The 129361-nt window shown below is 47.8% G+C and overlaps 2 protein-coding genes across 5 annotated transcripts; both read right to left on the reverse strand.

Annotated features, from left to right (window-relative positions):
- Positions 1–21401: 21401 nt before the first annotated feature.
- On the reverse strand, positions 21402–70044 carry LOC129694734 (E3 ubiquitin ligase Rnf121). Of its 2 annotated transcripts, none has more exons than XM_055631485.1 (9): positions 69896–70044; positions 64673–64710; positions 60043–60184; positions 56266–56420; positions 52422–52529; positions 34460–34580; positions 31601–31734; positions 30510–30611; positions 21402–22100 (listed from the first exon to the last, which is right to left on the reverse strand). In XM_055631485.1, the coding sequence occupies exons 1-9, from the start codon at positions 69974–69976 to the stop codon at positions 21980–21982; spliced, it is 1002 nt and encodes a 333-aa protein (XP_055487460.1). In that variant the 5' UTR covers positions 69977–70044; the 3' UTR covers positions 21402–21979. The 2 variants fall into 2 exon arrangements, with proteins under 2 accessions (XP_055487460.1, XP_055487461.1); XM_055631486.1 differs by having other exon boundaries at positions 64652–64710; positions 69896–69964.
- Positions 70045–84914: 14870 nt separating this feature from the next.
- Positions 84915–104530, reverse strand: spcs2 (signal peptidase complex subunit 2). 3 transcript variants are annotated; one of them, XM_055631483.1, is made up of 5 exons: positions 104180–104530; positions 92243–92326; positions 89704–89864; positions 88509–88643; positions 84915–86173 (listed from the first exon to the last, which is right to left on the reverse strand). In XM_055631483.1, the coding sequence occupies exons 1-5, from the start codon at positions 104477–104479 to the stop codon at positions 85987–85989; spliced, it is 867 nt and encodes a 288-aa protein (XP_055487458.1). In that variant the 5' UTR covers positions 104480–104530; the 3' UTR covers positions 84915–85986. The 3 variants fall into 3 exon arrangements, with proteins under 3 accessions (XP_055487458.1, XP_055487459.1, XP_055487457.1); XM_055631484.1 differs by having other exon boundaries at positions 104183–104529; XM_055631482.1 differs by lacking the exon at positions 104180–104530 and adding an exon at positions 96942–97052.
- Between the last annotated feature and the right edge of the window lie 24831 nt (positions 104531–129361).

Consider the following 129361-nt stretch of genomic DNA (forward strand, 5'->3'; position numbering starts at 1 on the left):
TTTAACCGTGCATAGTTCCCTGAAAGTGGAATCTCATATAGATAGGGTGGTAAAGAAAGCTTTTGGTATGCTAGCCTTTATAAATCAGAGCATTGAGTATAGAAGCTGGGATGTAATGTTAAAATTGTACAAGGCATTGGTGAGACCAAATCTGGAGTATGGGGTACAATTTTGGTTGCCAAATTATAAGAAGGATGTCAACAAAATAGAGAGAGTACAGAGGAGATTTACTAGAATGTTGCCTGGGTTTCATCAACTAAGTTACAGAGATAGGTTGAATAAGTTAGGTCTTTATTCTCTGGAGCGCAGAAGGTTAAGGGGGGACCTGATAGAGGCCTTTAAAATGATGAGAGGGATAGACAGAGTTGATGTGGACAAGCTTTTCCCATTGAGAGTAGGGAAGATTCAAACAAGAGGACATGACTTCAGAATTAAGGGACAGAAGTTTAGGGGTAATATGAGGGGGAACTTCTTTACGCAGAGAGTGGTGGCGGTGTGGAATGAGCTCCCAGTGGAAGTGGTGGAGGCAGGTTCATTGGTATCATTTAAAAATAAATTGGATAGGCATATGGATGAGAAGGGAATGGAGGGTTATGGTACGAGTGCAGGCAGGTGGGACTAAGGGGAAAAAAATTTGTTCGGCATGGACTTGTAGGGCCGAGATGGCCTGTTTCCGTGCTGTAATTGTTATATGGTTATATGGTTATATGGTATTTTATGTATTTTCTGTCTGCATTCGTTTTGAATGTGTGAGTTTGTTGGTTGGGGGCTTCTGGACATCTGAATTTCCCTGAGGGGATCAATAAAGTATTTATTGTTATTATTGTTATTATTATTATCAGTTAGACGGGTTCGTGGATAGGACGGGTTTGGAGGGATATGGACCAAGCGCAGGCAGGTGGGACTAGTGTAGCTGGCCAGTGTGGGCAAGTTGGGCCGACAGGCCTGTTTCCACACTGTATCACTCTGTGACTCAATGACGTACCCATACCCTCTGAGGAAGGACATTATTGCCATAGAGGGAGTGCAGAGACGGTTCACCAGACTGATTCCTGGGATGTCAGGACTGTCTTATGAAGAAAGACTGGATAGACTTGGTTTATACTCTCTAGAATTTAGGAGATTGAGAGGGGATCTTATAGAAACTTACAAAATTCTTAAGGGGTTGGACAGGCTAGATGCAGGAAGATTGTTCCCGATGTTGTGGAAGTCCAGGACAAGGGGTCACAGTTTAAGGATAAGGGGGAAATCCTTTAAAACCGAGATGAGAAGAACTTTTTTCACACAGAGAGTGGTGAATCTCTGGAACTCTCTGCCGCAGAGGGTAGTCGAGGCCAGTTCATTGGTTATATTTAAGAGGGAGTTAGATGTGGCCTTTGTGGCTAAGGGGATCAGGGGGTATGGAGAGAAGGCAGGTACGGGATACTGAGTTGGATGATCAGCCATGATCATATTGTATGGCGGTGCGGGCTCGAAGGGCCGAATGGCCTACTCCTGCACCTAATTTCTATGTTTCTATGACAGTAACGCAGTAACCTGGTGACAACCTACAACAGCACCGCTGTCAGGAGAAGTCAAGCTACGCTCATTAGCGTCAAACCCACTGCCGCCGACTGTCTCCGAAACATATTCAACATGTTGAATATCCAGTGGTGACCAGAAAGACGCTACGACTCTTTGGGCGACTGAGGAGACGACTCACGACCATACAGGTGACACCCTGGCGAACATGTGGCGACTGCCTAGTCGCCTGTAGTCGCCTCAGTGGGACAGGCCCTAACGCACACATCTCTGCCCGCGAGCCTTCAGTAAACAAAAGGCAAAACTCCCAAAAGATAAACAGAAACACAAGGGGGAAAATATAACATATAACATATAACAATTACAGCACGGAAACAGGCCATCTCGGCCCTTCTAGTCCGTGCCGAACACGTATTCTCCCCTAGTCCCATCTACCTGCACTCAGACCATAACCCTACATTCCTTTCCCGTCCATATAACTATCCAATTTAATTTTAAATGATAAAATCGAACCTGTCTCCACCACTTCCACTGGAAGCTCATGCCACACAGCCACCACTCTCTGAGTAAAGAAGTTCCCCCTCATGTTACCCCTAAACTTCTGTCCCTTAATTCTGAAGTCATGTCCTCTTGTTTGAATCTTCCCTACTCTCAAAGGAAAAAGTTTATCCACGTCAACTTTCTCATCATTATAAGACCTCTATCAAGTCCCCCCTTAACCTTCTGCGCTCCAAGGAATAAAGACCTATCTTGTTCAATTTATCTCTGTAACTTAGTTGCTGAAACCCAAGCAACATTCTAGTAAATCTCCTCTGTACTTTTTGGCGACCAAAATGGTGATAAAGGTTGCTACACAAACTGATGTCCTTCCTGTAAACTCTGTACAGTTCCTTTTCTGGTTACTGGAAAATATTGTATCTTTGCTTTCCTTCTTCTGATAAAAATATCTATTTTTTGATGGGGGGGGTGAGATTAAGTTGTTGGGTAGAGGCCAGGGAATTAAAGCCTTTGTCCCATCTGGAGTGTTGCGGGCAGTTCTGGTCGCCCCCATCACAGGGAGGATGTGGGGGCTTTGGAGAGGGTGTAGTGGAGGTTTACCAGAACGATGCCGGGATTAGAGGGTTTCAGCTACAGGGGGAGGCTGGACAGACACCGATCATTTTCTCCAGAACGTCGGAGGTTGAGGGGAGACCTGATAGGAGTTTATAACATTTCTGTCTAACATAGTCTGTGGAATTCTCTGCCTCAGAGGGCGGTTCTCTGGATGCTTTCAAGAGAGAGCTAGATGGGGCTCTTAAAGATAGCGGAGTCAGGGGATATGGGGAGAAGGCAGGAACGGGGTACTGAATGGGGATGATCAGCCATGATCACATTGAATGGCGGTGCTGGCTCAAAGGGCCAAATGGCCAACTCCTGCACCTATTGTCTATTGTCTAATTAGTTAGTTTGTTTAGTTTATAGTCATGTGCTTCAAGGTACAGGGAAAAGCTTTTTGTTGCGTGCTATCCAGTCAGCGGAAAGACAGCACATGATTACAATCGAGCCGTTTACAGTGTACAGATACATGATAAGGGAATAATTAGTGCAAGGTAAAGTCCGATCAAAGATAGTCCGTGGGTCATCAATGAGGGAGATCAGGGGTCGGCAACCTACGGCCCCAGGGCCGAATGCGGCCCGTAACCCGAAATCAGCAGACCCCCTAGCGGGTTTTGTTTCCCGTATTTATCCGGCCCGCCGAGCGGCGAGCGCAGCCGAGCTCCGGCTGTACCACATCCTGCGCAAAGCACGGCCGCGCACCTTCTGTCAACACGTTTAGGAAAGAACGGCAGATGCTGGAAAAATCAAAGGTGGAGAAACTCAGCGGGTGAGACGTGCAAGGATTGCATGAGGCTGCCTCACGTGCTGAGTTTCTCCAGCATTTTTTGTCTACCTTCTGTGAGCACGTGATTTGATGCCTGCCATCCGGGGCGGGGATGGGGGTGGGATCCGTGTGTACACGTGGTAGATGTGGCCCGCCATCCGCTCACAGACATGCGTCCCGGCCCCTATGCAGAACAAGGTTGCCCACCCCTGAGGTGGATAGTAGCTTCGAACTGCTCTCTAGTTGTGGTGGGATGATTCAGTTGCCTGATAAAAGCCATGAGGAGCGTAGATAAGTTAGAACCTATTTCTTGAGTGGAATTTCACAGATTAGATGGCGTAGCTTTAAGGTGAGAGGGGCAAAGTTGAAACATAGACAACAGGTGCAGGAGTAGGCCATTCGGCCCTTCGGCCCAGCACCGCCATTCAAGGTGATCATGGCTGATCATCCAAAATCAGTACCCCGTTCCTGCTTTCTCCCCATATCCCCTGATTCCGTTAACCCTAAGAGCTAAATCTAACTCTCTCTTGGAAATATCCTGACTTCAATAGACAATAGACCATAGGTGCAGGAGTAGGCAATTCAGCCCTTCGAGCCAGCACCGCCATTCAATGTGATCATTGTTAATTTCCCCAATCAGTACCCCTGTTCCTGCCTTCTCCCCATATCCCCTGACTCCGCTATCTTTAAGAGCCCTATCTAGCTCTCTCTTGAAAGTATCCAGAGAACCGGCCTCCACCGCCTTCTGAGGCAGAGAATTCCAGACTCACAACTCTCTGTGAGAAAAAGTGTTTCCACACATCCGTTCTAAATGGCTTACTCCTTATTCTTACACAGAGGGTGACAATAGACAATAGACAATATACAATAGACAATAGGTGCAGGAGTAGGCCATTCTGCCCTTCGAGCCAGCACCGCCATTCAATGTGATCATGGCTGATCATCCCCAATCAGTACCCCGTTCCTGCCTTCTCCCCATATCCCCTGACTCCACTATATTTAAGAGCCCTATCTTGCTCTCTCTTGAAAGTATCCAGAGAACCGGCCTCCACCGCCCTCTGAGGCAGAGAATTCCACAGCCTAACAACTCTCTGTGAGAAAAAGTGTTTCCTCGTTCAAAATGGCTTACTCCTTATTCCTAAACTGTGGCCCCTGGTTCTGGACTCCCCCAACATTGGGAACATGTTTCCTGCCTCTAGCGTGTCCATGCCCTTAACAATCTTATATGTTTCAATGTTTATATGTTTCAATGTATTTCAATGTTTGTATGTTTCAGGGTGGTGGGTGTATGGAACGAGGGAGGTAGTTGAGGCTGGGTAACTTTGCAATGTTTAAGAAACATTTGGACAGGCACATGGATAGGACAGGTTTGGAGGGATATGGACTGAACGCGGACAGGTGGAACTAGTGTAGCTGGAACATGTTGCCCAGTGTGGGCAAGTTGGGCCGAAGGGCCTGTTTCCGTGCTGGACGACTCTATGACCTTGTGTGGATGGGATAACAGTGGACTGACCTGTTGACCTGAAGGATTTGACTAAATGAATGAATGAATAAGTTTATTGGCCAAGTATTCACATACAAGGAATTTGCCTTGGTGCTCCGCCCGCAAGGGACAACATGACATACAGTGATAGTTAGGAACGACACATAAAACATTAAACATTAATAATAAAACATTATTGATTATGCATGTGAATGAAATAAAATACCACATCAAAGGGAGGCTACAGATTTTTGGTTATTGAGTAGAGCAACTACTTGTGGATAAAAACTGTTTTTATGTCCGGCTGTGGCAGCTTTGACAGTCCGAAGTTGCCTTTCAGAGGGAAGTGATTCAAAGAGTTTGTGGCCAGGGTGAGGGGGGTCAGAGATGATCTTGCCCGCTCGCTTCCTGGCCCTTGCAGTGTACAGTTCATCAATGGAGGGAAGGTTGCAGCCAATAACCTTCTCAGCTGATCGGACGATTCGCTGCAGCCTCCGGGTGTCGTGCTTGGTGGCTGAGCCAAACCAGACCATGATGGAGAAGGTGAGGACAACTGTCTATTCAATAGACTCTATTCCATGCCATTAGCAATGTTGATCATGCAGGAAATCCTGCATTGCAGCCACGTCTGAGGTGATGCCGCATTTTGCTGGACCTGCAAGGCCCTCTGCATGTCTCCTTGAACCAGAGTAGAGTCTGTCTGCACTGGGCCTGTACTCACTGGATGAGGGGGGGGGACCTCATTGAAACTTCCCGAATAGTGAAAGCCTTGCATAGAGTGGATGAGGAGAGTACAATAGACAATAGACAATAGGTGCAGGAGTAGGCCATTCGGCCCTTCGAGCCAGCACCGCCATTGAATGTGATCATGGCTGATCATCCGCAATCAGTACCCCGTTCCTGCCTTCTCCCCATATCCCCTGACTCCGCTATTTTTAAGAGCCCTATCTAGCTCCCTCTTGAAAGCATCCAGAGAACCGGCCTCCACCGCACTCTGAGGCAGAGAATTCCACAGACTCACCACTCCCTGTGAGAAAAAGTGTTTCCTCATCTCCGTTCTAAATGGCTTACTCCTTACTCTTAAACTGCGGCCCCTGGTTCTGGACTCCCACACATCGGGTATATGTTTCCTGCCTCTAGCGTGTCCAAGCCCTTAACAATCTTATATGTTTCAATGATGTTTCCACCAGTGGGAGAGTCTCGGACCAGCGGGCACAGCCTCAGAATAAAAGGACGTGGACTTCCGGTGGCGCTATGGAGGAATAGAGGTCCGCGCCAGCTAGCTCCACACTAAAATTGATTACAAACGGGAGGAAAAGAACGGGACTGACCTGCTGATAACACACCAGCAGCTTGTACTGAGTGAGTGACGTCAACAGGTACACGACTCCGGTGGTATGTCGCTGCAACATCCCCCAAAGGGACAGACGATAAGAGCTGGTTAGCCCAAGCAACCAGCGGAAGAAGTAGGCCCGATTGGAGCCTTGGGCTCAGTTTTAACGTCGTCCCAGCAAGATGTTTCAATGCAGACAGTCGAAAAAAACTGAAATAGAGGAACCAGTTTTCTCTCACAAGAAATTGCAAGTATAAGATTGAAAAGGTTTAAAGAAAAACTGAAACTTTAAAAGAAGAATTGAAAATCTTTAAAGAAGAAATTAAAGAAGAAATCATTGCCTCTGTTCATGAAGTACTGGAGACCTGGAAGGAAAACAATGGAAAAAATCTTAAACACAACAAATCGAAGAGGTAAATGTTAAAATTAATTTGATGGAATCAGCTTTTATTTTAGGTTAGATCCTGTCATCTAGACAGTAAATCAACAGACTACAGCCATAACTCATTTAGAGGCAATTGCTGACACAAGCGCTCAAACTACAAAAAAGCTTCTCCCCGAGAACTAGCGTTTATCAAATTTATTGAGTAAAATAACTGAAAAATGCATTAACTTGGAGGGACGCCTGAGAGGCCAGAATTTAAGAATTGTTGGTGTCCAGGAAGGCAGAGAGGGGAATCGAGACGTCCGTGATTTTGCTGCAGACTTATTTAAAAAAGTCTTAAATCTTGATCAAAAGCCTCTATTAGGTCGGGCACACAGAGCACTGAGACGCCGCCCCCCCCAAGACAACTGATAGTGAAAGTGCAATATGACCATGTTTTGGATGATATGATGAAGAAAATCGTTTGCAGCAGGGATCTCCTATTTGAAGGAGACAAGATTCATATATTTAGAGATTCTCCTATGGAGGTCGCCAGGAGGAGAGTGCTTTTTACAGAGACAAGAGGAGTCCTTAAGAACATACAAGATCTGAGATATGGGCTGATGTACCCGGCAACACTGAGAGTTACCTACAAGAAGAAGGAATATATCTTCACCCATCGCATTACAGTTCGCCCAAGACATTGACAATACGCCCGATGATTGAACAATATTCACCTGATGTCACTGGATGTCATCATCTTGCAGAGAACAAATGGAACTTTAAATTGTTATACTTAAGGACTAATGAAAGCTGATAATGATAGTCAAGCGAGTTTCCTTGCTATTGACATACAACTTTTATATTTTAGTACTAATCACTACTAATTATCATTACTACTTATTACTAATTATTATTAATTAGATCTACTTAGAATTAGTTAAAAATATGAACTGTAAGTAAGATTTGATTCTGGCAATTTATTAATAAAAATGTGTTTTTTTAAAAATACTTTTGACTAATTTTTGATTCATATTTTATCATGAGATTAATATTTTATCGTGAGAATAATAATCTTTCATTACCGGATCACAAATATTTTGGACCTAAAAATGTTTTTCCACCTCCCCTATAAATTGTTTTTATTGATTTATTTATTTTTTAACTAAAGCATGGAGCTAGTAATTTTTTTTTCCTAAGGCTACGGAAGTCTTTAGATGGTTAGCCACGTTACTGTGGCTATCACTAACTACACTGGTTGTAGATGTAGTTTTTTCCCTTTCTTTACACTTTACTAATCATTTATTCTTTCACTTTCTTTATTTTATACCTAATTATAACTTTAATTTTGAATGGAATTATAAGTTTTACTTAAGGAAGACCTACGAGATCTAACATTCATCTATCTGGTGTTGGGGTGTAATGTCGGGTTTAGTGTGCTGAACCATCTGCTCTTTTATAGACCACCCTAACCATAAGATGCAAGATGTTAATATGAAAATTGGGGGTGAAGGAATTACATTTAGTATTGCAACGTTAAGGGAATTAATGAACCAATCAAGAGAGGTAAAGTACTAGCACATTTAAAATCACTTAAAGCTGATATAATATTCCTTCAGGAAACTCATCTTAAAAAAGGAAGTCAAGTCAAATCAAGTCAAGTCACATTTATTTATATAGCACATTTAAAAAACAACTCTCGTTGGCCAAAGTGCTTTACATTTGTTATAAGAATAGCACAACAAAACAGACTACATACATATATACATGTAGCCCTCACTCAGAGGACACCAGGAAAGGTTTGGGAGTATAGATAAGTCTTTAGTCTTGACTTAAAGGAGTCGATGGAGGGGGCAGTTCTGATGGGAAGGGGGATGCTGTTCCACAGTCTAGGGGCTGCAACCGCAAAGGCACGGTCGCCCCTGAGCTTATGCCTAGACCGTGGGATATTCACCAACCCCAAGTCGGCCGATCTGAGGGGCCTGGAGGTGGAGTGGTGGGTGAGAAGACTTTTTATGTAGGTGGGGGCAAGCCCATTGAGGGCTTTGCATACATGGAGGAGTATCTTGAAATGTATATGGAACTGCACAGGGAGCCAGTGGAGAGAGGCCAGGATCGGGGTGATGTGGTCCCTTTTTGGGGGCCCGTCAGGAGTCTCGCTGCGGCGTTTTGGACCAGTTGCAGGCGGGACAGGGAAGATCCGCTGATGCCAGTGTAAAGGGAGTTGCAGTAATCTAGGCGGGAGGAGATGAATGTGTGGATGATCTTTTCCAGGTCATCAAACTGGAGGAATTGTTTAATTTTAGCTATTGTCCGAAGCTGAAAGAAGCTAGCTTTTACCCCGGCATTGATTTGTTTGTCAAATTTCAGTGCTGAGTCAAATATCACACCAAGGAAGCGCAACATAGATTGAAAGCAAAATGGATTGCTAAAACGTATCACTCCTCATTCTCACATAAGTCTAGAGGGGTTGCAATTTTAATCCGTAAAGGTATACCTTTTAAACATATATCAACTATAGCGGATATCGACGGTAGATATATTATATTAGTAGGTGAGTTATATATTTTTTAAATGATTCTTCTTAATGTTTATGGACCAAATTTTGACAGCCCTTTGTTTTTCACGAAAACACTCAATACTATCCCAGAATTTACACAACATAATTTAATAATTGGTGGAGATTTAAATTGTACATTAGATTCTTATTTAGACAGATCATCAAGAAAAATAAAATTAAAATCCCAGACAAGTGAATTACTATATTCATATATTAATACTACCAACATCAAAGATGTCTGGAGAATTGAAAACCCATCCAGACGAGAATACTCATTTTACTCACCGGTACATAAAACCTATTCAAGAATAGACTATTTTTTAGTGGACTCTAAACTCATCCCATTTACCTACAACTCGAAATATCATAATATTATAATTTCGGATCATACACCCTTAACATTTATGATTAAACTAAACGGAATGACCGAGAAACAGACACAATGGAGACTTAACCCCAAATTTCAAATGAAAAAGTATGTCATGAATATCTTCTCACACAGATTAATATGTTTTTCGAGGATAATGACTGCCCTGAAATTTATGCCTCCCTTCTCTGGGAAACATTTAAAGCATTTGTACAAGGAGCATTAATCTCCTCCCAAGCCTTTCATAATAAAGAGAATTAGGCTAAACAACAGATACTGGAAATGGAAATAAGGCAATTAGATATAGAGAATGCGGCACAATGATAAAACACAATAAAATTGCTTTACTGAAATATAAGTTAAACCAAATATATTCAGACCAAGTCATAAAACTTTACCAGCATACTAAACAATTACATTTTGAATTTGGTGATAAACCACAAAAACTATTAGCATGTCAACTTCGAAAACTCGATGGGGAAAAAACAATTTACAAAATTAGATCAGACATGGGAGAAATACTAACACTGCAATACTATCAAACACTTTACTCAACCAAAACAACAGAACGCTCTGCAAATACGGAATCATTTTTTACAGAAATGTAATCTTACAGGTTTAGATCTGAAAGAGAGAGAATTACTAGGTGCTGAAATAACAGTAAAAGGTATCGAAGAGTCTATTAGATCTTTAAATAACGGAAAGGGCGCAGGCCCTGATGGTCTAAGCTCTGAATTTTACAAAACATTTTATGATCTGATTTCTCCACGTCTACAGACATTGTATAGTTACTCTTTTACTCAACAGAAACTGCCAGAAACTTTAAACGAATCAACAATAACACTTATACCAAAAGCGGATAAGGACCTTGAAGACCCGGGTTCATAGAGAGCAATAGCTCTCTTAAATACTGATCAGAAAATATTAACTACATTTCTAGCACATAGATTAAGTTTAGTGATTCATAAATTAATACACCCTGATCAAACAAGTTTTATTCCAAAACATTACTCATAATCTGAGACGATTATTTAATATTATATATTCAAATTGAATAGCTAACGTAGATCTAGCAATCATTTCGTTAGATGCTGAAAAAGCATTTGAACAGGTGGAATGGCCCTACTTATTTTTGGTGATGGAAAATTTTCAACTGGGCGAGAAGTATTGCACATGGATTAAGCTCTTGTACAGTATACTAATCCAACAGCTAGAATATTGACAAACCAAATGTTATCACCTAAATTTAATTTATCTGGAGGTTGTAGACAAGGATGACCCGCTATCTGCGTTATTATTCGCCCTTGCTATAGAACCATTAGCAGAAAGTGTTGGAGCCCAGAAATATATGGGTGTAATACTAAAGATACAGTTAATAAAATTTCTTTATATGCAGATGATGTATTAATATACATCACAAATCCAGAAACTAGCATCCCAAACCTGTTAAATCTTATAAATCAATTTGGTTCATTTTCGGGATACAGAATTAATTGGAATAAAAGTGAAATTATGCCAATAACGGAACTCAACTTTCATACATTGCAACAATCCCCCTTTAAAATAGTCAACGAAAAATGTAAATATCTAGGAATTTATGTGACCACGACATATACTTCTTTATTTAAATCAAATTTTTCACCTTTACTGAATAAACTACATAAGAATATTCAGTATTGGAAAACACTTCCTATCTCAATGTTTAGTAGAATTAATGCTGTAAAAATGATCTTTCTCCCGCAATTATTGTACCTCCCGATATATCTCCCCCCAATTTTTTTTTTTAAAGTTGATTCCACTGTCACAAGTTTTATTTGGGATTATAAGAATCATAGAATAAGTAAAAAACATTTATGTAAATCCACGACAAATGGAGGATTAGCTTTACCAATTTTTTTGTTTTACTTCTGGGCAGTTAATATTAAAAATATGAACTTCTGGTTGGAAGAAATGGATCAGCAACCAGACTGGTTAAAGATGGAAAAGGAAGACTGCTTGCCTTTTGAAATTGGTTCGATTTTGTTTGCTCCCACAAAACTGAACAAAAAAACCTATAGTGAAAACCATATAATATATAATGGTATACGAATTTGGAAACTATTAAAAAAGACTTTAAAATTGGAAAATTTATCATTCTTTCTTCCCATTGTAAACAATCCCTCATTTAAACCCTCTGTGTTGGATAAAGGTTTTACACAATGGAAAAATTATGGAATTAAAAAGGTGGGACATCTTTATAGGAAAGGCATTTTCTTTCATTTCAGGAGTTACAACAGAATTATGGAATATACTCAAATAACATTTTCAGATATCTACAACTTAGAGATTATGTTAAATCACATACACAAGATAATAGAACTAGAGAGCTAGAAACTCTTGATGAATGTTTGAATAAACATCCTAATACAGATAAATTAATATCTCATATTTATAATACCCTTTTAGATAGTGAGGTCCCGTCGACGGAATTATATAGACAAACTAGACTAAGTGGGACCCGTTGGGTCCCATGTTCACACGGGAGGGCTGGTCCCCCGACATAATATTCCACCTCTCCACCAATTCCAATATTGGTGGCCAGTGGGGGGGCTTTATGGAGTGCTGGTATGGGTTCTTGGGGTGGCAGCTCAGTCCCTCAAGCCTGATGTGCTGGCAGCTCACTCACGGCTGGTGAGCTGGCAGTTGACATGACTATTCCTTGAAATTCCATTTCAAGCAGGGTGCAAGGCCGCCAAATTCAAGTGCAGTTTCCAACCACTTCAAGCTGGATCCAAGGCCACCCAATTCAAGTGCAGTTTCATTCCATTTCAAGCAGGGTGCAAGGCCACCTAATTCAAATGCAGCTTCATACCATTTCATGCAGGGTGAAACCACCATAAAACCACACAAAATACCAAACACACAGTTCAGTAGACATTCAGTTGATTCACAGCTCAGACAGAGTCGTGATCTCTCCCTCCTCCATCATGCAGAGACTGAGCCACACCCACACTTCTGAGTTTTATATCCCCTCCCCCTCCCACCGGAAAAAGTGTGACTTTCATGGCGTGATTGACAGGAGAGAGATTCTCAACATTTTTTAAACACTAATAACACTTATTTTTCATTGATGGGGAGAATTCTCTGCACCTGCTCAGCGGAGGGGGACTGAGTAAGATGGCCAAAAATCACAGCTGTAAGTGGTAGCGTTTTATCAAAAATCAATATACAGTGCAAACAGGAAGTAAGTGCATTTGCAGTAGTGCCTTTTAACTTCAAGCCAAAGCACCCAAGCTGCTTTTTGCAGTAAGTAGTGCCTTTCAACTTCAAGCCAAAGCACCCAAGCCACCATTTGCAGTAAGTAGTGCCTTTCAACTTCAAGCCAAAGCACCCAAACAATCATTTGCAGGCAGTGCCTTTTTACTTCAAACCATATTTTCATTTTCAAACCACATTAAGGGGACTCACAGTTGAGTAGACATTTGTTCAGTGTTATTCAGAGCTCAGAGAGACATGACCCTTTGGCTTCATGCATCTTGCAGAGACTTAGTGAGGCACACCACTTCCTGGTTTTATAGTCTCTCTCCCTCCCTCCAGCAGGGGCAGCAGAGAGAATGGTGAATTTTTTAAATACATTAATATCTCTCGAATTTGTCATAGATGGGAAAAATCCTCCGCATCCGTAAGGCGGAGGGGGGGCTCTGAGCGAGGTGGCCAAAAAATGACAGCCGTAGGTGGCGGCGTTCTGTCGGAAATCGCAGCACAGTGGGCCAAAAGCGGTCAAGATCAGTTTTAGTAATATAGACATGGGAAAATGAATTAAACCAACCTATAATGAAAGATATTTGGGACGAAAGTTTACAACATATACATCAATGCTCGTTAAATGCCAGACATTCTTTAATACAATTTAAAGTATTACATAGACCGCATTACTCTAAAACAAAATGTAATAGAATTTTCCCACATATCTCTCCTCTCTGTGATAAATGTCAATACTCAGAGGCTAATTCAACTCATACTTTTGTAAATTGTATAAAAATCAAACATTTCTGGGCGGATATTTTTAGAATAATTTCTGAAGTTGTTATCACCCAATTGGATCTCGACTCAAAACTAATAATATTAGGAATATCAGAACAAAGCCTAAAACCTACAACAAGCCAAATAAACTTCCTTGATTATAGTATAAAAACTGGGAAAACATCTATATTAAAATTTTGGAAAAGTCCAACAACCCCCACAATTAAAATGTGGATCATGGAGATGTGTCGGAGACCTTACATTTGGAAAGAACTAGACTTGTCTTAATTGACAAACAAGAATTATTTGCTAGAATGTGGTCTCCATTTATTGACTTTTTGAAAGGGTAAATTCGTCCAGCACGGAAGTCTGACTGAAGCTTGAACCCAGGATTAGATGAATAGCTATGTGTTTATAATCTACGCACCTATCTCCAAAGTTGTATTATTGGTAAATGATTCTATTCTTTTTTATCGTGTTTTTTTCTTCGCTTTCCCTATCTAGTTGTAGTTGTACAGGGTCTTGGTGAGACCACACTGGAGTATTGCGTACAGTTTTGGTCTCCAAATCTGAGGAAGGACATTATTGCCATAGAGGGAGTGCAGAGAAGGTTCACCAGACTGATTCCTGGGATGTCAGGACTGTCTTATGAAGAAAGACTGGATAGACTTGGTTTATACTCTCTAGAATTTAGAAGATTGAGAGGGGATCTTATAGAAACTTACAAAATTCTTAAGGGGTTGGACAGGCTAGATGCAGGAAGATTGTTCCCGATGTTAGGGAAGTCCAGGACAAGGGGTCACAGCTTAAGGATAAGGGGGAAATCCTTTAAAACCGAGATGAGAAGAACTTTTTTCACACAGAGAGTGGTGAATCTCTGGAACTCTCTGCCACAGAGGGTAGTTGAGGCCAGTTCATTGGCTATATTTAAGAGGGAGTTAGATGTGGCCCTTGTGGCTAAGGGGATCAGAGGGTATGGAGAGAAGGCAGGTATGGGATACTGAGTTGGATGATCAGCCATGATCATATTGAATGGCGGTGCAGGCTCGAAGGGCCGAATGGCCTACTCCTGCACCTAATTTCTATGTTTCTATGTTTCTAAGCAGAGTTAATATACAATTGATAAATGAGGACCCCTATTTGACAGTTGGAATCCCATCTATTAACGATATATAATTGATATACAAAATGTGTTTTGATTATGAAATGTACATGCTTCTAATAAAAATATTATTAAAAAAATTATAAAGGACGTACTTTTAGAAAGGAGACGAGGAGGAACTTCTTTAGTCAGAGGGTGGTGAATCTGTCGAATTCATTGCCACACACGGCTATGGAGGCCAAGTCAGTGGATATTTTTAAGAGGCGATTGTTCGATTAGTGCGGGTGTCAGAGGTTATGGGGAGAAGGCAGGAGAATGGGGTTGAGATCGATCAGCCTTGATTGAATGGTGGAGTGGACCTGATGGGGCTGAATGGCCTAATTCTGCTCCTGTCACTTATGAAGTTAAAAGCTGTAGTTCGTGGGCGTGCATATCACTGAAGATCTGTCCTGGAGCCAGCACATAGATGCAATCATGAAGAAAGCCCTTCAACGCCTCTGCTTCCGTAGAAGATTGAGGACATCCAGCGTACCGCTAAAAACTCAATGGGACGTCTACAGGTGTAAGGTAGACTGGTTCGGCAACTCGAACGCCCAGGATCGATGGAGGTCACAGGGTGGTGGACATTGCCCCATCCAGCCCAGGTACTACTGGCCTCCCCACCATCGAAGGGATCTACAAAAGGCAGCCAACATCATCACAAGAACTTTAGACAGGTACATGGGCAGGACAGGTTGAGAGGAATATGGGCCAAGCGCGGGCAGGTGGGACTAGGGTTGATGGGGCACAGGAGCCTGAAAACTGTAACGTCCAGGTTCAGGAACAGCTACTTCCCCACAACCATCAAGCAGTTTACACCCCAGCGGTATGAACATTGACTTCTCCAATTTCAGGTAGTCCTTGCTTTCTCCTTCTTTCCCCTCCTCTTCCCAGCTCTCCCACAGCCCACTGTCTCTGCCTCTTCCTTTCTTTTTCCCACCCCCCACCCACCCCCACAACAGACTGAAGAAGGGTCTCGACCCGCAATGTCGCCTATTTCATTCGCTCCATAGATGCTGCCTCACCCGCTGAGTTTCTCCAGCATTTTTGTCTACCTTCGATATTCCAGCATCTGCAGTTCCTTCTTAAACGAATAAGCTGTGAGCTCTGAACTGCAAAAGACTATATTAGTATTTGTTATTTGCACCATATTTGTTATTTATTGAACTTTTTCTTTTTCTCCCCGTTATGTACTGTTGTGCTGCAGCAAGTACGAATTTCATTGTCCAGTCTGGGATAAACATTCTTGACTCTTGACATGTTGGTGGTTGGGTAGTTGGACTGAAGGGCCTGTTTCCATGGGTGTTTGACCCACACCACCCTGGCCACAGATGGGGCATCTTGATTCTAGGACTAGAGGTCATAGCCTCAGAATTGTCATAGCCAGGGGCCCCTGGAGAGGAGCTTCGACCGCCGGCCCTGGGGACTGCGGTGCTTCTGGCTGCGGCGCGGCGGGAACTTTAAATCTTCGACCGCCGGCCTGTGGCCTACACCAACCTGAAGCCGCGGTCTCCGGTGGGGAAGAGCCGATTCTGGACTTACCTGGACTTTTACCTGTCTGCACATCTGGACCCCTACAGCGGCGACTGCGGAGGGTTGAGGTCCTGACCACGGGGGAAAATGGGGGAGGACTGGCCAAATTTTGTGCCTTCCACCGCAGTGATGAATGCTGTGGTGGATGTTTGTGTAAATTTTTATTGTGTTTTTGTGTGTTCTTTTTTCATTGTACCGCTGCTGGCAAATTCATTTCACGAATAAAACTGATATTGATATTGATTAAAGAGCATTCTTTAAGGCAGGAGATGAGGAGAAATGTTTTTAACTAGGGCGGTGAATCTGTGGAATTATTTGCCACAGACGGCTGTGGAGGACAAGTCAGTGGATATTTTTAAGGCAGAGATAGATAGATTCCTGATCAGTACGGGTGTCAAGAGGATATGGGAAGAAGGCAGGAGAATGGGGTTGGGAGGGAGAGATTGATCAGCCATGTTTAAGAAAGAACTGCAGATGCTGGAAAAATCGAAGGTAGACAAAAAGCTGGGAAAACTCAGCGGGTGAGGCAGCATCTATGGGCCGAAGGAATGGGTGACATTTCGACCGGAAACGTCACCCATTCCTTCGCTCCATAGATGCTGCCTCATCCGCTGAGTTTCCCCAGCTTTTTGTCTACCTTTGATAGATCAGCCATGATTGGATGGTGGAGAAGACTTGATGGGCAGAATGGCCTAATTCTTATCACTTATGACATGGCCTTGGCCGGCATGGGTGGGTTGGGCCAAAGGGCCTGTTGTCTCCACGATATACGACTCTTCCAATATAACCATATAACTTACAGCACAGAAACAGGCCACCTCGGCCCTTCTAGTCCGTGCCGACACTTATTCTCCCCTAGTCCCATCTACCTGCACTCAGACCATAACCTTCCATTCCTTTCCTGTCCATATAACTATCCAATTTATTTTTAAATGATAAAATGGAACCTGCCTCCACTGGAAGCTCATTGCACACAGCTGCCACTCTCTGAGTAAAGAAGTTCCCCCTCATGTTACCCCTAAACTTCTGTCCCTTAATTCTCAAGTCATGTCCTCTTGTTTGAATCTTCCCTACTCTCAGTGGGAAAAGCTTATCCACGTCAACTCTGTCTATCCCTCTCATCATTTTAAAGACCTCTATCAAATCCACAAGCCGTGGATCATAATCCACTATAAATAGCAGCAGTTGCTGACCTGCGGAACCACAAGCTCGACCACAGTGAGGGTTCTTAGGAAATGGTGTAAAACTCATTCCTGTGTGACTTGACCTAGGTTGTCCATCTGACCCATATCACGGCTTCATCAGGATTTGGACACCAATGACTCAGCTGTACATGACGTATGTACAGAGATGATACGTGAATGACAAGACAATAAGTGCAGGAGTAGGTCAAACAGCCCTATGAGCCAGCACCGCCATTCAATGTGATCATGGCTGATCATCCCCAATCAGTACCCCGTTCCTGCCTTCTCCCCATATCCCCTGACTCCGCTATCTTCAAGAGCCCTATCTAGCTCTTTCTTGAAAGTATCCAGAGAACCGGCCTCCACCGACCTCTGAGGCAAAGAATTCTACAGACTCACCACTCTCTGTGAGAAAAAGCGTTCTAAATGGCTTACCCCTTATTCTTAAATTGTGGCCCCTGGTTCTGGACTCCCCCAACATCGGGAACTTGTTTCCTGCCTCTAGCGTGTCCAAACCCTAAATCTTATATGTTTCAATAAGATATCCTCTCATCCTCCAGAGTATACATCTGCTCCATTCTCTCAGCATATGACAGTCCCGCCATCCTGGGAATTAACCTTGTGAACCTACGCTGCACTCCCTCAATAACAAGAATGTCCTTCCTCAAATTAAGGGACCAAAACTGCACACAATACTCCAGGAGTGATCTCACTAGGGCCCTGTACAACTGCAGAAGGACCTCTTTGCTCCTATACTCAACTCCTCTCATTATGAAGGTCAACATGCCATTTTCTTTCTTCACTGCCTGCTGTACCTGATCCCAGGAATGAGTGGTTAAGAAAGGACTGCTGATGCTGGAAAAAAATCGAAGGTAGACACAAAATGCTGGAGAAACTCAGCGGGCGAGACATTTATGGAGTGAAGGAATGGATGACGTTTCGGGTCGAGTCACTTCTTCAGACTGATGTGGGGGTGGGGGGCGGGACAGGACGATGGAAGAGGCGGAGATAGTAGGCTGTGGGAGAGCTTGGAAGGGGAGGGGAAAGGGGGAGAAAGCACAGATTACCTGAAATTGGAGAAGTCAATGTTCATACCGCTGGGGTGTAAACTACCCAAGCGAAATATGAGGTGCTGCTCCTCCAATTTGCGGTGGGACTCACACTGGCCATGGAGGAGGCCCAGGACAGAAAGGTCGGATTGGGAATGGGAGGGGGAGTTGAAGTGCTGAGCCACCGGGAGATCAGGTTGGTTAATGCTAACTGAGCGGAGGTGTTGGGCGAAGCGATCGCCAAGCCTGCGCCTGGTCTCACTGACGTAGAGCAGCTGACACCTAGAGCAGCGGATGCAGTAGATGAGGTTGGAGGAGGTGCAGGTTAACCTCTGCTCCACTTTCCTCCCATGAGCTTGGCGTCTTTTCGGTTTGATGCAGACACGAGGCATGGAGACAACGTCTACATTATTTATTGATATGAATTGCACCAGAGTTTCTTGTACAGAGGCAGAACTCTGCAGCAGAGGCAATACTGACCACGCCACCCTGCTTCTGGGGGGGAGAGGGATGAGAGATAAAGAAAGGGGCAGCAATCATATTTGGACATAAATGTTTAAGAAAGAACTACAGATGCTGGTAATATCGAAGGTAGACACAAAATGCTGGAGTTACTCAGCGGGTGAGGAAGCATCTATGGGGAGAAGGAATTGGCGACGTTTCGGGTCGAGACCCTTTCGGGTCTCGACCCGAAACGTCGCCAATTCCTTCTCTCCATAGATGCCGCCTCACCCGCTGAGTTTCCCCAGCATTTTGTGTCTACCTATCGGACATCAAGTGTTTTAGCCAACGTTAACTTAATAGATTTCATCTTCACAAACAAACCCTGACTGGAAGATCGCAGTTGAAGGAGCACCAGTAAACAAGGTCAGGACGTGGGGCTGGACAAGACGGGATGGGGAGCCTTGTACCAATGAGCCTGGTGGTATATTTACGTCAAGGCAGGGGGCCAGAGGGCATCGACCCATGGTCCTCTTCCATTGCTGTTCCAATTACTTCACCCTTGACGTCCAACTGGGTGGACAGTCGGCAGGTGCAGAAAAATTCCTGGCCATCTCTTCCCCCCTTCCCCTCCCGGCTATTGTTGCCCCATGAGTGGCTGAGTTAGTTCGGCCCATGCCGAGCATCTGTCGCCTGTTCAATCCATTTCTACACTATTCCTCTTTTGCACCCGCTCCCTACACACAGGAGGGGCAATTTACACCTTCACTCACACACAAAGGCATGTAAGTCAGACGTCTGTGGATCGTGTGGGGAAAAATGTAGTAGGTTCCTCTCAGTCCAAGTGCACCAGAGATCAGCAAAATGGCCACCACAAGGGCATCAGCAAAATGGCCACCTCAAGGGCATCAGCAAAATGGCCACCTCAAGGGCATCAGCAAAATGGCCACCACAAGGGCATCACCAAAATGGCCACCTCAAGGGCAGTGAAAGCCAGCACTGTGGGGAGGGCGAGAATGGAGGGGGGAGACGAGACAGCCAGGATCACCTTTAGATAGAGTGCTGGAGTAACTCAGCGGGTCAGGCAGCATCCGTGGACAAAAAAAAGCCATTTCGGGTCGAGACCCTTCGTTTGAAGTCTGAAGAAAGGCCCCCCGACCCGAAGCCTGCTGCTTGACCCACTGAGTTACTCCAGGCCTTTGGTCCAGTCCATCTTTGGTATAAGCCAGCACCTGCGGCTCTTTGTTTTCTGCAAGGCCCTCCTCCATCAGCCAGACACAGTCACCACGTCTGCCTGCCTTACCTCCCCAAAAACAAGACCATTTTCTTTTCACTCCTCGCACCAGAAACCTGGTGGCAACCACAGCGTGGAAGCTGCTGCAGATGGAGAGAGGGTTTGCCAGGGCCCCGTCTCACCAAAGGAAGATAAGGACCACCGCGCGTGGTTGCTCGTTAGTGCCAGGGGGGGAGGGCATGACATCCACGCGCACTGCTCATCAAAGCAAACCAATACAAAAGATCAGAGTGTCAAAAATACAGCTTTTTTTTCTCTATATACACACACTCACTAGTATCAAAAAAAGATGCTCTTCAACCCTTTGGGAAGGATTTGCTTCTTGTGGGACCCTGACCCTTGTGTTGTACTTTCTGTCCCCCCCCCTCGTCCAAGGTGCACCCCTCCCCAGAACACAAACTTTCAGGAATAACAATGACCCTCCCCCCCAGATGACTGGGAATCCTCTCTCCAATCGGTGGAGGCCATTCAGTCCCTGGTTCTGATAATCCGAGACACAAAGTCACTCAGCGGGTCAGGCAGCATCTGTGTGGAGAACATGGATGGGTGGCGTTTCACAGAGTGCTGGAGTAACTCAGCGGGTCAGGCAGCATCTGTGTGGAGAACATGGATATGTGACGTTTCACAGAGTGCTGGAGTAACTCAGCGGGTCAGGCAGCATCTGTGGAGAACATCGATAGGTGACGTTTCACAGAGTGCTGGAGCAACTCAGCGGGTCAGGCAGCATCTGTGGAGAACATGGATAGGTGACGTTTCACAGAGAGTGCTGGAGTAACTCAGCGGGTCAGGCAGCATCTGTGGAGAACATGGATAGGTGACGTTTCACAGAGTGCTGGAGTAACTCAGCGGGTCAGGCAGCATCTGTGTGGAGAACATGGATAGGTGGCGTTTCACAGAGTGCTGGAGTAACTCAGCGGGTCAGGCAGCATCTCTGGAGAACATGGATAGGTGACGTTTCGAGTTGGTACCCTTCTTCAGACTCCGTTCTTCAGTCAGGAGGATCCCGACCCGAAAATTCATCTATCAATGTTCCCCACAGATGCTGCCTGACCCGCTGAGTTACTCCAGCACTCTGTTTTTTTTTTGTTGTAAACTAGCATCTGCAGTTCCATGCATCTGTATGCCCAAGACCATCCTCGTGATGTTCTGCACCCTGTCCCATTAACTCTGGGATTAAAAAAATCCCCCTACTGATCATTTCCAATCACTACTTAGCATTTGAGTTCCCCTCAATACTAAACTCTGTCCACAGCCCAGGACATGCAATGTGCTGGGAAACCATTTATTTTTGTTGTTGTAAGAAACTTTTTTTTTTTTTTTTTTACACAATTTCCCCGTCTGGAGGCCGATGGTGTCGTTGGAAAACACCGTCAGACCTGCCAGGCTCGAGATTCAGGATTCGCCGCTGTTGCAATGACCTGCGTGTCGGCCCAGGCAGCTCGGCCCCTCGTGGCTGCCGGGCGGGAACAGGAGGAGGGAGAGGCCATTCGGCCCGTCCAGGATGTGCTCCAAACAGGTGGCTCGTTGGGACTGGCACATTCGGGGGGCTGATCGGAGACACGAAGCCGCTCCAGTCTGAAGTGGGAGACGCCGGAAGGTGAATCTTGATGTCCGTTTTGAATTTTGGGAGAGAGGGGGGATAATGCAGTCCTCTCCTTCCTTCGAGTCCAATGTCCATGTGGCAGTGCAGCGTAGCCCCGCTCATCCTGTTGGCTCCATCGTTGTCTAACGAAGATTAAACAACACGTTCTGATCGGTAAAATCCAGGGAATTGGAGGGGGGGAGAAATCGGGGAGAGGGTAAAAACTCAAGGGGGAAAATGAAAATTAAGGGGCGGGGGGAAAATTTATTCCAGTCCCAGACTGTAGTTGATGCCTTGAACGAGTCCGATGATGACGGGTTGCCATGCAACCAAATAACGTAACCAGTCCAGTAACTGGCCATACATGACATGCGGTCGCTCCCAGCTGAGGGGAAGGAGAGCGTTAAAGAAATCACACAGTAAAACACGCAAATGGAAACCACACTGCGGGGAGGGGAAACGGGACCGTTTGACTGAATCTGCAAAGTGCAGATTGTAAAGCACAAGGCGTAGGAAGTGAGTTTGCTCTTTTAGTCTATTTTAGACGTGCAAGTTTATTTTGGTGAATAAGAGCCTTATTCCTCTGCTGAGTCACAACGGTTCATTCTTTACAGATCCAGCGCAGCAACAGGCCCTTCGGCCCGTCATGTCCGAGCCCCAGCCAGCGATCACCCCGTATACTAGCAGTGTCCTACACATACCAGGGACAATTTGCAGAATGCAGAAGCCAATTAACCTACAAACCCGCACTTCTTTGGAACTTGGGAGGAAGCTGGAGCACCCAGAGGAAACCCACGCAGTCACAGAAACATAGAAAATAAAAGGTGCAGGAGCTGGCCATTCGAGCCATGATAGGATCATGGCTGATCATCTAAAATCAGTACCCCGTTCCTGCTTTCTCCCCAAATCCCTTGATTCCGTTAGCCCTAAGATACATTGAAAACAGCTGCAGGAGGAGGCCATTCGGCCCTTTGAGCCTGCACCGCCATTCAATATGATCATGGCTGATCATCCAACTCAGTCTCCAGTACCTGCCTTCTCTCCATACCCCCGATCCCTTTAGCCACATCTAACTCCCTCTTAAATATAGCCAATGAACTGGCCTCAACTACCTTCTGTGGCAAAGAATTCCAGAGATTCACCACTCTCTGTGTGAAAAATGTGTTTCTCATTTCGGTCCTAAAAGACTTCCCCCTTATCCTCAAGAGGTCCCTAAGAGCTAAATCCAACTCTCTCTTGAAAACATCCAGTGAATCAGCCTCCACTGCCTTCTGTGGCAGAGAATTCCCCAGATTCACAACTGTCTGGGTGTAAAATGGTCACGGGGAGAACGTAAAACTGCGTACAGACAGTACTGGTAGTTGGGAGCGAACCCGGGTCTCTGGCTCTGTGAGGCTGCGGCTCTACCTGCTGTGCCACCGTGCTACAGCCTGCGACAGTCGTCAACACAGTGAACAAACCCCTCAATGTGTCTGAGCTCTCTGACATCCAGCTTCCCATCTCCATTTCTCCCACACAGCTTCCTGAACAATGGGGTCTACCAGAATGCTGCCTGGATTAGAGGGGTTCAGCTGCTGGGAGAAGCTGGTGAAGAGTTATAGAGCATGCGAACAGGCCACTCGGCCCAACATGAGAGGAATAGATCAGGTAGATGCACAGAGTCTCTTGCCCAGAGTAGGGGAATCGAGGACCAGAGGACACAGGTTTAAGGTGAAGGGGAAAAGATTTAATAGGAACCTGAAGGGTAACTTTTTCACACAGTGCATGGAACAAGGTGGGTGCATGGAACAAGATGCCAGAGGAGGTAGTTGAGGCTGGGACTATCCCAATATTTAAGAAACAGTTAGACAGGTATATGGATGGGACAGGTTTGGAGCGATATGGGCCAAGCGCAGGCAGATGGGACTACTGTAACTGGGACATGTTGGCCAGTGTGGGCAAGTTGGACAGAAGGGCCTGTTTCCACGCTGTATCACTATAATGTATCCATAACTTGCCCACACACCAACCAGCAGAAGGCCGTGGATGCCAAGTCAATGTTTTCACTAATCCCCAACCAGTCTGAAGGGAGGGTCTCGACCCGAAACGTCACCCATCCCTTCTCTCCAGAGATTCTGCCCGTCCCGCTGAGTTACTCCAGCTTTTTGTGTCTATCTCCAAGTCATTGGATATTTTTAAGGTGCAGATTTATAGATTCTTGATTAGTACGGGTGTCAGGGGTTATGGGGAGAAGGCAGGAGAAAGGGGTTGAGAGAAAAAATATAGATCAGCCATGATTGAATGGCGGAGTGGACGATGGGCTGAATGGCCCAATTCTGCTCCTTGAATTTATGCCCCATCTACACTTGTCCCACCTGCGCCGTGTTTGGTCCATAACCCTCTAAACCTGTCCTTTCTATGCACTTGTCCAATTGTCTCTTTAATATTGTGATAGTACCAGGGGGCGCTGCACAATGGCAGGCTCGGCAACAGTCTGTCTGTCTTTTCGTCTTTTTTTTTGTTATTTTTAGTGTGTTATTAAAGTTTGTGTTAATGTTCTCTGGTTTGTTTTATGTTGAGAAGCTCCAAACGACGCAGAAGGTTTTGACAAACTGAGATTCCCGCCCCCGATACAGGAACTTGATTGCCCCGACGAGGCGGGCATGGCCGTCGGCTACGGGAGCCAAGATCGTCCTGTCAACGGAAGGCTCGATGCCCCCGAGAACAAAGAAGGGAAGATATTCGCCTTCCATCTCAGTGAGGAATGTGGAGGAGTCCCTGTGGTGGATGTTTATGTTAAAATGTATTTTGTGTGTTCCGTTGCTTTTTATTGGTGTGACTGTTTGGCAAATGAAATTCATCGTATGTTGCAAAAAAATACTTGGCTAATAGAGTATGATTATGATTAAACATTCTTGACCACTGCGTCACTTTCTGTTCCATCTAGAAAGTCATTCTATTCAAATAAAAGTTCCGCACTCTATGGAGCTTATTCCCTCTACGAGATGAAATGACCAATTTCATCAACTTCCATAGCAACTCGACTAGTCCACTAAAACGGCACAGTTTTATCGTGACTTGGGTTTCATTTCTGCAATCAGAAGCCGAGAGACTTCAGGGATACAGCGCGGAAATAGGCCCTTTGGCCCAAGTCCACGCTGACTAGCAATCCCCGTTCACTAGCACTACCCTACACGCTATAGACAATAGGTGCAGGAGTAGGTCCCTTTGAGCCAGCACAGCCATTCAATGTGATCATGGCTGATCATCCCCAATCAGTACCCCGTTCCTGCCTTTAGCCCATATCCCCTGACTCCGCTATCTTTAAGAGCCCTATCCAGCTCTCTCTTGAAAGCATCCAGAGAACCTGCCTCCACCGCCCTCTGAGGCAGAGAATTCCACAGACTCACCACTCTCTGTGTGAAACTAGGGGCAATTTACAATTTTACCAAAGCTAATTAACCTATCAACCTGCGCGTCTTTGGAGTGTGGGAGGAAACCGGAGCACCCGGGGGAAACCCATGCCAGTCACGGGGAGAACTTACAAACTCTGTACAGACAGCACCCGTGGTCAGGATCGAACCTGGGTTTCTGGCGCTGTGAGGCAGCAACTCTACCGCTGCCTCACTGTGTGTTTTTGGGAACTACCACCTGAGGTAGCACGCATCCATACCTTCAGGGCCACAGCACACTATTATCACAAGGGACTTTCAGTAGGAATTTGCTTGCAGTTTCCACTCAAGTTCTGGGAACCTTCTGAATGACAGAAATGAAACTGCTTTGTAACAAAGATGCAAGTATTGGGAGCAGGGGGAAGCACCTGCATGTGTTTCAGTAAAGATACATGATACATTGTGGGATGTGGAAATGGGGACTCAGCCCAGCACCTCCCTTCTCCCCTCCTCTCTTCCAAGCTCAAAAGCAAGCCAAGAGTTGAACTCGGTACAGCCAAGGAAGACAGAACCTTTTTTTAATTCCGGGGTGGAACTATTAAAGAATTTGGGCAGCATGGTGGTGCAGCGGTAGAACTGCTGCCTCACAGCGCCATCGCCCCGGGTTCAATCCTGGCTACGGGTGCTGCCTGTATGGAGTTTGTACGTTCTCCCCGTGACCTGGGTGGGTGTTTCTCCGAGATTTTAGAACGGAGACGAGGGAGAGTGGTGACTGTGGAATTCTCTGCCTCAGAGGGCGGTGGAGGCCGGTTATCTGGATGTTTTCAAGAAAGAGCGGGGATGAGAGGGGATCTTATTGAAACATATAAGATTATTAAGGGTTTGGACACGCTAGAGGTAGGAAACATGTTCCCGATGTTGAGTGAGCGCCGAACCAGGGGCCAGTTTAAGAATAAAGGGTAAGCCATTTAGAATGGAGATGAGGAAAAACTTTTTCCACACAGTTGTGAGTCTGTGGAATTCTTTGCCTCAGGAGGCGGTGGAGGCCGGTTCTCTGGATACTTTCAAGAGAGAGTTAGATAGGGCTCTTAAAAATAGCAGTCAGGGGATATGGGGAGAAGGCAGGAACGGGGTACTGATTGGGGATGATCAGCCATGATTACATTGAATGGTGGTGCTGGCTCGAAGGGCCGAATGGCCTACTCCTGCACCTATTGTCTATATCTTCGGTTTCCTCCCAAACTCCACCCGCACGTCTTTGGAGTGTGGGGGGAGGAAACCGAAGATCTCGGGGAAAACCCACGCAGGTCACGGGGAGAACGTGCAAACTCCGTACAGACAGCGCCCGTGGTCCGGATCGAACCCGGGTCTCAGGCGCCGCAAGCGCTGTAAGGCAGCAACTCTGCCGCTGCACCCCATTGCGAAACATTTAAGGGCCTGTCCCACTTAGGCGACTGCCAGGGACTAGAGTTAGTGGCATTCACCTACGACTCCTGGCGACAGCAAAAATTGTCGCCACCGTCGCCTGTAGTCGCCCAAAAAAACAGGTAAAGGGCCTGTTCCACTTGCCGATTTTTTTCGGCGACTGCTGGCGTCATGTCAGTGTCGCCAAAAGATTTTGAGCATTTCAAAATCCAGCAGTGACAAACAAATGTTGTGACACATGAAAAAACACAGCGCGCCAATACGTTCTCACGCCGCCTATTTTTCGGTGACCTGATACGTCAGGCCCAATAGACAAGTGCATGGTTTACAGGGATACGAGCCAAATGCAGGCAGGTAGGACTAGTGTAGATTGGATATGAGGTCCACCCTGCGTCATGCATTCCTCACACTTACACTCAATGTCCTGACCACATAACGCAAACACACCATATGATCTTACACCATTCTGTTTAAACAATACATATATTCCGCCCACATTCCTATCAGCTGGCTCCAGATTCTACCTCTCACCCACTGAGGACAATGAATCTGCATTTGGGACAAGGGGAGCACGTGGGGAAGGCCACGTAGAGAGCGTTGCTATTGTTGTTGTGTTATCACCGAGTGGAAACAAGAGAGTTTAGCAAGACGCACAGAACTGCCAACTTCCTGCTTTCTTTTCAGCCACAATTTGACGGTCTAAACACAGTCTCCGTAGTTCCCTGTTTGCTGCAGGCTGTAAACAACGCACTGCATGTTCCAAGGTAGACAAAAATGCCAGAGGAATGACCAGCGGGTGAGGCAGCGTCTGTGGAGAGAAGGAATAGGTGACGTTTCGGGTCGAGACCCTTCTTCAGACTGGCGTCGGGGGAGGGGGTGGGAAGTCCCCTCTGAAGAAAGGTCTCGCCCCAAAACGTCACCCAAGCCTTCTCTCCACAGATGCTGCCGCACTCACTGAGTTCCTCCGGCATTTATCGGTCTGAAGGGTCTCGACACCCAAAACGTCACCCAATTGTACAGGGCCCTAGTGAGACCACACCTGGAGTATTGTGTGTAGTTTTGGTCCTCTAGTTTGAGGATGAACATTCTTGCTATTGAGAGAGTGCAGCATAGGGTTACAAGGTTAATTCCCGGGATGGCGGGACTGTCACATGCTGAGAGAATGGAGCGGCTGGGCTTGTACACTCTGGAGTTTAGAAGGAAGAGAGGGGATCTTATTTGAAACATAAATGAATATTAAGGATTTGGACACGCTAGAGGCAGGAACGTGTTCCAGATGTAGGCCATTCGGCCCTTCTAGCCAGCACCACCATTCAATGTGATCATGGCTGATCATCCACGTACCCCGTTCCTGCCTTCTCCCCATATCCCCTGACTCTGCTATCTTTAAGAGCCCTATCTAGCTCTCTCTTGAAAGTATCCAGAGAAAAACAGAGGTCTCTGAGGCAGAGAATTCCACAGATTCACAACAAAAAAGCGTTTCGTCATCTCCGTTCTAAATGGCTTAGCCATTATTCTTAAACTGTGGCCCATGGTTCTGGACTCCCCCAACATTGGGAACATGTTTCCTGCCTCTAGCATGTCCGATCCCTTAATAATCCTATATAATAAGATCCCTTCTCATCCTTCTAAACTCCAGAGCATACAAGCCCAGTCGCTCCATTCTATCAACGTATGACAGTCCCGCCATCCCGGGAATTAACCTGGTGAACCTACGCTGCACTCCCTCAATAACAAGACTGTCCTTCCTCAAATTTGGAGACAAAAACTGCACACAATACTCCAGGTGTGGTCTCACTAGGGCCCTGTCTGTACAATTGAATAAGGACCTCTTTGCTCCTCCATTCCTCTTGTTATGAAGGCCGATGACTGATCTTTCTTTTCCTCTCAACCCCATTCTCCAGCCTGTAACCTTTGACACACCCTTACTGGTCAAGAACCTGTTATAAACTTTGCTCTTTAAAATACCCGATGACTTGGCCTCTGCAGCCAGCTGTGGCAATGACGCCCTGACTAATCAGGAACTTGGGTGGAGACACCCAATAGCTTGGCCTCCATGGGCAAACAATGAGCACTTGTCCCGACACCATCGCAAATGCTGGAGTGAGTCGCTGCCTCCTCAACGCAGCTAGTATCGTACAGACCCACACCACCCTGGCCACGCTCTCATCTTGCTGCTACCATCGGGAAGAAGGTACAGGAACCTGAAAACCATGACCTCTGCACAACACTCACCTCAGTAATTAAGACCTGCTATAGTCTCCTACTTTTTGGTTCCACTTTATACTTTGGTTGCCGTCCGTAGTGGTGACTACGGGGGGTCAGGTGCCTGACCACGGGTCAACAAGGGAGGAGGAGGACTGTCAATAGACAATAGGTGGGGGAGTAGGCCATTCGGCCCTTCGAGCCAGCACTGCCATTCAATGTGATCATGGCTGATCATCCGCAATCAGTACCCCGTTCCTGCCTTCTCCCCATGTCCCCTGACTCCGCCGTTATTTTTAAGAGCCCTATCTGGCTCTCTCTTGAAAGCATCCTGAGAACCGGCCTCCACCGCCCTCTGAGGCAGAGAATTCCACAGACTCACAACTCTCTGTGAGAAAAAGTGTTTCCTTGTCTCCTTTCTAAATGGCTTGCCCCTTATTCTTAAACTGTGGCCCCTGGTTCTGGACTCCCCCAACATCAGGAACATGTTTCCTGCCTCTAGTATGTCCAAACCCTTAACAATCTTAAGGACATTTAATGGACATTTGGGCAGATACATAAATAGGAATGGTTTAGAGGGATATGAGCCAAATGCAGGCAAATAGGACTTGTTTAGATGAGGCATCTTGTTTAAGAAAGAACTGCAGATGTGGGAAAAATCGAAGGGAGACAAAAATGCTGGAGAATCTCAGGGGGTGAGGCAGCATCTATGGAGCGATGGAATAGGTGACGTTTCGGGTCTCGACCCGAAACGTCACCTATTCCTTCGCTCCATAGATGCTGCCTCACCCGCTGAGTTTCTCCCAGCATTTCTGTCTAGCTTAGATGAGGCATCTTGGTCAGTATGGGTGTGGAGGGCCTGCTGCCATGCTGTGTGACTGAAGGCTGAGGAAGATGCAGACCAATGCTGTAGATATTGGGCGGCTCGGTGGCACAACGGTAGAGTTGCTGCCTCACAGCGCCGGAGACCCGGGTTCGATCCTGACCAGGGGTGCTGTCTGTACGGAGTTTGTACGTTCTCCCAGTGACCTGCGTGAGTTTTCTCCGGGTTCTCTCCGTTTTCGCCCCACACTCCAAAGACGTACAGGTTTGTAGGCTAATTAGCTTGTATAATTGTAAATTGTCCCTAGTGTGTGTAGGATAGTGTTAGTGTGCGGGGATCGCTGGTCTGTTGGCCGAAGGGCCCGTTTCCACGCTGTATCTCTAAAGTAATCTGAACTAAACTCTCAGGGATTAGAGAACAGAAGATAAATAAAACGATCGGTGGTTATATGGGGTTACTGAACATCCCGCGGTCTAGGCATAAGCTCAGGGGCGACCGTGCCTTTGCGGTTGCAGCTCCTAGACTGTGGAACAGCATCCCCCTTCTCATCTGAACTGCCCCCTCCATCGACTCCTTTAAGTCGAGACTTAAAACTCATCTCTAGTCCCAAGCCTTTCTTTGACGTCCTCTGAGCGAGGTCTATATGTATGTAGTGATGTTTGTATTTAATCTATGAACCACTGTTGTTTGTTATACTATTCTTATACCAATATAAAGCACTTTGGCCAATGAGAGTTGTTTTTTAAATATGCTAAATAAATAAAAGTGACTTGACTTGACTTGACAAAATGCTGGAGTAACTCAGCGGGACAGGCAGCATCTCTGGAGAGAAGGAATGGGTGACGTTTTGGGTCGAGACCCTTCTTCAGACTTCCGAGCTGCAGTTCCTTTCCTACACAGATCAGTATTTACACGCAGCGAGACATTTCAGAGTTAAGTTAACATTGGTCTTTGCAGAGTGGAAGGATACGGGTTGCTGAACATCCTCTTGAGGTCCACCTTCTCTTTACAGTACGGGCAGGTCTGCTTCTTCCCGACGATGCACCAGCCACGGATGCAGAACTCGTGGAACCTGGAGAGCTGCGGTTAAGGAGAACAGAGGGAGCGCGTGCACAAAACGACGAAGAGAGACCGCACGGCTGTAAAAAACACGAGGGCAGAACGCCGCCATGTTCAAGATGCTGGACACTGCCCAGTCCATCAATGGTACTGACCTCCCCACCATCGAAGGGATCTACAGGAGTCACTGCCTCAAAAAGGCAGCCAGCATCATCAGAGACCCACAACACCCTGGTCACGCTCTCATTTCACTCCTGCCATCGGGAAGGAGTGAACCTACTGAAGCCTGAAAACTGTAACGTCCAGGTCCAGGAACAGCTTCTTCCCTACAGCCACCTGGCTATTAAACATTACAACCTCCAATAAGCTCTGAACTACATAGATATAACCATATAACAATTACAGCACGGAAACAGGCCATCTCGACCCTTCTAGTCCGTGCCGAACACGTATTCTCCCCTAGTCCCATACACCTGCGCTCAGACCATAGCCCTCCATTCCTTTCCCGTCCATATAACTATCCAATTTATTTTTAAATGATAAAAACGAACCTGCCTCCACCACCTTCACTGGAAGCTCATTCCACACAGCCACCACTCTCTGAGTAAAGACGTTCCCCCTCACGTTAGATGGGGGCATTAGTGTAGTCCTTTTGGACTGTCATTGTTTACTTGTTTTTATACTTGTTGTGTGTGTGTTTTTGTGTGTGTGTGTGTGTGTGTGTGTGTGTTTTTGTGTGCATGTATGTGTGTGTGTGTGCGCGCGTGTGTGCATGTGTGTTTGTGTGTATATATATATTATATTATATATATATACACACACACACACAACTTATTTATCTCTGTTATATTGTTTGCAGTGTACGATGTTTGCATTGTGTTGTGCCGCTGCAAGTAAGAATGTCCTGTTTCTATCTGGGACACATGACAATAAAACACTCTTGACTAGTGTAGGAAGGGACTACAGATGCTGGTTGAGGCTGCCGACAGACTGGAAGGATACACGTGGTTGCAGGAGAGCTTGTAGGTATTCTCTATGATCCCTTCTTCAGTGACATCCACAAAGATTTTCTGTCCACAGACCGCACAGATCTCATTGGAGAGATGTTTGGTCGGCATTCCTGATGCATTGTAGTACTGTAAGGTACAGAGAGAAAAAACATTAAAAAAACAATCCTTGATAGAAAGAACTCGTTCCTGCTCTTCAAACACTACCCCCCACCCCCCTCCTTTTGTGATATCTCCACCCTGGGGAAAAAAGGTTTTGATTGCCTACCCTATCTGTACCTCTCAACATCCTTGTAATATAGCGAGGGCTCGCAGGAGTCCAGCTAAAAAACTAAGCGGCCACAAGTTGTGTGCTTGAGATATGTTTTAATCGGTAGATACAGCTCCCTACTCCTCAAATGGGCTCGGGTGTTGCCCCGACCTTAAATACCCCAAAGAGTCAACCCCGTGACCTGCGCCTCCTATACCGAGACACCAAACTCCTCCCTCCAGAGCCGAGGGTTCGCTCTGCCAGTGGCCGCCACAGTAGCTAATATCCTCTAATCCAGGCAGCGTTCAGTACTCCAGGTGGGTACATGGAACGAGCTACCAGTCGAGGCAGACACATAAAGCTGGAGTAACTCAGCGGGTCGAGCAGCATCTCTGGAGAACATCAATAGGTGGTGTTTCAGGTCGAGCCCCTTCCTCAGTGAGTCTGAGGAGGGGAGTTTCAATAGACAATAGACAATAGGTGCAGGAGTAAGCCATTTGGCCCTTCGGGCCAGCACCGCCATTCAATGTGATCATGGCTGATCATCCCCAATCAGTACCCCGTTCCTGCCTTCTCCCCATATCCCCTGACTCTGCTATCTTTAAGAGCCCTATCCAGCTCTCTTTTGAAAGCATCCAGAGAACCTGCCTCTGAGGCAGAGAATTCCACAGAATCACAACTCACTGTGAGACAAAGTGTTTCCCCGTCTCCGTTCTAAATGGCTTACCCCTTGTTCTTAAACTGTGGCCCCTGGTTCCCGACCCGAAACGTCACCCATTCCTTTTCTCCGGAGCTGAGCTGCTCCAGCTTTTCGTGTCTATCATCGGCCGTTCCTGCCTGCACTTTTTGCCAGAGGAGGTAGTTGAGGCCGGCACGACAACAAGGTACATTTGGATAGGTACGTGGATGGGAAAGGTTTGGTGGGATATGGAGTTGGTGGGCTTGAGGTATAAGGAGAGGTTGGGACTCTTTCTCAGAGTGAAGAAGGGTGAGGGGAGACTTTATAGATGTTTATAAAATTGTGAAGGACGCAGATAGGTAAATAGTCACAGTCTTTTCCCCCTGGATAGAGGAGTCCAAAACTAGAGGGAATAAAGTTTACTCTGAAGAAGGGTCTCTCGATCTAGACACAGTCTCCATAGTCCCCTGTTTGCTGCAGGCTGTAACCAATACTCCAAGGTAGACATCGGAGTATTGCCACCCCCTCCCCCGACATCAGTCTGAAGAAGGGTCTTGACCCGAAACGTCACCCATTCCTTCTCTCCAGAGATGCTGCCTGTCCCGCTGAGTTACTCCAGCATTTTGTATCCAACTAAAGTTTACGGTGAGAGGGAAATATTTAAAGGGTTTTTACCCCAGAAAGGGTTTATGATAAACAGGCTGCCAGAATAGGTGGTCGAGGCAGGTACAATTACAACTTTTAACAAACATTTCGACAGGGACATGAAAAGGAAAGATTAAGAGGGACAAGGGCCAAATGCTGGACAATATTCATACAGTGTGGAAACAGGCCCTTCGGCCCACCTTTGCCACGCCAGCCAACGTGCCCCAATTGTGAGCAATTTTGATAATACCTGCCTCAACTACCTCCTCTGGCAGCTTGTTCCATACACCCACCACCCTCTGTGTAAAAGTGTTGCCCCTCGGGCTTCTATTAAATCTTTCTCTCCTCACCATAAAACCCATGTCTTCTTGTTTAGTTTAGAGACACAGCGCGGAACCAGGCCATTCGGCCCACCGAGTCCGCATCGACCAGCGAACCCCGCACACTAACACTACCCGACACACACAAGGGACAATTTATATTTACACCGAGCCAATTAACCTACAAACCTGTATGTCTTTAGAGTGTGGGAGGAAACCGAAGATCCCAGAGAGAACCCACGCAGGTTGCGGGGAGAACGTGCAAACTCCGTACAGACAGCACCCGAAGATAATTCAGGGTTTGGACACACTAAATGCAGGAAACATGTTCCCAATGTTGGGAGAGTCCAGAACAAAGGGCCACAGTTTTAGGGGTAAGCCATTCAGAACGGAGGCGAGGAAACACTTTTTTTCACAGAGTGTTGTGAGTATGTGGAATTCTCTGCCTCAGAGGGCGGTGGAGGCCGGTTCTCTGGATACTTTCAAGAGGGAGCTAGATAGGGCTCTTTAAGATAGTGGAGTCAGGGATATGGGGAGAAGGCAGGAACGGGGTACTGATTGAGGATGATCAGCCATGATCACATTGAATGGCGGTGTTGGTTCGAAGGGACGAATGGCCTACTCCTGCACCTATTGTCTATTGAAGTCAGGATCGAACCCGGGTCTCTGGCGCTGTGAGGCAGCAACTCTACTGCTGCGCCACCATACTAACCCATGGTTCTTGATCCTTGAAATGGGAATCAGTTTACATGGGCATGCTGCTTAGCACGGAGAAGACGGGCAGAAGTGCCTGTCCCTATCTGGCTCAGTGTCACGTATTGCTTAGGGATTGCTCAATTGACCGTCAAGGGGCTGACTAGTTCCATCACCGTCGGGAGCAGTGACTTCATCTAACTGTACGTGGAAAGGACATTAGTCATTGCTACAGTTATACCGAAGCTGCCCCTTGGCTCACTTTACCCCTATAGTAGAGGCCATGTAGTCAGCACACATCTCAGCAAAGTCACGGCTTAACACTCCGTAGTACAGCCCATAAAACAGGAGCGACACTCCGAAGTCCATCCCATCTTCAGGCTTTATTCTGCAGGCAAAAATAAATCATTAAATCCAATTTCTGGATATTCTATTTCTCGGTATTGTACCCCCCTCCCCCCTCCCCCCCAGCAGAAACTCCCCTGCGACACTACGCCAACAATCGCATCAGTCACACCGCATCTCCATTTCATAGAACACAGAATGGTACGGAGAATACAGGCCCTTCAGCCCATCTCATCTATGCTGTCATGAATCGCAATCTAACTCATGGTCTGTACACTGCGAGGTCCAGGAAGCGAGTGGGTAAGATCATCTCTGACCCCCCCCTCACCCTGGCCACAAACATTTTGAATCACTTCCCTCCGGAAGGCAAAGCTGCCACAGCCAGACATTAAAATGTAAATATTTGATTAGTGTATAAACGTAAATAATTTGGTGTACATATAGCTGCTGGTGTACATATGGTGTACATATAGCTGCTAAATTTGTATGATAATTATAAGCAGTTGAATAAGGGGCGGGAATTAATAAGCTTTGGCTTCTTCCTGCTCCTTTTCGGATACATACGAATTCATTTATTTATAGATATTGTTTGACACTTTATAAATATTCTTGTTTTGTTTTTTGTATGCTGTTTCACACTTGCTTTTTATTCTTTTATTCTGTTCGAAATATAGAATTAAATAAATAAATAAAACAGATTTTTATCCACGAGTAGTAGCTCTACTCAATAACCAAAAATCACTAGCCTCCTTTTGCTCTGGTATTTTATGTCATTCACATGTTTAATCATTCACATGTTTTATTATTAATGTTTAATGTTTTATGTATCATTCGTAACTGTCACTGTATGTCATGTTGTCACTTGTGGGCGGAGCACCAAGGCAAATTCCTTGTATGTGAATACTTGACCAATAAACTTATTCATTCATTCATCCTTCTATTCCCTGCCTGTTCATCACCGTTAAAAACATTAGCTACGCAGTGGTGCTGGTTTCCAACGGGAACGGTGACGGACGCACCACACATCTCTGTCCTCCAGTTCCTGTGGACTTCCGCCACTGGAAGTATAGGATTTTGGTGTGTGTGCTTTATCATCATTCCTTACAATGCTATGTATGACAGTGATTGCAACTTCTACTGAAGTGTGAATGGCCGTTGGCTCGCTAGAAGCTCATCCGCCCTTTGGCAGGTCTTGTTTGTGGTCCTGCTGAGGGTCCACAGCCCCCTCCTCTCCGGGCAAACCAGGTGGGGAAGACGGTTTAGTCGCCGACTGTCCGACCATGGAGCTGGTAGCACGGGATTACATGGTACCCATGGCGGGGGGGGGGGAACTCCCCACAACCTGGCCTTCAATGCCTGCTCATGCCTCTGTCTAAATGCCTCCCTCCACCACCACCCCTGGCAACACGTTCCAGGTATCTACCACTCTTATATAAAAAAGACCTGTCCTTTTAAACTTTGCCCCATCTCATCTTAAACCTGGGCTCGGCAACCGAATGCGGCCTACCTTCTGTGAGCACGTCATTTGATGCCTGCCATCCGGGGCGGGATCCGTGAGTACACGTGATAGATGTGGACCGCCATCCGCTCACAGACATGCGTCCCGGCCCCTATGCAGAACAAGGCTGCCCACCCCCTGCCTTAAACCTATGTCTGCCAGCATTGGAAACTTCCACTGATGAAAAGACTGATCACCCAATGATTTTCAAGCACAGTCACTATTCTACTGCAAGGAATGGTCACAAGGTAAGCTGGTACCCGAGAATCTGCCAGAAATGCTTTATACTTGGTGAGTTCACTTCCTCAGAGAGAGGCTGCAAATGTTGCGTCTTTCAAACTGAAACTCTTATTATGAATATTTCTCGTTCCATTTGAACTTTCTCAAGAGTGGTTAAAACCCTAAAAAGCTCCAGTCTACAAACTCTGGGCAATGTCATTCTGCCACAGTGTGGTTAGTGGTTACTGCGCCCAGGTTCGCAGTGACTCAGCAATTTGGATTCACAACTGGCTTACGATCGAAGGCACACAGTGTGTCGTTTGGGCTGGAGGCATGTGACTGGCACTGTCCCTGGGGGATCAGTGCTGGGACCTCTGTCAAGTCAAGAGTGTCTTATTGTTATACGTCCCAGATGGGAGAATGAAATTCGTACTTGCTGCAGCTCAACAGAATGAATGAATGAATACGTTTATTGGCCAAGTAGTCACATACAAGGAATTTGCCTTGTATGCTCCGCCCGCAAGTGACAACATGACATACAGTGACACACAGTTAAGAATGACACACAAAAGATTAATAATAAAACATTATTGATTAAACGTGAATTAAATAAAATACCAGAGCAAAAGGAGGCTACAGATTTTTGGTTATTGAGTAGAGCTACTACTTGTGGGAAAAAAAGCTGTTTTTATGTCTGGCTGTGGCGGCTTTGACAGTCCGGAGTCGCCTTCCAGAGGGAAGTGATTCAAAGAGTTTGTGGCCAGGGTGAGAGGGGTCAGAGGTGATCTTACCCGCTCGCTTCCTGGCCCTTGCAGTGTACAGTTCATCAATGGAGGGAATGGAGAGAATATGTGAATATGTAAACGCAGTACATAACTGGGGAGGAGAAAAACAAGTTCAACAAATAATTAATATAGTGCGGTAATAATATAGTCTTTTGAAGTTCAGAGCAGAGCTTATTTGTTGTTGTGTTTAATAGGTGGGCGGCACGACTCACGTCACAGCGGCCTCTGCAGTCCGTTTGTCTTTTTGATATTTTTTGTCCCGTTTTAATGTAGTTTTGATTAGTGTGTGCGTGTGTGTATGTGTGTGTGTGTGTGCGTGCGTGTGTAACTTCTAAACTCTCTCCCCTGCACGGAGAACCCAACCTTTTCCCTGTCGGCTCTCCGTTGCCGTTGGGGCTGCAACGTGGAGCGGCCTCCAGCAGGAACGTCCTGGGGCTCCAGTCACGGAGCTACGGAGCTACTCACCATCATGGAGCTGGCCGAGTCCGGAGCGGGAGGAGCGGTGGAGGCGCTCGGCTGCGACCCGACCACCGGAGATTCGGAGGCTTACCGCAAGTCTGGCAGACAGTGATATGGGGGAGCCCGCGGGTCCCTGGTGGGAGACCGCTTTTCGAGGCTTCTGCAACGGTGACTTCACCCGCCCGAGTCGTGGGGTCGAGGAGTGCCTGGAGCGGGGCCTTACATCACCTCCCGGTGCGGCTTCAACGGCTGCGGGACTTTGCTAGCGCCCGCCGGGGGCTCCAACAACGACCCGGAGCGTGGCCTTGCATCACCCGGCGCGGCTTTAATGGCCGCGGGACAATTGCCATCGCCCGCCGGGGGCTTTGATTCTGACATCGGGAGGAGAATGGGGAGTGCAGGGGAGAGATAATTTTTTTTGCCTTCCATCACAGCGAGGAGGAGATGCGCTGTGATGGATGTCTGTGTAAATTGTGTTGTGTCTTGGGTCTTTTTTTTCATGTGTGTATGACTGTAGAAACAACATTTCATTTGAGCCTCTATGAGGTTCAAGTGACAAATAAATTGTATTGTGTATTGTGTAGCCTGATGGCTGCAGGGAAGAAGCTCCGCTTGCGATATATATGAAAACGCTGATCAGTTCAGTTTAGTTTATTGTCACGTGGACCGAGGTACAGTGAAAGGTTTTTGTTGCACGCTATCCACTCAGCGGAAAGACAATACGCGATTACAATCGAGCCGTCCACAGTGTACAGATACATGATGGGTTGGTTTGTACATTTGCAGACTTTGGCGAAATTAAGTTTGTCCAACCTCGCATCATAGCTGACAGTAAGATGGTCTGAGCCTACATCGAGACATGGAGATGGGCGAAGAGATGGCAGATGGAGTTTAAGCCGGGCAAGTGCGAGGTGTTGTACGTTGGGAGGTCAAACGTAAGGGGAAAGCAAACGGCTAATAACAGCAGTGATGCACGGGTGGACCTCAGGATGAAAGTGCAACAGAAATACATAGAGTGGTGAAGAGGACGTTACGCATGCCTCCTCAGTTGGGGCACTGAAAGCAAGAGTGATGACTTCACGTCGTAGCTTATCACGTCACGCTCTTGTTAGACCGCATTTAGACTGTTGTGCCAAGTTCTGATCACCGTACTATCAGAAGGATTCATAGGCATTAGGAGGGTGGAAGAGAGGTTTACCAGAATGATGTCTGGATTAGAGAGAATTAGCTATAATGTGAGGTTGAACAAACTTTGCTCTGCAGAGGTTTGGGGGTGGTCTGATATAAGATTCTGATGCAGGCACAAGGAACAAAACGGCAAGTGTTGGAGGAACTCAGCGGGTCAGGCAGCATTTGAAATTTTACACATCCATTCCCTCTATAGATGCTGGCTAATGGGCCTGTCCCACTTAGGCAATTTTTTCGGCGACTGTCACAGTCGTAGTCTGGACCCCCCCCCCCCCAATGACATTGTCTACAACAACCTACCTAGTCGACGTCCAGCTACCGGCAACCCATTAGGACATCCACCTACGACAACCGCGACAAGCTACGACAAGGTAAGGCAATTCAGTCGCCGGTACCTGCCGCCGCTTGCCGTAGGTTGTCGCCAATGGAATTCACCAAAGTCAGCACCGGCGACAACCTACGTTATCCTAAGACAGCACCCACGTCAGGAGAGCTCGCTGGCGTCAAGCCAACTGTCGCCGAAAAGTTCTAAACCTTTCAAAACCCAGAGGCGACCAGACATAGACGCTACGATTCTTTGGGCGACTGACAATAGACAATAGACAATAGGTGCAGGAGTAGGCCCCTTCGAGCCAGCACTGCCATTCATTGTGATCATGGCTGATCATCCCCACTCAGTACCCCGTTCCTGCCTTCTCCCCATATCCCCTGACTCCGCTATCTTTAAGAGCCCTATCTAACTCTCTCTTGAAAGTATCCAGAGAAACGGCCTCCACCGCCCTCTGAGGCAGAGAATTCCACAGACTCACCACTCTCTGTGAGAAAAAGTGTTTCCTCGTCTCCGTTCTAAATGGCTTACTCCTTATTCTTAAACTGAGGCCCCTAGTTCTGGACTCCCCCAACATCGGGAACATGTTTCCTGCCTCTAGCGTGTCCAAACCCTTAACAATCTTATATGTTTCAATGAGATATCCTCTCATCCTTCTAAACTCCAGAGTGTACAAGCCCAGCTGCTCCATTCTTTCAGCATATGACAGTCCCGCCATCCCGGGAATTAAGGCTGTGTTCTTTCACCCTGGCTATTCTCCCTTTACACAAACCAGCTCACATCCCACCACAGCTCCGTCAACCTGTACAAGTACGCGGACGACTCAACCATCATAGGATTCATCACCAACAACCAAGAAACTGAATACCGTGCATAGGTCAACCAAGCAGTGGCCTGGTGCACAGACCATGATCTCTTACTCAACTCATCAAAGACAAAAGAACTCATCATCGACCCAAGACGCCAGCCATCCCCCAAAACTCCTGTGCTCATTAAAGGTGAATCCATCTCCATCACTGACACATTCAAACTCCTTGGAACCCACATCAGCAACAACCTCAAATGGAGGACAAACGCAGACCACATCTATGGAAAAGCCCAGCAAAGACTTTTCCATCTCCGACAGCTCAGGAAGTTCAGAGCAAGGTCTCATCTCATGCTCCGCTTCTATACAGCCATCATCGAAAGCATCCTCACTTCATCCATCACAGTCTGGTTCAGCAGTCTCGACTCACTCTCCCGGACGAAATTACAGCGCATCATCAACAGAGCATCTAAAATTATTGGCTTACCCCTACCATCCCTTGAATCACTTTACCACAAACGGACATTACACAGAGCCCGCAAGATCATCTCTGATCCTACTCACCCTGCCTTTCAGCTACTGCCCTCTGGGAGGAGCTACAGGACAATTGCCTCAAAAACAAACCGCTTTAAAAACAGTTTCATTCCCACTGCAATTAACATTTTAAACTCTGTACGGTGAGGAATAAGAATAAGCATGGCCCTTATGTATTATGTAATGCGTCTGTTTGTATGTATATCTATGCTATATGTTTAATGTTTGATGAAATGTTGGAACCTGTACCGAGCTGTACTGATAACAAATTCCACCAGCCTGGCTGTGTGGTCATTAAAATACAATACAAATAAAACCTTGTAAGCCTACTCTGCACTCCCTCAATAGCAAGAATGTCCTTCCTCAAATTAGGGGACCAAAACTGCACACAATACTCCAGGTGTGGTCTCACTACGGTTCTGTACAACTGCAGAAGGACCTCTTTGCTCCTATATTCGATTCCTCTTGTTATAAAGGCCAACATGCCATTCGCTTTCTTCACTGCCTGCTGTACCTGCATGTTTACTTTCATAGACTGATGTACAAGGACCTCCCAGATCCCGTTGTACTTCCCCTTTTCCCAACTTGATGCCATTCAGATAGTAATCTGCCTTCCTGTTTTTGCTACCAAAGTGGATAACCTCACATTTATCCGCATTAAACTTCATCTGCCATGCATCTGCCCACTCCCCCAACCTGTCCAAGTCACCCTGCATTCTCATAGCATTCTCCTCACAGTTCACACTGCCACCCAGCATTGTGTCATCTGCAAATTTGCTAATGTTACTTTGAATCCCTTCATCTGAGGAGACGACACAACCACACAGGCGACACCCCGGCGACCATGTGGCGACAGCTTAGTCGCCTAAAAAATAGCCGAAAAAGTGGGACGGGGGCATTACCCAATTAATTCCTGCAGCACTTAGTGCTTTGGTTAGGAAATCTTGAAATGGACCCACTTTTTAAATGCAAGCCACGCACGACCAGCAACACAGGTCCCAGTTCGCATTGTCGGCACCAAAGTAGAGATGGTTGACAACTTCTAATTCCTTGAAGTCAATATTCTCCTCGACCACCCACATTGAAGCAACAACCAAGAAAGCACACCAACGCCTTGACTTCCTTACAAGGCTTAGGAGATTCAGCATGTCCCCTACAACTCTCACCAACTTCAACAGATGCACCGTACAGAGCATTTTATAAGTCGACGAAAAAAAATCGCGTTTGGGACAGGCTCTTAAGATGCCCCATCTGAGCTAGTCCCATTTGGTCCATATCTCCCTAAACATTTCCTGTCCACAAACCTGTCCAAATGTTATAGTACCGGCCTCAACTACCTGTGACAGCCCAATCAATCTACCCACCACCCTTACATTAAAAAGCTGCCCTGCACGTTCCTGTTAAATCTTTCTCCTCTCATCTTAAATCTATGTCCTCTGGTTCTTGATTCCACTACTCTGTAAGACCATGCATTCACCCGATCTATTCCCCTTATGATTTTGTACACCTCGACAAGATCACCCCTCAGCCTCCTGCGCGCCAAGGAATAAAGTCCCAACCTACCCAACTTCTTCCTAAAGCTCAGGCCCTCACGTTCTGGCGACATACTCGTCTTTCCAGCTTAATGCCATTTGCCCCACAGCAGAGTGACCAAAACTGAAGACAATATTCCAAGTGTGGCCTCGCCAATACCTTGTTAAACTTGTTTTCCTTATCCCATATGAACTCGGTCACCTCTTAAAAGATAGCAGAGCCAGGGGATATGGGGAGAAGGCAGGAACGGGGTACTGATTGGGGATAATCAACCATGATCATATTGAATGGCGGTGCTGGGGATTCAATTGTAAGGGGAATAGACAGACGTTTCTGCAGCCGCAAACGAGACTCCAGGATGGTATGTTGCCTCCCTGGTGCAAGGGTCAGGGATGTCACTGAACGGCTGCAGAACATTCTGGAGGGAGAGGGTGAACAGCCAGTTGTCGTGGTGCATATTGGCACCAACGATATAGGTAATACAAGGTGAATTTAGAGATACACACACACACACCCATATATATACACACACACATATATATACACACACACACACACACACACACACACACACCCTGGGAGTGGCATTTTGCAGGTGTGAGCAGTTTCGGGGAAGTCATTCTGGGAAGGGGAAGTATTTTGGAGTGGGTGCTTTCTAGGTTCTCTCCCCCAACATAGTTCCCTGTGGCCATCTGTGCTCGCTGTGCAATTAGCAGTGTGCCACGTAACCGCCGTGTGTGTACAAGGCACCAGCAGCTCCATCTGCAGGCCATCTGCCATCATCACTGGCCCTGTGATATAAATCTGAGAGCAAGAGTCCACAGGACAAAGAAACATAGATGTAGGATTAGGCCATTCGGCCCTTCGAGCCAGCACCGCCACTCAATATGATCATGGCTGATCATCCAAAATCAGTACCCCGTTCCTGTTTTCTCCCCATATCCCTTGATCCGTTAGCCCTAAGTGCTATATCCAACTCTCTTGAAAGCATCCAGTGAATTGGCCTCCACTGCCTTCTGTGGCAGAGAAGTCCACAGATTCACAACTCTCTGGGTGAAAAATGTTTTTCCTCATCTCAGGCTTAAATGGCCAACCCCTTATTCTTAAACTGTGGCCCCTGGTTCTGGACTCCCTCAACATGGGGAGCATTTTTCCTGCATCTAGCCTGTCCAATGCCTTAAGAATGTAATATGATTCAATAAGATTCCCTCTCATCCTTCTAAATTCCGGTGAATACCAGCCCAGTCGACCTATTCTTTCGACAAGACACTCAAAGCTGGAGTAACTCATTGTGTCAGGCAGCATCTCTGGAGAACGTGGAAAGGTGACGTTTCGGGTTGGGACCCTTCTCCAGGCATGAAACACAACCCAACCATGTTCTCCAGAGATGCTGCCTTACCCTGCTGAGTTACTCCGGCATTTTGTGTCTTTTTTTAAAACCAGCATTCGCGATTCCTTGTTTCAATAAGAAACCACAGCATCCTGGCAACATTCTGGTAAATCTTCGTTCCTTTCCAGCGTAATGTCACCTTTCCTACAGCAAGATAACCAACGCTGAACAACCAAGCACTCCAAGTGCAGCCTCTCCAATGTCCCCTTCCATCTACATCTCCCTCTGTTGTCACAACTTGCACCTGTCCTGACCTTATCTCTTTATCTCACACTATTTATCTTTTTCATCTCTGGGTTTTGTCCAATTTTCTGCCAACCAAAACCTACCCCCCCCCCCCCCTCATTCACCTGTATCCACCTGTCACTTGCCATGCTTTGTCCTGCTCCCGCTTCTCATCCAGCTTTCTTCCCCCTCCCCCCCACAATCAGTGTGAAGGGTCCCGACCCAAAGCGTCACCTATCCATGTTCTCCACAGATGCTGCCTGACCCGCTGAGTTACTCCAGCACTCTGTGAAACGTCACCTATCCATGTTCTGTGCTGCCTGACCCACTGAGTTACTCCAGCACTCTGTGAAACGTCACCTATCCATGTTCTCCACAGGTGCTGCCTGACCCACTGAGTTACTCCAGCACTCTGTGAAACGTCACCTATCCATGTTCTCCACAGATGCTGCCTGACCCGCTGAGTTAATCCGGCACTCTGCATCGATCTCCCTCATAGACAATGCCTAATATGTATATCTGCAGGTATACAAAACAATCAATGCCTTTCACAAGGATACAGGCGTGGGGGGGGACCAGAGAACACAGAATTAAGGTAATTTGCAAAAGCTGGTTTAAAGAGGACATGTTTTTCTTTAAGCAAGAAATTCTGAAACGGCAGCAAGGCCCAAACAAGGAAACAGAAATGAACCAACAATTTGTCTGTTCTAACCCCAGAAGGGAACCATTTAGATGGGAGTTAGATGTGGCCCTTGTGGCTAAAGGGATCAGGGGGTATGGAGAGAAGGCAGGTAAAGGATACTGAGTTGTATGATCAGCCATGATCATATTGAATGGTGGTGCAGGCTCGAAGGGCCGAATGGCCTACCCCTGCACCTATTTTCTATGTTTCTATGAACAATAAGCTGGGCAAGATAATAACTAAGCACAGTGGCTCAATGGGTAGAGCTGCTGCCTCACGGGACTAGAGACCCGGGTTTGTTCCTGACCTCGGGTGGTGTCTGTGTGGAGTATGTACATTTTCCCTCTGATCCTGTGGGTTTCCTCCGGGTGCTCCGTTTTCCTCCCACATCTCAAAGATGGGCGAGTTTGTAGGTTAACTGGCCTCTGTAAATTGCCCCCTAGTGTGCAGGGAGTGGATTCAAAAGTTGGATAACATAGAACTAGTGTGAAGAAAAAAGAACAAATTACAGGCATTGTGTGCAGGATTAAAGCCTATGGAATCAAAGCATCAAAGCTTTGGGACACAATGGCAGGGCTGTGAATGATTGTGTACAGTGCCCTCCATAATGTTTGGGACAAAGACCTATTATTTAGTTATTTGCCTCTGTACGCCACAAATTGAGATTTGTAATAAAAAAAATCACATGTGGTTAAAGTGCACATTGTCAGGTTTTAGTAAAGGCCATTTTTATACATTTTGGGTTCATCATGTAGAAATTACAGCAGTGTTTACACATAGTCCCCCATTTTAGGGCACCATAATGTTTGGGACACAGCAATGTCATGTAAATGATAGTAGTCATGTTTAGTATTTTGTTGCATATCCTTTGCATGCAATGACTGCTTGAAGTCTGTGATTCATGGACATCACCAGTTGCTGAGTGTCTTCTCTGGTGATGCTCTGCCAGGCCTGTATTGCAGCCATCTTTAGCTCATGCTTGTTTTGGGGGCTAGTCCCCTTCAGTTTTCTCTTCAGCATATAAAAGGCATGCTAAATTGGGTTCAGATCGGATGACTGACTTGGCCATTTATTTAGCTTTGAAAAGCTCCATTGTTGCTTTAGTAGTATGTTTAGGATCATTGTCTTGCTGTAGAATGAACCGCTGACCAATGAGTTTTAGACAATAGGTGCAGGAGTAGGCTATTCAGCCCTTCGTGCCAGCACCGCCATTCAATGTGATCATGGCTGATCATCCACAATCAGTACCCCGTTTTGAGACATTAGTTTGAACTTGAGCAGATAGGATGTGTCAATACACCTTCAGAATTCATTATGCTGCTACCATCAGCAGTGAAGATAAGTGAGCCAGTACCTTCAGCAGCCATACAATCCCAGGCCATAACACCCCCACCACCGTGTTTCACAGATGAGGTGGTATGCTTTGGATCTTGGGCAATTCCTTCTCTCCTCCATACTTTGCTCTTGCCATCACTCTGATATAAGTTAATCTTCGTCTCATCTGTCCACAAGACCTTTTTCCAGAACTGTGGTTGCTGTTTTAAGTACTTCTTGGCAAACTGTAACCTGGACATCCTATTTTTGCAGCTAACCAGTGGTTTGCATCCTGCAGTGTAGCCTCTGTATTTCTGTTCATGAAGTCTTCTGCGGACAGTGGTCATTGACAAATCCACACCCGACTCCTGAAGAGTGTTTCTGACCTGTCGGACAGGTGTTTGGGGATTTTTCTTTATTATAGAGAGAATTGTTCTGTCATCAGTCGTGGAGGTCTTCCTTGGCCTGCCAGGCCCTTTGCGATTAGTAAGCTCACCAATGCTCTCTTTCTTCTTAATGATGTTCCAAACAGTTGATTCGGTAAGCCTAAGGTTTGGCTGATGTCTCTAACAGTTTTATTCTTGTTTCTCAGTCTCATAATGGCTTATTTGACTTTCATTGGCACAACATTGATGCACTTTAACCACATGTGATGTTTTCAATTATAAATCTCAAATTGTGGTGTACAGAGGCAAATAAATAAATGATGGGTCATTGTCCCAAACATTATGGAGGGCACTGAATGTAATGAGTCATACTGGTGTATGGAACAAGCTGCTGGAGGAGGTGGTTGAGGCATGGACTATTGTAACGTTTAAGAAACATTTGGACAGGTACATGGATAGGGCAGCTTTGGAGGAATATGGGCCAAACGCAGGCAGGTAGGACAAGTGTAGATGTTGGCCAGTATGGGAAAGTTGGGCCAAAGGGCCTGTTTCCACACTGCATGACTCTAGGAGCAAACAATTGGAAGCCTGCATATACTTTTAAAGTTTGGTACTACTGACTTATCTTTAGTTAACCATACATGATGGGTCAATAGACAATGGAGTAGGAGTAGGCCATTCGGCCCTTCGAGCCAGCACCGCCATTCAATGTGATCATGGCTGATCATCCCCAATCAGTAGGTACACAAAATTGCTGTAGAAACTCAGCGGGTGCAGCAGCATCTATGGAGCGAAGAAAAATAGGCGACGTTTCGGGCCAAAACCCTTCTTCAGACAAAGTCCATAGATGCTGCTGCACCCGCTGAGTTTCTCCAGCAATTTTGTGTACCTTCGATTTTCCAGCATCTGCAGTTCCTTCTTGAACACATCCCCAATCAGTACCCCGTTCCTGCTTTCTCCCCATATCTCTATCTCTCTGGGTGAAAACGTTTTTCCTCATCTCCATTCTAAGTGGCCCACCTCTTATTCTTAAACTGTGGCCTATGGTTCTGGACTCCCCCAACATTGGGAACATGTTTCCTGCCTCTAGCGTGCCCAAACCCTTAATAATCTTATACGTTTCAATAATATTCCCTCTCATCCTTCTAAACTCCAGAGTATACAAGCCCAGTCGCTCCATTCTTTCAATATATGACAGTCCCGCCATCCCGGGAATTAACCGCGCAATGTATTTGTTTTGCACTTTATTGGACTGAATCCATTCTGCATAACCCAATAAATCTTAAACGCCTGACATTGCCTCAATTCGCCGATTCCTTAATCTAATTTGCTTTAAATTGCTTTTTTTTTTAATTTTTATTTATTTTTATTTTTTTTATGTATATATTTTTACCTTTTCTTATATATTTAAAATTGCTCTTGTGAATCGCACCGTCGGATTGACTTTTAAATTTTGTTGTACCATGTGCAATGACAAGAGATACATTCATTCGTTCATTCATTCGTTCGTTCGTTCGTTCATTCATTCATTCATTCATTCAATCATTCATTCATTCATCCATTCATTCATTCATTCATTCAAAACCTCATGACAGTTCATTTACTTGATTCATTGATTTTTTAATTTCATGATTAAGTACTCTACTTTATAATTGAAAGATTAAACCTTGCTATTAATCATGATTTTTACCTAATCTAACGCAAGATAACAATTAGACCTTTCTTCCATAATTAGGACTTAATTTTCATTAATCACAGATAGGTTGTCTTTTGTAGAATTAATCATGAATTTAGAAGCATGGTCTCACAGAGTGGAACAGATCCTTCTGCTCCCTGTCATTCATAATGATCCGACATCTGGCTTGTATATTCTGGAATTTAGAAGGATGAGAGGCAATCGTATTGAAACATATAAGATTACTAAGGGTTTGGACACGTTAGAGGTGGGAAACATGTTCCCGATGTTGGGGGAGTCCAGAACCAGGCGCCACAGTTTAAGAATAAGGGGTAAGCCACCTCGAACGGAGATGAGGAAACACTTTTTCACACAGAGAGTTGTGAGTCTGTGGAATTCTCAGCTTCAGAGGGCGGTGGTGGCCGGTTCTCTGGATACTTTCAAGAGAGAGCTAGATAGGGCTCTTAAAGATAGCGGTCAGGGGATATGGGGAGAAGGCAGGAACGGGGTACTGATTGGGGATGATCAGCCATGATCACAGTGAATGGTGGTGGTGGCTCGAAGGGCCGAATGGCCTACTCCTGCACCTATTGTCTTTTGACACTAAAACAACTTAATCCTCTTCACTTTCGCATTAATAGCCCCCTGATTCTGCACACAGGGCAATTTACACTGGCCAATTAACCTACCTAATTCATTGCAACAAAATGTTTTTAATCACACAAATATTGTATCGAACAAAGGGTATTAAAAGGCCTGATTCGAGTGAACGTGGAGAGGATGTTTCCACTAGTGGGAGAGTCTAGGACCAGAAGTCACACTCAGAATGAAAGGACATTCCTTTAGGAAGGAGATGAGGAGGAATCTCTTTAGTCAGAGGGTGGTGAATCTGTGGAATTAGACAATCGACAATAGGTGCAGGAGTAGGCCATTCGGCCCTTCGAGCCAGCACCGCCATTCAATGTGATCATGGCTGATAATCCCCAATCAGTACCCTGTTCCTGCCTTCTCCCCATATTCCCTGACTCCGCTATCTTTAAGAGGCCTATCTAGCTCTCTCTTGAAAGTATCCAACGAACCGGCCTCCACCGCCCTCTGAGGCAGAGAATTCCAGACTCACAACTTTCTGTAAGAAAAAGTGTTTCCTCATCTCCATTCTAAATGCCTTACCCTTTATTCTTAAACTGTGGCCCCTGGTTCTAGACTCCCCCAACATCGGGAATTCATTGGCACAGAGTGCTGCGAGTTCATCCATCGATATATTGAAGGCAGAGATAGATAGATTCTTGATTAGTACGGGCGTCAGGGGTTTTGGGGAGAAGGCAGGAGAATGGGGTTAGGAGGGAGAGATATATCAACCATGATTGAATGGCGAGTTGACTTGATGGGCCGAATGACCTAATTCTGTTACTATCGCTTATGAACAAACAAGAAGGCATGTGTTTAAAGATTAGGAGATATTAGTTTAAAAAAATAATAAACACAAAATAAAAATGTTGATAACTGGAACTCACTGCCAGAGGAGGTGGAGTCAGATACAATCACCATTTAAAAAAGACAGGCAATTGAACAGGTAAGGCACACATTGATACGAAGAGACACAAAATGCTGGAATAACTCAGCGGAACAGGCAGCATCTCTCGAGAGAAGAAATGGGTGACGTTTCGGGCCCAGATCCTTCTTCAGATCAGACACGTCACCCATTTCATCTCTCCAGAGATGCTGCCTGTCCTGCTGAGTTACTCCGGCATTTTGTGTCTATTTTCGATTTAAAGCAGCATCTGCAGTTCTTTCCTACACATGCGTGGATACCATCCAGGCGCATCAAATGGAATGAAGTGCAGAAGGGCAAAAACGTCAGCGGGCGGCCCAAGTACTCTACCAATGTGACATTTTCTAACCTGGGGTGGGCGATTGCGACCTACACGTGTGCAATCAAATAAGATCAAATAGAACAAGTTGTCCTACAACTTTAGGCTATGCACGCCATACGCAAGAAGAAGATTTTCAAACCTCACATATCCCTTTGCACTTCCAATAAACTGCAACTAATATCTTTAAATTGGCGAGAAAGAACTGTAGATGCTGGATAAAATCGAAGGTAGACACAAATGCTGGAGTAACTCAGCGGGTGAGGCAACATCTATGGAGAGAAGGAATGGGCGATGTTTCAGGTCGGGACACATTCCTTCTCTCCATAGTTGCTGCCTCACCCTCTTCAAATTTGTGATTGACTTGACAGCTACTTATCACAACAAATTTGAATAGTGATTAATTGCAGTTAGATATTAGACAAAAATGCTAGAGAAACTCAGTGGGTGAGGCAGCACCTAAGCGAAGGTATAGTTGATGTTGATGACAATAGGTGCAGGAGTAGGCCATTCGGCCCTTCGAAAATTCAATGTGATCATGGCAGATCATCCCCAATCAGTACCCCGTTCCTGCCTTCTCTCCATATCCCCTGACTCCGCTATTTTTAAGAGCCCTATCTAGCCAGACATAGTGCGAACTCCATCATCAAATTCGCCGACGACAGCACTGTTGTGGGACGTATCACTGATGGGGACGAGTCAGAGTATAGAAATGAGATCGACTGACTGACCAAATGGTGCCAGCACAATAACCTGGCTCTCAACACCAGCAAAACCAAGGAACTAATTGTAGACTTTGGAAGCGGTAGGGTAGGGAACCACAATCCCGTTTATATCAACGGGATGATAATAGACAATAGACAATAAATGCAGGAGTAGGCCATTTGGCCTTACGAGCCAGTACCGCCATTCAATGTGATCATGGTTGATCATCCCCAATCAGTACCCCGTTCCTGCCTTCTCCCCATATCCCCTGACTCTGTTATTTTTAAGAGCCCTATCTAGCTCTCTCTTGAAAGCATCCAGAGAACCCGCCTCCACCGCCCTCTGAGGCAGAGAATTCCACACTCACTGTGAGAAAAAGTGTTTCCTCGTCTCTGTTCTAAATGGCTTACTCCTTATTCTTAAAACTGTAGGCCCTGGTTCTGGACTCCCCCAACATCGGGAACATGTTTCCTGCCTCTAGCGTGTCCAAACCCATAACAATCTTTCGGGTCGAGACCCTTCTTCAGACTGAAGTCTCCGAAATGTCACCCATTCCTTCGCTCCATCGATGCTGCCTCACCCGCTGAGTTTCTTCAGCATTTTCGTCTACCTTCGATTTTTCCAGCATCCGCAGTTTTGTCTTAAAAAGTGCCGTTTAGAGTTTTCTCGTACATAAGTCTTAATTGAAATCCAGCACAATGCACTTTGAAATTGTCTCTCTCAAAAAACAATTCCACAATTAGATTCAAGTCCGTCATCAACCCTACTTTAAAAAAATCAATGGCTACTTTAATCTCATTTACTTTAACACAAGACAGGGACAAGTGTGTTTAATTGTTAAATGTGCCGACAATGGAACAATGATCGATATGTTTTGCGATCATAAAACTTAATCTTGTGATTAATTGTGACTAAATGTAATCAACTATCTAATTGCGAGCTTGTAATTCTAATGTCTGCATACTTGAATTTCCCCATTAGGGGACAGAAGTTTAGGGGTAACGTGAGGGGGAACTTCTTTACTCAGAGAGTGGTGGCTGTGTGGAATGAGCTTCCAGTGAAGGTGGTGGAGGCAGGTTCGTTTTTATCATTTAAAAATAAATTGGATAGTTATATGGACAGGAAAGGTATGGAGGGTTATGGTCTGAACGCAGGTGTATGGGACTAGGGGAGGCATGGACTAGAAGAGTCGAGATGGCCTGTTTCCGTGCTGTAATATGGTTATATGGTTATATTTAAAAACAACTAGTATTCTTCACAGAGATTTATAGCGCTTCACGGCACAGAAACAGGCCATTCAGCCCATCTTGTCCATGCCGTCCAAGTATGTGTGCTGGACTAATCCCATTTGCTTGCATTTGGCCCACAGCCAATATAAACCCTTCGTATCCAATATAACAGTCCAATCTCTTAATTGTAATTCATTTTTTATCATGATTAATATAAACACTGTTGGGGCGGCACGGTGGTGCGGTGGTAGAGTTGCTGCCTTACAGCGCCAGGGACCCGGGATCGATCCTGACTACGGGTGCTGTCTGAGTGGAGTTTGTACGTTCTCCCCGTGACCTGCGTGGGTTTGCCCCGGGATCCCCGGTTTCCTCCCACACTCCAAAGATGTGCAGGTTTGTAGACAAATTGGCTTGGTAAAATTGTATATTATCCCTAGTATGTGTAGGATACTGTTAGTCAATAGACAATAGGTGCAGGAGTAGGCCATTCGGCCCTTCAAGCCAGCACCACCATTCACTTTGATCATGGCTGATCACATTGGGCACTGATTAGGGATGATCAGCCTTGATCACATTGAATGGTGGTGCTGGCTCGAAGGGTCGAATGGCCTACTCCTGCACCTACTGCCTATCGTCCACAATCAGTACCCCGTTCCTGCCATCTCACCATATCCCCTGACTCCGCTATATTTAAGAGCCCTATCTAGCTCTCTCTTGAAAGCATTGCACCCGAATCGCTGGTCGGCGTGGACTCGGTGGGCCAAAGGGCCCGTTTCCACGCTGTTTCTCTAAAAATAAACTAAACTATATACATTTTTCAAATCCCACAGTTGACTGTGTTGTGTTTTATAACTTAGGCTTTACTGAGGAATTCCAGGACACAGGCCCAGCATTATCTTATCATGCACCTCACCTCACCGTGATCATTTTAGGCCCAGGATCCCCCATTCACTTCTCCCATGAACAAACACCTCACCCATATGAATTATTAAAACATCACTTCAAGCAGGAATTAGTTGTTTCTTTGTTTTAAAAAGAAAAAAAGTAAATGCTCTTACCTAAATAATAAATTTATACCAAAAAGGGTGAACATTACTCCAACGTATCCAACTATTCCAGTGGCATAGCTCAGCTTGTAAAGTAGAAGAAACCATTTATAAACCAGCCTGCAACCAAAAGAAAAGCACAAGCAGTTAAACGATGTGCAAGGCAGGACATCAAACAAAAACAAGCTCAGAAAACAAGTTCAAGGGTCTCGACCTGAAAAGTCGCCTATTCCTTCTCTCCATAGATGCTGCCTCACCCGCTGAGTTTCTCCAGCATTTTTGTCTACCTCAGAAAATCTGATGCGAAGAGTGGAGCACAGTGATACAGCGGGTCGAGCCACTGACTCACAGCGCCAGACCCAGGTTCGATCCTGACCACGGGTACTGTCTGTGTGGAGATTAATTTATTGTCACGTGTACCGAAGTTCAGTGAAAAGCTTTTGTTGCGTGTACGTTCTCTCTGTGAACGCATGGGTTTCCTCTCGGAGCTCCGGTTTCCTCCCACATCCCAAAGACGTGCCGAATTTTTGGGTTAATTGGCCACTGTTAATCGCCGCTAATGTGTAGGGAAGTGGATACGAAAGTGGGATAACATAGAAGTAGCGGAAACAGGTGATCGATGGTCAGTGCGGACCGACCCGCCTGCACCTACCTGATCTCTAAACACTTCTCATTCCCACAATGACCTTTCTGTCCTAAAGGGCCTGTCCCACTTGGGCGCCATCTGCGCGTCACAAAGATTTTGTACATCCCAAAATCCTGGGGCGCCGCACGCAACCGTGCGTTACTGCCTACGTCACCACGCACGCATCGTGACACGTAAATGATGTTGCGTAAATTACACGTAAATGATGCCCAAGTGGGACAGGCCCTTAAATCTCCTCCATTGTCAGAGAGAGGCCAAACACAAACTTGGCCAGTGGTATGAATATTGATTTCTCTAACTTCAAGTAACACCGGACATTCCCTCTCTCTCCATCCCTCCCCCACCCAAGTTGCACCAGCTTCTCGTTTCACCCAACAAACAGCTGACAATGGCCTGTTTCCTTTATCATCGTTTTTTTTTGCATATCTTTCATTCATCTGTTCTTATCTCTCTATATAAACGGCTATATCTGTCATTTCCCTTTCTCCGATTAGTCTGGTCAAAGTCAATTTTATTCATCACATGAAATGAATTTGCCAGCAGCGATACACTTAAAAAGAACACACAATACACAATAAGATTTAACATAAACATCCACCACAGAATTCTTCACTGTGGTGGAAGGCTACAAAGTTCAGCCAGTCCTCCTCCTTTGTTCACCCGTGGTCGGGGCCACGAACATTCTGTAGTCGCCGCTACGGACAGCCCGATGTACGGGCCATCTCGTCGGGATGATCCAAACTCCGAAGTCGGGACGGTCGAACACACTCCGCGGCGTGGAGGACCCGAATCGGCACTTCCCTACCGGAGACCGCGGCTTCAGGATGTTATAGGCCACAGGCTGGCGGTCGGAGCTCTTCGCCGGTGATCCCCGGTGAGGGATCCCAGACTACAGACAGTAAGTCCACGCCCCCGCCCGCGGCTAAAAGCTCCACAGACCACAGCCCCATGATGCCAAAGTCACCATGCCAGCGATCGGAGCACTCCTCTCTGGCGACCCCCGGCAAGGGTTCGCCCCGCTCCGCTATGGAAAAGTCCACGCTGCGCCCGCTGCTGAAGCTCTGGGCCCAACTCTGGGAAAGGCCGCTCCAATCCAAGCTATTAGGCCGCTAGAGGGGAGGCGGAGAAGCGACATGGAAAAAGTCGCCTCTCGGACTGAAGAACGGTTCCCCCCCCCCCGACAACACACTGAGAAGAAAGGTCTCGACTAAAAAAAAGGCACCCGTTCAATCCAGCTTTTTGTGTCTATCGTCAGTGTGGACTCAATGGGCTGAAGGGCCTGTTCTTATGCAACACTTCCTTTGACCCACGCATTCGGGAGTGGCCAGGGTCAATTACCAACAGAGCATTCTGCAAATTGATGCCCTCTGAAATTCAATGTTCAAACAAAACCATCAAAGGGCCAGCAACCGAGGGTGTTATCATTTCATATTGATTGCAGGCGGCTTAATGACGCAGTTGGTAGAGCTCCTGCTGCACACAGCCCGAGATGTACAGGACCCTGGTGACACCACACCTGGAGTATTGTGCGCAGTTTTGGTCCCCTAATTTGAGGAAGGACATTCTTGCTATTGAGGGAGTGCAGCGTAGGCTTACAAGGTTAATTCCCGGGATGGCGGGACTGTCATATGCTGAGAGAATGGAGCAGGTGGGCTTGTACACTCTGGAGTTTAGAAGGATGAGAGGATATCTTATTGAAACATATAAGATTATTAAGGGTTTGGACAAGCTAGAGGCAGGAAACATGTTCCCGATGTTGGGGGAGTCCAGAACCAGGGGCCACAGTTTAAGAATAAAGAGTAAGCCATTTAGAACGGAGACGAGAAAACACTTTTTCTCACAGAGAGTGGCGAGTCTGTGGAATTCTCTGCCTCAGAGGGCGGTGGAGGCCGGTTCTCTGGATACTTTTAAGAGAGAGCTAGATAGGGCTCTCACATATAGTGGTCATGGGATATGGGGAGAAGGCAGGAACGGGGTACTGATTGGGGATGATCAGCCATGATCACATTGAATGGCGGTGCTGGCTCAAGGGGCCGAATGGCCTACTCCTGCACCTAGTCTAATGTTATAGCCAAGAAAACACACCATGGCACCAACTTCCCCAGATGACTAAAGTTGCCATTTTTCCAACAGCGCTTGCCAACTTCTACAGATTCACCGTAGAAAGCACGCTATCCAGATGCTGCACAGCTTGGTTTGGGAATGCCTCTGCCCTCAGGGAAGCAGCCAACATCAACAAGGGCCATTCGCACCCTGGTCATTGCCTTCTCTCCCCTCAGCCAGAAGACACAAAAGCACATACCACCAAATTCAGGGGGTTTCTTACACCTGCCAGGCTTTGTCCTACCACTCTCTCTTCCAGCTTTCTCTCTTCTCCCCCCCTACAATCAGCCTGAAGGGTCCCAACCCAAAACATCATGGTCACAGTGGCGCAGCGGTAGAGTTGCTGCCTTACAGCGAATGCAGCGCTGGAGACCCGGGTTCGACCCCAGCTTCGGGTGCTGTCTGTACGGAGTTTGTACGTTCTCCCCGTGACCTGCGTGAGTTTTCCCAGAGATCTTTGGTGTCCTCCCACAGGCCAAAGATGTGCAGGTTAATTGGTTTGGTGCAAATGTAAAAATTTCCCAAGTGGGTGTAGGATAGTGTTAATGTGCGGGGATCGCTGGTTGGCGCGGATCCGGTGGGCCGAAGGGCCTGTTTGAATGGAGCGGCTGAGCTTGTATACTCTGGAAATTAGAAGATTGAGAGGGGATCTTGTTGAAAGGTATAAGATTGTTAGGGGTTTGGACACGCTAGAGGCAGGAAACTTCCCGATGTCGGGGGAGTCCAGAACCAGGGGCCACAGTTTAAGAATAAGGGGTAGGCCATTTAGAACGGAGACAAGGAAACACTTTTTCTCTGAGAGTTGTGAGTATGTGGAATTCTCTGCCTCAGAGAGCGGTGGATGCCGGTTCTCTGGATATTCGGCAAGAGAGAGTTAGATAGGGCTCTTAAAGATAGCGGAGTCAGGGGATATGGGGAGAAGGCAGGAACGGGGTACTGATTGGGGATGATCGCATTGATTGGCGGTGCTGGCTCGAAGGGCCGAATGGCCTACACCATAGATTTTCTCCCGGAATCCTGCACGAGTCGCTGGGTTACTCCAGCACTTTGTCTTTTTTTTAATTTTTATTGTAAACCAGCATCAGCGCTTCCTTGTTCCTACATTACCTGGGTGTCGTTCTCTCCAGTGGCTTCCGTGTGGCTCGGAACGTAATAAAGGCCGTGATAATCGAAAACAGTACCCAGATCACCAGGAACCTCCACCAATGCAGCTTGGCTGTGAAATAGATCGGCACGACCCACATCTGGAACAGTGTCACCATCTGCAGGAGATCAGAGACAGGTTTAGCATCACGCTCTTGATACAACTTACCACCGGGTGGCGCCTTCAGCAATGGCAGCCTCGCCTACAGTCTGTCTGTCCTTTTCGTCTTTTTGTTGTTGTTATTTTTAGTGTGTTTTAAAAGTTTGTGTTAATATTCTCTGGATTGTTTTATGTGGGGAGTGGGGGGTAAACTTTTTCCCGGTCTCTTACCTTGCCGGAGATGCGATTGTTTTCCGGTTCGTATCTCCGGTCGCTCTGCGGCCTAACATCGTGGTTGGAGGCCTTGCTCAGGACTGACTTTGAGCCCCACCGCGGGGCCGTGGACTTACTTGCCGGGGATCGAAGCCTACGGACTTTAACATCAAGGAGCTCGCAGCCGTCGGGAAGTTCAAGAAGCTGCACGACGTTCGACAAGACCCGACCCCGGGTAGATCGCCCAGCTCGGGGGAGCTGAGATTTCACCCCTCCCTCCCCCTCCTGATGCAGGAGCTTGATCACCCCGACGAGGAGGCCCGCCGCCAGCTACCGGAGTAAGATCGACCCGTCAACGGAAGGCTCAAGGCCCCCGACCGCAGGAGGACAAAGGGGGAGAGTGAACTTTATTTTGCCTTCCATCACAGTGAGGAATGTGGAGGAGTCACTGTGGTGGATGCTCATGTTAAAATGTATTTTGTGTGTCCTGTTGATCTTTATTGTATGACAGGAATGCAAATCAAATTCCTCGTATGTTGCAATACATACTTGGCTAATAAAGTCTGATTATGGTCATGAACACAATGCTCAGCATTTAGGAGTCAGTGTTATGGTATGATACTTAACTTGTCGCTTGAACCGAGGTACAGTGATATTCATTTTGTACACAGCTCAGTACATGTATGAAGGAAGTGCAGATGCGGTTTAAAGCGATAATGCTGGAGTAACTCAGTGGGACAGGCAGCATCTCTGGAGAGAAGGTATGGGTGAAGTTTCGGGCTCGACCCGAAACGTCACCCATTCCTTCTCTCCAGAGTTTGTGTCTAACTTCAATACAAGTATCTCTATACATAAGCACTTAGATGCGTATTAATGTCTCAGATGCCGAAAAATTGTACAGCAATTTTATAGTGGTACACCGAGTCAGCAGAAAGAGAGTCTCCAGATTGGCACCATTTCCAAGTCCCAGTTGTTGTAGTGCAGGTATCTTGATCTGAATGTGAAGGTCTGTGGTCCGGGTGACATCGCAGGGTCGGCCTGGCCAAGCGTACATAAGACACACCAGTTCACAGACCTTGTAAACCTATGCTGCACTCCCTCAATAGCAAGAAGGAGTGCAGCGTAGGCTCACCAGGTTAATTCCTGGGAAGGCGGGACTGTCATGTGCTGAGAGAATGGAGCGGCTGGGCTTGTATACATTGGAGTTTAGACGGATGAGAGGGGATCTTATTGAAACATATAGAAACATAGAAATTAGGTGCAGGATAGGATTCGGCCCTTCGAGCCTGCACCGCCATTCAATATGATCATGGCTGATCATCCAACTCAGTATCCCGTACCTGCCTTCTCTCCATACCCCCTGATCCCCTTAGCCACAAGGGACTCCCTCTTAAATATAGCCAAAAACTGGCCTCAACTACCCTCTGTAGTTCCAGAGATTCACCACTCTCTGTGTGAAAAAAGTTCTTCTCATCTCGGTTTTAAAGGATTTCCCCCTTATCCTTAAGCTGTGACCCCTTGTCCTGGACTTCCCTAACATCGGGAACCCGATTATATATATGAGATTATTAAGGGTTTGGACACGCTAGAGGTAGGAAACGTGTTCCCGATGTTGAGTGAGCGCCGAACCAGGGGCCACAGTTTAAGAATAAAGGGTAAGCCATTTAGAATGGAGATGAGGAAAAACTTTTTCCACACAGAGTTGTGAGTCTGTGGAATTCTTTGCCTCAAGAGGCGGTGGAGGCCGGTTCTCTGGATACCTTCAAGAGAGAGTTAGATAGGGCTCTTAAAGATAGTCAGGGGATATGGGGAGAAGGCAGGAACGGGGTACTGATTGGGGATGATCAGCCATGATCACAATGAATGGCGGTGCTGTCTCGAAGGGCCGAATGGCCTACTCCTGCACCTATTGTCTAGGGGGAGGGAAAAAAAATCATAGGAGTGGGAGAAACTTTGACGTCTCTTGAGGATTGAGAGTAAACATCTGGTTCCCTCGCTCCAACACTCTATCTTCAACCTTGTTTCCTAATTTGTGCCTCACGGGAACAAGGCTCCAGGGATTACCGTTACCATTGACGTGTACTTTCTAATCAAAGGAAACCTCAGCAGCACTGGCTCTATCTATAAAGGCCCTGTAAGAACCATCTTTCCAGGTTCAATCCTATATACATCCCATCTATCTTTCACACTGGAAGGTTTTCTTTAGATTAAGTTGTAGCCCGGTCGATCAGTCTAATAGAGTCTAACAGGGGACCGAGGATCTAGTGGGAGGGGGGAACTGAAGGGAATCCACTGTAGTCAGAAAATGGTGTTAGGTAAACTGTTGGGACTGAAGGCAGATAAATCCCCAGGGCCTGAGTGTCGTGGCTGCTCTTAGTGTTGTTACCGGTTAGATCCCTCGAATTGTCAGAGCCGAGACATCACTGGGCTGCCGTGAAGAAGGGTGCAATGGTGCGGTGGGGGGGTTCGGCGGCGGTCAGAATAGGACGGCTGCGGGTTATAACGTGCCATCGTTCCTCTCTCCCTTCTCTCTCTCCCCATTCCCTCTCTCTCTCTCTCTCTCCTCTCTCTCTCATTTTCTCTCTCTCTCTCTATCTCTCTCCCTCCCTTCCTCTCTCTCCATTCTCCCTCTCTCCCTTCTCTCTCTCTCCTTCCCTTCTCTCGCTCCTTCCCTTCTCTCTCTCCCTTCTCTCTCTCTCTCTCCCTTCTCCTTCTCTCTCCCTCTCCCTTCTCTCCCTCTCCTTCCCTTCTCTCTTGCTCCCTCCCCTCTCTCTCTCTCCCTCCCTTCTCTCTCTCTCCCTCCCTTCTCTCCCTCTCCCTCCCTTCTCTCCTCTCTCCCTCCCTCTCTCTCTCCATTCTCTCTCTCACCCTCCCTCCTCTTCTCTATCCCTCCATCCCAGCCACGGCTCCACCCCTCTCTCTCCTCGGGGAGACACGGTGATCAATACAGGGAGGGCCGGGCCACTGATACTAGCCAGTGCCTCCCCAGCCATTGATCTCACCGCACGTCACTGGTGGAAACAGGCCCTTCGGCCCACCATCCGCACCGACCAGCGATCCCCACACACTAACACTATCCTACACACACACACCAGGGACAATTTTACATTTATACCAAGCAATTAGCCGGTACGTCTTTGGAGTGTGGGAAGAAACCAAAGATCGCGGAGAATACCCACGCAGTTCACAGGGAGAACGTACAAACTCTGTACAGACAGCAGCTGTAGTCTTTTCGAAAGCTTTTCACTGTAACGGTGCACGTGACAATAAACTAAACTGTTAACTGTAGTCAGGACCGAACCCAGGTGTCGGGTGGTTTAAGGCAGCAACTCTGTGCCACACATTTGCGCTTCACCTCCTCCCAAGGAGAGGATCTACTCCCCAAGGCACAGACTGAAGCAGAGAATGAGATATGAATCCACACTTACGTTGTAGGATTTGGCGTGCCTTTGCTTCCACTGGACTAGGAGAATCTGTGCCACTACCAGGGTAACGATGAGAATGAGCACCATCTCGGCGTGCATGGCCTCGTGCCCGCGGTGCTTGGCATGCATCCGCGCATGCTCCACCCTGAAACAAAGCACAGCGCTGTAAACAGGGACACACGCCCATTCAGCCCCTCAAGCCTGCCTTTCCTTCTAATCAATCTGTGTCTTAACTCCGTGAACACGCCTTGGTTCCTTAACCCTTTAACTTTTCCCCAAAACCATGTTAATCGTAAGAGAAAATATTGAAAATACTCAACAGTTGGTGGCATTAGACTGCAAATTAAACATGTATCTGTTTAGAAGTTTAATTTTGATTCCACAATTCTCTGACAACGTTTTGTTAATATATCAAATTCAAGGAAGAAATTCAATAGACAATAGGTGCAGGAGTAGGCCATTCGGCCCTTCGAGCCAGCACCGCCATTCAATGTGATCATGGCTGATCATCCTCAATCAGTACCCCGTTCCTGCCTTCTCCCCATATCCCCCGACTCTGCTATTTTTAAGAGCCCTATCTAGCTCTCTCTTGAAAGCATCCAGAGAACCGCCCTCTGAGGCAGAGAATTCCACACTTACCACTCTCTGTGAGAAAAATTAGAAATTCCTCCTCATCTCCTTTCTAATGGTTTTTTCTGAGGCTGTGCCCTCTAGTCCTAATCTCCCCCACTAGTGGAAATATCCTCTCCATATCCATAAGAATCCATACGATTCTCCCTAAGAAGGGTCAGGGTCTCGACTCAAAACATCATAGATTCCTTCCCTCCAGAGATGTTGCCTGTCCCGCTGAGTTACTCCAGCATTCTGTGTCTACTCTTCACATCCATCCAGGCCTATCACTAGTCAACAAGTTTCAACGAGGTCCACGCTCATCCTTCTAAACTCCAGTGAGTACAGGCCCAGTGCCGTGAAACGCTCACCATATACGTTAACTCAATCATTCTCATCAATCTCCTGTGGACCAATCTCCAATGCTAGTGCATCCTTGTGTAGGGATTTTAAATAATAACATCGGGGTTGCTGCAGAGTGAGCGGTGGGCTGTACATTTGGGGGGGGGGCGGGTTAGAGTAGGTAAGGAGAGTGAAGATGTTGAGACGGTTGTTAGAAATGTGTATGAAGAAGGGTCTCGACCGCGAAACGTCACCCATTCCTTCTCTCCATTGATGCTGCCTGTCCCGCTGAGTTACTCCAGCATTTTGTGTCTGTCGCTGGTACATCCTTCCTCAGATACGGGGCCCAAAATTGCTCACAATACTCCAAATGTGGTCGCACCATGTATACTATGATTTGACTGGATGTAGACAATATCTGCAGGAGAAAGCCATTCGGCCCTCTCAAGCCAATTCAATGTGATAGCAGTAAAACAAGGTTTATCACTCCATGCTGGTGTCAGTGACAATTCATTCATTAATCTACCAATGCTAGACTGGGTGACTTCTGTAGAGCACCTACACTTAGTCCATCGGAATGACCCCACGTTTATAACCCTTGACACTCTGACACCATCTTTTTGTGGCCTCCTGCCCAATGCAAGTTCAGGAAACGTGACGGTGGGTGGCACAGCTGCTAGAGTCACTGCCTCAAGAGCGCCATAGACTCGGGTTCAATCCAGACCTTGGGAGCTGTCTGGGTGTGGTTTGCACGTTTTTCCTGGGAGCCTGTGGGTTTCCTCCGGGTGCTCCGGGTGCTTCCCACATCTCAAAGATGTGCAGGCTTGTAGGTTAATTGACCCCTAGCGTGTAGAGTGCGAATGCAAAACTAGATACGGGCCACAGCTTAAAAATAAGGGGTAAGCCATTTAGAACGGAGATGAGGAAACACTTTTTCTCACAGAGAGTTGTGAATCGATGGAATTCTCAGCCTCAGAGGGCGGTGGAGGCCGGTTCTCTGGATACTTCAAGAGAGAGCTAGATAGGGCTCTTAAAGATAGCGGTTTCAGGGGATATGGGGAGAAGGCAGGAACGGGGTACTGATTGGGGATGATCAGCCAAGATCACGTTTGAATGGCGGTGCTGGCTCGAAGGGCCTACTCCTGCACCTATTGTCTATAACCAGATCGAGTGTGAACGGGTGATCGAAGGTCGGCATGGACTGAGTGGGCCAAAGGGCCCATTTCCATGCTGTATCTCTGAACAAAACCTCATCCTTGGTCTGGTCATGTTTGCAGCGTGCTGACCTTAACATCAAATCTTCCTCAACTACACGACTCCCTTACTACTTACTTTTTTCTTTGAATACAAACTGGCCAGTTTTGCCTGCCCCACCCTCGCTTATCATTTGTATGATATTGCCTGCACGGCATCGGCAACAGTGTTTTGCTACTGTAAAACAGTGCTGGAGAATCTCAGCTGGTCAAATTCCCTACACAGATGCTGCCTGACCTGCTGAGTCCCTCCAGCACTTGGTTATGCCCAAGACTCAGCATCTACTGTACCCATGTCAACAGAGTCTAACTGCCTCTTAACAGCCACATTATTTCAAAGTCTCTTTAGTTTAGTTTGGATATATAGCATCTACCTTTCGACCCACCGAGTCCATGCTGACCACCCATTTACAATAGCCCTATGTTATCCCACTTTCTTATCCACTCCCTACACACTAGGGGCAATTTACAGAGGCCAATTAAACTACAAACATGTTCCTGATGTTGGGGGAGTCCAGATCCAGGGTCCGCGGTTTAAGAATAAGAGGTAAGCCATTTAGAACGGAGATGAGGAAACACTTTTTCACACAAAGGGTTGTGAATCTGTGGGATTCTCTGCCTCAGAAGGTAGTGGAGGCCAATTCTCTGGATGCTTTCAAGAGTTACAAGATACATATATTCGTCACATGTACCAATTGGTACAGTGAAATGTGTGGTCGCCATACAGCCATACAAATAAATAATAAAGAGCACAGGACACGATAGTATTTTTTTAACACAGACATCCCCACACAGCAGGATCAAATTGCCACTGTGAGGGAAGGCTCCAAAAATTCAGTCGTCCTCCTCTGTTGTCCTCCCGTGGTCGGGGGAGCTCCCGAACCCCCCGCTGTTGCCGCTCCGGCGATAGAGCTCTTAAAGATGCGTAGTCAGGGGATATGGGGCGAAGGCAGGAACTAGGTACTGATTGTGGATGACTAGCCATGATCACAGTGAATGGCGGTGCTGGCTCAAAGGGCCGAATGGCCTACTCCTGCACCTATTGTCTATAACAGCTGAAAATAAACTGTCCCTGAATTTGGAGGTGTGCGTTTACCTGCATCTATTGTCTATAAAACCGTACGCCTTTAGGATGTGGGAGGAATCCAGAGCACCCGGAGGAAGCCCATGCGGTCACAGAGATAACATGGACTGCACCCAGATCAGGATTGAACCCTGGTCTCTGGCACCGAGGCAGCAGCTCTACCAACTGTGCCTGCGCTGTGCTAAGTCCACCCATCGCCCGCTTCCACCTGCTCTGCCGCAACTAAATTGTTCCTTTCTTCAGTTCGGATAAAGGATCTCGTGGCCAAAACATGACCTGTTGCTCTTTCCGCAAACACTGCCTCACCTGCAGCCGAGGCAGGCACGGTGGGGCAGTGGCAGGGTTGCTGCCTTACAGCGCCAGAGACCCGGGTTCTATCCTGGTTACGGGTGGTCTGTGAGGAGTTTGTACCTTCTTCCAGCGACCACACGGGTTTTCTCCAGAGAGCTAGATAGTGCTCGTAAAGGTAGCGGAGTCAGGGGTACTGATTGGGGTACTGATCACATTGAATGGCGGTGCTGGCTCGAAGGGCCTACTCCTGCACCTATTGAGTTCTTCCAGCATTTCCAGTTTCAGGTCACGCTATCTCCCTGACAAAGATCCATCTATAAACTACTTCACAGTTATTTAAATACATTAAATGTTTTACTCTCCTGCCCAATCCCATTGGAACATTTGGGAGACCAATAACTTCAGCTTTATTTAATGCACGAGCAGTACTTTACATTAACAAACCTCTCAATTTGGATTCCCAGGAATATAAACAACTTTGCTTTACCTTATCAAAGCACAATTTTTCCTTATCACAAATCATAGGAACAGAAATAGACCATTCAGTCCTCCGTGTCTACTCCGCCATTCAATCATGGCTGATCTATGTTTCTCTCTCAACCCCATTTTCCCTGCAACCTTTGACAATAGGCAACAGACAATAGCTGCAGGATTGGCCATTTGGCCCTTCAAGCCAGCACCGCCATTCAATGTGATCATGGCTGATCATCCACAATCCGTACCCTGTTCCTGCCTTCTCCCCATATCCCCTGACTCCGCTATCTTCAAAAACCCTATCTAGCTCACTCTTGAAAGTATCCAGAGAACCCGCCTCCTCCGCCCTCTGAGGCAGAGAATTCTAGAGACTAACAACTCTCTGTGTGGAAAAGTGTTTCCTCATCTCCGTTCTAAATGGCTTACCCCTTATTCTTAAACTGTGACCCCTGGTTCTGGACTCCCCCAACATTGGGAACCCCCTACAAGCTCCTAGCTTCAGCTCTGGAATCATCCTTGTCAATTTTTTCGCACCTTCTCCAGTGCCTCTATCTCCTACCTTACTGCGCACGTGTCTCACCTCCATCTTTCTTCTGGTGACAGGCCTGTTAGGTCAATCTGAAAGAGATAGGGAAAAGCATGAAGAGGTGAAGGTTACACGAAGAACAGCAGGTGCTGGAATTTTGTGCAAAAATAAGGGACAGTCGACATTTTGGGTTGGGAACTCGAGGGTCAACATTAAAAAGCAATGTTGCAATGTTGGGTAGACAAAAATCCTGGAGAAACTCAGCGGGTGAGGCAGCATCTATGGAGAGAAGGAATAGGCGACGTTTCGGGTCGAGACCCAAAGGGTGTACCTTCGATTTTTCCAGCATCTGCAGTTCTTTCTTAGACACTTAAGGGTCTCGATCCAAAACGTCGCCTATTTCCTTCACTCCATGCCTCACCCGCTGAGTTTCTCCAGCATTTTTTGTCTACCTTCGATTTTCCAGAATCTGCAGTTCCTTCTTAAACATGAATGATTCCCAAATTGTTTTTGTTTTAGTTTAGTTTTTTACTTATTATATTATTTGAAAAGTACTATGTATACATACCCTGTTGTGCTGCAGCAAGTAAGAATTTCATTGTTCTGTCTGGGATGGCGCAGCTCCCCCCCCCCCCCCGCAAACGCGCATTGGGGAAACAGACCCAACGGGTCTGCACTTGGTCTAATATGACAATAAAACTCTCTTGATTCAACCTGTACTGAGGTGCAGTGAAACGCCGTTTTTGCATTACATTCAATCAGATCAGCTAATACTATACATAAATACAATCAAGGTCATAGGTGATAGGAGTAGAGTTCTTTCTTAAACACTTGCAATGTTAGAGTTCCTGTTAAATCAGTGCTGCAGAAATAAATCCTTAATACATTTAGATTGATTACATTTTTGAAATAATGAATTTAAGTGTGTTTAGAACTCATCCTCTTTCAAACATCTTGACCCAGGCACCACTCTGGACAAGACACAAGCCAATACCCTCATGTAGTGGGATGGAATTAAATGCAAGGGGTGACATTCTAGCCAGATGGTAAAATGGTCACGTTATTCCAACAGAGAGTTCAGTGAGTCTTAGTCCAAGCAAATCATGAATAGAGAAAAGCTAAACACAAAATGCTGGAGTAACTCAGTGAGTCAGGCAGCATCTCTAGAGAACATGGATAGGTGATGTTTCACAGTGCTGGAGTAACTCAGCGGGTCAGGCAGCATCTGTGGGGAACATGGATAGGTGATGTTTCACAGAGTGCTGGAGTAACTCAGCGGGTCAGGCAGCATCTGTGGAGAACATGGATAGGTGATGTTTCACAGAGCGCTGGAGTAACTCAGTGGGTCAGGCAGCATTTCTGGAGAACATGGATTGGTGATGTTTCACAGAGTGCTGGAGTACCTCAGTGGGTCAGGCAGCATCTCTGGAGAACATGGATAGGTGATGTTTCACAGAGTGCTGGAGTAACTCAGTGGGTCAGGCAGCATTTCTGGAGAACATGGATTGGTGATGTTTCAGGTCAGAACCAGTCAGAAGGGTTCCGATCTGAAATTTCACCCCTCCCCCTTTTCTCCAGAGATGCTGCCCGACCCACTGAGTTACTCCAGCATTTTGTGTCTATCCGGTATAAACCAGCATCTGCAGTTCCTTGCTATGCATAAATAGACAAACATTATCTATGTATCTATGTTTCAAACCAGTTAGTAATTTAAGTTCTATTTATGGCATCCGTCTATGAATGTTATGGGCCTCTATTTTTGCTTACAGAACAACAATCACTATATAAAATTGATTAACTGCTCAATGCCCTTTGAGACAGTCAGAAAGAGTTGACAACTTGTAACATACAGCTCACACTGCCCACACAGAGCTCAGTAGTGTTCCTTATTTAATTAGTCATTGGACCAGTACCCATTGGCATGGACTGAAGACCTGGGGATTATAGTTTAAATTCTAACATGGCAATTGAGGTAATCAAATTAAAAATAAATATATAGAATTAAAAGCTTGTCTTGAAGCATGACAATGCGACTCGTAGGCTGTTGTTAAAAACTCAAATGGTTCACTGATATTTCTTAGGAAACGAAAAATCAACTATCCTTCCCCAACCTGTGCTAGACTTTCAACAATCAATAGACAATAGGTGCAGGAGTAGGCCATTTGGCCCTTCGAGCCAGCACCCCCATTCAATGTGATCATGGCTGACCATCCCCAATCAGTACCCCATTCCTGCCTTCACCCCATATCCCCTGACTCTGCTATTTTTAAGAGCCCGATCTAGCTCTCTCTTGAAAGTCCTCTGAAGTGACCCAGCAAGGTGACTCATTCAAGGTCAATGATCATCAGGCTTATCAGTGACTCCTTTACAAGGCACCACAATTCACACATGCAGTGGATCAGATTCAGTGGCACTGGTCGAAGGTCAAAATGAATTCCCAAATAGTGCATTAGGGAGATTGAGATGGGTGCAACAATTCAATCAAGGTGCTCTCTCTGTGAATATGACACTAATTCGAACAGTGCTTTAGTGTCTTAAGGGCCTGTCCCACTTAGCGATTTTGCCGGCATCTTATCAGTGTCGCCAAAAGATTTTGAACATTTCAAAATCCAGCAGCGGCAAAAAAATGTTGCGTCACTTGAGAAAACTCATATGTCATCATGCCGCGTATTTTCCGGTGACCTAATACGTCAGTCAATGATGCCGGCAGTCGCCAAAAAAAAATCGCCGAGTGGGACAGGCCCATTACTACTATAGATACTAGGTACCAGCCCACTGAACACACTCAATCCACATCCATAGATGCACAGCGACAGAGACCCGGGTTCGATCCCGACCATGGGTGCTGTCTGTACGGAGTTTGTACGTTCTCCCCGTGACCTGCGTGGGTTTCCTCCGAGACCTTCGGTTTCATCCCACACTCCAAAGACGTACAGGTTTGTAGGTTAATTGGCTTGGGTTTGTATACGTGGTATAAGAATAAATTGTCCCTAGTGTGTGTAGGCTTGTGTTAGTGTGTGGGGATCACTGATTGATGCAGACTTGGTGGGCCGAAGGGCCTGTTTCCACGCTGTATCTCTAAAACTAAAATCGTTCTGATCCGGAGACAACTATGTCAACAATTACAACCAGGCAAAAATTTATGGTTGAGCAATTAGCCCGAAGCAGGGGTGCAAATCACCAAGTACGATTAACAACAGAGAACAATAGGAAAACTAATTAGTTTTTCCCTTTATTAAGATCCTGTCTGACTGGTACTGAGCCTTGGTCCATAACAAGCACTGACTTCTCCACCCATCGAATATCAAAGACCCAAGCCGTCCTGGCCAAGCTCTTATCTTGCTGCTACCATCGTATTGGAGGGAGTGTCACATTCACTTCTTCTTCCTTCGTGTGGCGTGCACAGCCTAAAGTTGTTGGACAACTTGTTCTATTTCATCTTCCGTTTGTGCACGTTGAGTTGATTGCATTAGTCAAAACAGGGCGGACCACGTGAGAGATGCAATCTTCCACCCCGTCACATTCATTGAAAACTTTGAATGGAATTCAATCTACCTAATGTAAGACACTATTTAGAAGTTAATTTTGAGCTTAAATCACTGAAACTGATCCACTATATGGGTGAATGATGGCACAACAAAGGTGTCACAATAAGTCTAAGAACCATAACCACCAGGATCAAGAGCAGACCTTGCACTACTATGTTTGCTCTACATACTAATTTCTTGCTAAAGGGATACAGCATGGAAACAGGTCCTTGAGCCCACAGACTCCACGCCGACCACCCATTCACACTAGTTATCCCACTTTCTCATCCGCTCCCTACACAGTTGGGGAAAGTTACACAGGCCAATTAACCTACAAACTCGCACACATCTATGGAAAGTGGGAGGAAACCAGAGCATCCGTAGGAAACCCATGAGGTCACAGGGAGAATATGCAAACTCCACACTTGATCGAACCAATGTCCTTGGCGCTGCGAGGCAGCAGCTCTATCCACTGTGCAACTTTTACACTATCATTGTCTAGTTTACTGAGAATAACAAATAATTTATTATACGTTATTGCCATTATTGTTGCATTTAATGACAGGCTAGATGCAGGAAAAATGGTCCCCATTGTAGAAAGAAAATGCTGGAGTAACTCAACGGGTGAGGCAGCATCTCTGGAGAGACGGAATGGGTGACATTTTGGGTTGACAACTTTCTTCAGACTGATGTCAGGGGAGGGCCGGGTCAAAGATAGAATGAAGTTGGAGACAGTACGACTAGTGGGAGAACTGGGAAGGAGAAGGGGATGGAGAGAGAGAGAAAGCAAGGGCTATCTGAAGTTAGAGAAGTCAATGTTCATACCGCTGGGGTGTAAATTTCTCCAATTTGCGCAGGGCCTCACTCTGACAATGGAGGAGGCCCAGGACAGAAAGGTCAGATGTTCCCCATGTTATCGTAGTCCAGAACCAGAGGTCACAGTTTAAGAATAAGGAGCCGGCCATTTAGGACAGAGATGAGGAAAAACATTTTCACCCAGGGAGTTGTGAATCTGTGGAATTCTCTGCCACAGAAGGCAGTGGAGACCGATTCACTGGATGTTTTCAAGCGAGAGCTAGATTTAGCTCTTGGGGCTAACGGAATCAAGGGATATGGGTAGAAAGCAGGAACTGGGTACTGATTTTGGATGATCAGTCATGATCATATTGAATGGCAGTGCTGGTTCGAATGGCCTACTCCTGCACCTATTTTTCCATGTTTCTAATGATCATAAACATACACCAAATAAGAATGTCATTGTTCCACTTCATAATCAGGTACATGTGTCAAAAAAAACCTCACTGGCGGATCCTCTCTCTTTAATGACTACAACACTTTATAAAAGACCTACAAAATGCTACAAGAGGAGGAGCGGTGTTGAAGAGCAAGAGGTAAGCGATGCCACACAATCAGAGTTATGAATTTTAACAGGGGTTCTGAGAGAGAGAGGAGTGAGACAAGACTCCCCGCCGCCGGGCAGGCTCGGGCTCGGGCTCCGGCTCGGGCCACAGCAGCGTGTGCGGGGACGGCGCTGGTCATGAATGGGAGCGGGGTCCCCGGCGGTGCTGGACACGGGGGGAGGCGGCTCCGGGACGCTGTGGCAGCGGGACCGGTTCCCCCGGGCAGGAGAAGGAGCGGGTCCCGCCCGCCCGCCGGGTCCAAGGCCGTGGCTGCCAACGCGGCCCCGGGACCGGGCACTGGGGGGCAGGGAGGGAGGGAGAGGCCCGGTCAGGCGCTGCGCTGCGCTCACCAGCTCCTCGTCGTCCGCCTCCCGGCCGTGCCGATGGTCTCCGTGCGGCCTGGGCGCCTCCACCTCCAACACCGCCGCCATCTTTAGCCTGGTAACCAACAACGCCGCGCCCCGTTGGCTGCGCGCGTCCCGGCCAATCGGCCGCCAGCTTGCTGCCGGGTCCCGGGGGCGGCGTGACGGTGACGTGAGCGGGCGACGTGGCGGGCGGCGTGACGTCAGCGACTGCGTGACGTCACCGACTGTGTGATGTCAGTGGGCTGCGCCACGTGACGCCCCCTCTTGGGCAACTTGGACAAAGTCTTCTTATCTTAATAATAATAATAATAATAATAATTTTATTTATAAAGCACTTTAAAAACAAACATAGCTGCAACAAAGTGCTGTACATCACTAATCATTGACAAAAAAGTTAATACACACCAAAAATAACAATCAAAAGAAATAGTAGGAAAAGACCTGTAAAATAAAGAAACATCAAAAACACCACAAACAGAAGCAAAGCCTCAGGCATGGTCAAAAGCCAGGGAGTACAAATGTGTTTTAACACTGGATTTGAAGATGGACAGTGAGGGGGCCTGTCTGATGTGCAGCGGCAGGGTGTTCCAGAGTGCCGGAGCAGCAACAGAGAAGGCTCTATCCCCTCTGAGCCTCCGACTAGACCTCGCAATAGAATATATATATACACACATAAATACCCAGGTAAATTTCAATATGCTGTTATAGTTCATAGTTTGAAGTTGTGTTTAATAGTCTGATGGCTGTGGGGAAGAGGCTGTTCCTGAACCTGGATGTTCCAGATTTCAGACTCCTGTACCTTCTACCTGAAGGGAGTTGGGAGATGAGTGTGTGGCCAGGGTGTTGTGGGTCCTTGATGATGCTGGCAGCCTTTTTGAGGCAGCGCCTGCGATAGATCCCCTCGATGGTAGGGAGGTCAGAGTCGATGACGGACTGGGCAGTGTTTACGACTTTTTGCAGCCTTTTCCGCTCCTGGACGCTCAAGTTGCCGAACCAAGCCACAATGCAGCCGATCAGCCTGCTCTACTGTGCACCTGTAGAAGTTCGAGAGAGTCCTCCTTGACATACTGACGCTCCTTAATCTTCTCAGGAAGTAGAGGCACTAATGTGCTTTCTCTATGATTGCATCAGTGTTCTGGGACCAGGAAAGATCTTTGGAAATATGCACGCCCAGAAATTTGAAGCTCTTGACCCTTTCCACCATTGATATAAACGGGACTGTGGTCCACACACAAGATTAGAAGTTGTTCAGCCACAGCTGAACACACTTCTCGGCATCTGCAACAATGGTGTCTGTCTTGTCGCCTCTTGTGCGTGGTGGTGGAAAGATCGGTGGAAACAGGGCCGTGACATGAACACTCTTTCCTTGACCCCACTTGGACAAAGTCAGAGGTGGACACACACACAGAGTGCTGGAGTAACTCATACAAACATACATATAGACCCCATCCATGGACCCCGACAGTCTTTCCAGGTGATGCAGAGGATCACCTCCAACCTCATCTACTGTATCCGCTGTTCCAGGTGTCAACTTCTCTACATCGGCATGACCAAGCGCAGGCTCAGCGATCGTTTCACTGAACACCTTCGCTCAGTTCGTCTAAACCAACCTGATCTCCCGGTGGCTCAGCACTTCAACGCCCCCTTCCATTCCCAATCTGGCCTTTCTGTCCTGGGCCTCCTCCATTGTGAGAGTGAGGCCCAGGCCAAATTGGAGGAACTACAACTCATATTTCACTTGGGTAGTTTACACCCCAGCGTTATGAACATTGACTTCTCTAACTTCAAATAGCCCTCTCTCTCCATCCCCTCCTCCTTCCCAGTTCTCCCACCAGTCTTGCTGTCTCCAACTACATTCTATCATTGTCCCTCCCCCTCCCCTGACATCAGTCCCGAAACGTCGCCCATTCCTTCTCTCCAGAGTTGCTTCCTGTCCCGCTGAGTTACTCCAACATTTTGTGTCTACCTTCGATTTAAACTAACATCTGCAGTTTTTTCCTATACCTAGAAACATAGGTGCAGGAGTAGGTCATTTGGCCCTTCGTCCCAGCACTGCCATTCAACATGAACTGAATTGAATTGAATACATTTTATTAGCCAAATATGTATACATACAAGGAATTTGCCCTGGTACTTTGCTCACAAGTAACAACACGATATGCAGTAGACAATTAAAAATAAAACATTATAATTTAAACGTGAAGAATGAAATAAAATACCAGAGCAGAAGGAGGCTACAGATTTTTGGTAATTGAGTAGAGCAACTACTCGTGGAAAAAAGCTGTTTTTATGTCTGGCTGTGGCAGCTTTGACAGTCCGGAGGCAAGGGAAGGGAAGACCTTCCAGAGGGAAGTGATTCAAAGAGTTTGTGGCCAGGGTGAGAGGGGTCAGCGATGATCTTGCCCGCTCGCTTCCTGGCCTTTGCAGTGTACAGTGTGACAATGGAGGGAAAGTTGCAGCCAATAACCTTCTCGGCTGATCGGACGATTCGCTGCAGCCTCCGGATGTCGTGCTTGGTGGCCGAGCCAAACCTGACCATGATGGAGAAGGTGAGAACAGACTCTACGATGGCAGTATAGAATTAGACGATCATTGCCTGTGGCAGATTGTGTTTCCTCAGCTGCTGCAGGAAGTACATCCTCTGTTGGGCCTTCTTGACTGTGGAGTCAATGGTGGCCTCCGATTTAAGGTCCTTGGAGATGATGGTTCCAAGGAACTGAAATGACTCCACAGATGTGACTGTGGTGCTGTTGATGGTGAGTGGGGTGCGGGGAGGGGGAGCTCTCCTAAAGTCTACAATCCATTCCACTGTCTTAAGAGCATTGAGCTCTAGGTTGTTGTGACGGCACCAGGACACCAGCTGTGCCACTTACTGTCTGTAGGCAGATTCCTCCCCACCCTGGATCAGTCCGAAGCTTGACAGAGGTGTCTGTGGAGGAGCAGTCATTGGTGTAGAGAGAGTAAAGGAGAGGGGAGAGTATGCAGCCTTGGCTGCATCTAAAACCAGTACCCCATTTCTGCTTTCTCCTCATATCCCTTGATTCCTTTAGCCCTTAGAGCTAAATCTAACTCTCTCTTGAAAACATAGTCTGAAGAAGGGTCTCGATCCGAAATGTCTTTCCTTCTCTCCAGATATGCTGCCTGTCCTGCTGAGTTACTCCAGGATTTTGTGTCTATCTTCCATTTAAACCAGCATCTGCAGTTCTTTCCTACATATAGAAATATAGACAATAGGCGCAAGAGTAGGCCATTCGGCCCTTTGAACCAGCACCTCCATTCAATATGATCATGACTGATCATCCAGAATCAGTACCCTGTTCCTGCTTTCTCTCCATATCCCTTGCCCGGATATCAGCAGGTCAGGCAGCATCTGTGGAGAGAAGGATTTTGAGGCCATTCTGCAGTTTCCCCGGCCGCGCACGGTAAAGGGGTTGCAGGAATTTGTCAGCATGGTAAATTTTTACCACTGTTTCGTGCCGGCAGCCGCCAACATCATGCGCCCCCTTTACCAGTGCCTCGCGGGCAAGCCGCGGGAGCTCGATTGGTCCGTGGAGGCAGACGCGGCGCTTGAGGGTGCTGAGGTGGCCCTGGCCAACGCTACCATGTTGGTCCACCCGCGGGCCTCAGCCTCAATGGCTCTCACTGTGGACGCCTTGGACTTGGCTGTGGGCAGTGTCTGGAGCAGCTCGTCGACAGCCACTGGCCTTTTATCGGCCGTCAGCTACGACCTCCCGAGCGCAACTACAGCGCCTTCGACAGAGAGCTCCTGGCGTTGTACCTGGCCATCAGGCACTTCCGCTACTTTCTCGAGTGTCGCCCTTTCACAGCCTTCACTGACCACAAACCCCTCACCTTTGCCTTGGGTAAGGCCTTCGACCCGTGGTCCACCCACCAACAGCGATACCGTGCTTACATAGTATGGATGTTCGGCACGTCGCGGGCAACCTCACTGACCACAAACCCCTCACCTTTGCCTTGGGTAAGGTCTTCGACCCGTGGTCCACCCACCAACAGCGATACCGTGCTTACATAGTATGGACGTTCGGCACGTCGCGGGCAACCTCAACACTGATGCTCTGTCCCGCCCTGCCCTCCCCTCCATTTTGGCCGTAGACCGCGGCGTGGACTATAACGAGCTGGCTGCGGCTCAGCGTGCGGACGCTGGGATGGCGGACTACCGCGCTGCTGTTTCTGGCCTCCAGTTGGCCGATGTCCCGTGTGGAGCCTGGGGCACGATGGTCCTCTGCGATGTCTCCACGGGTCGACCTCGCACCATCGTCCCCATAAGATGGCGTCGCCGGATCTTTGACTCAATTCACTGTCTGGCCCACCCGTCTATACGGGCGACCTCCGCGCTGGTGGCGGACACGTTTGTTTGTCACGGTCTATGCAAGCAGGTGGCAGCCTGGGCCCGTGCCTGCCTTCCCTGTCAGACCTCCAAGGTCCAGTGGCATGTGTGGCCCCCGGTGCAGGATTTCGACGTCCCAGCGGGCCGTTTCCTGCATATTCACGTTGACCTGGTGGGCCCGTGGCGGACATCCCGTGGCACTACCCACCTACTGACCGTCGTGGACCGATTCACGAGGTGGCCAGAGGCTATCCCGCTCTCGGACACTTCCGCCGCGGCCTGCGCCCGGGCCGTGGCGGCCAACTGGATCGCCCGGTCCGTGGTCCCGTCGGATATCTCCACCGACCGGGGGGCCCAATTCACTTCCGCGTTATGGTCTTCCCTCGCTCAGCTGTACGGGGCACGGTTACATCACACCACCGTTGACCACCCACAGGCCAACGGGCTCGTTGAGCATTTTCACCGCCACCTCAAGTCAGGGAATGTTGCCGACTGGCCCACTGCAGACTGCAGGAGTATGTGCTAAGGGACTCGCTGAAGCTTGGTGCAGCCAACGCCAAGGCTCGGTGGGGGAGGGCCACAGTCTAGGGTCCTTCCGCTGCTGGAGATGGGGGGCACGGTATGGTGGAGACGCCCCTCAAATTAAATTAAGGGAAGGTATCCCACGCCAGGGGGCCACATGAGTGGCACGGGTGGGGGACATTTTTGTGGAATTTAAAAGACATAAACTGTATTGAACAATCTCTGTAGCCTACAAAATTGTCGGATGGAATTTTCGAACTGTGCACACATTGTATATACTTATTACTTGGACAGGGGCCACAGAGTGGCACGGATGGGGGACAGTTTTTGTGGAATTTGACAAATGTAAAAATATTGTACTGAAAAAAAAATTTGTATAGTCTCCGAAAATGTCGGATGAATTTTTTTGTTCGAATGGTTCATGAATTGCATATATTTATCAATTGAATAAAGTCTATTTAGAAAAAAAAGTCGGCGTTGAAGGCTTGACTGGGTGGACCAGTTGCCGTGGGTGCTACACGGGATCCACACCGCCCCCAAGGAGGACTTGGCCGCTTCCTCCGCCGAGCTGGTGTACGGCTCGGCCCCGCGGGTGCCTGGGGACTTTCACCCTGCCGTCCGTGGGCGGGTGTGGACTCTGCCCCGGCATTGCTGGCGACCATCCGGGAGCGAGTGAGCGAGCAGTTCCCACTTCGTGGCACGGTTTGCCGGCCGTGCACATGCAGTCGGCACTGCAGCATTGTATCTTTGTCTTTGTGCGCAGGGACGCTCACAGATCCTCCTTGCAGCGAGTCCATGAGGGGCCGTTCCGGGTGTTGCGGTCTGGAGTCTCCACCTTCACTTTGGACGTGTTGGGGCCGGGAGAAGTTCAACTCCGTCGGTCGACTCAAGCCTGCCCATGTCGACGTTGGTCGCGCTGCCCCGACCTAGAGGTCATCCGCCGGCCGATCCAGCTGCACCGGTTGTACCCGTTCCTTCGCAGTTTCCTGGTCCTGTTTGACCAGTCCCTCTTGTTACGCCCACCCCTTACGGTCTCCTGGACCTGTTCGGTCGGTTTCCCTTGTTGCACCCACCCATTCTGGTCGCTGTGTCCGTGTCTCTGCTCAGTTACGAACCTCGTGTTCTGGGGGGGTCATGTAGCGACACCTACTGGTGCCTTGGGGTAGTATTGGATTTAACCCTCGGATTGGCTCTACCAGTCACGTGGGCGCGGGGAGCGTTATTCGCGCGCTTTGACCGAGTTAATTCATTCTAGCGCCACACTTGTGGATGCAACATCGTTTTGTTGGCTGTCTTATCGACGAGTTTATTCATTTTACTGTTCAAAATAAAACCCATTGAATTCACTCACTGTCTCAACTCGTCAAAAACCGATTCCTTCTCTCCAGAGATGCTGTCTGACCCGCTGAGTTACTACAGCATTTGGTGTCTATCTTTGGTTTAAATCAGCATCTGCAGTTCCTTCCTGCACATTTAGACCATATTATGTGGGTTAACACTTTGCTACTAATGCTGAAGGAGTGTTACACTTTTTGAGTGACACCAATTTGCTGTTAGCTGAGATGTCTAAACCAATGCCCTCCCCACAATATGGGATGGTGGGACTGACATATGCTGAGAGAATGGAGCAGCTGGGCTTGTATACTCTGGATGAGAGGGCATCTTATTGAAACATATAAGATTATTAAGGGTTTGGACACGCTAGAGGCAGGAAACATGTTCCCGATGTTGGGGGAGTCCAGAACCAGGGGCCACAGATTAAGAACAAGGAGTAAGCCATTTAGAACGGAGACGAGGAAACGCTTTTTCTCACAGAGAGTTCTGAGTCTGTGGAATACTCTGCCTCAGAGGGCGGTGGAGGCCGGTTCTCTGGATACTTTCAAGAGAGAGCTAGATAGGGCTCTTAAAGATAGCGGAGTCAGGGGATATGGGGAGAAGGCAGGAACGGGGTACTGATTGGGGATGATCAGCCATGTTCACATTGAATGGCGGTGCTGGCTCGAAGGGCCGAATGACCTCCTCCTGCACCTATTGTCTATAATATACCCTAGGCAAGGAAAGACTGTCCAAACAAAACCAGAAGCACACAGACACTGCTGTTTGCAGGCCTTGTGGTGAGCAGGAAGTGGCTGCCTTGTTTCCGTTACCACACTATCATCTGCAGGTTGCAAATTCTGAAAGAATGCTAACATTTTTTTTAAAAGGCTCTAAATTTCTGGTCGGTTGAGCTGCTTTATCCTCCCCAGCTGGCACTTCATAATGTTGAAGGTAGACAAAAATGCTGGAGAAACTCAGCGGGTGAGGCAGCATTTATGGAGCGAAGGAACAGGTGACGTTTCAGGTCGAGACCCTTCTTCATAATGATGATGGTGTAGTGACCTGGACGAGGTCAGGAAAAGGCTAGAGGCCAGGCAGGTTCAGAAGTCCTTTAATGAAGCATGGCAAAACACACAGATGAAAAACACACACGATTGTTAAGGGCTTGGACATACTAGAGGCAGGAAACATGTTCCCGATGTTGGGGGAGTCCAGAACTAAGGGCCACAGTTTAAGAATAAGGAGTAGGCCATTTAGAACGAAGATGAGGAAACACTTTTTCTCACAGAGAGTGGTGAGTCTGTGGAATTCTCTGCCTCAGAGGGCGGTGGGGACCGTTTCTCTGGATGTTTTCAAGACGGAGTCAGGGGATATGGGGAGAAGGCAGGAACAGGGTACTGATTGGGGATGATCAGCCATGATCACATTGAATGGTGGTGCTGGCTCGAAGGGCCGAATGGCCCACTCCTGCACCTATTGTCTATTGTCTATCACCCCCGAGCTGGAACCGGGAAACCCCGTGGACAGACAATTCTCCCTGTCCCGCAAGAGCCGAGGGGGATGACCCAAGGAGAGGCTAACCCCACAAGGACTGCCACAATGGTCTAGATATATACAGGACATTCTGAGATGTCATGTCGTTATTGTGAAAGGGACTTGGCAGTAATTTACTGTATGTTTTAGACAACAGACAATAGGTGCAGGAGTAGACCATTCGGCCCTTCGAGCCAGCACCGCCATTCAATGTGATCATGGCTGATCATCCACAATCAGTACCCCGTTCCTGCCTTCTCCCCATATCCCCTGACTCCGCTATCTTGAAGAGCCCTATCTAGCTCTCTCTTGAAAGTATCCAGAGAACTGGCCTCCACTGCCCTCTGAGGCAGAGAATTCCACACTCACAACTCTCTGTGTGAAAAAGTGTTTCATTATCTCCATTCTAAATGGCTTACCCCATTTATTCTTAAACTGTGGCCCCTGGTTCTGGAGTCAAGTCAAAGTCAAAAAGTCAAAGTCAAAGTCAATTTAATTGTCATTTGGACCCCTGGAGGTCCAAACGAAATGCCGTTTCTGCAGCCATACATTACACACAAATAGACCCCAGACACAACAATAATTACATTTAACATAAACATCCATCACATAGCTGTGATGGAAGGCCAAAAAAACTTATCTCTCCACTGCACTCTCCCCCCCCCAATGTCAGAGTCAAAGTCATAGCCCCCGGCTGGTGATGGCGATTGTCCCGCGGCCATTCCAGCCACGCCGGGTGGTGCGGTGTCAGGCCCCGCTCCAGGAGCTCTTCAACCCCGCAACTCGGGCGGGAGAAGTCGCCGCCGCAGAAGCCCCGAAAAGCGGTCTCCTTCCAAGGAGCCGTGGGCTCCCGGCGCCGCCGTCCACAGACCTGTAGAGAGCCTCCGACTCCCGGTACTGCAGCAGCAGCAGAGCAGGGCAGAACTTTCAGCAGCAGCAGCGCTCCTCCACCGCTCCAGACCCGGCCAGCTCCGCGACGGTACGGTGATAAACCTGAGTCCCCGGTCTCTTGTGTTGGAGGCCGCTCCTCGTTGCGGCCTCAACGACAATGGAAACCCTACGAGAAAAGGCGGGTCTCCAGAGCAGGGAGAGATTCACAAAGTTTCCCCCCCCCCCCCCTCCCACCCCACCCCACCCCCCCACACACACACCCCGACATAAAATACAAAAACTACATGAAACACACAGACAAAAATAATAAAAACGCGGACAGGCGCGGACAGGCTTGGGGGACTTTGACTTTGACTTTGACACCAACATGACCAGCATCACCACCACATTAATGCAACACCAACTTTGATGGACTAGCCATGTCATCCGCATATCCAACACACGTCTCCTTAAACAAATCCTGTACTCTTAATTGAAGGAAGGTCGGCGAGCCCCCGGCGGGCCAAAGAAACGCTTCAAGGACAACATCAAGTACAGTCTGAAGAAATTCCACATTGCAGTGAGCAACTGGGAGCACATTACACTGGACAGGCGCTCCTGGAGGAAATCCATGCAGGAAGGAGCTGCACGTCACGGAATGGAACTACGCCGTGTCACAGAGACAAAGCGACAGCACCGTAAGGGGGGAAGGAGGCTCGACGACTACCAACCACCACCAGTCTCCACTGCCCACGTTGCACCAAGGTGTGTGGATCGCAGGTCGGTCTCTACAGACCCACAAGTAGACCACCCTATGGAGAGGAGAGGACAGTCATACTCGTTTAGAGTGACCGTCGATGAAACATATAGAAAAGAGAGTGGTGGTGAATCTGTGGAATTCTTTGCCACAGAAGGCTGTGGAGGCCAAGTCAGTAGATATTTTTAAGGAAGAGGTAGATACTTGATTAGCACAGGTGACTTCTCAGTTGTGGGGAGAAGACAGGAGAACGGGGTTAGGAGGGAGCGATAAATCAGCCATGATTGAATGGCGGAGTAGACTTGATGGGCCGAATGGCCTAAATCTACTCCTATCACATGATCTTATGATCTAACAAGTGCTCCATTCCCCCTAAAATAGACGTCACAAAACCTCAATCAGAATTACAGCCCCCATCTCACAAAATAGCTATTCCTTGTCAAACTTTTAATTGCAAATTGGACAGGTTGGGCAGATGCATGACAGATGCAGTTTAATGCGGATAAATGTGAGGTTATCCACTTTGGTAGCAAAAACAGGAAAGATTACTATCTAAATGATGTCAAGTTGGGAAAAGGGGAAGTACAACGGGATCTGGGGGTCCTTGTACTTGTCAATGAAAGTAAGCATGCAGGTACAGCAGGCAGTGAAGAAAGCGAATGGCATGTTGGCCTTTATTAAAAAGAGGAATTGAATATTGGAGCAAAGAGTTGTACAAGAATTGCGGTTGTACAGAGCCCTAGTGAGACCACAGCTGGAGTATTGTGTGCAGTTTTGGTCCCCTAATTTGAGAAAGGACATTCTTGCTATTGAGGGAGTGCAGCGTTACAGGTTAATTCCCGGGATGGCGGGACTGTCATATGCTGAGAGAATGGAGCGGCTGGGCTTGTATACTTCGGAGTTTAGAAGGATGAGAGGGTATCTTATTGAAACATATAAGACTATTAAGGGTTTGGACACGTTAGAGGCAGGAAACATGTTCCTGATGTTTGGGGAGTCCAGAACCAGGGGCCAGTTTAAGAATAAGGGGTAAGCCATTTAGAATGGAGACGAGGAAACACTTTTTCTCAGAGTGGTGAGTCTGTGGAATTCTCTGCCTCAGAGGGCAGTGGAGGCATGTTCTCTGGATGCTTTCAAGAGAGAGCTAGATAGGGCTCTTAAAGATAGCGGAGTCAGGGGATATGGGGGGAAGGCAGGAATGGGGTACTGATTGTGGATGATCAGCCATTGAATGGCGGTGCTGGCTCGAAGGGCCAAATGGCCTACTCCTGCACCTATTGTCTACATATCCACTTAACAGAAGTAAACGCTCACAGAAAATCATAAGTGATAGGAGTCGAATTTGCCCATCGTCTCTACTCCACCATTCCATCATGGGTGATCTATCTCTCCCTCCTAACCCCATTCTCCTGCCTTCTCCCCATAACCTCTGATACCTGTACTAACCAAGAAATGGAAAGACAGCCACTAAACTCCAGCAGGCCAGGGAGCATCTGTGGAGGGAATGAACAGATGACATTCTGGTTCAGGACCACTCCGCAGACTGTGGAAATCTGAAGGGTTCTAACCTGAAACATCATCTTTCCATTGCCTCTGTAGCTGCACCCCATCCCCCCCCCCCCCCCCCCCCCCCCCCCCCCCCCCCCCCCCCCCCCCCCCCCCCCCCCCCCGCCCGCGAGCATTTTGTTTAAGATTCTAGCATCCGCAGTTACCTCTATCTCCAGCCAATCTTCTTAGACTCCCTTCGGACATGGCTGACCATGGGTGTCTCCAGGGTTGGAGGACGCCTGTGTGTGACTTTGTTTAACGTGGGGAGACTGGTGCACAGATAGCCACCCCACGGTCCTGGACAGATCTGGGCCAGGATCCAGTGGCATGGAGTCCAAGACGACTGGAGACCCTTTTCTGCTACAGCCTTCATCCGCCTTCCCAGCCGTTGTGACGCTCCACTAAGGTCAGCCATCGTCCTCCGCATGTTCCACCGTTGAGGTCTTGGTTGGATCGCTCTTTGTCAGAGACCTCCCCCTCGACCTTACCGCCATGGATGTCCACATCCCTCTAAACCTTTCCTACCCATGTATCATTGTGATATTCCCCAATTGACACTATGTGCAGACGAGTTAATTGGCACAAGGTTTTATATTGTGTAGCAAGACCATGTCGAAGAAGTAATCCTCCCTCGACTCTGTCCAGGGACACCGACAGTCCTTTCAGGTTAGGCAGAGGTTCACTTGCACCTCATCCAATCTCAGCTACCGTATCCGCTGTTGAAGATGTGGACTCTTATGCATCGGCGAGACCAAACCTAGATTGGCCGATCAGGAAGGCAAGACAGCACCCGTACCACCTCAGGCAGCTGAGGAAATTCAGAGTCTCTCAGAGGATCCTTCAGTGCTTCTACTATGGGGCTGTAGAAAGCATCTAGTCTGGAAACATCACCATCTGGTTTGGGACCAGCTCTGCCCAGGACAGGAAGGCTCTCCTCCCTCCCCCCCCCCCTTCCCCCCCAGGACCTATACACAGATCCAGAGCTAGCAAGATTATGGGGGACCCCTACCACCCCAGCAACGGACTGTTCCAGCTGCTACGGTCAGGCAAGCGCCTCCGCTGTCACGCTGTGAAAACAGAGAGGATGAGACGGAGTTTCTTCCCACAGGCCGTCAGGACTGTAAACTCTGATCCCACCAGGGACTCATTTACTGTTGTGTTGTGTCTTTTTATTTTTCTAAAATGTAAATACTGGTTCAGTTCTGTTGTTTTTGCACAATCCGCAGGCATTGCCATTCTCATTTCACTGCACTTCTTGTATGTGTATGTGACAAATAAAGTTGACTTGACATTTCGCTGAACACTTTTGATCAGTCCGCCTGGACATACCTGATCTCACGGTTGCTAAACACTTTAATTCTCCTTCCCATTCCCACACTGATCTTTGGCAAAAACAGGAAAGCAGACTATTATCTAAATGGTGGCCGACTAGGAAAAGGGGAGATGCAGCGAGACCTGGGTGTCATGGTACACCAGTCATTGAAAGTAGGCATGCAGGTGCAGCAGGCAGTGAAGAAAGCGAATGGTATGTTAGCTTTCATAGCAAAAGGATTTGAGTATAGGAGCAGGGAGGTTCTACTGCAGTTGTACAGGGTCTTGGTGAGACCACACCTGGAGTATTGCGTACAGTTTTGGTCTCCAAATCTGAGGAAGGACATTATTGCCATAGAGGGAGTGCAGAGATGGTTCACCAGACTGATTCCTGGGATGGCAGGACTGTCTTATGAAGAAAGACTGGATAGACTTGGTTTATACTCTCTAGAATTTAGGAGATTGAGATGGGATCTTATAGAAACGTACAAAATTCTTAAGGGGTTGGACAGGCTAGATGCAGGAAGATTGTTCCCGATGTTGGGGAAGTCCAGGACAAGGGGTCACAGCTTAAGGATAAGGGGGAAATCCTTTAAAACTGAGATGAGAAGAACTTTTTTCACACAGAGGGTGGTGAATCTCTGGAACTCTCTGCCACAGAGGGTAGTCGAGGCCAGTTCATTGGCTATATTTAAGAGGGAGTTAGATGTGGCCCTTGTGGCTAAGGGGGTCAGAGGGTATGGAGAGAAGGCAGGTACGGGATACTGAGTTGGATGATCAGCCATGATCATATTGAATGGCGGTGCAGGCTCGAAGGGACGAATGGCCTAATCCTGCACCTAATTTCTATGTTTCTGTCCTGGGTCTTCTCCATTGTTAGAGTGAGGCCAAACGTAAATTGGAGGAACAGCATCTCATATTTCGCTTGGGCAGCTTACAGCCCAGTGGTATGAATATTGACTTCACTCACTTCAAGTAGCCCCGGCATTCCCTCCCTCTATCTCTCCCACAACCTAGTCACACCAGCTTTTCGTTCTCACCTAGCTACAGCAAACAATGACCTGTTGCCTTTATCATTGTTACTTTTTTGCACATCTTTCATTCCTTTGTTCTACTTCTCTCTGTATCATCGTCTATATCTCTTTTTCCTTCCCCGTGACTTTCAATCTGAAGAAGGGTCTCGACCTGAAACGTCACCCATTCCTTCTCTCCAGAGATGCTGCCTGTCCCACTGAGTTACTCCAGCATTTTGTGTCTATCTTTGATTTAAACCAGCATCTGCAGTTCGTTCCTACACAATGTTGAAGAGGTCCTGACTACAACTGATGTAATATAATCCTACAGCAGAATACTCAAATGCCCCGCGATCTCTGGTTGTATTTGGAAGTGCCAAACTCTCTTAACTACTTGAGTTTGCTTTGAAATGGATTAACTCATCGCTACTTTAGTTTAGGAAAGAACGGCAGATGCTGGTTTAAATCGAAGATAGACACAAAATGCTGGGGTAACTCAGCGGGACAGGCAGCATCTCTGGTGGAATGGGTGACATTTTGGGTCGAGACCCTTCTTCAGACTTTGTTTTGTTTCGAGATAAAACGCGGAAACAGGCCCTTCGGCCCATCCAGTCTGCACAGACCAGCAATCCCCGCACACTAACACTATCCTATCTCCACTATCCGATTGCCTCAACACAGAGGGAGAACAAGGTTGGAAGAAAGAGACAAGGACTTTACGACTTTTGCCTTCCATCACAGTGAGGAGGGTCTGGTAGACTCACTGTGGTGGATGTTAAATCTGTGTTTATTGTGTGTTTTGTTATTTTATTCTATGTTATGACTGCACGGCACAAAATTTCGTTCAGACTGAAAAGTCTAAATGACAATAAAGGATACTTTACTTTACTACACACACTAGGGACAATTTATATTTACACCGTCAATTAACCTACAAACCTGTTGCCATAGAGGGAGTGCAGAGACGGTTCACCAGACTGATTCCTGGGATGTCAGGACTGTCTTATGAAGAAAGACTGGATAGACTTGGTTTATACTCTCTAGAATTTAGAAGATTGAGAGGGGATCTTATAGAAACTTACAAAATTCTTAAGGGGTTGGACAGGCTAGATGCTTTACTTTACTACACACACTAGGAACAATTTATATTTACACCAAGTCAATTAACCTACAAACCTGTACGTCTTTGGTGTGGGAGGAAACCGAAGATCGCGGAGAAAACCCGAGAGGTATCTGGCGCTAAAAGCGCTGCAAGGCAGCAACTGTACCGCTGCGCCACCGTGCCGCTCTGTGACAAATGCAGACAAACTGGGAATTCCTTACATAAAACCTGCTCAGGAAATAAACTGAGCCAGACAGGCAGCGCTAGATTGATAGAGATACTGTAATGAGACACTGGTAGTCATCCTCTCACCCCTCCCCAAAACTAACCCAACTCCTCTCCCAAGTTTCACCCATGTTACCTAGTGGGAAGAAGACCTGAGAAACCTCAGTAACCTCACTCGCCATCTTGCACTAAATGATGTACTCTTTATCTGACGGCTTGATTGCATTCATGTCGAACTGGATAGCAGGCAAACAAAAGCTTTTCACTGTACCTCAGTACACGTGACAATAATAAACCACTAAATTTTCAGGCTGCACGTCCGACTTCTAATGGAGGAGAGGAAAGGTTCTAGTTGAAACATAGAAACATCCTAGGTAAACGAAGTTGGCGTGGACTCGGTGGGCCAAAGGGCGTGTATCCACACTGTATCTTTAAACTAAACCAGGGATATCACCCACTCATTGGATTGGTATTTTATTTAGTTCACTTGTTTAATCAATAATGTTTTACTGTTAATGTTTTATGTGTCATTCCTAACTGTCACTGTATGTCATGTTGGGGCTTTCGGGCGGAGCACCAAGGCAAATTCCTTGTATGTGAACACTTGGCCAATAAACATGTTCATTCATTGAGTTAGAGAGTGATAAAGTGTGGAAACAGGCCCTTCGGCCCAACTCGTCCAACAATGTCCCAGCTACCCATGTCATATGCTGAGAGAATGGAGCCAGATGCTGAGAGAATGGAGCCAGATGCTGAGAGAATGGAGCCATATGCTGAGAGAATGGAGCAGCTGGGCTTGTACACTATGGAGTTTAGAAGGATGAGAGGGAATCTCATTGAGACATAAGATTATTAAGAGCTTGGACAAGCTAGAGACAGGAAACATGTTCCCGATGTTGGGGGAGTCCAGAACCAGGGGCCACAGTTTAAGAATAAGGGGTAAGCCATTTAGAATGGAGACGAGGAAACACTTTTTCTCACAGAGTGTGGTGAGTCTATGGAATTCTCTGTAACGAGGGCAGTGGAGGCAAGTTCTCTGGATGCTTTCAAGAGAGAGCTAGATAAAGATAGCAGAGTCAGGGGATATGGGGAGAAGGCAGGAACGGGGTACTGATTGGGGATGATCAGCCATGATCACATTGAATGGCGGTGCTGGCTCAAAGGGCCGAATGGCCTTCTCCTGCACCTATTGTCTAGTCCCAACTTGCCTGCGCTTGGTCCATAACCCTTCATAATTCTGCTTGCCGGCCAATGCCCTGGGTCAGTGCCAGAGGTTGAACCAGATCATTTGCAACTTTGGCAAAGAGTCGAGCCCTCCTGCAACTTGCCCGGGGATATTTCACTACGTTACAAAGGTGTGGTATAAATATTCGCTGCTGTTGGTAAATACAAACAAGCCTGCGGGAGCAGCCAGCGAGCGGTGAACGGGATGCAGTTACAACAACATCGACAAACGTGTGTTTTTTTTTCTCTTTCTTTTCTTGAGTACGATCCCAGCAGTACAACACAATGCAAAGCACATACAGGCTCTTATTTCATCTTTTTCTTCTTCCCTAAAGAATCATGCAGTTTCGACACTTCTGGCTCAAACAGATCCATCACCATGGTCCCAGAATCATCGAAGAAGTACTCGAGGGACTTGGTAAATTCCCTCTCCCGCTCCTGGTTGGTCCGCCCATCGATGAACGTCATTCTCAGGGTGTACTGGTCATCAAACCTGGAGAACAGAATTACAAAGTTAGTGCAGAGCAATCATCTTCCAGTCTTACAGGGGGCAGGACAAATTTACTTCATCAGCAAGCTCACAAACTGCACTCTCCCTGCAACCACTGGCCAGCGACTTGCTACCCTGACCATCGCAGGCAAGATTCACGGCAACGTGAAAGGATTCAACATGTGTTCTAGGTAGACAAAAATGCTGGAGAAACTCAGCGGGTGAGGCAGCATCTATGGAGCGAAGGCATAGGTGACGTTTCGGGTCAAGACCCTTCCCCCACCCCTTCTTGATCTCACACACTCCATCACAAGAAATAGACTATTGACTGACGTCCATTACAAACCTACTGACTCCCACAAACTACACTTCCCACCCTGCTTCCTGCAAAGACTTTATTCCCCTTCTCCCAATTCCTCCGTCTATGCCGCATCTGCGCCCAAGATGAGGTGTTCCATACTAGAACATCCGAGACCCTTCTTCAGTCTGAAGAAGGGTCTCGACCCAAAGCGTCACCTATTCCTTCGCTCCATAGATGCTGCCTCACCCGAGTTTCTCCAGCATTTTTGTCAACTTCAATCTTTCCAGCATCTGCAGTTCTTTCTTAAACAATACGTGTCCTAGTTCACTTTAACTGGCCACCTCATCTAAAAAGCTGGCTGAGACACAGCTCAATAACGTGGCAAATTAAATCAAAATACATTCTAGACTTCCGTCTAATACTATCGGGATACATCACAGCCTGGCTTGGAAACAGCGCCATCCAAGACCAAGGGAGCTGTGGACGCAGCCCAGACCATCACACAAACCAACCTCAACTTCATCATCAATTGCCATCCTGCACTCAAAATTACCTGGACCATCTCCGACACCTCCCTCCCCTTTCGTTATCTCACAGACTCCATCACAAGCAATAGACTATTGACTGACGTCTATTACAAACCCACTGACTCCCACAACTATCTCGACTACACTTCTTCCTACCCTGCTTCGTGCAAAGACTCTATTCCCCTTCTCCCAATTCCTCTGTCTACGCCGCATCTGCACCCTAGATGAGGTGTTCCATACTAGAACATCTTTAGAGAACGGGGATTCCCCTATCCCCCCCCACCCCCCCCTCATCACAGATGAGGCCCTCACTCGTGTCTCCTCAGTACCCCACAGCTCTGCCCTTGCTCCCCCTAGTCGCAACAGAGACAGAGTCCCCCTAGTCCTCACCTTCCACCCCATCATTCGTCGCATACAACACCTTCGTCCCAACTAATCCATGCTGGCCAAGATACCCCATTGAATCTGGTCCCATTTGCCTACTTTTGCCCATACTTTTCAAACTATCCAAGTGTTTTTTTAAATGTTGTTATAATACCCGCCTCAACTACTTCCTCTGGCAGCTCATTCTTTATACCCATCACCCCGAGTGAAAACGTTGCCTCTCGGGTTCTTATTACATCTTTCCCTGTCACATTAACCCTACGTCCTCCGACAATAGACAATAGGCGCAGCACTCGGCCATTCGGGCCAACACCGCCATTCAATGTGATCATGGCTGATCATCCCCAATCAGTACCCAGTTCATGCCTTCTCCCCATATCCCCGCTATCTTCAAGAGCCCAATCTAGCTCTCTTGAGAGTATCCAGAGAACCTGCCTCCCTCTGAGGCAGAGAATTCCAGACTCACAACTCTCTGTGAGAAAAAGTGCTTCCTCGTCTCCATTCTAAATGGCCTACCCCTTATTCGTAAACTGTGGCCCCTGGTTCTGGATTCCCCCAACATCGGGAACATGTTTCCTGCCTCTAGCGTGTCCAAACCCTTAAGAATCTTATGTTTCAATAAGATCCCCTCTCATTCTTCTAAACTCCATAGTATACAAGCCCAGCCGCTCCATTCTCTCAGCATATGACAATCCCGCCATCCCGGGAATTAACCTTGTAAACCTACGCTGCACTCCCTCAATAGCTCGAATGTCCTTCCTCTAATTAGGAGACCAAAACTGCACACAATACTCCAGGTGTGGTCTCACTAGGGCCCTGTACAACTGCAGAAGGACCTCTTTGCTCTTATACTCAACTCCTGGTGTTGTAAATGCCAACATGTCATTCACTTTCTTCACTGCCTGCTGTCTGGTTCTTGATACCTATACTCTGGGTAAAAGACTGTGCATTCAGCCTATTCACTCCCCTCATGATTTTAAACACTCTACATAAAATCACCCCGCAACGTTCCAAGGGGGAGAGTCCTCTCTCTATAGCTCAGGCGCTCAAGTCCTGGCACCATCCTCATATCTTCCTCTGCATTCTTTCCTGTTGCGTGGCTTGGAGAGAAATTAAAGTTCAGTACCTCCGCAGAGATGACGACAGCTGCCAGGTATCTCCAGGATCCAATCCAGCAGGGTCTTTCTGTATCGCAATTAAAAATATGCTTCTCTCTTTGTACGAAGTATAAAATGTGAGAATTCCCATCATAACAAAATAGGTGCAATGTTGTTAAAGAAAACAGAATGTACTGCTTCTGTACAAAACACAAAGTCGGGTACAACTGCCACACTTTGGAAGGCCAACGGAACATTAACGGGAAGGTCAACTTCACTGTTAGTAGACTTTACTTCACTCCCTGTTGTACTTACGTGTAGACAATAGGTGTAGGAGTAGGCCATTCGGCCCTTCGAGCCAGCATCGCCATTCAATGTGATCATGGCAGAACATCCCCAATCAGTACCCTGTTCCTGCCTTCTCCCCATATCTCCTGACTCCGCTATCTTTGAGGCAGAGAATTCCACAGATTCACCACTCACTGTTAGAAAAAGTGTTTCCTTGTCTCCGTTCTAAATGGCTTACCCCTTATTCTTAAACTGTGGCCCCTGGTTCAGGGCTCCTCCAACATCGGGAACATGTTTCCTGCCTCTAGCGTGTCCAATCCCTTAATAATCTTATATGTAGTACGATTTATCTGAATAGCGAGCAAAACTCAAGTTTTTGTATCGGCACACGTGACAATAATAAACCAACTCAGATCTATACAGTCACTACCTTGTTGATATTTACAGCAGCCTAAGGTGCACAATTTTCAGCCGTGTTTCCCAATGTATAGCAGTGAATGGCCTTTAGCAAGCACTTGTAGTTTAGTTTAGAGATACAGCGCGGAAACAGGCCCTTCGGCCCACCGGGTCCGTGCCGACCAGCGATCCCCTGCACATTAACACTATCCCACACACACCAGGGACAATTTACACATACACCAAGCCAAGTAACCTACAAACCTGCACATCTTTGGAGTGTGGGAGGAACCGAAGAGCTAGGAGAAAACCCACGCAGGTCACGGGGAGAACGTACAAACTCTGTTCAGACAGCCTCCGTAGTCAGGATCAAACCCGGGTCAATGGCGCTGCAAGCGCTATAAGGCAGCAACTCTACCGCTGCACCACCATGCCCTCTTGTAGAAGGTACATAAAACAAGTACTTATAGTGTCACATCCTAAATATGTGGGACTTTTATCACTGCTAAAGTGGTACATCACTTCCAAATAAAAGGATATGATAGCACACAGCCGGCAAGTACGTTCTTTGACTCTGGAAAAGGATGCATATAGTCCCAGATCAGGGCAACTATCGCAAAGAGGCAGGAGATGGTGCAGATGAGGAGTCGACCATCAATCAGGCCATAATTCTCCTCATACCCGTACTTCTCCAGAAGAACCTAGGACAGAAGCAAAAACTAAATGTGAGGAATTCAAATGGATAACGATGGCACGTGACAGTAAATCTGTCCGTTATATATTAAAACTGTGTGGCTGCCGCCTGCCGCCTGGCTGCCTTTCTGCCTTTTGATTCGCTGCTCCTTCCTATCAGCTTCCAACACACTTCAAAACAAAGTTGCAAGACAGGAACACTCTGAACTTTTCACCTCAATGGGATATCACACCAAGTGCTTCAACAGGAGGGGGAGGGCTAATTGGTATTGCAATTGGAACTGCTGCAGTAGGCAGGGGAGGTGCAATTGGAGTTTTTTTCAATATACTGCTGAGGGAGGCAGGGCAGTGCTGGAATCTTACATTTGGGAACGGGTTCAGTTCCATTGGAGGAGACGGGTGCATGGTGGAATATTGGGTTGGGGGATCACACACCATTGGGGGGGGGGGGGGGGGGGGGGGGGGGTCTAGTATGTGTGTGTGTGTGTGTGTGTGTGTGTGTGTGTGTGTGTGTGTGTGTGTGTGTGTGTGTGTGTGTGTGTGTGTGTGTGTGTGTGTGTGTGTGTGGGTGTGGATGTACGGCGTTTTGCATTTGATTCATTACTCCGCGCAAACCAGATGCAAAAACGCCGACATTTTTACCATTTCACTAGCGATTTTACTTTTACATTCACACATCCACTCCCTGGTCAATTATTTCCACAGGTTTTGAGTAAAATTGATCACAAAACTCAAACAACTCAATTTTTAAGATCTAAACGGCTCTTACCAGCTGCTGACGTCACAATGCCCACATGCCGACCAATCCAGGCCCACCTGTCTCCAAGTACGCTCGCGCCACACGCCTCCCGTTGCTGCACTCCAGCCCGCCCGCCTGCCCTGCTCACTCCAACCCCCCCCCCACTACTTCACCTGTCTTCCCCATCCTCTCCTTCCTCTCCCCCCTTCACCCCCATTTGCCCTCTCCCCCCCAGACAGAGCAGAACGCCAGCTATTGCCAGAACCGCTACAATAGGCGCAATGGTCCTTCCTATAGTGAACCCTGCTGTTGCTCACAGTCTCTGATGGGGCCGCTTTCACAGACTTAACCGTGAGCGGCCCCCGCGTTTAACCAGGGCTCTGGGAACTCGGAATCTGATGGGGACGAGGAGGCTTCCAGAGGGAAGGCAGGGACAACGTAGAATCCAGCAGCAGTGGCTCCGTTAACGGATTCATTCCACAGTGACTTCATTTTGGTAACAACCCCTCCCCCTCTCCTCCCCATTCTCCTCCCTTCTTCATCCCCACTCCTTTGCTCCTCCCATCCATACCCCCCTCTCACCTCCCCTCCCTTCCCCCCCCCACCTCTCCCCCCCCCCCCTCCCCCCCCTCCCCCCCTCCCTCCCACCCCACTCTCCCTCTGTCTCTTGCCCCTCTCTCTGTCTCTGCCCACGCTCTCTACCTCCTCCCCCTCCCTCTCTAGAAGCGCCTGCGAGTTGGGGGCTATGCGTCAGTAGATAGGGCCGTTATGGGGTAAAAGGAGCAAATTAATAATATTAATATATCAAGGAAGAAGTTAGCGTGTGTGGGGGGGTAGTTAGTGTGTGTGACGCCGCATGCTGCCCCCCCCTCCACGCAACCGTACGTTGGGGGAACAGACCCAACGGGTCTGCACTTGGTCTAGTTAAATTTAAAAAAAGTAAAGTTGGAAAATACTCAAAGTCATGAGCCTGTCCCACTTACGCAACTTTTTCGGCGACTGCCAGCACCCGCCAAAGCCCGTTGCATGTCACCGAAAAGTTTCAACATGTTGAAAATCCAGCGGCGACCAGAAAGACGCTTCGACTCTTTGGGCGACTGAGGAGACGACTCACGACCATACAGGCGACACCCCAGCGACATGTCGCGGGATGAAGCCTGTATGGTCGCGAATAGTCACCCAAAGAGTCGTACCTTGTTCTGGTCGTCGCTGGATTTCCATCATGCTGAGAAGTTTCGCAACCTGCAACGACCTATGACGGGTGCCGGCAGTCGACGAAAAAGGCCCTTCAGGATATATTTGTAGACAGAACTCAAGTTAGTGTGTCATGCAGATTACCATTTACACTCCACTGAGAATCTCCTCAAACTACATTCACAAGTTTACATGTTGTTTACATTTTATATTCAGTTTACATTTTATATTCAGCATTAGATTTTAGTTTACATTTCAATTCAGCATTTAGTTTACACTTAGCATGCTGATTAGAAAATAACATTCCTTAATTGTGTTTATCCACGTGCAAAGTTAAGTCATTTACTGGCATGATAAAATATTCAAGACTGTTCCAGACTGCAACCCATTAACCAGCAGGACTTTTACTGGCCAGGTGAACTGGTTAAACTGCAAGAAATTCACGTTGCCTACCTTTTTGGCAGCGTCGTCCAAGGCATTTTTCACAGCCGCACCATCCCACTTATCAATCTTAATTGGCTTGTCATCAATCTTCCACTATGAGAAAAAAATATTAAGATCACAGAAATATGTCGCATCCTCTGGAACTGTGGTGCAACAATGGAGTTATACTGCACAGAAACAGGCCCTTCAGCCCACATTGCCCATTCTGGCCTAGTCCTATTCAATTTGGGCTACAGGCTCGAAAGCCAATGAGACCAAAGGCCAGAATCTGTTTCAAATTCAGATACAATCGCCATCCATTCCCATATGGTCGGTAAATCAGTTATCCTACTAAATAGCATAAACTATTTTCTAAATGGGGAAAGAATCTAGAAATCGGAGGTGCAAAGAGACTTGGGGGTGCTGGTGCAGGATTTCCAAAAAAAGTTAATCTTCAAGTCCAATCAGTAGAAAAGAAGGCTAATGCAATGCTGGCATTTATTTCAAGAGGCCAGAATACAAAAACAGGGATGCAATGCTGAGGCTCTATAAGGCGCTGGTCAGGCCGCATTTGGAGTATTGTGAGCAATCTTAGGCACCATATCTGAGGAAGGATGTGCAGGGCCTGGAGAGGGTCCAGAGGAGGTTTACGTCAATGATCCCAGGAATGAGTGGGTTAACCTATGATGATTGTTTGACGGCACTGGGCATGTACTCGCTAGAGTTTAGAACAATTGAAACGTACCAAACAGTGAAAGGCCTGGATAGAGTGGATGTGGAGAGGATGTTCCCTCTAGTGAGAGATTCTAGAGGTCACAGCCTCAGATTTGAAGGAATTTCTTTAGTCAGAGGGTGGTGAATCTGTGGAATGCAGATAGATTCTTGATTAGCATTGGTGTTAGGGGTTATGGGGAGAAGGCAGGAGAAAGGGGTTGGGAGGGAGAGATAGATAAGCCATGATTGAATTGCATAGACTTGATGGGCTGAATAGCCTAATTCTGCTCCTTTCACATCTTATCACCTTATGACCTATCCCAAATGTCCTCGACGATGGGGCGATCATTGAATTATGGGGAGAATAACTCAAAAGATTCAAATCTCATGTCACTTATAGCCACTTAACCTGCTCCCAAATTTTAGACTTCATTCTGGAAACAACATGCATTCATTCATTCAGAGCAACATTTGTTTAATTCTCAAATTCTTTTCTTTAAATTTATAATTATCAGTTTCAATTCTGAAACGTATTTATTTATTCAATTTTCTTCATCATTTTCAACAGAGAATTTCACATCTTAACAACTCAGCACTGAAAAAATCCTTAACCACTTGGTCAATTCATTGAACTTTAAAACTACACCTGGCTCCGTGAAAATAATCCATGCTTAAATATCTTATCAAAACCTTTTGCATCATTACCTATTTCTATTCCACATCCTGTGTAGGAAAGAACTACAGATGCTGGTTTAAATCAAAGATAGACACAAAATGCTGGTATGTAAGCTGGGAGAAACAGTTAATGGGTGAATGATGGTGAGCCAGGACAATCGGTTTATAGACAAATTGGTAAAATTGTAAATTACCCCGAGTGTGTGCATGATAGTGTTAATCAATAGACAATAGGTGCAGGAGTAGGCTATTCGGCCCTTCAAGCCAGCATCGCCATTTAATGTGATCATCCACAATCAGTTCCCCGTTCCCACCTTCTGCCCATATCCCCCGACTCCTCTATCTTTAAGAGCCCTATCTAGCTCTCTCTTGAAAGTATCCAGAGAACCGGCCTCCACTGCCCTCAGAGGCAGAGAATTCCACAGACTCACAACTCAGTGTGAAAAGTGTTTCCTCATCTCCGTTCTAAATGGCTTACCCCTTATTCTTAAACTGTTCTTGGTTCTTGGATTCTTGGTCCTCCAAAATATTCCAAATTGCCCCTGGTTCTGGACTCCCCCAACATAGGGAACATGTTTCCTGCCTCTAGCGTATCCAAATCCTTTATAATCTTATATGTTTCAATAAGATTCCCTCTCATCCTTCTAAACTCCAGTATACAAGCCTATCTGCTCCATTCTCTCAGCTTATGACAGTTCCACCATCCGGAGATTAACCTTCTGAACCTACACTGCACTGCCTCAATAGCAAGAAAGTCCTTCCTCAAATTAGGGGACCAAAACTGCACACAATATTCCAGGTGTGGTCTCACTAGGTTTATACTGGAGAAGGACTTCTTTACTCCTATACTCAACGCAGAAGGACCTCTTTGCTCCTATATTCGATTCCTCTTGTTATGAAGGCCAACATGCCATTCGCTTTCTTCACTGCCTGTTGTACCTGCATGCTTACTTTCATTAACTGATGAACAAGAATCCCCAGATCCCATTGTACTTTCCCTTTTCCCAACTTGACACCATTTAGATAATAATCTGCCTTGCTGTTTTTGCTACCAAAGTGGATAACCTCACATTTGTCCACATTAAACTACATCTGCAAACCTGTCCAAGTCACCCTGCATTCTCATAGCATCCTCTTCACAGTTCACACTGCCACCCGGCTTTGTGTCATCTGCAAATTTGCTAATGTTACTTTGAATCCCTTCATCCAAATCATTGATGTATTTTGTAAATAGCTGCGGTCCCAGCACCGAGCCATGCTGTACGTCACTAGTCAATGCCTGCCATTCTGAAAGGGACCCGTTAATCCCTACTCTTTGTTTCCTGTCTGCCAACCAATTTTCTATCCATGTTAGTACACTACCCCGAACAGCATGTGCCTTAACTTTGCCCACTAATCACCAATGTGGGACGTTATCACTATCAGCAAAACCACCCACTTTTGCGTCATCTGCAAACTTGCCATGCATGTTCTCATCCAAATCATTGATAACAGGACAAACAGTAACGGGCTCAGCATCGAACACACCATGGGCCTCCGGTACGAGAAGCAACCTTCCACCATCACATCTGCTTCCTTCCATGAAGCCAATTTTCTATCCATTCAGCTATCTCTCCATGGATCCCATGCAATCTAACCTTCCAGAGCAGCCTACCATATGGAATAGAGAACATAGAAAAATATGTACTGGAGTAGGCCATTCGGCCCAAAGATTATAGAGGAGCTCCTCTATAATCTTTGATTCGGCCCTTCGAGCCAGCAACGCCATTCTATATGATCATGGCTGATCATCTAAAATCAGTTCCCCGTTCCTGCTTTTCCCCCATATCCCTTGATTCCTTTAGCCCTAAGAGTTAAATCTAACTCTCTCTTGAAAACCTCTTCCAGAGCAGCCTGCCATATGGAACTTCACAGAATAAGAACTGCACATGCTGGTTTACACCGAAGTTATGAGACAAAAAGCTGGAGTAACTCAGCAGGATACAAACTTAAAGCACACGGTATTGGGGGTTCAGTATTGATGTGGATAGAGAACTGGCTGGCAGACAGGAAGCAAAGAGTAGGAGTAAACGGGTCCTTTTCAGAATGGCAGGCAGTGACTAGTGGGGTACCGCAAGGCTCAGTTCTGGGACCCCAGCTATTTACGATATATATTAATGATTTGGACGAGGGAATTGAATGCAACATCTCCAAGTTTGCGGATGACACGAAGCTGGGGGGCAGTGTTAGCTGTGAGGAGGTTGCTAGGAGGCTGCAAGGTGACTTGGATAGGCTGGGTGAGTGGGCAAATGCATGGCAGATGCAATATAATGTGGATAAATGTGAGGTTATCCGCTTTGGTGGCAAAAACATGAAAGTAGATTATTATCTGAATGGTTGCCGATTAGGAAAGGGGGAGATGCAACGAGACCTGGGTGTCATGGTAAACCAGTCATTAAAAGTAGGCATGCAGGTGCAGCAGGCAGTGAAGAAAGCGAATGGTATGTTAGCATTCATAGCAAAAGGATTTTAGTATAGGAGCAGGGAGGTTCTACTGCAGTTGTACAGGGTATTGGTGAGACCACACCTGGAGTATTGCGTACAGTTTTGGTCTCCTAATCTGAGGAAAGACATTCTTGCCATAGAGGGAGTACAGAGACGGTTCACCAGACTTATTTCTGGGATGGCAGGACTTTCATATGAAGAAAGACTGGATTGACTCAGTTTGTACTCGCTAGAATTTAGAAGATTGAGGGGGGATCTTATAGAAACTTACAAAATTCTTAAGGGGTTGGACAGGCTAGATGCAGGAAGATTGTTCCTGATGTTGGGGAAGTCCAGAACAAGGGGTCACAGTTTAAGGATAAGGGGGAAGTCTTTTAAGACCGAGATGAGAAAACATTTTTCACACAGAGAGTGGTGAATCTGTGGAATTCTCTGCCACAGAAGGTAGTTGAGGCCAGTTCATTGGCTATATTTAAGAGGGAGTTAGATGTGGCCTTTGTGGCTAAAGGGATCAGTGGGTATGGAGAGAAGGCAGGTACGGGATACTGAGTTGGATGATCAGTCATGAACATATTGAATGGTGGTGCAGGCTCGAAGGGCCGAATGGCCTACCCCTGCACCTTTTTTCTATGTTTCTATGATAGGCAGCATCTCAGAATAGGAACGGGTGACATTTCGGATCGAGACCTTTCTTCAGACAAGACATATTAATGATTTGGACGAGGGAATTGAATGCAACATCTGCAAGTTTGCGGATTAGACAGTAGACTAGAGGCTAGACAAGACTATGCAGACTAGACACTAGACGAGACGGGGGTAGAGGCGCGGCCGGCCATGCGGCAACAACAGGACTTACTTTGGACAGGAAGCCGTTCTTGGTCGCCCTCGACGCCATTTTGTGTGTGTGTGTGTGGCGCTTGCGCTGTCGCGGGCGCGCGCGCTGCAGGCCGGCCAATAGGCGGCCGCCCCGTCTCCACCACGTCACAGAGGCCGGTAGACGGGGTGGCAGCGACGCGCATGCGCACGCGCGCCACCCTAAACTCCACCTCCCAGAAGGGCGTTGCGCGCGCGCGCCGGTCAACATCGACGGACGCCCGTCGCAGAGCCTTGTGGGTATTGTAGTCCGTCGCGACCAGGGGCCCCACAGTGCACCGCGTTCCCTCCCGGCGGCCATCATAGGCGGCGGTTGCCATAGTTACCGGCTCAAGCGGCGGGCGCCGTGATGGCGACTGTTCCAATACAGGCGACACTCAACCTGTAACACTGGCGGCAGCGAGGACACTCAGGGAGGTTTAGGTGTAACATCCCGCCTGTCAGACAGAACAGGTAAAGGGGGCGCGATGAGCACGGTGTGGATGGAAGGCGAGGGCAACTGGTGAAGGGGGTACAGTGGAGTGTGTGTGTGCGCACCTGGCTAATACAATACAATACAATACAAGAATGCTTTATTAAGCAAGTATGTTTTGCAACATACAAGGAATTCCATTTGCCAAGTCAGTCATAAGGAAGGAGGGGGGAGGGGCAGTAAAGCTGTGGGACCTGGTGAAGGGGCAGTAAAGCTGTGGGCACCAGAAAAGGTGTGTGCACCTGGTGAAGGGGCAGTAAAGCTGTGGGCACCTGAAGGGAGGGGAGGAGCAGTAAAAGTATGGGCACCTGGTTTAGTTTACAGATACAGCGTGGAAACAGGCCCTTCGACCCACCGGGTCTGCACTGACCAGTGATCCCCGCAGACTAACACCACACTAGGGACCCTTTACATACTCAGCCAATTAACCTACAAGGTTTGTACGTCTTTGGAATGTGGGAGGAAACCAAAGACATTAGAGAAAACCCACGCAGGTCATGGGGAGAACGTACAAACTCCGTGCAGACACCACCCGTAGTCGGGATCGAACCTGGGTCTCTGGCGCCGTAAGGCAGCAAACTATGCCGCTCCGCCACCTGTGGTGGTGGGGGGGGGGGGGGGGGGGAAGAGGCAGTAAAGATGTGGATACATCTAGTGAAGGGGGGGGGGGGGGGGCAGTGAAGGTGTGCTCACCTGGAGAATGGGAGATAATGATGATGTGCACCTGGTGAAGGGAGAACAGTGAGGTTGTGGGCACCTGGGTAAGAAGGGATAATGAAGATGTGTGCACTTAGTGAAGGTGGGGACACCTGTTGAGGGGGGGGGGGCAGTGAATGTGTCGGTACCTGGTGAAGGGGCAGTGAAGGTGTATGCACCCGGTGAAGGGGCAGTGAGGGTGTGTGTACCTTAAACACGTGGTTCTTGATTCCCTTACACTGGGTAAAAGACTCCGTGCATTCACCCCATCTATTCTCATGATTTTATACACCTCTGTAACATCACCCCTATGCCTCCTGCGCTCCAAGGAATAAATTCTTAGCCTCTCCCGACAGGTCAGAATTTCGAGTCCTGGCACAAGCTCGTAAATCTTCCCTGCACCTTTTTCCAGCTTAATAGACAATAGACAATAGGTGCAGGAGTAGGCCATTCGGCCCTTCAAGTCAGCACCGCCATTCAATGTGATCATGGCTGATCATCCCCAATAAGTACCCCGTTCCTGCCTTCTCCCCATATTCCCCGACTCCGCTATTTTTAAAGAGCCCTATCTAGCTCTCTATTGAAAGCATCCAGAGAACCGGCCTCCACCACCCTCTGAGGCAGAGAATTCCACAGAATCACCACTCTCTGTGAGAAAAAGTGTTTCCTCGACATCTGTCCTGCAGCAGAGGGTGGCCAAAACTGATCCCAATACGCCAAACGGGCCTTACCTACGTCTTGTACAACTGTAACATAATGTTCTAACTTCCACACTCCATTGGCATTCTCTCCAGGGATGCTGCCTGATCTGCTGAGTTACTCCAGCTATTTGTGTCTTTCTATACTCAATTCCCTGACTGATGAAAGCCCATGTGTCACGAGCTTTTGTCGCCACCCTATCTACCCACATGGCCATTTTCAAGGAATTGTGTGCCTGTATTCCTTATTTTACAGTTCAGTTTAGTTTATTTCCATGTGTACCGAGGTACAGTGAAAAGGTTTTGTTGTGTGCTAACCAGTCAGCAGAAAGATAATACATGATTACAATGAACCTAGATGATGATCCTAAATAAATCCAAGGTAGAGAAAAATGCTGGGGAAACTCAGCACTTTTGTCTACCTTTGATTTTTTTCAGCATCTGCAGTTCCTACTTAAACAAAATAAATCCAAGATCCCTCTGGCCTCCATCACGTCATAGAGCCCTACGCTGTGAGGTTGTGAGTTCCATTTCATGATATTTTCTTAGAACAGCTTCATGTTCAACCTTGATATGCTTGACTTGATATTATACGAGGTGGGGTTAATTAATGACCTCAGAATGAAGGGTCCTGGGTTGCAGCAACGTAAATATGATTGAAGTTTGAGGGTGAGAAGAAGTAGATATTATTAGAAGAATGATATTTTAAACGAAGATAGACAAAAATGCTGGAGAAACTCAGTGGTTGAGGCAGCATCTATGGAGCGAAGGAATAGGTGACGTTTCGAGTGGAGACCCTTTCAGTCTGAAGAAGATTCTCGACCCGTCACCTATTCCTTCACTCCATAGATGCTACATCACCCACTGAGTTTCTACAGCATTATTGTATACCTTCAATTTTTCCAGCATCTGCAGTTACGGCGGCAGGCGCGGGCACACCGCGACGCCCTGTGTCTCCCTTTCAAGGGAGATGCTAAAAATGCATTTCGTTGTCTCTGTACTGTACACTGACAATGACAATAAATTGAATCATTTCATTTCATTTCATCATTTCTTTCTTAGATATTTTAAACAAGAGTAACAATGAAAACAGAGGCAGCTAAAGTGAATTACATATGGGGTCAGACATCAATACGCAGTACAGAGACCTTCCAAATAGAGAACAGTTCAAAGGGCAAGACATTGGGTTAGCACGCAACACTCACGTCGCAGCGGCCTCTGCAGTCCGTCTGTCTTTTTGTTATTTTTTGTCCCGTTTTAATGTAGTTTTTATTTTTTTTGATGGGTGTATATGTGTGTGGGGGGTGGGGGGAAACTTTTAAAATCTTTCCCCTACACGGAGAACCCGACCTTTTCCCTGTCGGGTCTCCGTTATCATTGGGGCTGCTACGTGGAGCGGCCTCCAGCAGGAACGACCTGGGGCTCCAGTTGCGGAGCTGCGGAGCTGCTCACCATTGTAGAGCTGGCTGAGTTCGGAGCGGGTGGAGCGATGGTGGCGCGCTGCTGCGACCCGACCCCGGGGATTCGGAGGCTTACCGCAGGTCCAGTGGATAGTGACACCGGGAGCCCGCGGGGTCCCTGCTGGGAGACCGCTTTTCGGGGCTTCATCAACGGCGACTTCACCCACCCGAGTCGCGGGGTCGAGGAGTGCCTGGGACTTCCAATGGCTGTGGGACTTTGCTAGCACCCGCCGGGGGCTCCAACAACAAGACCCGGAGCGTGGCCTTGCATCACCCGGCGCGGCGTTAATGGCCACGGGACAATTGCCATCGCCCGCCGGGGGCTTTGTCTCTGACATCGGGAGGGGAATGGGGAGTGCAGGGGGGAGATGCGTTTTTTTGCCTTCCATCGCAGCGAGGAGGAGATACGCTGTGATGGATGTCTGTGTAAATTGTGTTGTGTCTTGGGTCTTTTTTTCATGTGTGTATGACTGCAGAAACAACATTTCATTTGAGCCTCTATGAGGTTCAAGTGACAAATAAATTGTATTGTGTATTGTGTAGAAAATAGGTGCAGGAGTAGGCCATTCGGCCCTTTGAGCCTGCACCGCCATTCAATATGATCATGGCTGATCATCCAACTCAGTATCCTGTACCTGCCTTCTCTCCATACCCCCTGATCCCTTTAGCCACAAGGGCCACATCTAACTCCCTCTTAAATATAGCCAATGAACTGGCCTCAACTACCTTCTGTGGCAGAGAATTCCACAGATTCACCACTCTGTGTGAATTCTTTTTTTCTCATCTTGGTCCTAAAAGACTTCCCCCTTATCCTTAATCTGTGACCCCTTGTTCTGGACTTCCACAACATCGGGAATAATCTTCCTGCATCTAGCCTGTCCAACCCCTTAAGAATTTTGTAAGTTTCTATAAGATCTCCCCTCAATCTTCTAAATTCTAGCGAGTACAAGCCGAGTCTATCCACTGCCTTCATATAAAAGTCCTGCCATCCCAGGAATCAGTCCGGTGAACCTTCTCTGAACCTTCTCTGTACTCCCTCTATGGCAAGAATGTCTTTCCTCAGATTAGGAGACCAAAACTGCACGCAATACTCCAGGTGTGGTCTCACCAAGACCATGTACAACTGCAGTAGAACCTCCCTGCTCCTATACTCAAATCCTTTTGCTATGAATGCTAACATACCATTCGCTTTCTTCACAGCCTGCTGCACCTGCATGCCTACTTTCAGTGACTGGTGTACCATGACACCCAGGTCACGTTGCATCTCCCCTTTTCCTAATCGCCCACCATTCAGATATGTCTACTTTCCTGTTTTTGCCACCAAAGTGGCCACCTCACATTTATCCACATTATACTGCATCTGCCTTGCATTTGCCCACTCACCCAACCTATCCAAGTCACCTAGCAGCCTCCTAGCATCCTCCTCACAGCTAACACTGCCCCCCCAACTTCGTGTCATCCGTAAACTTGAAGATGTTGCATTCAGTTCCCTCATCCAGATCATTAATATATTTCACAGAGACAATTTCCCACATTTTAGGTAGAAAACCATGGACTCCCACTACATTATGGATGTAAAAAAGGATTCCCCCCAACAAAGCTACAATTACAGAGACAACATAAGAGCAGTGGGCAGTTGCTATAGACCTGCACGGGAAGGTAGACGCTCCCACCCCCATGAATCTCGGGCAGATGGGACTCGTCAGCCTGAGACCACAGTCCATCTAGGAGAGGGAAAACTGATTTAAAACCTCCACTACCTTGTGGCCATATCCAGTCATGGAAAAGGCTCCAGGAGTAAACTGAAAATCCAGTTGGAGCCCCTAAGGCAGTTTGTCGTTGTCCACAACCTCGCTCTGGCAGCTCCTGCGATGGCGCTGGTGTCAAACTGTTATGGCCCTGCTGTTCCTTTGGATCGATCAGCGACATGGAGAGGAGGGACGTGCTGCATGGGCAACAGCCTGTCCTCCAAATGACATCGCCCAGGCTTGCATCCGACCACACATCACCCATGGTCAGTCATGACTGAGAGGGGCATACTATTACTATGAGAGCAGTCCAACAAAAGGGAGAGGCAAGACAAATGGGTAGAGGAAAAATAAGCAAATGTAGAAAGAGGTGGTTCTCTGTTCATTAGAATGTTATAAAATAAATTATTTAAGTTTTATAGTTTAACGGATAAGAAGGAATTTATTTCCCCTCAGTGCAGGAACAAATCTAGGAAGCGTTAGTAATTGTAGGTTTGGAGAGACATGGTGGAATGTTTTTTTCCATCCATGATGTAGTGGCAGTCCAGAGTTTTCTGCCTAAAAAGGTGGTGAAAGCCAAAACCTTTACCACATCGAACGTACCTGTATGAGCAAATAGATTTAGAACATAGAACATTATAACACAGGTACAAGCCCACAATGTCTGTGCTGAAGATGATGCCAAGACCAACTCTTATATGCCTGCATATAATCTATATCCCTCTGTTCTCTGCATATCCAAGTCTCTTAAACGGCACTGTCATATCTGCCTCCACCACTGAGCCCACCAGTACGTTCCAGACACTCACCATTCCCTGTGTATACAAACAGCTTGTCCCGCCCGTCTTTAAACTTTGCCACTTTCATCTTAAAGGTTGCGCTCTGTGATCAATTATTATAGAGTAATACAGTGTGGAAACAGGCCCTTCGGCCTAACTTGCCCACACCGGCCAACATGTCCCAGCTACACTGGTCCCACTTGCCTGCATTTGGAATTCTCTGCCTCAGAGGGCAGTGGAGGCCGGTTCTCTGGATACTTTCAAGAGAGAGCTGGATAAGGCTCTTAAAGATAGCGTTACGAGTCAGGGGATATGGGGAGAAGGCAGGATCGGAGTACTGATTGGTGATGATCAGCCATGATCTCATTAAATGGCGGTGCTGGCTCGAAGGGCCGAATGGTCTACTCCTGCACCTATTGTCTATTGTCTATATGGTTGCGGATGAATGCAGCAAAATCATTTTGATGTTAACAACTCTTTGGCGGAGGTACGATAGGCCAATGGATCTCTTTCTGTAGTAGAGATTTATACGAGTCTGTTTTGCTATGGGTATACAACTACAGGATGTTGGATATGAAATAACGTAAAGCTCAATATTCTGAATGTGAATATTATATTGTATTGGTTGCAAGCTCAGCAATTCCTGAGGTGTGAAACCAAATGTAATCTCCCTGGGGTAACCAAATCAAGAACTAAGGGACAATGGTTTAAGGTGAGGGGGGAACCTGAGGGGCAACTATTTTACACAGAGGGTAGTTGGTATATGGAACAAGCTTCCAGAGGAAATAGCTGTTGCAGGTATATAACAACATTTGGACAGGCACATGGATAGGAAAGATTATGAGCCAAATGTAGACAATGGAACTAGCATAGATGAGACATCTTCATCGGCATGGATGAGTTGGGCTGAAGGGTTTATAGACAATAGGTGCAAGAGTAGGCCATTCGGTCCTTCGAGCCAGCACCGCCATTCAATGTGATCATGGCTGATTAACCCCAATCAGTACCCCGTTCCTGCCTTCTCCCCATATCCCCTGGCTGACTCCGCTATCTTTAAGAGCCCTATCAAGCTCTCTCTTGAAAGTATCCAGAGGACCGGCCTCCACTGCCCTCTGAGGCAGAGAATTCCACAGACTCACAACTCTCTCTCTCTGTGAAAATGTGTTTCCTCATCTCCGTTCTAAATCACTTACCCCTTATTCTTAAACTGTGGCTCCCCCAGGAACATGTTTCTGTGCTGTACGAGACAAGATGTCACAATGGTCTTATGTTGAGTGACAATTTAGTCTGCCCATTTGGAAGACAAAATGATCTTGTTTTTGATCTCTAACCAGACAGACTATACGGTTTGCTCAGATAAATACTCACTACCTTGTAGAGATAGCAATAAATCTTTTCGCCCAATTTGGCAGCTGCATCCAGAACGGTTTCAATAATATCCTTCTCCCTGTAGACTGGGTTTTGTGTTTCAGATTTCCTGCAGTGATACACGGTGCTCAAATGCTTGGTGATATCTCTCTCACCCCGTCTGGCACAACTCAGGTAGACTTCGCACACCATGCAGTAAAAGTTCTGCACACACTCCGGGACGGGTTGGATACACGGGTATTTGACAGCCCATTCATTCTTAAATTCATGGCAGGTCTTCTTGTTGCGCTGACGCCTCATCTTCCCTTAACTCCTCTGAGAGGAACGTGCAGCAGGAGGGGCAGAAGCCCAAGTCTCGGACATGTGGGATTCACACTCGCCTTGCACATCCAGGCTTTGCAAACTTTCAATTTTCAAACTTGTTGCGCTGGTTGAAATATTCAAGCAGAAAAATAAAATCTCATGGACATTTATCCCTCAGTAACACAGGCATCACAATTACATGCTGTGACAGAGCAAGAGGACCTCTTGCCAGATGACGATTACCTTTTTCATCAGCTTGACCCATTGACCTATTTCTCTCTTATTCAAGCATTATTCTGTTTTTTTCAACAGCACAACCTGGGCACCTTTGCCGTGTGTGCACCGCAGAATGCATACTGTTGGGTTGCATCACAACTTGGTTTGGGATCAGCTCTGCCCATGACCACTGAAAACTACAGAGAGTTGTAGATAGGCAAAAGTGCTGGAGAAACTCAGCGGGTGCGGCAGCATCTATGGAGCGAAGGAAATAGGCAACGTTTCGAAACCCCTCTTCAGACTGGTGTAGGATAGAGGGGGGGGGGTGGGAAGAAGAAAAGAAAGAGGAGGAGCCAGAGGGCTGAGGGAGAGCTGAGAAGGGAAGGAGACAATAAGGGCTACCGGAAATTGGAGAATTCAATGTTCATGCCGCTGGGGTATAAACTGCCCAAGCGGAATTTGAGGTGCTGCTCCTCTAATTTCCGGTGGTGCAGATTTCTAGATGTAGCATGGACCTGACTCCCCCACCTCTGACTCCATCTACACCATGGCAGGGGTAGGGGTCAGTCTGAAGAAGTGTCAGTCTGAAGAAGGGTCTCGACCCAAAACGTCACTTATTCCTCCGCTCCATAGATGCTGCCTCACCCGCTGAGTTTCTCCAGCATTTTTGTCTACCTTCGATTTTTCCAGCATCTGCAGTTCCTTCTTAACCACACCATCTACACCGCGCTGCATGGGAAAAGCAGCCAACATACTCAAAGACTTGTCCCACCCCGGCCATTCCTTCTTCTTGCTCCCATCCGGCAGAAGGTACAGAAGGTTGAAAGTCCGCAGCACCGGACTCAAGAACAGCTTCTTCTCCTCTCTTATTAGGCATTGGTATCATTTAAAAATAAATTGGATAGGCATATGGATGAGAAGGGAATGGAGGGTTATGGTACGAGTGCAGGCAGGTGGGACTAAGGGGAAAACAATTTTGTTCGGCATGGACTTGTAGGGCCGAGATGGCCTGTTTCCGTGCTGAAATTGTTATATGGTTATATGGTTATTTGAACAATCCTTCTATAAGCCAGGGTTCTGTCCGATTCACCTCTACCTCACTGTGGACATAGGACTCTGTCTATATTCTGCACTCTGTATCTTCCCCTTTGCTCTAGTTATTGCACATGTTTGATGATTGTATTTCTGTATATTTTTTTATCTGATCTGATTGGAAAATATGTAAAACAAAGCTTTTCACTGTACCTCGGTACACATGACAATAATAAACCAAAACCACTCTGTGTGTCCATCATTTGAGAATCAGCCATGACCTAATTTAGTTCACTTTGGAGATACAGCATGGAAACAGGCCCTTCGGCCGACCAAGTCCACGCTGGCCAGCGATCCCTGCACACTAACGCTATCCTACACACACTAGGGACAATTTTACATTCATACCAAGCCAATTAGCCTACAACTCTGTAAGATTTTGGAGTGTGGGAGGAAACTGGAGATTCCGAAGAAAACCCACGCAAGTCACAGGGAGAACGGTCAAACTCAGTACAGACAGCACCCGTAGTCAGAATAGAACCCGGGTCTCTGGCAATGTAAGGCAGAAACTCTACCGCTGCACCACTGTGCTGGAAAATGGAATAGTGGAATAGATTGCAGGGTTTACTGCAACTCCTGGTTATTGAAAAAAATTCCTTCTTATTATTTCTCAATGTGAGGGTCATCGTTCTTATGCTCCACAATAAAAGGCATCTACACTAGGGATGATTCTGTTTTATGAGGCGAGTAGATTTCAGTCATAGAGTGATACTGTATGGGTTAATGCTGTAGTAGACAATTTATTTTAACTATAGGAGACATTTTAAAGCTGAATGTGCTATTCTACTAAAAACAGGCTTTGTAGATCGACCTTCACCAGAGAAACACAGATAAGAATTTGTCTTTCAGAGTTTATCAAAGAATAGACATTTCAATGTCCGGAGCTAACATCCTGTGATGCCTCCGTATCGCACAATGGTACCTTCTTGTCATAGCAGCTGTTCAACCTTGAACTTAATTTAAAAAAAACCATCATGTCTTTTTGCAGACTGGCTTTCTTTTATATATGGAAAATTACTGAATGTGCTTTGAGCTGCTTTAAGCTGTATAAATATTGCCTGTACTTCTGTGTATTCCTTGAGAGGGCAGTAGCAGGTGTCTTGAGTGTACCACGGTACTCTCAGCACTGTACCTTCTCCCACCATGGTGTTTAAGTAAAAAGCTTTTAACTGAGACTCGTGGTCTTTGAATTATTTTACAGTTTAAGTTGAGGCGACTATCACAATACAGTGTAGAAACAGGCCCTTCGGCCCAATTAGCCCACACCGGCCAATGTGTCCCAGCTTGACTAGTCCCACCTGCCTGTGTTTGGTCCATATCCCTCCAAACCAGTCTTATCCATGTACCTGTCTATTTGCTTCTTAAACGTTGGGATAGTCCCTGCCTCAACTACCCCCTCCTCGGGCAGCTTGTTCCATACACCCACCATCCTTTGTGTGAAAAAGTTACCCCTCAGATTCCTACTACATGTTTTCCCCTTCATCTTAACCCTATGTTCACTAGTCCTCAATTCACCTACTCTGGGCAAGAGACTCTGCACATCTACCCGATCTATTTCTCTCATGATTTTATACACCTTTATAAGATCACCTCTCATCCTCCTGCGCTCCAAGGAATAGAGACCCAGCCGACTCAAGCTCTCCCTATAACTCAGACCCTCTGGTCCTGGCAACATCCTCGTAAATCTGTGCAACCCTTTCCTGCTTGACAACATCTTTCCGAAAACATGGTGCCCAGAACTGAACACAGTACTCTAAATGCGGTCTCACCAATGTCTTATAGAAGTAATTTTCCTTTTCTTACCTGCCCTCTTCATTGCCTTCCTTCCTTAGGAGGTCATTCTGCAGTTGTACAGAGCCTTTGTGAGACCACACCTGGAGTATTGTGTGCAGTTTTGGTCCCCTAATTTGAGGAAGGACATTCTTGCTATTGAGGGAGTGCAGCGTAGGTTTACCAGGTTAATTCCCGGGATGGCGGGACTGTCATAGGCTGAGAGAATGGAGCAGCCGGGCTTGTACCCTCTGGAATTTAGAAGGATGAGAGGGCATCTCATTGAAATATATAAGATTGTTAAGGGTTTGGACACGCTAAAGGCAGGAAACATGTTCCCAATGTTGGGGGAGTCCAGAACCAGGGGCCACAGTTTAAGAATAAGGGGTAAGCCATTTAGAACGGAGACGAGGAAACACTTTTTCTCACAGAGAGTGGTGACTGTGGAATTCTCTGCCTCAGAGGGCGGTGGAGGCAGGTTCTCTGGATGCTTTCAAGAGAGAGCTAGATAGGGCTCTTTAAAATAGCGAAGTCAGGGGATACGGGGAGAAGGCAGGAACGGGGTACTGATTGAGGATGATCAGCCATGATCACATTGAATGGCGGTGCTGGCTCGAAGGGCCGAATGGCCTACTCCTGCACCTATTGTCTATTGTCTATTGCGAGTCCCTGTGAGGCATTGGGCCACTTTTTTTGCTTGCCGGCCCTTCCATTGCCAGCACCAAAGGGAGCCCAGCACAAACTCCCCCATCTGAGGAGTTTGGAAGAAGAAAATCCCAGGCAGGATGTCAGTCAGGAGTCACAAGGAACTGTGGATGCTGGAAAACACAAATAAATAAAAAATGCTATACATAGGAACTGCAGATGCTGTTGTAGACCAAAGATAGATGGTGGATATTTAAGAAATGAACTGCTGAATGTTTAAGAAAGAACTGCTGGAAAAATCAAAGGTAGATAAAAATGCTGGAGAAACTCAGCGGTGAGGCAGCATCTATGGAGCGAAGGAATAGGTGACGTTTCGGGTCGAAACCCTTCGGTCTACCACAAAATGCTGGAGTAGGTCAGTCTGAAGAAGGGTTTCGGCCCGAAACGTTGCCTATTTCCTTCGCTCCATAGATGCTGCTGCACTCGCTGAGTTTCTCCAGCATTATTGTGTACCTTCGATTTTCCAGCATCTGCAGTTCCTTCTTAAACACAGGTCAGGCAGCATCTCTGGAGAAAATGGATAGGTGACGTTTCAGGTCGAGACCTTTCTTCAGACTGAAGAAATGCCTGCTCCTTTCGGTACTTGTGGATGTGCCAATGAACTTTGTACAGTGGCTATGCTGTATGTCAATATCACTTCATTCACCAGACAGTACTAAGGAACATTGTAATGGGGACAGAAAAGTGCTGTGGAAATATAAATTGCTTATTCCCCTTGTTTTATAGCATGACTTTCAAGGGCCAGTATAGGCTTGATGATGGTGCCAGTGCTGCAACGGAATGCTTTCCAGTAAGAAAGATCTTCAAGAGAGGATACCAAAGTAAGTACCCATTTTATAACTTCTTTCCAGGGCCACTGTGACTGTTATATGTCCTGTTCTCCCTGCAGCCCCATTATACTCATGTTCCATTATACTCCTGCCCCCTCCACTCACATCAACCTCCAAATCAGAGTAACTTCCACCTGTAGCATCATGATTAGTTCATAAGTCTTCTGCTTGCGTATCGCGTGCACAGGCTAAAGTTCTCGGTCAACTTGTTCTATTTGATCTAATTGTTTGTGCACGTCGGGTTGATAGCATTAGTTGAAACAGGGTGGACTACGTGAAGTTTGCAATCTCCGACCTCACTTCATAAGCGATTGGAGCAGAATCAGGCCATTTGGCCCATCAAGTCTACTCCGCCATTCAATCATGGCCGATCTAACTTTCCCTCGTCACCCCATTCTCCTGCCTTCTGCCCGTAACCCCTGACACCTGTACTAATCAAGAATTTACCTATCTCTGCCTTAAAAATATCCATTGACGGCCTCCACAGCCTCCTGTGGCAAAGAATTCCACAGGTTAATCTTGGGTGCACTGTTTCAACTCACCGCACTTGGAAACAATGAAAGATTCCCAGAATCCTAAACTGTACACAGTCGCAGGAATCAGGAGTAAAACACTCCCTCGAATGCATGTATGTCCTTCCTTGGGTAAGGAGAACAAGAATGTACATAAATACTTCCCGAAGCCCTGATTCAATGGGAACAAGTCGTATAGAGTTATAGTGTCATACAGCATGGAAATTGACCCAACTTGTGTATGTCGACCAACATGTCGCAGCTACACTAATCCCACCTGCCTGCGTTTGGCCTATATCCTTCTAAAACCCGTCCTATGCATGTACCTGTCTAACTTTCTTATACATGATGGTCCCTGCATCAAATACCTCCTTTGGCAGCTCGTTCCTTAAGCCCCCCTCGCCCCTCTACTGTGTGTCATAAGGTAGACAAAAATTCTGGAGAAACTCAGCGGGTGAGGCAGCATCGATGGAGCGAAGCATTAGGTGTCGTTTTGGGTTGAGACCCTTCTTCAGACTGATGTGGGGGTGGAAAGAAGAAAGGAAGAGGCGGAGACAGTGGGCTGCGGGAGAGCTGGGAAGGGGAGGGGAAGGAGGGAGAAAGCAAGGACTACCTGAAATAGGAGGTCAATGTTCATACCGCTGGGGTATAAACTACCCAAGCGAAATATGAGGTGCTGCACCTCCAATTTGCAGTGGGCCTCTGGCCATGGAGGAGGCCCAGGGCAGAAAGGTCGGATATGGAATGGGAGTGGGAGTTGATATGCTGAGCCACCGGGTGATCAGGTTGGTTAATGCGAACTGTGCAGAGGTGTTGGGCGAAGCGATCGCCAAGCCTGCGCTTGGTCTCATCGGTGTTTGCTATACATCAGTGAGACCAAGTGCAGGCTCGACCCAAAAGAGTTTCCCATTTTTTCTCTCCAGAGATGCTGTCTCACCCGCTGAGTTTCTCCAGCATTTTTGTCTACCTTTGATTTTTCCAGCATCTGCAGTTCTTTCTTAAACATGGGTGTCTCCAGGGTGCTATTCCCTATATGGAGGACTCCTGTGTGTGACTTTGTTTAACGTGGGGAGACTGGTGCACAGCCACCCACCCCACGGACCTTGACAAATCTGGGTCAGGATCCAGTGGCATTCAATTCAATTCAACTTTATTGTCATTGCACAGATACAAGTATAGGTACAACAAAATGTAGTTTAGCTTCTGGTCGTAATCATAGTGCAAGATAGGAATGAAAAGAAAATACAGAACAAGCATACATTAGAGTAAGAAGAGTATTGGTTAACAATGTGGATGGAGAGACCATAGATATCTAGCGACGGGACTCCGAGTTCAGCAATGTAAGTGTGTTGTTGAAAAAGCTTCTCATCCTGCTTGTACGAGACCTGAGGCTCCTGTACCGCCTCCCTGATGGGAGGAGGGCAAACAGTCCATGGTTAGGGTGGGAGGGGTCCTTGATGATCTTCCTGGCCCGTCTCAGACACCGTTTTCAGTGGAAATCCAGAGGGCATCCATGGCAGGGAGCAGGGCACCGATGATGTACTGAGCGGTTTTCACCACCCGTTGTAGTGCCTTCCTGTCCACTACAGTGCAACTGCTGTACCATACCGTGAAGCAGGTGGTCAGGATACTCTCTATGGTACAGCGGTAAAAGTTGGTCAGGATCTGGGGGGACAGGTGAGCTTTCTTGAGCCTCCTCAGGAAGTAAAGGCGCTGCTGCGCTTCCTTGATCAATTTGGTGGTATTGAGGGACCAGGACAGATCCTCCGAGCTGTGTACCCCGAGGAATTTGTAGTTGGAGACGCGCTCCACCTCAGTCCCGTTTATATGGATGGGGATTTGTCTGCCCCCTCTGTTCTTCCTGAAGTCAACAATAATTTCCTTCATCTTCTTGGAGTTGAGGACGAAGTTATTGTTGGCACACCAGGTGGTCAGGTGCTGGATCTCATGCCTGTAGGTTGACTCGTCGTTGTCATTGATCAGTCCTACCACCGTGGCAAATTTAATGATGGCGTTGGAGCCAAACTTAGGGATGCAGTCATGGGTGAAGAGGGAGTAGAGGAGAGGGCTGAGCACACAGCCCTGTGGCACGCCGGTGTTCAGTGTTATAGTGGAGGAGGTGAGGTTGTTGACCCTAACAGACTGGGGTCTGTTGGTGAGGAAATCCAGTGTCCAGTTGCAGAGGGAGGTGGAGATGCCAAGTCCGCTGAGTTTGGTGATCAAACTAGCGGGGATGAAAGTGTTAAAGGCGGAGCTGTAATCAATGAACAGCAACCTGATGTAGGTGTTATTGCTGTCCAGGTGGGTCAGGGCTGAGTGTAGGGCCGCCGATATGGCGTCCTCTGTAGACCTGTTGGTCCGGTAGGCAAACTGATGGGGGTCCAGTGTGGGGGGGAGGCTGGCTTTGAGGTGAGCCAAGATCAGCCGCTGAAAGCACTTTGCAATGACTCAAATCACATGGAGTCCAAGACGACCGGAGACCCTTTTCTGCTGCAGCCTTCATCCTCCTTCCCAGCCGTTGCGACGTTCCACTAAGGTCAGCCATCGTCTGTTCCATCGTCGAGGTCTTGGTTAGATTGCTCTTTGTCAGGGACCTCCTCCTTGACCGTACCTCCATGGGTGGCCCTAGCAGGAGCATAGCTCCAGACGGCATCGCTCTCAGGATCTCAGGTCCACACAAGCTTCTCCACCACGGATAAGATGATAATCCACAGCTCGTTCCGTACACCCACAAACCTGTGTGTGGAAAAAGTGACCCCTCAGATTTCTATTAAATACACTGCAACCCACTTACAATAATGCAGTGTTTAAGAGGGAACTCCTCCTTTTCCCTTTCTTGTCCCCACCTACCCCCACCCCCGATCAGTCTGAAGAAGGGTTTCGGCCCGAAACGTTGCCTATTTCCTTCGCTCCATAGATGCTGCTGCACCCGCTGAGTTTCTCCAGCTTTTCTGTGTAACCTACAATAATGCAGTATTTGCCTGCTAAATTGGTTGCTATTCCTGTATCTAAACTTGACATTTATCTTGAAGGACACCCAAAGCCCTCTGAATGGCTCCTTATAAAAATATCTATATTCCTAAACTTAGATAACAATGAAGGCACATCATCTCCACACAGCAGAGTGTATTTATTCAGAGTAATTAGACTCAGTACCAAAACAAACCCAAATTGAGTCTTTACCAAAGTAAGGATGCGTGCTCAGTCACCTACTATGCTCCCATCACTCGCAACTGTACAGCCAAGTTCTCCTCTCAAGTAAACACGATGGTCTGAAAGCCTAATTCTACCCCTATAACTTGTGAACTTGTGAAATTTAGCTCTAACTCCATCTAGAGTGTGCAGAAGACACCACTGTGATGGGCCGGCTCACGAACAGTGACGGAGAAAGAGAACTTACTGACATGATACCAGGACAATCACCTCTCCCTCAATGTCAGCAAGACAATAGACAATAGACAATAGGTGCAGGAGTTGGCTATTCGGCCCTTCGAGCCAGCAACGCCATTCAATGTGATCATGGCTGATCAACTCCAATCAGTACCCCGTCCCTGCCTTCTCCCCATATCCCCTGACTCCGCTATCTTTAAGAGCCCTATCTAGCTCGCTCTTGAAAGCATCCAGAGAACCTGCCTCCACCGTCCTCTGAGGCAGAGAATTCCACAGACTCACCGCTCTCTGTGAGAAAAAGTGTTTCCTCGTCTCCGTTCTAAATGTCTTACTCATTCTTAAACTGTGGCCCCTGGTTCTGGACTCCCCCAACATCGGGAACATGTTTCCTGCCTCTAGCATGTCTAATCCCTTAACAATCTTATATGTTTCAATTGAGATACCCTCTCATCCTTCTGAAAACTCTCTGCCAGAGTGTAGTTGAAGCCCAGCTGCTCCATTCTCTAAAGCATATGACAGGTCCCGATACCGAATGATCAGCCATGAAGGAGCTAGGGCCGTTGATAGACAACTCACTGGGACCGGCAGCATCTCTGGAGAGAAGGAAGGGGTGACCTTTCAGGTTCGACACCCTTCTTCAGACTAAGAGTCAGGAGGGAGGGATACGTAGAGATATGGAAGGGTGAGGTATGAAAACAAGAGATCAAAGGGAAGGACCATCAAGGAAAATGTAGCTAGTTATTGACTTCAGGAAGCGTGGGAGTACAAGCCCCAATCAGTATCAATGTGTAAATTCTGAAGCTAGAGGAAGGAATGATGGGCAGGGGGAAGGGGGAATTAGGTGCGAGTCCAGCTGAGAATTCTGGAGAATTCAGTGTTCATGCAGTTAGGTGGTAAGCTCACAACCCAATGGTACAAACAGTGAATTCTCATTTTAAGTAACAACGCCACCGCCCCCACCCCACACCTCCCCACTCCACCCCACCCCTACCGCTCCCCACTGCTACCCACCCCACCCCACAGCTCCCCACCCCACCCCACCCCACCCCCCCCTACTGCTCCCCACCCCACCCCACTGCTCCCCCCCCACCCCACTGCTCCCACCCCACCCCACTGCTCCCCACCCCACCTGCTCCACTACCACTCCACTACCACCCACCCACCGCACTACTCAACAACCCCATCCCACCCCAGCCCATCTGCAGTTTCTTGTCTCTCTATTTTGTTTGCGTGTGCTTTGTCAACAGGTGCTGGACACTGGGTGGCGGCTCAGACAATTCCCAAGCAGAAGGATTTCCAGGCTGTCCTCGGCCCAAAGCTGCCGACCCAGAGGACGCTTGCTGCCCCAAGCCCAACAGCCAAACCTCCAAATACACAGCGTACCAAACCTAGCAAGGAGAAAGTACTGGACGGAAATTACTTGGTGAGTATATATGTAATGCAAAGTCAAATATAATATCCTCAAGTCTATATACTGTATATATATATATTATTGTCTATTTATTTGTCATAGATAGATAAATGGCCGGATAGATAGATAGATAGATAGGTAGATAGATAGATAGATAGATAGATAGATGGCTAGATGGATATGGATATGGATAGATAGATAGATAGATAGATAGATAGATAGATAGATAGATAGATAGATAGATAGATAGATAGATAGATAGATAGATAGATAGATAGATAGATAGATAGATAGATAGATAGATAGATAGATGGCTAGATGGCTAGATAGATAGTGTTGAAGAAGGAACTGCAGATGCTGGAAGATCGAAGGTACACAAAAATGCTGGAGAAACTCAGCGGGTGCAGCAGCATCTATGGAGCGAAGGAAATAGGCGACGTTTCGGGCCGAAACCCTTCTTCAGACTGGATAGATAGATAGATGGCTAGTTAGATGGATAGATAGATGGCTAGATGGATATGGATATGGATAGATGGATAGATAGATAGATAGATAGATAGATAGATAGATAGATAGATAGATAGATAGATAGATAGATAGATAGATAGATAGATAGATAGATAGATAGATAGATAGATAGCAGGCACGTGCCATGAGTAATTACTCAGGGTAGGCAAATCACGTGGCTTTTAAAAAATCTTAAACCACGCATGCGCAGATTGTTCTCCTCGTCCAAAGTTGTCACTCGACTTTTATAAAGTTTTCAAAAGCCATGTCTCTTAATAAAATACCGTATTTCCCGGCAATGAAGATGCACCCCCATTTTGAGTTGCTAAATTTTGAAAGAAGGCTGGCAGGACATAGAATTTCTTATGCTCAAAACAATAAAAAAAATAAAAATAAAGAAAGTAACAATTCAATTTGCCCAAGGCTTCCAAATCTCCTCCATTCTGAATTACTGAATGGGTGGGGGGTGGAAGGTGACGGCAGGTGGAGAGATGGTGGGAAAAACGGGAGCACACCGGGACAGGTTGAATCAGTTGTGATCTTATTGAATGACAATACTAGTTCAAGTGACCAATTGGGGTGAGAGTTCCTTTCACAGTGTGTGTGTGGGGAGTCTGGCCAGGGGTAAAGTTGCGGGGGAGGGCAGGAGCGTTGAGAAGGAGGGGGTCGGGGATCATGCCAGTAACCCACTCGCTCACTGCTGCCGCGGCACTCCGGGTGCAGAGCCACCGCATTGTGACCGGGGAGGGAAATAGCTCGGGTCGCTGTGAGCGGCTGCCGGGACCTCAGTGCCTTCTGCCGGCCCGCTCACTTCTGGCAGTGCTCTCCGTCTGAACGGCGAGGGGACCAGCTCAAGAGCAAAGATCATAGAGTGGAGCTAGTCAGCGGGCGATGGATAACAGGACAGCGGGCAGTGGAGCTTACTCCTGTGTCAGTGCGAACAAGGGAACAATTGAGGTTACTCGCACTGACACGTGGAGTAAGCTCCACCGCCCGCTGCCCTGTTATCCATCGCCCGCTGACCCGCTCTTGAGCTGGTTGCTGGCATGATCCACTACCCCCTCCTTCTCAACGCTCCTGCCCACCCACAACTTTACCCCTGGCCGGACTCCCCACACGCTGTGAAAGGAAATCTTCCCCCCCTCCCCCAGCGGCGCTGTCCTTTCACAGCCGCTTCCCATCAGCTGCTAGCAATGAGGGATAGACTTGGCCGTCCCTCAGTGCAGCAACATAGTTCTTGATGTTGCTGTACCGACGGATAGCCAAGTCTATCTTTCTTTGCTAACAACCTAACCTTCGGCATCCAAGATGCATGTACATTTTCATGCCTTATTTTTGGGTAAAAAAATAGCGCCTTCATTGCCGGGAAATATGGAATTGAAAAACATATAGCACAAAGAAATCTACTTACCTTATTATTTGTACACAAACTCCATTCTTCTCTCTTTGTTTCTTAAGATACTCTTAAGAAAAACCCGCCAAGAAACTTGCGCTGCGCATGCGCAGTACGCAGTCCACGCTGCAAAGACAGAATTTCAGCTGCCTTCAGCTCCCCTTGACATTGAAGGCTTGAAGCAGCGTCGATGCACGTCAGCTGCACAGACATTCACGTGTTACATATACTACGCATTAAAGGCACGGAGAATTATACCTAAGAGATGGATCTCTTAGATAGGTATAATTCTCCCGTGCCTTTACTATTTATATTTAATAATTATCATTTTATAATTTTAGTCAGAGTATGCAGTGCCTACCCTGCCTACCCTGGCGGCATGTGCCTGATTGATAGATGGATAGATGTATAGATGGATGGATAGACGGATGGATGGATGGATGAATGGATGGATGGATGGATGGATGGATGAATGGATGGATGGATGGATGGATGGATGGATGGATGGATGGATTGATGGATGGATGGATAGAAAGAAAATATTGGAGTAACTAAGCGAGCCGGAGAGCAGGATAAATCACAGAGGGGGAGCAGCAAGAGAGAGTGTTGCAGAACTCTCATCAGAGGGAGGAGGAGAATTTCTTCAAAGTAGGCAGGCCTTGAGGAGATTTCGCAGTGGAGCAGCCAAAATGTGTAGGAAGATATCAGTTCTCCACAGCTGCTGCCTGACCCGCTGAGTTACTCCAGCACTCTGTGAAACGTCACCTATCCATGTTCTCCACAGCTGCTGCCTGACCCGCTGAGTTACTCCAGCACTCTGTGAAACGTCACCTATCCATGTTCTCTACAGATGCTGCCTGACCCGCTGAGTTACTCCAGTACTCTGTGAAACGTCACCTATCCATGTTCTCCACAGCTGCTGCCTGACCCGCTGAGTTACTCCAGCACTCTGTGAAACGTCACCTATCCATGTTCTCCACAGATGCTGCCTGACCCGCTGAGTTACTCCAGTACTCTGTGAAACGTCACCTATCCATGTTCTCCACAGCTGCTGCCTGACCCGCTGAGTTACTCCAGCACTCTGTGAAACGTCACCTATCCATGTTCTCCACAGATGCTGCCTGACCCGCTGAGTTACGCCAGCACTCTGTGAAACGTCACCTATCCACGTTCTCCACAGATGCTGCCTGACCTGCTGAGTTACTCCAGCACTCTGTGAAACGTCACCTATTCATGTTCTCCACAGATGCTGCCTGACCCGCTGAGTTACTCCAGCACTCTGTGAAACGTCACCTATCCATGTTCTCCACAGATGCTGCCTGACCCGCTGAGTTACGCCAGCACTCTGTGAAACGTCACCTATCCATGTTCTCCACAGCTGCTGCCTGACCCGCTGAGTTACTCCAGCACTCTGTGAAACGTCACCTATCCATGTTCTCCACAGCTGCTGCCTGACCCGCTGAGTTACTCCAGCACTCTGTGAAACGTCACCTATCCATGTTCTCTACAGATGCTGCCTGACCCGCTGAGTTACTCCAGTACTCTGTGAAACGTCACCTATCCATGTTCTCCACAGCTGCTGCCTGACCCGCTGAGTTACTCCAGCACTCTGTGAAACGTCACCTATCCATGTTCTCTACAGATGCTGCCTGACCCGCTGAGTTACTCCAGTACTCTGTGAAACGTCACCTATCCATGTTCTCCACAGCTGCTGCCTGACCCGCTGAGTTACTCCAGCACTCTGTGAAACGTCACCTATCCATGTTCTCCACAGATGCTGCCTGACCCGCTGAGTTACGCCAGCACTCTGTGAAACGTCACCTATCCACGTTCTCCACAGATGCTGCCTGACCTGCTGAGTTACTCCAGCACTCTGTGAAACGTCACCTATCCATGTTCTCCACAGATGCTGCCTGACCCGCTGAGTTACTCCAGCACTCTGTGAAACGTCACCTATCCATGTTCTCCACACAGATGCTGCCTGACCCGCTGAGTTACGCCAGCACTCTGTGAAACGTCACCTATCCATGTTCTCCACAGCTGCTGCCTGACCCGCTGAGTTACTCCAGCACTCTGTGAAACGTCACCTATCCATGTTCTCCACAGCTGCTGCCTGACCCGCTGAGTTACTCCAGCACTCTGTGAAACGTCACCTATCCATGTTCTCCACAGATGCTGCCTGACCCGCTGAGTTACGCCAGCACTCTGTGAAACGTCACCTATCCACGTTCTCCACAGATGCTGCCTGACTGCTGAGTTACTCCAGCTGAGTTACGCCAGCACTCCAGCACTCTGTGAAACGTCACCTATCCATGTTCTCCACAGATGCTGCCTGACCCGCTGAGTTACGCCAGCACTCTGTGAAACGTCACCTATCCATGTTCTCCACAGCTGCTGCCTGACCCGCTGAGTTACTCCAGCACTCTGTGAAACGTCACCTATCCATGTTCTCCACAGCTGCTGCCTGACCCGCTGAGTTACTCCAGCACTCTGTGAAACGTCACCTATCCATGTTCTCCACAGATGCTGCCTGACCCGCTGAGTTACTCCAGCACTCAAATTGAATTTTCTTTCCTCAGAGGTGGTCTAATTTGCGGCTGTGCACTGTCGGAAGAGGGAGTGTAGTCTCTGCCAACCTCTCTGTTGTTCTTCACAGATGAGCCACCACAGTGTGGATGACCATTCGGACCTCTGCGTTGTGAATATCAACGACCAGGGCCTCAATGCCGTATGTATCACAACGTCACAGCAATGTGCTTGCATTTTTAGGCTGGAATTATAGAATAATACAGCATAAATGAAGGCCGTTTAATCCGTTGTACCTTTAGTTTAGTTAGAGATACAACGCGGGAACAAGTCCCCCGTCCCATCCAGTCCGCACTAACCAGTAATCCCCGCTCACACTAGGAACAATTTATAATGATACTAAGCCAATTAACCTACAAACCTGCATGTTCACAAGTTATAGGCGGAGAATAGGCAATTCTGCCCATCGAGTCTACTCCGCCATTCAATTGTGGCTCCTAATCCCATTTTCTGCTTCCTGCCTCCTAATCCCATTTTCCAGCCTTCTCCCCATAACCATTGACTTTACCCGAAACGTTGCCCATTCCTTCTCACCAGAGATGCTGCCTCACCCGCTGAGTTACTCCAGAATGGTCAGGCATCATCTGCAGTTCTTTCTTACACACCCTTGACACTCGTTCTAATCAAGGATTTGCCTTCAAAATATCCACTGACTTGGCCTCCACAGCCCTCTGTGGCAATGAGTACCACAGATTAACTACCCTCTGACTAAAGAAGTTCCGCCTCACCTCCTTTCTAAAAGAGTGTCCTTTCATTCTGAGGCTATGCCCTATGGTCCTAGACTCTCTGGAAACATCCTCTCCACATCCATCCATTATTCTGCAAGTTTCAATGAGCCCCACAAATCCCTTACCCTAAACTCCAGTGAGTAGAGGCCCAGTGCTGTGAAACGCTCGTCATATACTAACCCACTCATTCCTGGAATCACATCTTTGCTATCGTGCTATCGTTAGACCCAGTGCTTATTTTGTGACAGTTCCTCCCGTCTTTACAAGGTTAAAAACTAGATTTTCAAGTATTTAGAATTTTTAATGTTGCAAAAAGATTAGTAAAGCTTAAAAAGCAAAATGTATCATTTAAATTAAGCTTTCAGGGCCCTTAAACAGCTTAAGCAGTTGTCGGACAGCGAACCATTGTAGACACCAACAGCAAGGAACATCAGCACCTTTAAAAAAATTACCTCGACAAAAAAACCTCTACAAAAAATTTACCTCTCCAATTAATCACTTTTTTCCCTCATATCTTCTATACATAACTGAAACTCTGATCTTGTTATCTTCCGGTTTGGCGGTCATTCTATTTGCGCAAAAGCGGTACACGATAGCGCTACAATTTTTCACCAGCTTACTCGCCATTCACCTGTGCTGCGATTTCACCAAGTTTTGTTCCGATCGGTGGAAGCTGGTAAGAGTTTAAAAATCTTAAAAACCGCACGTGCGCAGATTGATTGCCTCTCCTGCCATTCAGCGCCGCGTGGATTGGTCCCTTCTGCTAATAATAACAATAATAAATTTTATTTTCGGGCGCCTTTTAAAATCTCAAGGACACCTTACAGAAATTAACAGAAGAGAAAAAACATATAGTCGGAGTAAAATAAATAATAAGGACATCACCAATACACAAATTAAAGACAGAAATCGCTCCAGAGACAAAAAAATCATGTGACAGAGAGAGCGGCGGCAGCTAAAACGTGCCAGCGTCCACTGTCCCATCCGACAGCCATCTTGGACACAGACTAACATATTAACTTACACACAGAAAAAAATCATCCCCCCACAATGGTTACCACTGTGGGGGAAGGCACAATGTCCAGTCCCCATCCCCAGTCCACCCAAAGTCAGGCCTATTGAGGCCTCCGCTATTGCGCTACGGAGGCCCGATGTTCCTGGCCGTTCTGTCCGGGTGGTGTTGCCCCGGCGTCGGGAGAGTCCTTTCAGCGGCTGGGCCACCTGGAATGGCCGCTTCCTAACTGGGGACCGCGACTTCCGAAGCCGTCTAGGCCGCGCCGGTTTGGAGCTCCCAGGCTCCCGATGTTAAAGTCGGCGCCGCCCGCTCCGGAGACCCGCAGCCCGGAGGTGTTGATCTCGGCAGTCATAGCTCACCGGAGCTCCAGCGCGTCGACCCAGGCAAGGCATCGCCCGCTCCGCTCCGCGATGGCGCTCCAGCGCTGTGCCGCCACCGAAGCCGAGGTGCTGGCCGGTCCCCGCCAGGAAACGGCACTCCACGCCCGCTGGTAGGCCACGAGGACGGGTCGACGGGGCAGCCCGGAGAAAAAGCTGCCTCATTGACCAGGTAGGGACCTAGAAATATAGTTACCCCCTACCCCCCACATTAAAAAGTCTATTTCTCCAACGGACGAAGCACAAGACTTACTAAAAACTACAAAAAAAAATGAATTAAACGGACGGCTGCTGGTTAGCAGCTGTTCCCCAAGATGGCTCCTCCTCCTACTGTCCCTCCGCCTCTTCCTGAGCCATCGCGTCTTTACTGCATCTGCGGGAGGCTCTGGATGGCCAGCGGAGGTCTCTAACTGGACACAATTTTTGAAGGGAGGGGACTGGAAACGGCCCGACCTAGCCCGACGCAGAGTCGGAGATGTCGCCAAACAGAAAGCGGAGATTCTGATACAGCGGAGGAGTGTGACCAGCGCCCGCTGTGAGTTTCCATCGCATCACAAACCCCTTGCCCTCTGGTCCCCCTCGCTGGCTCCTGCCCCCCTCCCCCGTGATACTGCACTTTCCCCCATGGCTCTTCCCCCGTCTTTCCTCCGAGCTCTCTCCCCCTTGCTCCAACACCCCGCCCACACACCACTCCTCACCCCCGCCCACTCATCATTCCCCCCTGCCCACACACCACTCCCCCCCGCCCACACACCACTCCCCCCCGCCCACACACCACTCCCCCCGCCCACACACACTCCACCCCCCCGCCCACACACCACTCCCCCCCGCCCACACTCCTCCCACCACACCCCCCCCGCCCACACACCACTCCCCCCCCCCCCACACACCACTCCCCCCCCCACCCCACACACCACTCACTCCCCCCCGCCCACACACCACTCCTCCCCCCGCCCACACACCACTCTCCCCCCGCCCACACCACCACGCCCCCCCCGCCCACACACACACCCCCCCCCCCACACACCACCCCCCCCCCCCCCCCACCCACACACCACCCCCCCGCCCACACACCACTCCCCCCCCCCCACACCCCTCCCCCCCCGCACACACACACCCCCCCGCCCACACACCACACCCCCCCCCCCGCCCACACACCACTCCCCCCCCCCCACACACCACCCCCCCCCCCCACACACCCCCCCCCCCCCCCACACCCACCACTCCCCACCCCCACACACCACTCCCCCCCGCCCACACACCACTCCACCCCTCCCCCCACACCCACCCCACCCCCCCGCCCACACACCACTCCCCCCCCCCCACACACTCACCCACACCCCCCCACACACCCTCCACACCACCCCCCCCCCCCCCCCCACACCCCCACACACACCCACCCCCACCCCCCCCCCCCCACACACCACCACCCCCCCCCCACACACACCACTCCCCCCGCCCACACACCACACCACCCCCCCCCCCACACACCACCCCCCCGCCCACACACCACTCCCCCCGCCCACACACCACTCCCCCCCCCCACACACCACCCCCCCCCCCCACACACCACCCCCCCCCCACACACCACCACTCCCCCCACCCACACACCACTCCCCCCCCCGCCCACACACCACTCCCCCCGCCCACACACACACCCCCCCCGCCCACACACCACTCCCCCCCCCCCCCACACCACTCCCCCCCCGCCCACACACACACCCCCCCCCCGCCCACACACCCCCCCCCCCCCCCACACACACCCCCCCCCCGCCCACACACACACACACCCCCCCCCCCGCCCACACACCACCCACCCCGCCCCACACACCACTCCTCCCCCCCCACACACACACCCCCCCCCCCACACACCACTCCCCCCCCCCCACACACCACCACCCCCCCCCACACACCCACCCGTTCTCCAACACACCCCCCCACACCCACACCCCACCCCCCCCCCCCCACACACACCCCCCCCCACCACACACACCACTCCCCCCCCGCCCACACACCACCCCCCCCCCCACACCACACCACCCCCCCGCCCACACACCCTCCCCCCCCCACACACCCACCCCCCCCCCCCACACACCACTCCCCCCCCCCACACACCACTCCCCCCCCCCCACACACACACCCCCGGGCCCCCCTGCCCACACACCACTCCCCCCCACACACCCCACCACACACCCCACACACACCCCCCCCCCCCCCCCCCCCACCACCCCCCCCCCCCCCACCCCCCCCCACCCACCACCCCACACCCCCACGCCCCCCCCCCCCCACCCCCCACCCCCCCCCCCCCTCACCCACACCCCCCCCCCCCCCCACCCACACACACCCCCCCCCCCACACCACCCACCCCCCACACACCACCCCACCCCACCCACACACACACACCCCCCACCCACACACCACTCCCCCCCGCCCACACACACCACTCCCCCCCCCCACACACCACTCCCCCCCCCCACACACCACTCCCCCCCCCCACACACACACTCCCCCCGCCCACACACCACCCCCCCCCACCACACACCCACACACACACACCACCCACACCCCACCCCCCACACACACCACTCCCCCCCCCCACACACCCACTCCCCCCCCCCACACACCACTCCCCCCTGCCCACACACACACTCCCCCCCCCCACACACCACACCCCCCCCCCACCACACACCACCCCCTCCCCCACACCACACACCCACTCCCCACCCACACCCCCTCCCACACACCCCCCACCCCCCACCCACACCACACCCAACCCCCACCCCCCCCCCACACACCACTCCCCCCCCCACACACACCACTCCCCACCCCCGCCCACACACCACCCCCCCCCCACACACCACCCCCCCCCCCCACCCACCACTCCCCCCGCCCCACACACCACTCCCCCCCCGCCCACACACCACTCCCCCCGCCCACACACCACTCCCCCCCCCACCACACCCCACCCGCCCACACACACCCCCCCGCCCACACACCACTCCCCCCCGCCCACACACCACTCCCCCCCCCCCCACACACCCACTCCCCCCCGCCCACACACACCCTCCACACACACCCCCCCACCCACACACACCACCCCCCCCCCGCCCACACACCACCCCCCCCCCACACACACCCCTCCCCTCCAACCCACCCACCCACACACAACCCTCTCCCCACAACCTCCCCCCCCCCCCGCACCTGAAAACAGGCCCTTTAGCCTCCCGCGTTCACTCTGACCAGCGATCACCCGTTCACACCAGTTCAACTTTCTCATCCACTCCCTGCACACTAGGGACAATTTACAGAGGGCAACTAACTTACAAAACTGCACGTCTTTCTTATGTGGGAGGAAACAATCACAATCACAATAATTCTTAATCAGCCAAGTATGTTTTGCAACATACGAGGAATTTCATTTGCCAAACTGAATCTGTCCTACAACAATGTGAACAAGGAGGATGTTCTGGCACTGGGCCTAATCCCTCACCTCAAAGTCCTCCACCTGACAGGGAACGATCTGGACTCCCTTACTCCAAACCTGGCAGCACTCTACAGTCCCCTGGACAGGTAAGCTTCTAGATACAAGGAACCGTTCTAAATGGAATAACTTACCCCTAGGTTGAGGATCTGGGGAGATGCCATAGAGGAGTTCAAAGTCCAGCGGATTCAGAACCACAAAAATGGAAACATCGAATCATGAATTGGTCGCCCAGTCTCATGAGATTGTTACGCCGTTGGTTAAGACTAACCTGATCTCAGCCTTGGCTTCACTTTCCTCCTTGTAACCTTGAATTCCCTCCCTGCAGACTAAACACAGAAACATAGTAAATAGGTGCAGGAATAGGCCATTCGGCCCTTCGAGACAGCACCGCCGTTCAATATGACCATGGCTGATCATCTAAAATCAGTGCCCCGTTCCTGATTTTTCCCCAAAGCCCTTGATTCAGTTAGCTCTAAGAGCTCTATCTAACTCTCTCTTAAAAACATCCAGTGAATTGGCCTCCACTGCCTTCTCTGGCAGAGAATTCCACAGATTCACAACTCTCTGGGTGAAGAGGTTTTTCCTCATCTCAGTCCTAAATGGCCGACCCCTTATTCTTAAACTGTGACCCCTAGTTCTTGACTCCTCCAACATTGGGAACATTTTTCCTGCATCTAGCCTGTCCAATCCTTTAAGAATTGTATATGTTTCTATAAGATCCCCTCACATCCTTTTAAATTCCAGTGAATAAAAGCCCCAGTCGACCCATTCTTTCATGATATGCTAGTCCCGCCATCCCGGGAATGAACCTAGTGAACCTACACTGCACTCCTTCACTGATGGTGACGAGTCAGAGTATAGAAGTGAGATCGACTGATTGACCAAATGGTGCCAGCATAATAACCTGGCTCTCAACACCAGCAAAACCAAGGAACTGATTGTGGACTTTGGAAGGGGTAGGATAGGGACCCACAATCCACTTTATATCAATGGTGGAAAGGGTCAAGAACTTCAAATTCCTAGGCGTACATATTTCCGAAGATCTTTCCTGGTCCCAGCACACTGATGCAATTATAAAGAAAGCACATCAGCGCCTCTACTTCCTGAGAAGATTACAGAGAGTCGGTATGTCAAGGAGGACTCTCTCGAACTTCTACAGGTGCACAGTAGAGAGCATTCTGACTGGCTGCATCGTGGCTTGGTTCGGCAACTTGAACGTCCAGGAGCGGAAAAGAATGCAGAAAGTTGTGACCACTGCCCAGTCCATCATTGGGTCTGACCTCCCCACCATCGAAGGGATCTATCGCAGTCGCTGCCTCAAAAAGGCTGCCAGCATCATCAAAGACCCGCACCATCCTGGCCACACACTCATCTCTCCATTGCCATCGGGAAGAAGGCACAGGAACTTGAAATCTGGAATATCCAGGTGCAGGAACAGCTTCTTAACCACAGCCATCAGGCTATTAAACACAACAGCAAACAAGCGCTGAACAATAACAGCCTATTATTACTATTGCACTTTATCTGTTTATTTATTGTGTATATATATGGTCTATGGTATATAAACACATTGAACTTTAACTCCCGTTCTGTATTATGTTTACATATTCTGTTGTGCTGCAGCAAGCAATATTTCAATGTCCTATCTGGGACACATGACAATAAAACTCTCTTGGCTCTCTTGACTTGACATGTGATTTTCTTCTATTACAAATCTCAAATTGTAGAATACAGAGGCAAATAAATAAAAGATGGGTCTTTGTCCCAAACATTATGGATGGCAATGTATGCTTTAAAAAGGTAAGAAGGAATTTCTTTAGTCTGAGGGTGAATCTGTGGGATTAATTGCCACAGACGGCTGTGGAGGCCAAGTCAATGGATATGTTTAAGGCGGAGATTGACAGATTCTTGATTAGTACGGGTGTCGGGGTTATTGGGAGAAGGCAGGAGAATGGGGTTAGGAGGGAGAGATAGATCAGCCATGATTAAATGGCAGAGTAGCCTTGATAGGCCAAAAGGCCTAATTCTGCTCCTAGAACTTATGATCTTACAAACTTATCAATCCGCTGCTACACTTGCATTGTTATCATCATGTACATTATCGGCTTTTTATGTTAATAGATTTGAGCATCAATAACTTCAAGCTGAACTGGGTCTTATTTACAGTAAATAAATTATTTTTATAGAAGTTTCTTTTTTTCCAATTTGTGTCCTTCAGGTTAATGATGAAGATTTTCACTTGTTTGATAATGTGGCTTTTATAAATGCAGCAGAAAACCAGTTACCTCTCGGTAAGACTCAGACATCTAAACATTCTTCCCAGCTCCATGAATAAGGGTCAGGCCACAGAGACCCCCAAGTAATGTGTCCATACTGCTTTCATTGTTTAGTTTAGCTTAGAGGTACAGCACGAAAACAGGCCCTTCGACCCACCGAGTCCACACTGACTAGTGATCCCTGTACATTAACATCGTCCGACACACACTAGGGACAATTTACACTTATACCAAGCCAATTAACGTACATACTTGCACGTCTTTGGAGTGTGGGAGGAAACCGAGGATCTCAGAGAAAACCCACGCAGGTCACGGGGACAACGTACAAACTCCGCACAGACAGCACCTGTAGTCGGGATCGAACCTGGACCTCAGGCGCAGATTCACAACTTTCTGGGTGAAAATGTTTCTCCTCATCTCAGTCCTAAATGGCCAACCCCTTATTCCTAAACTGTGACCCCGGGTTCTGGACTCCCCCCAACATGGGGACCATTTTTCCTGCATCTACCCTTCTGTGCCTGTCCAACTTGGGCGTTTTTCAGCGGACTGCCGGCGACTGTCAAGTTGCCGGCAGTCGCCTGAAAAAACGGCAACTGTCAGAGTGGAACACACACACACACACACACACACACATGTGCACACACACACACAAACACATCGCTTCCTTCAGCAGCCCGTTATGCAGGCGTGAGACAGGGCAAGCGGGGGGAGCATTGTCTAAAAAACTCACACAGTGCAAAGCCAAGGTGATACAGACATTGAACAGGGAGGTTGGCGCTGTAATTTTGATAGCTAAAGCACAGTGTACGGTAAGTACTTTAAAAGAGAGGGGGAGGGGGGGGCAAGGGGGAGAGAAGGAGTGGGGACAACTTTTCAGAAGCTAGAGATACACGGCTGTGAAGCTCGGCAGACATTACTGGTCGTTTATCCTTGGTTCTGAAAACTACTGTTTACCATTTTTACCCCCAATGAGCCAATGAAATTCACTGGTCAGCACCGGCTACAACCTACGAGAACCTCCGAGAACCTTCGACCTCCTGGCGACCCACCTACTCTCCACGGCGGCTTCATTCCAGTCGGCGGTAATTTTTTCAACATGTTGAAAAATTCACGGCGATCATAATGAGGTCACGACTAGTTCCCAGAATGCGGGAACTCCTCGTGACCATGAAGGCGACTCCCCGGCAACCACCCGCGAACATGTGGCAACCATGTGGCGACCACATAGTCTCCTGCAGTCGCCTAAGTGGGACAGCCCCATTAAGAATTGTATATGTTTCTAATCTAATTGTTGTAATAATATCTAATCATTTCCGTTTGTGTTGCTGTCAGAGCCGTTCCGTTTCTTTCTGGCTCTCAGGGAACTGGACCTCAGCCTGAATGGGCTACGGAAGCTGCTCCTCACCACTCACGATTTTTCCAACTTGGAGGTAAATCATCACATGTAGAGTGTTCCCCTGTATCACTGAAATAGCCCCAAGACTCCACCTACATCTCCACCTCATGCTGCCACAGCAAGGCCAACAGCATAATCAAGGACCAGTCTCACCCCCGGTCACTCCCTCTTCTCCCCTCTCCCATCGGGCAAGAGGTACAGAAGTGTGAAAACGAACGCACACCTCCAGATTCAGGGACAGTTTCTTCCCAGCGGTTTCTTCCCAACTGAACCCATCCTATCACCAACCAGAGAGCAGTTCCGACTTCCTATCTACCATATTGGAGACCCTCTGACTATTTTTAATCAGACTTTACTGGACTTTATCTTGCACTAAACGTTATTCCCTTTATCCTGTATCTGGACACTGCGGACAGCTTGATTGTAATCATGTATAGTTTTTACGCTGGCTGGATAGTACGCAACAAAAGCTTTTCGCTGTACCTCGGTACATGTGGTGATGATAATAATAATAATAGTTGTATTCTCAATAATACTCTGCTTATTATCTGTTTTCTCAGCACCACTCTGCCCCGATGTCTGTTACTCTCAATATTTATATTGTTTTGTTTTTTTCGTGTAAGAAGGAACTGCAGATGCTGGTTAATGTCATGGGATGTCAGGACTGTCTTATGAAGAAAGGCTGGATAGACTTGGTTTATACTCTCTAGAATTTAGGAGATTGAAAGGGGATCTTATAGAAACTTACAAAATTCTTAAGGGGTTGGACAGGCTAGATACAGGAAGATTGTTCCCGATGTTGGGGAAGTCCAGGACAAGGGGTCACAGCTTAAGGATAAGGGGGAAATCCTTTAAAACCGAGATGAGAATAACTTTTTTCACACAGAGAGTGGTGAATCTCTGGAACTCTCTGCCACAGAGGGTAGTCGATGCCAGTTCATTGGCTATATTTAAGAGGGAGTTAGATGTGGCCCTTGTGGCTAAGGGGATCAGGGGGTATGGAGAGAAGGCAGGTACGGGATACTGAGTTAGATGATCAGCCATGATCATATTGAATGGCAGTGCAGGCTCGAAGGGCCGAATGGCCTACTCCTGCACCTAATTTCTATGTTTCTATGTTAATACCGAAGAGATAAACCAGCACCTGTGTCTACAAAAAGCTGGAGTAACTCAGCGGGTCAGGCAGCATCT

Source organism: Leucoraja erinacea, unplaced genomic scaffold (genome assembly GCF_028641065.1).
Source record: "Leucoraja erinacea ecotype New England unplaced genomic scaffold, Leri_hhj_1 Leri_77S, whole genome shotgun sequence".
Lineage (NCBI taxonomy): Eukaryota > Metazoa > Chordata > Chondrichthyes > Rajiformes > Rajidae > Leucoraja > Leucoraja erinaceus.

Coding starts and splice junctions, on each gene's coding strand:
- LOC129694734 (XM_055631485.1), bottom strand. CDS start 69,976: ATGGCGGCGGTGTTGGAGGTGGAGGCGCCCAGGCCGCACGGAGACCAT. Junction 64,711..69,895: donor AGGCGGACGACGAGGAGCTG/GTGAGCGCAGCG, acceptor TATCTCTTTCAG/ATTGACCTAACAGGCCTGTC. Junction 60,185..64,672: donor TCACCAGAAGAAAGATGGAG/GTGAGACACGTG, acceptor GCTTTGTTTCAG/GGTGGAGCATGCGCGGATGC.
- spcs2 (XM_055631483.1), bottom strand. CDS start 104,479: ATGAGGCGTCAGCGCAACAAGAAGACCTGCCATGAATTTAAGAATGAA. Junction 89,865..92,242: donor TGGACGACGCTGCCAAAAAG/GTAGGCAACGTG, acceptor CTTCTGTCCTAG/GTTCTTCTGGAGAAGTACGG. Junction 86,174..88,508: donor CTGTCGTCATCTCTGCGGAG/GTACTGAACTTT, acceptor TCTGTTCTCCAG/GTTTGATGACCAGTACACCC.